We start from the raw sequence: 144,179 nt of genomic DNA, 5'->3' as shown, positions 1-144,179 counted from the left end.
AGTTTTATATATGGGAGATGTGTAATTTGCATTAAGCAATGTTCGTGATCTCACAAGAGCATGAAATTAATAAGAATAAGAAGAAAGTTCATTTTTATTAGACGAAATTCCAGAATTATAATTCAAGTGAAAAAAATAATAATTGTGATATTGTAAGAGTATTGGCTGGAAATTTTTCGTGACTGATTAAATCCTTCTCGACTAAGGAAATTGTTCTTGTCCACATATTTTATGAAGAAACGTTGCGAATGAAAGTATACCACGAAGGTAAGAGTTTTGCAAGGAAAAATTGTTTTTTTGTTGTTTACGTGAGCTTCATTGGTAAAGAACTGAGTAGTTTATTCGTTGCAGATGAGCTTGGCATTCTTCGCTGTGCAGTTATATAATTTTTAAACAGAGTATGACACATCCTCAGATTTTTTGTCGAAATTTATGCCGATGACACTACCATCTGTGGCAGCACATCAAAGGCCGTAAACGACCAAGTTCTCTCTGATTCTCTCTCCTCATATCTTGAGCACGTGGTACAATGGGGAAAGCGGTGGCTGGTTACTTTAATGCATCTAAAACCAAGCTTCTATCTTTACATCATCAACGCTCTGAACCCCATCTGGCATCAATTGACATAAATAGTTCTCGTCTTGTGGAGGCTCCATGTTTTGACAAGTTTTTGAGTTTGACCTTTACTCTGGTCTGAAATGGAACACATACATCAAATCCGTTGCAAGATAGGTTGGGAAAATGGTGGGATCCTTCTACCGCTCCAGAAGATATCTCACTAATGATGCAATTCTCTATCTATATAAAAGCTAAGTACGTCCAAGGATGAAGTACTGTTACCACATCTGGGCAGGAGCTGCTAGAAAAACTTATCCTGCATTGGCAGAGTTCAAAATAGACTTTTTTTAATCTAGAAGGAAATGTCCTTTTATCTTCCCTGCGACCTCTTTCTCACAAGAGATGTTGCGATGTTTTCTTTGCATTATCATTATTTTCATGGCAAGTGCTCGTCTGAGCTCCAATCTATGGTCTCTCATCGCCAAACTTTCACGAGAAACACTCGTCTAGCTGAAAACACTATCAACAATTTCCCCCACTCTTTATCTGTACGTAAAACTAAACTCAATGAAAAAAGCTTTTCCTTAGAACTGCACACCTGTGGAATTCTCTTCCGTTTGCCTGCTTTCCACCTGACTAAAATATGGTCGTCTTTAAGTCGAACGTAAACTCTGGATAACCCTTTAAGTAATCCAATTTACTAAATTTCCACTATTAACGATTATTACGACATTATCCCATTGACTACTGTATATTCATTAATCATTATCATCGAGTGGGCCTTGATAAGTTATGACTCCTTGTAAAAAAAGAACACTGTACATAATTTATACGTTATATACTGCAAATTACTTATATATTTTTGTGAATTTATATTTTATACTGTTAATTATTTATATATTTCACACTCTTTATTATTTACTTATTAATTTTACACTGTTAATTATTTATATGTTTTACACTGTTAATTATTTATATATTTCACACTCTTTATTATTTACTTATTAATTTTACACTGTTAATTATTTATATGTTTTACACTGTTAATTATGTATATATTTCACACTCTTTATTATTTACTTATTAATTTTACACTGTTAATTATTTATATGTTTTACACTGTTAATTATTTATATATTTCACACTTTTTATTATTTACTTATTAATTTTACACAGTTAATTATTTATATGTCTTACACTGTTAATTATTTATATGTTTTACACTGTTAATTATTTATATATTTTACGCTGTTAAGTATTTATATATTTTATACTGTTAATTATTTATATATTTCACACTCTTTATTATTTACTTATTAATTTTACACTGTAAATTATTGTTATATAAAGTGGTTTCATTATTATTCTGCTTATTATTATTATTCTTGTTGTTTTTATTGTTGTTGTTGTTGTCATTGTTGTTTGTTATTGTTCGTTGTTAGGACTTATTAAAAGTGAGTCTTAGAGTCTTAGAGAGTCTTATTAAGAGAGATGTTGCGTTCTGTGTTCGTGTTATGAAGAGATTCATATATATAAAATGTTCATACTTAGAAGTGTAGTGAGGAGACAGTGTTGAGACAGTCTTAGTATTCACATTGTAGATATGAGATGTCGAGACATTGTGTATGTAAAGACATTTTAAAACACATGATATATAAGACATATAATTACAATTTCACTTTACCTTTTTGGTAGAATTACAACACAAAGACGACGTTTATAAAAACACATGATGGGTTTATTTCTTCTTCGACTGGTCGTGGTTTTCTTCGTCAGGAATTCAAAGTTTTACATTCTATGTTTCAAAGGTGGTCGTCTCGCTTCCAGACGTTCGACTCCCATCTCTGGACTCCAGACTGTCGTCTCTCGTCCTTCCTCTCTTTCTCAGACTCTCTCTGCTTAACTCTAAAGTTTCTAACTATATCGAGAACTTCCCATTTTCCATGACGTCATACACATGTTAAAACATGTGTTTTCTTTCACGTGTTCTGGAAATGCGTGTCCAAAACTTTTTCCTTTGTTTACAAAAGGAATTTTAACCTATATTTCCAGTAACCTATATTTCCAATATGTTAAAAACATGCTTATTAAATTATCCTATAGTTGCATTCCTTTTCTTAAAACTATTTTATCTCTAAGCTAAACAATGGTTTGTTTTTACATTCCATTTACTAATTCTCTCTCGTAATCTATTTTTAAACCTAAATTACGAGGTTCGAATTTCGTCTACTCTATTTCATTTTCATTTTAACTAAATCTCTATTTTTATACTTACATGAAAAGGGGACAGCCCTTATCATGTAACATTATTTATATATTTTACACTGTTAATTATTTATATATTTTACACTATTAATTATTTATATATTTTACACGGTAAAGTATTTATATATTTTACACTCTTTTTAATTTACTTATTTATTTTACACTGTAAACTATTTATATATTTTACACTGTTAATTATTTATATATTTCACACTCTTTATTATTTACTAATTAATTTTACACTGTAAATTATTTATATATTTTACACTGTTAATTATTTATATATTTTACACTGTTAATTATTTATATATTTCACACTCTTTATTATTTACTAATTAATTTTACACTGTAAATTATTTATATATTTTACACTGTTAATTATTTATATATTTTACACTATTAATTATTTATATATTTTATGCGGTTAAGTATTTATATATTTTACATTTTTTTTAATTTACTTATTTATTTTACACTGTAAATTATTTATATATTTTACACTGCGATTTTTTATATAGTTTACGGTGTAAATTATTTACATATTGAATACTGTTAAGTATTTATATATTTTACGCTGTAAATTATGTATATACTTTGCACTGCGATTTATTTATATATTTTACATTGTGAATTTTTTAAATATTTTAGATTTTGAATTATTTATATATTTTAAACTGTAAATTATTTATATATTTTACACTGGAAATTATTTAAATATTTTACGCTGGGGATTATTCATATGTTTTACACTGGGAATTATTTATATATTTTACCATGGGAATTATTTAAATATTTTACAATGAGAATTATTTAAATATTTTACCCTGGGAGTTATTTAAATATTTTACACCGGGAAATATTTATATGATTTACCATGGGAATTATTTAAATATTTTACTCTGGGAATTATTTAAATACTTTACAGTGGGAATTATTTAAATATTTTACCCTCGGAATTATTTAAATATTTCACTCTGGGAATTATTTATATGTTTTACACTGTGGATTATTTATATATTTTACCCTGGGAATTATTATATACTTTACACTTTAAATTGTTTATATATTTTACACTGTGAAGTATTTATATATTCTACACTTGGAAATTATTTAAATAATTTACACTGAATTATTTATACATCTTACACTGGGAATTATTTAAATATTTAACATTGTGAATTATTCATATATTTTAAACTGGGAATTAACTTAATATTTTACACTTGGGATTATTTATATATTTTACACTGGGAATTATTTATATATTTTCCATTGTGAATTATTTATATATTTTACATTGTGAATTATTTAAATATTTTACATTGTGAATTATTTAAATATTTTACCCTGTGAATTATTTAAATATTTTACACTGTGAATTATTTACATACTTTACCCAGTAAATTATTTTTATATTTTACACTGTAATTTTTTTAAATTTTGCCCTGTAAATTGTTTATATATTTTACACTGTAAATTATTTATATATTTTACATTGCGAATTATTTAAATATTTACATTGTGAATTATTTACATATTTTGAACTGTAGATTATTTATATATTTTACATTGTGAAAGCTTTATATATTTTACACTGTGAATTATTTGTATATTTTATGCTGGGAATTACTTATATATTTTACATTGTGAATTATTTATATATTTTATACTTTGAATTTTTAATTTATTTACACTAAAAAATTTTATATATTTTACACTGTAAATTAATCTTTTACTCTGCGAATTAGTTATATATTTTACATTGTGAATTATTTATATATTTTACATTGTTAATTATTAAAATATTTCACATGTTTAATTATTTATATATTTTACACTGTTAATTATTTACATATCATAGCCTGTGAATTTTTTTTATATATTTTACACTGTGAACTTTTTATAGATTTTACACTGTTTATTATTCATATTTTTTCATTGTTAATTATTTATATATTTTACCTCTTTTAATATTTGCACATTTTAAATTGGACATTTTTTATATATTTTACACTGCGAGTTATTTACATATTTTACATTGTGAATTATTTATATATTTTACATCGGTTGTTTATTGTATATTTTACATCGTAAATTATTTATGTATTTTCCACTGCATATTGTTTATAAACTTTATATTGTGAATTATTTATATATTTTTATTGTGAATTTTTTTAATGTTTTACCCTGTGAATTATTTATATATTTTGCACCGTAAATTATTTATATAATTTACATTGCTAATTTTTTTATATATATTTTACATTGTGTATTTGTTTATATATTTTACACTGTAAATTATTTTGATATTTCAAACTGTGAATTATTTATATATTTTACACTTAATTTTTTAATATATTTTATACTGTAAGTTATTTTTATATTTTACACTGCGAATTATTTATATATTTTACATTGCGAATTATTTATATATTTTACATTGTGAATTATTGATATATTTTAAACTGTGAATTATTTACATATTGTTTACACTAAAATCCAAGTACTTTATAATCGAATACCAACATAGATTTAGAAAACAAAGAAGCACTGATCAACTGATTCGACTAGAGATATCTATGGTTGGTTGTTTTTGTTTTATGGCATATCACTACGTTTTAGGTTATTTATGTTTTACACTGAATCCAGTGATTTTGAAGAACAATTTTTAATAGACTATATTTGTTTTTTTTAGGTCAGTTTCTATTCAACCCATAGTTGGAACCCTAATAGGTACTACCAGTCCGGGTCAGAGTGGACTTGGGAGCAATGGCAATTAAAGGGTGGCTCGACACTCTCCAAAGCCCGCAAGCTGGGGCCTCACCATCGGATATAGTTTAAGGTCATATCCAGGATCTAGGAGATATCTATAAGAGACGTTTTCATAAAACAGAACACCTTGTAGCCATGATTTTCGATATTGAAAAAAACATACGACATAACGTGAAACACACAGAGTTAGAAAAAAACCTAAAAGAATTAGGACTAAGGAAGAATGCCAATATTCACTGAACACTTTCTACTAAATAGACAATTCAATGTAAGAATTGAAACAATATTCTCTCACACTCAAGACCAAGGAAATGGTATACTACAAGGAAGTATCCTTCCCGTTACACTGTTTCACATAAAAATTAATAGCATCATCCAAAACCTAATGTTATATAAGATATAAAATGATGTTGGAAAACGTTTCAAGACAAAGAAACACGTGACAGACTTAACAAAAGAACAATACACATTTACAAGGTGGGCCATAAATCCTGTTAAAAAATTTTGGAACTATTTTTTATGATAATACTAAAATAAATTTACTATTTTATTGTCAGTATATTATAATGGTAGATATAATTCTTTGTTTTTCAGAAAAAAAAGATTCTAATTTTTTTACAATGTCTGTTTAATTGAAAATAAGATTTATCATAGCTCAGCATGAGATGAGCCTGCGTTTACCAGAAATATTCAAGTCATGGAAAGACCTCAAAATTTTTAAAAAAGGGGGTAATAAAAAGGACGATTGATTGTTACCTGGAAACTTAGTCGATCAAAGATAGACAACGATCAGGCCGTCTCCACACCTCCAGAAGACCATTAAAAAAATAAATCCAGGAAGATCCATAAGACAAATGACAAAGGAAGCACTACGCGAAAACTATGTCGAAGTGACCTACACAAAGACTGTCGAAGTGACCTACGCGAAGACTATGTCGAAGTGACCTACCCAAAGATTATGTCGAAGTGACCTACAGATGTCACACTAAGCTCCAAAAGCGACTGCTTCTCTCTGTCCCCACAATCGCAAAAAGGCTCATCAAAAGTCAACTCTCGTATCAGGGAGAGCACGCTCAATGGATGTAAAGTATTCTCACTTCAACAGTTCACCAATGATCAAAATGATAGTCCTTGCGAGAAATCGTGAGGCTATATCTGGTAATACAGGAAGGATGTTGAGAACGCAAAAACGGCATCAGTGATGGTCTAGGCAGTAATTTCTGAGATAGGAATATCTCCACTTGTTTTTCTTAGTGAGAAGCGAAATTTTCTGCGATGTCGACGTGTCCGTTCGTCTTCTTGCTCCAAAAGACACTGATGCTTTTTTTAAAATAATTTTCTGACTTTCTCCACTCACAATGACTCTTCCTCCTAGCAACAGGTTTCTTGTAATTTGGTTAATCGTTGCCGTTCAAAATGAGTGTCTAACTCATGAGATGTCCCCCACCCGGTCTCATGTTTCTGTCTCTTATTTTAGAAGGGCTTAAATTCGTGGAGCATATGCTAGCAAGTCTCTTCTAAATTCTTATTTTTTTATTACATCTGTGGGCAGAACATGTGAATATAATACTAAATACAGGAACACATAGCACTCTACTCTACATGGACGACTTTCTAATATACCATAGATCCAAATACATTAATCTAATAGAGCATAAACTCCAACTTTGTTTAAACAAAATACCAAAATGGTCAGAAGAAAACGGTTTCAAATTCTCAGGTACCAAACGAAATGTGAACACTTTTGTAACCTCCGAAAACTGCACAATGATCCGACCTTGACATTGAATAAAATTAAATACAAGTAGTTGATAAATATAAATTTCTAGGAATTATATTTCACCGAAAACTAATTTCCATCCTCCATATCATTTACTTAAAAAATATAACAAAACCATGAACTTATAAAAGTAGCAGGTCACACAGATTGGAGAGCAAATAATCAGACACTATTAAAACTGTACCAATCCTCAGTGCAATCCAAACTGGACTATGGAGTCTTTATATGTGGAGCAAGAAGACTTTCATACTTGAAAAAGCAAGAAACAATCCATCACCAAGGATTCAGAATAGCACTCGCTGATTTTAGCACATCTCCAATAGTAATCCTCTATGTAGAGGCTAATGAAGCCCACTAGCAATAAGAAAAGAAAAACTAGCTCTTCAATATCTTGCCAAAATAGCTTCAAACCCAAAAATCCCAGCCTATGGCTACATTTTCAGCTCGAATGTGAAATCTTATTCGAGGAAAACAACAAAGCAATAAAACTATTCAGCCTACGATCCAATGCAAAAGCAACAAACTACAAGGAATCAAACTAATCATCGGAGAAAAGTATACAAAAAAACAACTTTGACAAAACGAAAGAAGTCGTATTAAACCGATTACATATAGGTCATACTCGACTAACATACTTATACCATCTGGAAGATGCTGAACCCCATTATGTACAGCATGCCAGGAAAACTTGACTGTCAAACACATATTATTAGAGTGTCATTACTTTAATCAATCCATGAACCCAATCGCAAAAAAACCTCTTTACTACAATCGAATCATGTTATTTTTAACAGACTTTCTTAAAGAAATAAAACTATGCAACAAAATATAAAACTCCAAAGCTTGATACACACAACAATACACTAAAACTTCAGAAAAATCAACATAACCTTAGATGACCACAGAACGGTCGATCAGTTGTTAAACGCAACCAAATATTACTCTGTGAATTAGGATCTATCTATTACACAGTGAATTATTTACATATACATTGACATGTTATTTTCTGTAGCTTATGTTCTTCATCTTGCCTGATATTTAGTAAAATTGTTTTCGTTGCACGGAGAAAAAAATTATAACACATTAATTAATCCGTTCTCCATAGTTTGTTATTCAAGGTGAGTATTGTCTGAAGATAGCGTTTCAATCTTAGCTAAAGCCGTCCAGAGAATTAGTTGGCCAAAACGTAGTGAGACGACAACAACTATGAAAGTTAGTAATTGCTGAGGATTCAGTTAAGAGATTCAGTTAACCAGCTGATGAAGGTCTGTTGGATAGTTGACCGAAACGTCGTGAAACAAAAACTATGAAGATGAGGATAACAGTCCATAAATAAATAAATAAATATATACAAAATTTATTCATCTCAAAGTATCTCAATAATAAAATAATGTATACCATTTGGCACGGACCCGACAATGGAAGACCAGATAAGAACGAAAAACTTGGATTTATAAAACCAAAATATCCTACCTTTATCGCCCCTAGGGGCCCGTGGTGCAGTGGATAAGTGCGTTGACATTTTGTGGTTCCAGGTGATCATTGTCTGAAGATAGCAGTTTCAATTCTACCCAAATCCGACCAGAAGACCAGTTAGCCAAAACGTAGTGAGACGACAACTATAAAAGGCAGTAATTACTGGGGATACAGTTAAAAAGTTCAGTATGCCTGCACTGTCGCGAAATTAACCACCTGACGAAGGTCGGGAAAATAATTGACCGAAACGTAGCCCCATGATTTTTAATACGTAGACCTGGTAATTGGGGTCTACAATTGAAAATAAAGGTTTAGGTTTAATCTTGTTTCTTGAGATTTTTCATGTTGGAATATAGCGACAGAGTTGTTAGAGAAGGGCAGAAAGGAAAAGAAAAGGAGAAAAAAATTTTTTTTTCCCAGACCATGAAGAACAACCGTAACATTTCCTACTAATATGGCATCAAGAGGTCTCACTAAATGGCAATACAGCAGCCCCAGTACTTTGCACCTGCTGATAGGACGGCCTCTTAGGGGTTAATCTGTTTCGGGTCCCTGACTATCATGTGGATGACGCCAGCTCAGGTAAAACGTTTATCTCCAGCACTCTTATTAGTGAGATAGTTACAAGGGAAGATAAAAATAAGAGTATCTCAAGTGACTGCTCAGAAAAAAAGACTGCTGACCTAGTATACAGCTATTTCTTTGCTCTTTGTTAGAAGCATCATTCATTGAAAACGAGGACTGAGGGACAAAAATAAGAGAAACGAGAGTTAAGAGGCTGCCGGGAATGCGTCCACAATGTCTGCTCCTTATAAAAAATAAATATTGTATTTGATATAAGTTTAATTGGCCTTTTCCCTTTGGGAAAGAATGCCCATGGGTTCCTTTCCTATTAAGAGTCTATTAATGAGAAAAAGAAAGGTGGGTAACGGAATTTTGTTTATATATATATATATATATATATATATATATATATATATATATATATATATATATATATGTGTGTGTGTGTGTGTGTATATATATATATATATATATATATATATATATATATATATAAGCCTGATGAATCCTAGCGTGGATGAAACGCGGAATATTCTGCTTAATCGCTATATATATTTTATAACTTACTACCTAGCTCTACCTACTGTTGAAGTAAATGCTTGAAGTTTACGCATAAAAAAATATGAAAAATACTTATCAAAGTACTTACACAGATAGATATGAAAAGTCTTTATTAAAGTTTGTGCCTATTTCCATTCTATGGAGGCCAGGCGCGAACGCACCCCACAATTTTATTATACCATCCCTATTTAAGTTAAAACATATCAAAGTATTATTATGTACATCTATATCAAAAACACTTGTAAACGTTTGTTTTTTTTTAATTTTTTTTTCCATACTTTGCGGACCAGGCGCGTACGCAGACCCCACAATTTTAATGAATCATCATTATATCATTATGCCAGATCAAATATATCCATTTCTGTGTCTCGATACATCTTCTATCACTATATGTGATCAGTTTTCTATAATAGTCACCCATATAGGAGCCTATTCGTGACCAGACATACACACAGACGTTCAGCTTTATATTATAATATATATATATATATATATATAGTAACAATCATATCAGATGACATCATAATTCATGGATGTAACCAAACATCACATGACAACAGCCTGAGAGCCACAACTACAGAATGCGGGAGTCAAGCTGAACAGGGAAAAACATTTTTTCTTGTGCGAGAACTATATTTTCAGTCACCCGATTCAGAAAATGTATCGGTTCTAATGAAATGTAAATCCCTTATAATGTCAGTAAAGTTCGATCAATCTTAGGCATGACCCAATATGTGACAAGATCCATTCTACACTCTACCACTAATGGAGATGCTCAGAAACAGAAAAGGCATTAAACAAGTTGAAAAAAGCTTTAAGAGAAGTGAAATCGTGGCCTACTTCGACCCAGATAAAGACACCATCCTTATAGACAAAAGCCCTGTTTATAAAGTGGCGTTTCTACCCAAAAATGGAAAGTACTATGCAAGTTATCCTTTTATGGATGTGGAACAGCGATACTTTCAGACTGAAGTTTTCAATGAGAGTATCGCGAGATGTTAACTATTGTTTATGAAGCCGAACATTTCCATTTATATTTTCATTTATATGGAACAAAGTTCACCATCACCACAGACTACTTCTTGGAATCGTGAAGAGCCTCAAATCAACGACGACCAGTATTGAGCGCTGGCGTCTGCATCTCATGCCTTATTAATACAGTTTGTTATATCAGTCTGGAAAAGACAATCTGAACCCTGCACGCCACACATACTACTTATCATGAAAAGGTAATGCAGCAGAAGCTTACATAAAGTATGTGGTTCAAAATACCATATCGAAATCCATCAGCCCTAAAGTAGTTAAGCAAGCTATAGAGGAAGATTCCATGTTACAGAAAGTGAAAGCTGCAGTTGTAGATGGACGATGGAAAAATTTTCTCCATCTAAGACTGAACTATCAGTTTATAGTGGTCTAATTCTTCGCGGATACTGCCTTGTGATCCCTTCTAAATTAAGAAAAAGAACAGTCGATAAAGTCCATCATGCACACCAAGGCATTATACAGAAAAAACAATTAATATGAGAAAAATTTCCCAGGAATAGATAAACTAGTAGCAGAAACCGTACATGGCTGTATTCCTTGTAAAGCCTCGAACCTAAGGCACACGCACTATGAACCATTACATTCTACTCCTCTCCTAACTGTTCCATGGACTGAAATTTCGGTTGATTTTGCAGATCCATTCCCATCTGGAAACTATTGATGACTATTGCCGATTCCTTAAGTCGATATACTCTTCTCACTGTCTGCAAGTGTCATCCCTCACCTGAACATGATTTTCGCCAGACAAGGGTATCCAACTCTTTTGAAGTCCGATAATGGGCCCCCATTTCAGGGACAAGACTTCAGAGACTTTGCAATTTAGTCAGGTTTTAGATACGGGAAAATCACACCTCTAGAGCCTTGGGCATATAGGAGAGGTGGAGCGCTTTGTGTATACTTTAAAAAGATTCATACTCGCTTTCATGGTGAAACGTCGCAACTGGAAAATCAAGTTACTTCACTTCGTTAGGCAATATATAACCAGAAAAATATACCCTTTTGAAGTTTGTACTGGCAGAAAATTATTATCGGCATACCTAATACCATTGAGAAACCAGCACTGGGGCCGATTCATGACAGCAAATGATTCTAAAGGAAAGGAGAAAATGAAAAAGAATGCGGATAAAAGAAAAAATATACAGCCAACTGTAGTGGACTGGTGGATATATTATACATATCCCCCAGTCGTACAAAATAGAAAAAATGAATTGTTTTGAGAAAGAAACAAACAACGTGTTAAATTGAATTAAACGAACTAGAATTTATTTCATGAAGAAACAAATGAAAGAAAAGGGTACAGCACGTGTTTAGCTTGGTGTGCGTCTCTCGCAGTTAACTGGTGAGAAGGAAAGTCTATTGTTCTAGAGAGAGAGTGAGAGAGAAAGTCAATCCTGGCCATGGAGAGAGAAAGTGTGTAACGTGTACGTACTGTCTGTTGACTCTTGCCCCACACATAGTAGGAGGGGACGTGATGCGTGTGCGCGTGCGCCCCCAAAAAGGAGCAGTTGGTCCGTCGACCGATTAGGTCGGAGCCGAATTCAAAAGAAGGAAACAGCTCAGGTCTCTTGCTTTTGTAGTTCTTTCCGGTGGTCTTTTGCGCATGTGTTGATTTCCTTCAAAGGGGAAGTGACGTTGTCCATGTGCGCGTACGTGTGCGCGTATGTGTGCGTACATGTGTGTACGTTAGCGTGTGTGTGTATGCACATGAATGTGAGTGTATGTACCTGAACGTGAATATATGTACGTGTGTGTACGTGCGCATATATGTTTGTGTGCGCGTATGTGTATGACAAGAAAAATGGCTTCAGATGTGAACGCGTGTTTTTGTGCGAGCCTAGAAAGGGCTCGTACACAACACTCTTCTACCTATGTGACAATTCTTGGTCAAGCAAATGAAACAAAATAAGCTGTTTCCACCGTACAACCCTAAACCAGCAATATAACCTTTCAGAGAGAAAACCACCCAGTCCCCAGAAATGCACACTCGCAAGAAGACCACTGTGGAACACCTACAACTCCAATGTTTGATCAATTTCCGAGAGGAATTCCATCACGGAAAAAACAACACCCAGTCAAACCCAAAGACTTCATACTGAAGCAGCATATATACAAAAAATAAAAAGAGGGCAATGAATTCCACTAAAAATGAGTGATATAATGTTGTAATCTAAGCTGGGGCATTTACAACGTTTCTATTATGTTGTTAGTCATAGCAAGTGTACCCAATGCGGAGATTTGGAATACGAAATGTAACTCCTATCGTGTAATCAGCAATATCAACTCGCAGCGATTATTTATTTCTTTTGTTTACATTTTAAACATAATCTAGAGTAATATGTGTTGTGTGTGTTAGTGTGCGTGCGTGTATAATGCACACACGTACACAAATACACACACACGCGTATATATATATATATATATATATATATATATATATATATATATACGAGCAAACAATTAATAAAACATGTTAAAAAACACTTTGAAATGAGTTAAAAACATATTTAATCTGAAAAGGAAACAATAGATAAGTGGATAGTCCTTAATCCGCGGAGTTTCGAAGAAATACTTTCCTTCTCATGAGAGGGTAGGAATTAGCAAAATGCGGGATCGGATTTTGCATGCAAAAGTATTTGATGAAACCACGAGTAAGTCAAAGATCTTACTTGAAAACAAAACAAAAAAGTGAAGCAGAGGGAATATGGTGAAGAAAAAGGTGATTACACATGAATGGATAGTCTGGTGGAAGATAAATAATCCAGTGGCGGTAAAATCCAAATATATAACTTCAAGAAAGTTAATTGAATTTCCATTTGCACAAGTAAAATCCAAAAATCCCGTAATAGGAAGAAGATGGCCCATAATAATCCAAAGGCAGAAATCCATGGAAAAATTCACAAAAATGTGTACAAAGAAAAAAGGAAAAAATTCCAATAATACTAATAAAAGAAAAAGAAAATATGCTTTTCATTCTACTGCCGAGATATAAATATAAATAAGAAAGATCAAGGAAGAAAAAGAGGAGAAAAAATTGTGATATAGTTAAATATAAATAGAGAAACAAATGTCAAAATGACCCAGACAGGAAATGTTAAAGGCGCGAAAAAATATATAGGGCAAAATAATATAGGTCAACTGAAATGTACAGGTCATAATTTAGAAAAAGGGTTAGCAAGAATTGTTAGAAGACACTAAATGGAAAATAAATAAATAAATAAATAATAAACAATAAATAAATAAATAAAAAATAAAAAATTAAAAGATGGTCACACTTTTTGAAGACACTTTTTAAAAGTAAAATTTAATTGAGAAATTTTTGAAAACTTTGAAGTATCGAATACAATGATAAAATCATTGTTTATTGCTTTTTTTTTTGTATATGTCCTATATTTCGCTAATACATAGCCTCATCAGGGTCGAAAGTCCGGTTCGTGAATTTCTTTTTCTTTTTCTTCATTTTGGTGTTATGGCGAAGAGACGAGAAATTACGTGTTGGTCCGATGGTTTCAATTAAATTTTACTTTTAAAAAGTGTCTTCAAAAAGTGTGACCATCTTTTACTTTAAATCCCGCTCGAAACTGGAGCACTACACACTTGAAACCATCGGACTAACACGTAAATTCTCGTCTCTTCGCCATAACACCAAAATGAAGAAAAAGAAAAAGAAATTTACGAACCGGACTTTCGACCCTGATGAGGCTATGTATTAGCGAAATATAGGGCTTACAAAAAAAGCAATAAACAATGATTTTATCATTGTATTCGACAATTCAAAGTTTTCAAAAATTTCTCAATTAAATTTTACTTTTAAAAAGTGTCTTCAAAAAGTGTGACCATCTTTTAATTTAAATCCCGCTCAAAACTGGAGTGTTAAAGAACATCTCTCCCCCTCTCTCTGGCTTTCTTGCTCTTTCTATTTTCTCTCTCTGTGTCTCTATTAGAGAATAGAGAAAGAGAGAGGGAGAGATAGGGAAAGAGAGAGAGGTGAATAACGTGGACAGAAAAACAATAGAATAACTTGGAAAAAAAACAGCTATAACGAAAGACAGACTGATAAAATTTGTTAATTTTGAATTAAACAGCAAGTGTAAAACAGAAGGACAGAAAGAAAGAAAAAGGAAATAGAACATATGACTTGTTAGCTACAGCGTGTGTGTCAGAAATGAGCCTGTCACATTACTAAAAGAAAAAACACGTCAATCAAAAAAGATTTGTTGTGAATAATAATTTTTGTTGCAATTTTGAACTGCGAAACTTCATGTGCTTTTAGCGAAAAAGCAATATGAACTGTTGATGAAAAGACAATGGTCATGTCCTGTAAAATGATTTTTTTTTCTTTTTCGCTGATTGTGCGATTTTTTTCGTACGAATTTTTTTTTGCTGACGTGGACAAAATTTTGTTGTTTGGATTTTTGTTATTGCTAAGATGGGACTTTGTGAATGCTTATAGGATATTTTTGTATTTTTTTAATTTATTTTTTTATGTAATTGATGTGTTCTAAAATGGTATTGTGCAGGATTTTCTTACTCTGTGATATGTATTTTTTTCGCAGAATGGGGAGGTGGAATCTTGCTCGTGGGGTCTATGGAAAGAAGGATTAATAAAAGAAAAAATGTGTTGTTAATTAATTAAATAATAATCATAATAGTAAAGAGAAAGAAATAAGATTTTAACAGTGTAAAAAAAAACAAAAAAAAACAGAAGGTTGGTTAAGATTAAATGGTCGGTCTAATCCAAGTAGAATTTTAAAGAGGGGACAGAATTAAATTTACGTAGGCGGTTAACTATTTTTTTTTTTTTAAGAGATTCACAGGACCCTGCAAGGGGGATTTTTTAATAGGTTTTTCGATTATGAAAAATGCTATTTTCGCTGCCTGTATGTAGCTTGATTAAGCTGGCCGGTGTTACCGGTTGAAAGATCATATTCTTCGCATACAATAAAGATGGGAATACTGCATGCCTATGGGCTTAAAAGGCTTGTTGTAGCTGCAACGAGGGTGCGCGATAGAATGCACCCACATAGAGTAAGCTTGCAGATAGGGCCGCTTGTGAGCTTCGGCTGATTGAAAATGCCCAATTCTTGGGAGTAACAGAACTTCCAACACAAGAGCGGACGTGTAGTGGTGACGTGGCCACTATGTAGTGAATCTGAGGAAGGAGAAAAAGAAAAAAAAGATAGAATATATGCCGCTTATACGTAAGAATTTTAGAAGTAAAATGTTACCCTATTGTGAATTAAAGGTACCAAAATTTAAAAAAAACAAAAAAAAAACATGCTGGGTGAATTTAATTGGTATTATTAAATTAAATTATTTTGGAATAGATTTGGTTGGTTTAGTTATATTTTAGGGACGTTTAGCGCGTAGTTGCATTTTTCTCATGAGAATTACAAGGCGATTAGGCTGTAGAAAGCAGTTTTTTTCTGTTGTTTTATTTTTTTTATAAGCCACTGTATTGTCACAAATTAGAAAATTTGGCAGGGGAAATACTATTTTAGAGTAATGAGTACCCTGTTAAAACAATACTACTGGTTCCAGTGAGTTGGAAGATGCCACGTAGGCCCAAGCAACGGCAATAAGTCTTGTCCAACAAAAGTCTGGCGTGCGAGGTCGCGATAATTCCTCAGGGTACGGAGCGACTGGACAGTCGGTACCAAGCCTAATCACGGGGAGATAGAAGAAAGGGAAAGATGCAGATTACGTAAGGGAAAAGATAGAGCCTTATTATTTTTTAAATTTTTTTAGAGGAATGTGTGAGGGATATCTGGGTTGGAATCTTGGTACTTGCTGGGAATACGGAAAAATCACAAAGGGAAAGCTACTTAGTTAGAAATCGATGCGCAAGTAAGCTTTGGCGCATTAGTTAGGGAGTGATGATTCCGTATCTTGTCGGGTTCCAGGAGCTCAAACAGGCTCCGAGTGAATCAGTGTGAAGGCGTATCTTGACTTAGACCAACCAAGGGAGTTAGTAGAAGAGCTTTGTGAAGTCCCGAAGTAGTAGATAGAATAGAACAAAGCTCCAGTAATAGGACCACTCAGAGAAAGACGTCAGGGCATTACAGTAAAGGAAAAAAACTGGGATTTAGGCCTATGCTGAAAGTCAAGAACGCGAGCGGGATGGTTGGGGCGGTAGAGCATCAGACTTTTAATCTGAGGGTCTGGGGTTCGAGTCCCCATGCGATAAAGCTACCACCAACATGGAGCATCCGACGTTCTGGTCGTAATTGCGATATGCTGGCCCCATTTCGAAAAAGTGATCGAAAATGGAGTTTCCATTTGTTTGGCCAAGTGGTCCAAATAAAGAGCAGAGTCAGTGGAAAATATCCAACAATGCGACCGCCTAGACAAGATGTATATCTGCAAAGCTGTATCTTTGTCTAACTTGGAAGCAAGTTAATGTCGAGGAGGGACTTTCGAGAAGCAGCAGAAGGATTGATAGTGTTGTAGAAGAGTACTGGTGCCTGATCTTTCTTGGAAAAGAGGTGAGTCCGGAAAGTGAAAAAAAATAAAGATGTACTTCGGGCATAATTATTTTTTTTAGTTAGTTATTAAAAATGTATGGCTTGCCATACATTTTGATAAAAAAGGGGTGGAGGAATGTTAAAGAGCATCTCTCCCCCTCTCTCTGGCTTTCTTGCTCTTTCTATTTTCTCTCTCTGTGTCTCTATTAGAGAATAGAGAAAGAGAGAGGGAGAGGGAGGGAAAGAGAGAGAGGTGAATAACGTGGACAGTGGACACGTTTGCACAAGAAGGGTCAGCTGACCAGATGACGTGGTATCATGTGATGAGGTTAGCTGATTCTTTCTTGGCAGTTTGGTTTCGGGTGTTGAAGAAGACAGACGGCTTTTCAGCTGTCCCCCCCTGGGCTGGGGAGGACGCTGACGTGTACCAAGCAAGCAAGGTTCACCTCCATTCTGTGTCGACCTTTGGAAGGTGAATAAAAACATAAAACCTTAATTATCATCTTGGAGTGAATTCTTCATCCGACAGGCCAGCTCCCCTCCAAGAGACAATGAAACCAGAGGAACAACCGACGACACATGAATGAAAAGGTATGTTAAGAAATGCATGTACACAAACACACAAACACACACCCACGAAGACATGAACAATAAGATTAGAAACTAGACGATCACGTACACGAATCTCCTTCTTGACACTATTCCCTTTATGATACAATCTCCTTTATGACAACGAATATAACAGGAGCACTACACACTTGAAACCATCGGACTAACACGTAAATTCTCGTCTCTTCGCCATAATACCAAAATGAAGAAAAAGAAAAAGAAAAAGAAATTCACGAACCGGACTTTCGACCCTGATGAGGCTATGTATTAGCGAAATATAGGGCTTACAAAAAAAAGCAATAAACAATGATTTTATCATTGTATTCGACACTTCAAAGTTTTCAAAAATTTCTCAAAAAATAAAAAATAAAATATAAAATAAAAAAATAAAAATTATTTAAGGGGAGAGTATGGCCGGTAAATGCAAATTCAGGAAAAAGCAAGAAAAAAGTAAGTAAAAGCATATAGTAAAATATAAGTAAATATACATACAAGATATGAAAGTGTGGGTAGATTGATATATTAGATAGATAGGAAAGTTTAAAGAATAAAGCAGAAAATGCAGATAAAAAAACGGTCATGCAAAGAAGAGATAAAGAATTAAAATAAAGGAATATTAAATTATAAAGTATTTAGAAAAACGATAAAGCTAAAGAAAAAAAAAATTTCTGGCTGAGATAACTTTATAAATATTAATTCTGTAATATTTATAATATACTTTAATTTTGCCATCTTGGATCATTTTGGTAAATTTAAGTGTAATTTTTATTTTATATATATATATATATACATATATATATATTATATTATATATATATATATATATTACTGTTTTTCAATTTGATATATGCACTCTATATGGATTAATTATGAGTTATAGATATATAACTGATGATACATTCTTCTGACATTTTACCGAAAATGTTCTCATTTTGTCGAAAAGTGAATTTTTATAGTTTATTGTGATGTACTTGAAAGTATATCTACATGTTTATTCCTGTGTGAATTACAAATAACCAAATGATCTTTGTTCTCACTTTCTATTCTAGGAAGGATATAATTCTGCCATGCCTCATTCTATATACCTTCAAGTTGTGTGGAAGATAAAATCAGAGAAAAGAATAAAAATGAACCCCAGTTGTTTATGGTGGACAACTAATCCCCAGTGAACTTATATCCACACCTGTGTATGTGCGGGGCCCTTGCATTTTTTCTGAGGCGAACAGAGTTCTCTCGAGTGACACATGTGCGTACTTTGCATTCCGAAACTTTTCAAATGGTTTCCAGATGTGTGAAATATCAAACAACCTCCAAATATCTTTTTTCTCGTTGCTTTTCTTTGCTTTGTTCCTTTGAGAGATTCGCTCACAAATTTCCCATCATACTTTCCGAACGTCTTGGATACGGCACTTCGTTTCACTATCGTATATTACATTGCTACAAAATGAGCGTTTATAAAATATACGTTAACACATTTTATATTATTTGCTCTAAAACTTTGGAGCAAATAATATAAAATATGTAAACGTATATTCTATAAAAGTTCATTTTGTAGCAATGTAATAGTGTGGGGTTTTAGCTGACAAATCAGTTGTGTATAAAACTCGCCACATCTAACCACGTTGAAAAGCCATGATAAGGGAAAACAGCTGTTTGTGAATGGGTATATGATATTATATCATGCATATGAATATAATATATTATATAAAATAAAATATTTCTTTTATATTTTTTGTGTTTACTTCGACTGGTCTCAATACATGAGTGGAGCTTAGTAATAGCAGTAGAAGTATGAAACTATACTTTTGGTAAGTTATATAGTTTGTTTATTATCCAAACATGATTGGTTGCATTTGTGCATACATGTTACAATAGAATCCCAATTCAAGGATAACACTTTATCAGACCAAAAAAGAATCAATATTGAGTCAAAACTACGTTAGTTTGTACAAGATATTAGAGTGTGGTTAACGTTCTGGAAGAAAGTAGGGTGTGTACTTTGTGAATGTGAGCAGGATGGGTAAAGGAAGGGAGTAGGAGTGGGGGAAGAGGGGAGTACGGTGTTGCGTGGTTAAGTCGTCGCAGTAGGGAGGTGTTTTAACTTGGCGGTTGTTTTATTATTTATTATTTATTTATTTTTCGCTTTGATTTGAAGTTATATTATACTCTTATTGTCGCTACTTCCCTATTTTAGATTTTTATGTTTTTTTTCTTTTCTAGTGGCGACTTCATTTTCCTATTGATAAGATTTGTTTATTTATTTATTCATTGTTTTTTTTTATTTTATTCATTTATTTATTTATTATTCTGTGCGTCACTTTTCTATACGTTCATTTCTTTCTCGTTTTCGAATTCTTTTTCATTTATTTATTTGCTTGTTTATTTAAAATATATATGTGCATATGGTCAAATTAACAGTTAGCCGAACATATACATGGGCTTATTTATATGATTTGAATAAAGGTGGTATACCGGTAGTTATATATTTCCCCTCTACCGCGATGTTTGAGGTAATTATCGTGGTAAAGGTTTTTATATCTATATATATAAACTTAATTTCAATGATTGTCATTCTTTCATTTGGATTTTTTATCCTTTCCCCAATATTAGAATATGTTTATATTTGATAGTTTTATATGCTTTCCCCAGTATTAGAATATGTTTATATTTGATAGGTTTATATTCTTTCCCCAGTATTAGAATATGTTTATATTTGATAGGTTTATATTCTTTCCCCAGTATTAGAATATGTTTATATTTGATAGGTTTATATTCTTTCCCCAGTATTAGAATATGTTTATATTTGATAGGTTTATATTCTTTCCCCAGTATTAGAATATGTTTATATTTGATAGGTTTATATTCTTTCCCCAGTATTAGAATATGTTTATATTTGATAGGTTTATATTAGAATATGTTTATATTTGATATGTTTATATTAGAATATGTTTATATTTGATAGGTTTATATTAGAATATGTTTATATTTGATAGGTTTATATTAGAATATGCTTATATTAGAATATGTTTATATTTGATAGGTTTATATGCTTCGTTTATATTTGATAGGTTTATATGCTTCGTTTATATTTGATAGGTTTATATGCTTCGTTCATATTTCATAGGTTTATATGCTTCGCTTTAGGGATAGGTTCTACAGACCATACACATGCCAAATAGGTATATAATTTCTACAATTATATAAATGCAATTTTGTCTGTGTGTGAGAGTTTGTTCCATTTAGACTCCGAAACCGCTGCACAGATTTTCTTTAACATTTACAGAAATTTAGTGTATAAGTCTGGGAGTGATCTTAGTTAAGTTTTGTCTCAGAATACCCCCGATAATTCCCCATAATCGGTAATCGAAACTGTTATTTTAATTTATCTATCATCGATAAAGCCATTTTTTCATGTTGTCGCTTAGCAACAATGATAGAACAGCAAGCCGTGAAAATTCTACTGTGGGTAAGTTGATAGTGTGTTTTTTTGTTTTGTTTTTTTGCATGACGTGTACTCCGCACTAAAATTTCTTAATTTTTTTCATTAACTGGAAAGAATTTTATAAGACTTGAAAATTTACGTATTTTTTAGCATTGCAAAAGTAAATTATGTTTCTGTTTTTGAATCTCAAGCAACTGATTCTGAAGAAATTGCAAAACAGTCTACACTTATTTAGTGAAAATGTGATTCAGAGGTTTCTTATATGTTGGGTTTACAAAACATAGGTTCCAACAACCAAGCACAAGTAGTATGCCCGGCAACATAAGATAAGGATTTTTTTTTTACATGGTTGACTAATTGTAGAACTATACAGCGATAACCACATAAATTCTTACAACGAATAGCCGATGTTGATCACGTGGTTTCTTTCACATATGGTTACAGAACTCATTGTCACCAAAGTAGTTGGTTTTGAGCTGGAAGAATAACTGCTAAGGGGACAAATCAGAGAAATCGGATTGTTGCTGGCACGTTGCATCCACTGTGTGAAAGCCACATCGATCAGTAAGGTGTCAATATAACTGAAATTTACTAAAATAATTTTAGGATTACAAAAAAAAAAAAATAAATAAAAAAATAAATTATTAGAATTATCAAAGATACAGATCAAATCATACATAAAAAAGGCAACAAAGCAACCCCGAGTAAGGCCGGGTAATACTGATAGTCGCATAGATTTATCTATATTTGTGGAGTATTCTATTGTTAGAGTTCTCAAGTTAAGGTACTTAGTTATCGTGTGGAGTACCGTTAGCTGGTGACTTTGAGCCATTAAGAAAAAGAAAAATAAAGATAATAATGCGTAAATAATATATGATTTTTTAAACATAATTTCTAGGTTTCACAGTTTTACAGACACATTGTGATGCAGCAGCACACATTTTCTGCGGAGATATCTTCAATTTAAAATAGTTGCATGATTTTCTCTGGTGAAATTTATATCTTCAAACTTTTGTGAGTACAAAGAATATTTTTCATTGTTTTGTTAATATTTGGTTATATTAAGCAGTAAGATGGGCGAACACTATGAAAATAATTAATATGATAAAACACACTATTAATGAGACTGTGGAGGTGGCCAAATTCCCCCCCACAGTGTGCGGACATGTGTGGGGTGACTTGTCCACCACAGTTTTGCATAAAATTTAAAAACTGGATACTTTATTTTGACAAGATACTTAATCTTTTAACCCTTATTTGCCTGTTAAAAATGGCAGTAGTGTTTATACAATGACTATTTCTATGTTTCAGCCAGCAAAATGCCAAGATCATATCGACCTGTACAAGAGATGCTACAACTCAACTTCACCTAAAGTTTTTGAGAAAGATGTTGCAGACTTGCAAGATGGCAAAAATTAGAGAAAGGTGTGCAAAGATTATGGAATATCAAGTTCATCTGGACACACACTGCCTAGAGTACAAGGTGGTCAGACAAATCAAGATGGTTTGACGTCATCAGTTTCAAAGATTGGTTTGACTCGGTGGCACTTCCATACTGTAGGAAGCTACAAGGAAGAAAGGACCTCATTTGTGGCAACTTGTCACCACACTTTAGTGAAGACATTCTAAGGCAATCTGAAGAGAATGACATTCAGTTCATTAGCCTTCTACCAAATGCAACACACTTGTGTCAGCCATTAAATGTTGCTTTCTTTGCACCAATGAAGGCGGCATGGAAACTGCTACTCCCCGGGATCAAGAATGTAGCAAAAAATCTCAAAGTACTATCTCAAAAAACTTGTTCCCAAAACTTTTGAAGAAGCTCATGGAAGAAGAACTAACAAACCAAAAAGATTTGTGGCTTCAAGAAATGTGGAATGTTTCCTCTTGGTGAACACCAAGTTCTAAAACGTCGTCTATAAATTCCATCTGATCCGTTGGAGTCAATCAATTTATTTCAGATCTCAAAAGACTTCGGAGAAAAATTTTGAACAACCAACGTCAAGCAAAAAAAAAAAAATTGAAATTCCTCCGGAAAAGAGCATTTCAACAAGGCATGCAGCAACCCCAGAGATACTGCTCAAGATGTTCCCCATGACAGAAAATCTCCATCTCGAGGTCCTTCGGCACAGCTGATCCAATATCTGAGATGGTTGCTTCCTCTTCAAATGCTGACACAGATATTGTTATCAGCTACAGAGAATCAAGCGAAGACTAATAGGCACCATCCAATCATGCAAAACCCAGAACATTTTCGACCTGCGTGAAAAATGTCTGGTACTGTATCAGTATATACCACATGTCAATTTTGTACAGATTCAATACAGCTTGTGGTTTGTTAAGAAATATCAAGTTATGTAGTCATTTCAAAATATATACTAAAATCAATGTGTACACTCTTGTTTTAATATTAGATAGGCCAAAGTTACCCCATGCCGGGGTGAGTTTGGCCACCTAGAATATGTGCCAACAATTACTAAGCATGTAATATTTGACAAAATGTCCTTTGTTCTACGTGTTCCTGTCCTCTTTCTTTCTAATTTAACACCAGCAGAAATTTTGTGTGTATCTTATTTAAAAAGATTACAAGCATGCTGTGCCTAATTTGTACCAAATACACCCCAGATTACGGTAATGTAGTAAGTTATAATTTGGCAAGTTATATTATGTGAAGTTATATTATAGTGGTTATATTGTAGTAAGTTATATAGAAATGTGTCTGTTCCATTCCTGAAACAAATCATCAAACATGGTTTCATATTATGGTATTTTATTAATAATATTCCGTCTCAACCTCAACTTCCAATGAGGTAATGCTTAATTTTATTAACGCATACCAATTTGCTTTGTTCAATCGATTTTGTTCCCCCCACCAACACCACCACTATTTTTTTTTTTTCTTTTTTGGAAAAGGTGTTTGCCACTTCATTTCTGAGTGGTTTAAATAAATAAATGGTGACTTTGAAAAGACATAGTCAACACTATAGTCACGTGATTCTTTTGTTTATAATCACCATGTTTACTTTGTAATGTGTTTTTTACACATTAACTAATGGAATTATATATTTTATTATTACCTTATTGAACATTCTACTTTTCGATATATTGCCATTTTTATTCAATGGATTATATTTACGAATGTGTATTGAAGGTCGCATGTTGTCCCAAAGTAAAGTTTATGTCCCAAGTCTGTTACTATTTCACTTGTACAGAAATATAATTTTTACATTTTAAAACTACATACTTTTTTAGCTATACGCTTAAATATAAACTACACGGACCATTTTAATATCTACATACCTTCATCAACCTTAGGAATTTCAATTTAACAACTGGCGACTTGCATTCAATACTTCACTAATGACGTGATGACATATTTGTGTGTGTGTGTTTTTTTTTTTACATGGGTGTCACCACTTATCAAGGCCCAGAGGCCACTCAAGGATAAGGGTTAATAGGTATACATTAGTCATTGTGATTTTAGCATAGTAAACAGTGGGAATTTTGTAACTTAGATTACTTAGGGGGACGATTCAATTAGAACTTGTTCACATTGGACTTTTTCTTTTTTTTTTTTTCATAGGTATCAACACATTATCAAGGCCAAGAGGCCACTCAAGGATAAGGGTTAAAGAGTGTACAGTAGAAATTGGACAATATAATAATCATTAGTAATGAAAATTTGTTAAATTTGATAACTTATATGGAACGGCTCATCAAGAACTTATTTACGTTAGACTTGAAGACAACCATATTGTAGTCAGCCGGAAAGCAGGAAAACGGAAGACAATTCCACAGGCGTGCAGTTCTAATAAAAAAGCTTTGTTCATGGAATCTACGTTTAGGTTTAGGCACAGATAAAGAGTGGGGGGAATTATTGATAGTGTTTACAGCTAGGCGAGTGTTTCTTGTGAAACTTTTGCGAGGGGGGACCATAGATTGAAGCTCAGTCGAACACTTTCCATGAAAATAACGATACATCAGAGACAAACTCGCAACATCTCTTCTGTGAGATAGGAGTTGCAAGGAAGAGAAAAGGACATCTCCTACGAGGCTACGAAGTCTATTTTGAACTCTATCAAGGCAGGACAAGTCCTTTCTAGCAGCTCCTGCCCAGATGTGGCAACAGTATTCCATCCTTGGACGTACCTGGCTCTTATATAAATAGAGAATTGCATCAGCAGTGAGATATCTACTGGATCGATAGAAAGATCCCACCATTTTTCCAGTGGCCTTGGCAACAGATTTGATGTACGTGTTCCATTTAAGATCAGGAGTAATGGTCAAGCCCAGAAGCTTGTCAAAACTTGAGGCCTCCTGAAGACGAGAGCCATTCATTTCAATTGATGCCAGATGGGGATCAGAATGTTGATGATGTAAAGAGAGAAGCTTGGTTTTAGATGCATTAAAAGTAACCAGCCACTCCTTTCCCCATTGTACTACATGCTCAAGATCAGAGGAGAGAGAATTGGAGAGAACTTGGTCGTTTACTGTCTTAGATGTGCTACCATAAATGGTAGTGTCGTCAGCATAAATGTCTACAAATGATGTAAGGATGTGATTTGGAAGATCATTAATGTAGATCAGGAAAAGAGTTGGGCCCAGGATGGACCCCTGAGGGACACCGGCATTAATACTGTGGGCTTCTGATTTTTGCCCCTCAACTACTACTCTTATGAACCTATCAGAAAGAAATGATTTAATAATTGAGAAGACATTTCCAGCTATACCATAGCTAGAGATCTTATGAAGTAAACCTTTATGCCATACCCTATCAAAGGCCTTAGATATGTCAAGAGCAATTGCCCTAGAAAGGTTGCCTCCGTCGAGAGATTTGCTAATCCTATGAGATATAATTGTAAGCACATCTGCTGTAGATCTAGCAGAACGGAAACCATATTGAGTGTCACTAAGAAGGTTATTTTTGTTGAGATGGTTGATTACTTCTGTATTTAACACAGATTCCAGCAACTTACTCATGACGCACAGGAGACTTATTGGCCTGTACTGAGAGGGGGATGAGCGATCACCTGAATTCTAAAATACAGGGCATACTGATGAAATTTTCCAGTGAGATGGGAAACTATTCTCCTTAAGACAATGTTTAAATAGTTTTGTAAGTATGGGCGCTAGTTCAGGTTGAAGTTTTTTGAGTACTATAATTAGAATACCATCCGGGCCAGTTGCTTTACTGGAATCAAGGTTTTTGATTAGCTTGGCAACATCACGTACAGATATACGTATATCACATAGTGTGTTTTCAGATACAGGAGGAAATATTGGGGGTTGGCGGCCTTGATCGCAAAAGGTAGAATTAGCTGCAAAGTTCTTGACAAAGAGTTTGGCTTTGTCTGATGCTGACGAGATTACCTCAGGTCCATTGATGATAGTTGGGATGGAGCACACGCTTCTGTCCAGAATTCTGTTTGCTATTTGCCAAAACTGGTGGGAACCAAGCCGCTGCTCAGCTACTTTGGACTTAACAGATTGAGCATACAACCATCTTGCGCTCTTTATTACTTTCTTACAGTGGTTGCTAGCAGTCCTGAAAGCGGCTTTAGTTTTCATACATCTATTACGTTGGAAACAGTGGAAAAAGTGATTTCTGTGCGCAATGGCAGCAGCACATTCTGAAGAGAACCATGGCTGGCTGTTAGGTTTTTGCTGAAACTTTTTCGAGGGTATGAAACGATCAATACCTACAATTAACCATTCCGTCAGGTCTAATACTATAGAGGACACATCCTTTTTAAATATGGAATGCAGAGGTAGATCAGTTATAAATGTACGGAAGCTATCCCAGTCAGCCTTAGTGTATCGATATACTGTACGATGGAGAGGTACGTCTGGGGACTTATTACATTTCATTTTTATCTTAATTGATACAACAGAGTGGTCGGAAGATCCAAGAGGCGACAGAACAGAAACTGAACATAGTTCAGGGCAAGTTGTGAGAAAAAGGTCTAGTAGGCTCGCATACTGGCCGTCATTGTCGGGCACACGGGTGGGTTCCTGAACAATCTGAGTGAGGTCATAGGCAATGGAGAAATCATGACATTGAAGTCTCCACATACGTGAATGTTAGCTGAAGGATAAGCAGATAGGACTTGGTCAATTTTCTCAGATATGCTTTTAAAGATAGTAACTCCGCTGTTGTGGGGGCGATAGAGAGTAAATAAAAATGCCGTAGTGTGAGCTAAAGCAACCCGGAAGCACATATAGGGTAAGTTAGGATCTTCCCTGGAGATGTCCCTACCACATGGAAAGCTATCTTTAATATAGGCACATATTCCATGCCCATGGCGATCTTGGGGGGCAGATTTAGAAGTTAAGTTAGAGTATCCTTTAATTGCAAACTCTTCTAGGGAAATAGCCTGTCCAATGCCAGTTTCACTTAAAAATAAAAGGTCTGGTTTAGTCTCCTGTAATTGGGTTTCAACCTCTGGAAGGTTAGAACGTAGACCCCTGATGTTGGAGAAGGAGACATGGTAGTAGGGGTCTACGTTGGAAGTTGGAGAACCGGGTTTAATCGTGTATTTTTTCTTAATGCAATTTCTTCTGCATATTTTTTCAATTTATCATAGTTTAATAGGTTATATTTCTTGCTAAAAGTTATTTTGTTTAGGACAATCTATCCTTACGTTACAATTACAATTGTTTCCCCTTTTGGTATGTCTTCATTATTACGCTTTGTTTTGAAAGTCATTAGTATTTGTTGCATTACACTTTTATTCATTATTATTATTATTATAGTATAATTTTCGCTTTTTCTTCGAACAAATTTCTCTTTATTATTTAATATTTTATTATGAGCTTTGGTTATGATTTATAAATTATCATGATAGTCAATTTCATATTTTTTAGAATATTTTATACAGATGACTAATTATAGTAGAATGTTTATAGATATGATTTTAAAAATTCAGTAGTAAAATAAAGACTAGAAAAAGCATAAAAAATCATATGACGATTCATATCAAGCCAGTGCCAATGATCATGACTAGAATAATCAACAGATTTTATTTGTTATAACTTTCTACCGGAAAAGATATTGATATATATACTGTGAAACTCTTGAAATTCAAATAAATACAAATTAAAAGACAATTTTCACTCATATCTATACCTAAATGAAATATACAGTTCTGCTTCTTATGCGTGGCTCTCGCTTATCAGTACTGGCTTCAAGTTAATGTATTAGTAATTAAAGAGTACATGGTTGGTTCGAGGCCACAACCTTTGCTGGGCAACACCGGTACATGGGGTTACTAGTTTAATATAAAATATATTACGCATAAAACACCGACAATGTTATGTTTTTTATTAGTTTTTCTCTGCACAAGTAAAAGTTGTTATTATATGTTTGCTGTTAGCTATACAGTGCCATCGGTTTCTCTAACAATACATACATAGACAGACACACACACACACACACACATATATATATATATATATATATATATATATATATATATATATATATATACATATATATATATATATATATATATATATATAGTAAAATTGGTAATTAGTAAAAACCTGAAGAGAGTACTAAATACTATTGCAGAGCAAATATGTGTTTTATTTTTTATTACCGTTTTATCTGTTTAGTTACATATGTTTCGGATGCCGGACTATGTTTACGATCCAGGAGCCTCGTCAGGCCTTACAGTGTTTATTTATGAAATTACATGAGTTCTTTAGAAACTATGGCCTCTCAATTGAAGTTGATTACAATAAGAAAACATCTAACTTCCTAGACATTTCCTTAAATCTAACGCTAGGAACCTACTCCCTTTACTATAAGCCCAATTTGAGCCTATTCTATGTACATAAGCAATCGAATCATCCCAGATCTATTATCAACTCCATAGTACCATCCGTCTCAAATAGGACATCAAGCCTATAAGCAGACAAGAAAATATTTAGCCAAGTAGCAACTTCTAATAATAATGCCTTACGAAACTCAGGATACACGGATAAGATAGAATACATGGGAAATAAACTAGAAAACAACAACAACAATAAATCCATAAATAATAACCCTTTCCGTAATTTCTCGCACAAACATAACCACAACTCAGATCACACCAATTCTAATACTAAATCCAGTAACAATCAAAATAAAAAGAATAGCAATAAATTAAGGCGAAATAAATCCATATGGTTCAACCCACCATATAGCTCCAACGTTAAAACCAACATACCAAAAGAATTCTTTAAAAAATTGAATAATCGTTTAAACAACCCCATAGATACAGCACTATATTAAACAAAAACTCAATAAAAATCTCCTACTCTGCCATGCAGAACCTAGCACAAACGATAATAACATCAAATAACTCTAAAATAAGAAAAGCACAGGCCCCTCCCCCGCAAACGCCACCCACACAAAATTGTAATTGCCTAAACAAACAATCGTGCCCCTTAAGAAATAATTGCATACACAAGGACGTGTAACGGTAATTGTATATATGTACATAAAATATTTTTTTAAAAAAACAAAAAAAAAACAGATGAACTTAATTGGACGATGATGATGATGATGATGATGATGATGATGATGATGATGATGATGATGATATAAAATGATGGTCGGCATATAAAATGATGATGCTGATGATCACATAAAAGGAAGCGAAAGGATCACCCGAGTCGGAAAGGAAAATCAGGCGATCCAAATGGACCAATAAGATGGGAGGAAAAATAAAAAAAATAAAAATATTCGCGCCGAAATTGAGGGGCCAAAAATCGGAAAACTTTGGAGGGCAGTTGCGGAGACGTTTCCAAATATGACGGACGTCAATATATATATATTGAAAAAAATATATATATATATATAACTATAGGATACAGCGCGACTCCGTTGATGGATTATCAGCGATAAAAGAAGAAGACAAAAAAAAATAAGAGAAAACGTTTATCTCAAATTAACGGTTAAAAGAAAAATTAAAAAACAAGGCCCGTTGCGAAGGTGAGTCGGAATTTTTGTTATTAATATAAACTGTTATCCCCGCTGGCTGCCGCCAAAAAACAAATAAAAAAATAAAATAAAATAAAAGCATGTCATTCCGGCACTACACATCATAAAAAAGTAGGAAAAGAAAAGGGGGCGGAAATTGCAAAGAAATATATACATACGATAAACAAGGAGAGAGAAACTATGTATATATATATATATATATATATATATATATATATATATATATATATATATATAGGGTTTACTTCCCTTGGACATATTTTGTATTTTGTGAGATTAACCCATTCGGGCATCTACGGGCCGGTGTGAAAAAAAAGAAAAAAAAGGGGACGAAACAAAACAGACTTGAAATAAGAAAAAGAGGGAAAGAGGTGGAGAAGATGAACTAACCTCCAAATTGAACTATGGCCAACTGGCTGGAACATTTTTCTTTCCCCTGTTTTTATGTCTTCGTTTTTTGTACGTTGTAAAAATAATAAATAAATAAATAAAAGGGAAAAGCTGTATATATGTACATACAATGATGTGTTTATTCTTTCTTTCCTTCTTCCACGAGATCTGGTCACGTTCGCCCACCTACAAATTCACCCTGAGCCTATAAGTATCGTTCCAAGTCAGAGATTGAATATACATACCCCATTCAAATAATCTTGCCTGACGGAGGAGGGAACAACGGAATGATACTTGGCGCGACCTTCCATTAACTCTCTCCTAATTTACTAGAGAACACCAAGTAGGAATCTAGGGGGGAGGTCGTCACAGACGTCATATACTCATGTACAGTCACACAACTCGCAACAGCAGCAAATGTAATTGATAGAACACCCAACAATCGCCCTCAAAATACATTAATTACAGAACCAACAACACTAGAGGGCTCTGATAACCCCCACGACATTACCCCTATAATTGAGACACAAGGGAACACCCAAGTTACACAGGAATCCACTCCTGAAAACAGCTCAGACCTAATTGTCCCTTCCCCCTTTACAAATATATCCCACACCCATAATAGAAACTTTAACAACTTAAGTACCATAAATGCAAATGTAAAATCCCACATCGGCGCAACTGCAAATCTAATTAAACTGAGAATTTCCATCCATGTATGCTCCTTTAATAATAAAAATGCAAATAGCAATAAATGCACATTCCTAACAACTCTGATTAAAAACCTCCAACGTAAGAATATTCCGTACTCGCTAAAATGGGATACATTGAAAAAAAACAAACAATTCATACACCTCTAGATCCAAACTCTGCAACCTATGCACTTCAGAAGATGTTACAATAATATTATACCCTAAAGCCACAATAAACACCAAAAATGAGCTAATTTCGTTATGCAAACACAGGAAAAAATTCAAGTATAGCTAGTTCAAAATCACTTAAGTCACCGTACTTAAACTAGCTATGGCAATATGCATCTATATGTATGCATATGGATTTACATATGTATGTGTATGTATGTTGCATGCATATGTGGGTATCTGATGTATGTGCATATGCATGTATGTGTATTAATTTATTGTACATGTTTGTATGTGTATATGTATGTGTATGTGTGAGTGTACATTATATATATATATATATGTATCTATATATATATATATTTAGCCAGTAGAGTTTAGTTTCCTATGAGTACATCCAATGAAACAACATGTGTCTACCAAAGAGTGCTCAATGAGTAAACAGAAGAGGTATATGAAATTTATTTATACAAACATTGATGGCTACATATGTGCATACATGTTTCTGTAATCACCCGCGTTGGGAGATTACGTCTTCAGGACAAGAATTATCGCCGAGAACTGATATTTAAAACCAAAACATTTTCTTATTTCGTTTACAAAGTTACAATGCAACATGGGTAGGGGTTATAAGCGGGGAGAGGACAAGTGAGGTCTTTGAAGATAATAAACATCTTTTTTATTCCCCTTTTTTTAAAGTTTATCTATCCCATGTTTTGGTTTTATGGCACAAGGTACTTGAGAATGTAGCATTTTTGTCTTGCGGTCTGTAAATTTAAAGACATTTACATGGGCATTAAGTACTGACCGGTGCCGTTCAATCCACACACACACACACACACACACACACGTAGTATATATATATATATATATATATATATATATATATATATACTAGACTACCCATGACCCGTTGGGTCAGTATGTTATCTTAGCTATGGAATTCATGTATGAGCGTGACACTTGTGACGTAAAGAAAATAGATTTTTTTTTTACATAACAGAAACATTTCTATGAAAGTATATTAAAATGGACGGATCACTCAAACATGAAAAAAAATCCTCCCTATTCGAGTAAAGTTACCTATTTTTCCGAAAAATCGCTAAAAAATAGAAAACTAAACATGATTTTCCTACGAATCGAACACCGACGAAAGTCATTTAGCAGCAAAAACGCACATGAACCTACCAATAAGAAATATAAGAATGAAAAACCCATATTGGAATCCTTCAACCAAGTTATAGAAATTTAAATAAAAAAAAAAAAAATTAATAAAACCTGAAACAAAAAAATAAAACCTAAATAAATAAAATAAAATAAAACTAATATTGAAACAGATTAATAAATGTGTCAGCAAATTAACCGTTCTCACACAACTATTTTGTATCTAGAAACGTAAACAAAAAATAAAAAAACAAGGAAGGAAGGAAGGAAGGAAAAGGGACGGATAGAGAGTAGTAGTAGTAGTAGTAGTAGTAGTAGTAGTAGTAGTAGTAGTAGTAGTAGTAGTAATCTTTGCTTTACTACAATTGTTCTTATGTTTGTCAACGGGTTAAAGTTTTTTTAGTTGTAAGAAAATAGCGACAGTATAGTTGTAATAAAGAATAGTTGAAAAACACCCCCACTCTTCCCAGGTTAAATAATAATTTCGAAATAATAACGTTAATATTTCAGTGCGCAGGTAAAAAGCTGCAAAAGAAGCGATTTGTGTTTATTTGTTTACGTTGTTATGGGTTAATGTTTATGCGCGCATGCGCAACCGGTTGTCGTAAACCGGAAAGTGGGTTATATCACTCGTTACAAGGTCATTTGAGTTTTATAGTCATGTCTTGACAATTTACAGGGTTACACACATATGCTGTAAATTAGCACGCTTTAACTGTCTGAATTATAGGAGAAGGAATTTCATACAACCTGGACAGTCCCTTATCGAGAGGAGTATGATATCTTCCGGGGTATTACTGCCAAATCGGCAGAATAGTTATCCAGGGGAGAAGGCAGTAATCCCATATAACAAGAATGTATGGTTGCTCCATATGGGTCGTATTCGTTGGTGATTTAAATACGTTTTGGTAGATGAGATCTAAAGTCCTTGTGGGTGTGGAGACAGTGTATCAAATATTGAATAAACGTTCCATTCCCGTCGGTGATGGAATTTGTACATTGAGTTATATATGCATGTCTCGAGTGTGATAGTCCTCGAAAATTAGTAGGCCTGGATTGAAAAATGCTCGGAGGGATGTTTATTCAATTCGATGTGTTAGACGATTAGCTTCTAATATGGGTTGAATTTCTGGTATTCTGCGGGTCAGTTCTCTTGTTGAGAAGAGGTGAAAGAAGCCATTTAGAGGAGAGAACGTGGAGGATGAGGGTAAGGTAAAGAAGGTGAGGAGAGAAGGGGGGAAGGTTCGGTCTGGGCGAGCAGGCATATACTTAGACTTTCTTCAGGAAGGAATTGTGTGTTAGGTCTTGGTCATTGTGCTGACCTCTTAATTTTAGGTTCAAATGGGAAATATATATTCTTGTGATTTTTTTTATGGAAGTGCGGATGGGATGCAATTTTTAGGCGCTGTGGGGGGTTGGTGAATAAGTGAGGTAGAAATGGAGACGAGTAATAATCTAGAATTTTGAAATGCTTGGAGGATTACTTATTTAAGTGAGTTAAAAGTTGGGTGTGTTTATGTAATGGATCAGTTTATGAGGACGGTATGGATAATGTTAATTTGGTTTAATTTAATTTCATTTGGGGGGAGTTGCTCGCCGGTTTGGGGTTTAATTTATGGGAGGGTTGCTGAGTTTTATTATTATGAAAATTTATTTAAAAGTAACTGGATTTGCTGAGATACGGTTTGTTCGTTATGCTTGTTATCGTAGTGTAATCTGGTTTAATTAAATTTATTTAAAACGTATATATTTCTGTTTGGTGGTGATCTATGGATAAATGGGTTTTGCTGTTCGTTGGGTTGGAGTCGATGTTAGACTGAAGGCATTATATACTCGGGTTTAATTAGCTATTCTTAGAATGAGGGAGACTTGATGCGCATGTAGGGTTCGGTGTAAGGTGGTCTAAGCGTGGTTAAATCTGAAATGAAACGCGGTTAGCAAAATGTTCAGCTGTGAAAAGGGGTTATATTAATTCCCTTAATGCATGGATTTTCAATAATGGCTCATATCATCAGAGGAAATGAAATGCGGTTAGCAAAATGTTCAGCTGTGAAAAGAGTGCCAATATGCTTGTATCTGCGCTTAGGTGTATGTTTGACAGATAGATATATAGTTTATTATATAAATAGTTAGATTCAACCACATTTGGACAACATCACATTCAGCCCCGCATATGCATCAAGTCCCCCCCAGTATGAGAATAGCTAATTAATCACAGTATATAAAACATCCACTCAAACATCGACTCCAACCCAACGAACAGCAAAGCCTATTTTTTCCATAGATCGCTCTCAAACAGAAATATATATGGTTTAAATAAATTTAATTAAACCAGATCACATTACGATAACAAGCGTAATGAACAAACTGCATCTCAGTAAATCAAGTTTACTTTTAAATATACCCTCATAATTAAAAACACCCAATCTTTAACTCACTTAAATAAGTAATCTCCTAAGCATTTTAAAACGTTATACCATGACTCGTCTCCATTTCCACCTCACCTACTCACCCACCTGCACAGCAAAAACAGCACATCCACCCCATCTCATACACACTCCCATAAAAACATCACAAGAATTTACATTTCCCATTTGAACCTAAAATTGAGACGTCAACACATTTTATCGAATACTAACATATAATTCCTTCCCCTCCCCCGAAGAAATTCCATTAAGCACATGCCTCCTCGCCTAAATTAACCCTCTCCCCTTCTTTCCTTACCCTCTCTACCTCACCCCCATCCTCCACGTTCCCGCATCTAAAAGGCTTCCCTCACCCCTTCCCAACAAGAAAGCTGACCAGCAGTTTTACCAAGAATCAAGCTCATATTAGAAGCTATTCGTCCAACACATCGCTTCTTAAAATCATCTCTCGGAATATTTTGCTACCCAGACCATTGATTTTCGAGGTCTATTGCACCATAGATATGCATATATAATTCCATTACCCACGGGAATATATGCAATGGATTGGTATATCCATCCAATATCTGATATACTGTGTCAACAACTTAAAAGAATTTGGATTACATCTACCAAAACACATTCAACTCACCAACGAATACGGCTGCCCCGTATACCTTTCGAAAAATCAATAAGGAGCAACCTCGCATTTTTGTTATATGGGATTACTGCCTTCTCCCCTGGACCAATATTCTGCCTACCTGGAAATAAAACCCCGGAGGACATTATACTCCTTCCGATAATGGACTGCCCAGGTTGTATGAAATCCCCTTTTCCAATAATTATTTTCATATAACTATCATTCACCACCCAAAAGACTATTTTCAATATTTGTGCCTTTTCACAGCTGAACATTTTGCTAACCGCATTTCATTTCCTCTGATGATATGAGCCATTATTGAAAATCAATGGATCAAGGAAATTAATATAACCCCGTCTATATATTCCTTTTGTCAAACAATAAATTCTTAACTCGAATATATGTGTCCATATTTTTATTTTCAGAATTTAACTTTAACCACTAAACTTATATATTGCTCTATTCTTAAATATTGGGCTTTTACTTTTTGGCTAGGATCACCCTGAAAGTATTACCTCTAGTAATATCTATCAGGATTTTTCACCTGATTTTTAATCTGTGTCTTATCTCGCTTATATATATATATATATATATATATATATATATATATATACACGCATATACATATTTATGTATATATATATACTAGCAGTTCAGCCCTGCTTTGTTTGGGTCCTATGTACTATTCATAACTTGCCCTATGTGTGAATAACCTTTATGTAAAATGTCAAATGTTTAGACCAAAAATTGTCTGAGTGATTTGGTAGAGACCGCAGAGGTAATTTCTTTAACTTTGACCCCTTAACATTTATTGTTTTGGTCTCAAATCAAAATAAAAAGTTTGACACATGTCCGAGTTACCTACATTTAAAATTTCAAGTGTTTAGACCCAAAATTAGCGGAAGAGTTTGGTAGAAGCTGCAAAGGACAACTGTTTCAACTTTGACCTTTTGATAGCCAAATTGTCGCCCAAAAACTGATTAAAATGCTTGCCGCGTGTCTGAATACCCGTTATGAAAAATTTCAAATGTTTAAACCAACAATTGGCTGATTAGTTTCATAGCGACTGCAAAGCTGAAACCTTTTAAATTTTGACCCCTTGGCAGCGCAAATTTTCGACCCAAACCGATTAAAAAGCTTGCCTTATGTCTGGATGCCCTTTATGTAAAATTTCAAATGTTTAGACCAAAAATTCGCAGAGGTCAAAATTTTGATCTCATTTTTTTCCCGTTAATATTCATTTTATTTTGTCTCAAATCAAATTCTAAAGTTTGATTCATGTCCAAGCAACCTACATCTAAAATTTCAAGTGTTTAGACCCAAAATTGGCGGAGGAGTTTGGTAGAGAAATGTACACACACAGTCACACATATACACACAGACAATTTCACTTTTATAGATGTATAGATTACGCCATTTAAAATTTTCAAATATTCGTCTTAATAAATGTACTAATTTTGATATACACTACTTAAAATATTTTATTAATATGTTATTAATTTGTTCTTTACAATTAATTTATGGCTAATTTAATTAGATAATAATAGTAATTGTAATATGACATAGACATATGTCTATATATTTATTTAATTTTATACGAAACTAATTACAAAATATATACATATTCTATTTCCCGTTATATCAATTGTTGATTCTATCTAAATTATGATATCCATATATAATTCAGTTTTAATACTATTTTTATCAAATTTATTATTGCATAAATTATAATTCCTTATTGACATTTAATTACTTTTTATTAATCTTACTTAATTTTAATGTACAATTTCCCTTTCTAGTATTTTATCGTAATTATTTTAAATACACTTAAAGGTCCATAATTCACTTTTAAATTTTAATTAGTTGTTTCCTTTTATCAAATCTCATTATAGCAAACGATTTTTTATTATATTGATAATGATATATATATATATATATATATATATATATATATATATATAGTTTTATTGTTACTTTATTATATAGCATTTATCTATTAATCTAATTTTTTATTATAGATTAAGTTATATTATTTATTAAAGTTAAATACTAACATTTAAAACATTTCAGTAAAATATAGTCCATATTTATGAGTTTTATATATCAATATTCTAAGTTAAATTATAATATTCAAATAAGCGATTCGCCGATGTGTCTATTAGTTATCCTTCCATAGTTATATTTCATCTACTCTAATTTATATCTCTACTTTTATTATTTTTAATTGTATACTATATATTAATATTAGATCACCACTTATTTTCTGTTATATTTTATCCGAAAATTCTAAAGGAATAATTACTTATTTGATATTCCTTAAGCTTTTCTTTTGTATAGATATTAGTTAAGTGTGAATATTATAGACATATATTGTACTTCAATATATTTATTCATAAATTTGTATATTTTGTTCAATTTTTATTATATTTGAATTTATATTAATTAATAAAAAAACTAATTCTATTTTAATTTGAGCTATTATATATTTCGAACATTATTAGTTGTATATTTTATTTTTATTTTATTCATCTTTTTTTATTTAATTATTTTATTTTTAAAGTTTTACTTTAAAAATTAATTTTTTTATATGAACAAATATTTAACATGTTTCAATATTGTAATTAGACTAAAGTTATAATATATATATATATATATATATATATATATATATATATATATAAACGATAACAAGATTAATTTAACAGTCAATTTTAAAACGGAGCCGAAACAAGAGAATTATATATATATATATATATATATATATATATATATATATATATATATATATTATTCTCTTGTTTCGACTCCGTTTTAAGATTGACTGCTAAGTTAATCTTGTTATCGTTTTATTTAAATTAGATTTGTACTGCTACGTTTGTATTACATTCAAAACGTCTATTTATTATTGAATTGTAACACCGAAATTGACAAATTCTACTAAGATACTACTGTAAAGTTACTAAAGATTTTTACGTAATCTATCTATGTAAATGAATATTTCAAAGCTTCCGTTCAAAATTACCACGAATAATTCGTACTAATTGATAAATTTAATTTCCAAGTTAGCTGTAATTCGTTAACATTTACGTTTTTTCTTCATTTTATGCAATTTCATTACAACTTTAAATTGCCTTAATTTTCGCCTTCCAAATTTGAATTAATCTGGTAAGTCTTTTATCTGTTCGAATTATGTGAAATGTCTTTAGCAGCTCGGGTTAATTAAACGCTGATTGGCTGATATGTGTCAAATTTCATCCAATTACAATTTAAAACGTTTCTGTAAAAACCTAGCAATTCATTTAAAACTAAAGAAATAGGAATTAGCTGTACTTTTGTGGAGATGCTCAATCATAGGGGAAGTTAAGTTCAATAAATTTAAGATAAAAAGAGAAAGAGAAGGACAGAGCTGAGAAAAGAAAGAGGAGACAGTGGAGATATATGCCAGGCTTATTGAGTAATGTGTTATATTTAAAAACAACAGTTTCCATTCAATAATATTTCTAACCATTCATTCTTTCCATTTGTCCCCGATGAAATAAAATATGATTGTTAGCTTACAGTCTATTATAATTACCAATTGCAAATTGTTTTCTACTTTCATTTCTCTACTAGCCTGGGTGACCGGCGTTGCCCGGGTGTTTGGAGGTGTGTGTTGAGCAAAAAAAAAAAAAAGTGGTAGTAGGAAGGCAGGCTCGAACCCGTACCGTCAAGGAGGAAAAGAACGAGAAAAAACCTGACGCCTTTGCTGTTACGACCACCGACAAAACGGAAGTGACTTAGGTTTAAATTAAGGCTAGACAATCGAAAAGAGGGGATGATTTTCCACAATATCGGCGAAAAAATCGACCCCTCCTTGTAGAAAAGTACCCAGTTGAGAGGTAAGAAATTAATGTTTTAGCTATTTTTTCGGTATTTGTCTTCTGAAGGGTCGAGCTTCAAAACGATACTAATCTTGTCAAATCCGTCGCCTCTATTGAAAGTTTTAGGCAGAAATGCAAACATACATACTTACATTTATATATTGGTAGCTCAGATTTTCGATCCAAACCGATTAAAAATCTTGCCCTGTTTCTGAATACCATTTATGTAAATTTTGAAATGTTTGGACCAGAAATTGTCTGAGTAATTTGGTAGAGACCGCAGAGGTCAAACTTTTTAAACTTTGACCCCTATTATGACCCCTTAACATTTATTGTTTTAGAGTCAAATAAAGTTATTAAGTTAGATACATGTCCAAGGAATCTATATCTAAAATGTCAATTGTTCATACCCAAAATTGTCGGAGGAGTTTGGTAGAGTTCTCAAAGGTCAAATCGTTGAACTTTGACTCCTTAACAGCCAAATTTCTGGATTACAAAGATTTTCCCAAATCTTAATACCCTGTATATCAAATTTCGAGTATGCAGACTAAAAATTGAGAGAATTATTGTGTAGGGAAATGTACACAGACAGACACACAGACACGCACACAGACAGACAAACAGACAGACAGGCACTTTCACTTTCATAGATATATAGATATTTCTGTTATTGCATTCGTTAAGAAAATTACGCTTTTGATTAAAGCGCTGTTATTATCTGATTTCTGGTAGATTGAAGGAAATTATAAAATAGCGCTAAATAAAAAATAAAAAAAAACGAAAGCATGAAAACACAAATAAGACAAAAAAAAATAGAATTTGTTGCTATGAAAATAAATTGCTTAAGTAATCAGTAGCATAGTAATTGTCTGTACTTTTTTAGATGACGTGTTTTCATTGATTGAGATTGTCGGACTGACTGCCTCATCTTGGTTGTTATAGTCACAACGTTTCGGCCGTTTTGCTATTCGGCCTTGATCAACACCTGATGAAGGCCGGAGGGCAAAACGGCCGAAACGTTGTGACTATAACAACCAAGATGAGGAAGTCAGTCCGACAATCTCAATCAATAATTAGTAGCAGTTTGTAAATATGGCACCGGAAGTGATTAATGTAAACTTGGAGCACGCAGCCATGTTCAAGTAATCTGAAGAAACGTTTTGATTTGAAACTGACAATTATGAGTGAATAATGCACACACACACATACACATACACACACACACACACATTTGTTGAGGTCATTTACGGGCACCGCTCCCGTGGGTTGATGGGCAGACCTGTTGGCTATCAACGCGATGGTTCTTCGCTTGGAAGAGATGCTAGTCTAGCCGCACTGATGAAGTATGATACAGCGAAACAGTACTGTATGCGGATGACTACAAATATATATATATATATATATATATATATATATATATATATATATATATATATATATATATATATATATATGCATAATGAACATTATGGAAATAAAAACTCAACGTAATTGAAAATGCAAAAGGAAACGCTATAATTATTTGTATATTCATCAACGTTTCGTCTTTATTTCAAGACTTTCATAAGATGATTGATTTGAAAAAAATAACATACATGTACAATATTTGAAAATATTTGGCGCGTTTGCTACATCTATGTAATGAGTTAATTAACCAAATGTTCGAATGAACTGCTTTTCTACGACCTTGCTTATTAGGATTTGATCAATTCTTAAATGCTCCATTTCAAATGGAACAAATCGATTTTGCCAATTCATTATTTTATATTTTGATTCCTCGTCACTTAAACCTTTTGCTTTCCCATAAAGTATGAACGAGAAAAATCCAATAAAACTTAAATTATGATCCGACTCGTCAACATTGTCCTGAATAGTGAAGGAAATTTTATAGGTAGCAACAATAATAACCAATTTATGATATATTTCAGATTATAAAAAAAACGTTTACTGCAGAAACTTTCTGACCAAAATCATTTATTCATGTTTTTGACAATAAAAAAGTTGGGTTTCTTTTTATTTTATGGTGCGTTATAACATATTTAACACTCCATAAATCTTGTATATAGTTGCAGAAATATTTCAGTGCTTCTCGTGTGTTATAACTTATTCGGCAACGAATTATTCGTTCATCATATTATATATATATATATATATATATATATATATATATATATATATATATATATATATATATATATATATATAGGTTAATTTAGTATCCAACCAAATGGCTACATATAGGCATACATGTTTCGGCCAAAGACATCTCTGTGATGTCTTTGGCCTGACGAAGCGATTCCCTTACCGGGTTTTCGCCGAAACATGTATGCCTATATGTAGCCATTTGGTTGGATACTAAATTAACTTATTTTGGCTCTGTCTAAACATTGAGCACTCTTTGTAGACACACTTAATAATTACTACCAATACAATATATATATACATATATATATATATATATATATATATATATATATATTTACTCACATAAACTTAGTATACGAAAGTATAAATGTATGCGTAAATTTTAAGTATTTACTTCAAAAGTGCTCAATACGTAGGTAGAGCTAGTTAGTAAGTTATAAAATATATATGGTGATTAAGCTACACTGAATATTCCGCGTTTCATCCACTCTAGATAAACCTGAAGAGTCCTAGAGTGGATGAAACGCGGAATATTCAGTGTATATATATATATATATATATATATATATATATATATATATAAACATTTCTTCCAATTCATCATAAAATATGTTTTGTACGATTCTTTCAATGGGTTCTTCATATTCTTCTTCCATTATTTTTGCGATTGGAATTGATAAATTCTGTGTTCCGTTTATATATCATTTTTACGACGTTTTTTTTCTGTCCATTCACGCGTATATATGGATAGATTCTGTAAATAGAACATATACTTAGAATACACACATCTTGTTTTTTTTAATCTGTAAATTTATTGTTTACTAATAGAAAATGTTCGATAAAATCACTGGATTTTTATTCTTGGTAATTAGATTTCGTCGTAATTCAATTGTGTTATAATGTCGTTTAATGGTTGAGTATTTCTACAGAATTTTAACCAAACCAAACATAAACTAGACTAAGGGTTTGATTTCAGGTTTTAAAAAACACGAGTTCGGTTCAAATTCTGTAGAATTATCAAATATTTACCTTTTTGCAGCTTTGGAAAATTCCCTTAAAATTATCTCAGTTTTCAAAGAATATCCCAACCATCTTTTCTAGATTACTGAAAAAACTAAACGTGCCTTTAAGTAAAATTAATAATCATTATCTATATGTAAGGTACCATTTTGTGTTTAGATATAACTGATGACGGAAAAAGATGATTGTTTTTTATACAAGCATAAAAGATTTTAATATACTTTTTTGAACTTCTAATAGTCAGTAATTAAGGAGTCAGTTTCGAATATTAATGGAACATATCGAATCAGGCCTACGAGTAATCAGGCCTGTAAAGTTCAATGAACAGGAAGTACATGTTTTCATTTTTGAAAAATCATTTATTTGACAAAATTGTTGTTTTTCTTGTTTGTCTGGAAGAAAATTAAAACATTTATTTTAACTATTTACTTAAGGTTAGAATGAATTCTGTTAAAAAATAGTTTAATAATTTTCCTCAAAACAATTAATGACTAAGCTGTATTTATTTCTACAGAGTTTTTTTTCACTTTTATTTATTGAGAGGAGGATAAGAGACTTGTTCTACTCCTAATTCAACTTAACCTGCTGTGCTTTCGTATATTTTAGTGTCATCTGCCTCTTTACATTTTACGCAGATTTAATTTATTGTTTCGTCTAATTCAAGTAAATATGTAACTGTCCTTTTTTATTCGTCTTTTATCAAACCCAAGAATTGCATGAAAGACTCGGGACTGACTTCGTAATTATTAAAATCCTCTGCGTGATCATTAACTATATTACTTATTATTACTATATTATTATTAACTATAATACCTACTTTTAAAATGTTGCTAAAGCATGACATAAAAACATAAAAGGAAATGACGGCTTATCAGAATTCGTTTTAAACAACTTGTTTTATAATCCATTTTTCTTGAACTTCCTTTTAAAGTATTAACTTTCTATGATATTATTTTGAACAGATTTAACCGCCATTAGTGAATACTGTTTAATATATGATGATCCACGAACTACTAATATAAGTTAGCATAATACCATATAAAATAAAACAACCATGTGAAACGGATTGGTTAAAGGTTAAATAAGAGAAATAAAATGAAACATATAATCAATACACCTCTAATACTGTGAACGTCGTAAGTTACTTTAAATTGTTAATATAGTGAGAAATATTGGTTGGATCATATGTTCAACAACAGAATCAACTTAAATCACCTTAAAAAGAACTGTTAATGTATGTACTTACCATGCGATGAGATTTTCCGCGCCATTTGTATTTTGCGTACTTATTTAAAATAATATCAAGTTTCTGAGAGTATTTTCCTGCAGACGTCTACTGTTTGTAGAAAGCAATGAAGTTGTCGCATAGGCTAAGTTTGTACAGTTATTGTTTAGAGAAATATTATTTCTTATAATTTGTTGAATTTTAAGTAATTTTACATCAGTAAAAGTTGATTAATATAAAATACGAACCGAAACTAATGTGAAAACTAAACAGGAACTCATGATTATTGATTACAATAAATAATTCTGATTTCATTGGTCCATAATTGCCGTAAAGGATGGCAAATCAGATATAAGTACGTATCTTGCATTAAAAGTGCTTTTGATGAGAAAATTTACAAACAAATTGACTTTACTTTGCTATATAGATATACTGCTTATTAGCAACACATAATATACATGTTATTTCCAATAAAATTTATATATATATAATTATTTCCACAGTCAAAACACGTCACAGCTCACAAGAGCCATGACAGCCACTCAAACTGGATGTCCAAGACTCAAGTTTGACCCTCATTTATGCTCATCAGTTAGACATATCCGAACTCAGGATTAAAAACACGAGCGTCTTTCATGCGAGGCGAGTACTCTGCCACATGAGCAAACACGCTACATACAAGAAATTCTATTAACTAACACAGATCTAGCAAGCCGTGGCTAAATTTGACTATGGAAAGGGCTTACTTCATTTCGAACAAAGGATGTAGTCATCACCCCAAGCTATAACCCAAGTAGGAATTTATGCAAGCTAGTAAACAAAGTAAAAACATAGCAAACGGCTTAGTGGGGGCGGTTACACGGAGTAAGTGGTGGGTAAACATTAAGTCTAGTATTACACGCTATTCTGTCCAATATAGCCAGCGCCTCACCTTAAATAAGGCCAAGGCAGAAAAGCGGTTAGAAGTCAAGTTGGCCCAGGCGGTGGCTGAGAAGGATTCCCTAGCAATTGAACTAGCTAAGAGGGACCTGAAACGGTGGCTAACGAGCGGTATGAAGGTCAAGTAGTTGGGACTAGGTTAGAAAGAGAGTCTAAGCTGTAAATGTTGATGCAATGGAGCTTAGATCTTTACTCCGGTGCAGATCGCAAAGTTCAGAGCGCTGAAGGATATGATCTCGTATCGGCTCGGAAGATCTGTAAGGGGTTCCAGAAACATCTTACTGATCACTTCACTTAGCTGTCCAGACACCGCAGCCAGAAGTTTGGTGACTATTCGGCTGGCTCGCCTCGCTTGCAGGCGGCTCACCCAACTAGATGTTAGAGTCGAATTACAGACTGGCTACAACAAATCTCCAAAACTCGATGGTCTGCCCTACAATATCTACTTGAGGCTGTTTGCACATACTTGCACAGAGCATTCACCATTAAAATACTTGTAGAACAGGCAGAGGGATGCAACATTTCGTCAGTGGGACAGAGACTGAAGCTTAGATGACAGTTCAGGACCTATCAGATGGCGACTCTCTTTTGAACCCTGTCCAGGTGCAAGAGACTAGAAGCAGATGCACCAGCCCAAATATGACAACAATACTCCATACATGGGCGAATGGTGGCCTTACAGGATACTTTCGGGCATTAGTAGCTTTCTAGCATGGTAGAGAAAGCCTACCTTCCTCGCAGCAGTTCTGACAATGCTCTCAATGTAATTATTCCAAATCATGTTTCCTGTGAATGTTAGGCCGAGGAGTTTAAAAGAAGTACTTTCAGATAATGAATCTTTGGCCATTGCTATTGGTAGTAGAGAAGGTTTTCTTGTAATTATTGAAGGAAACAAGTTTAGTCTTGGCAGCATTGAATGTGACCATCCATTTTTGTCCCCATTCCACTACAGATTGGAGGTCTTCCTCTAGTGTTTCTGTCATTTCTTTAGATATGTGTTCATTTGCTTTCCTCTCGTGCCTGTTATAGAGTGTGGTGTCATCAGCATATATACCTATCTCAGAGACAATTTTGTCAGGGAGGTCATTTATGAATATTAGGAATAATAAAGGTCCGAGGATAGACCCCTGAGGCACCCACGCGTTTATATCATATTGTTTAGATGTGCGACCATCGAGGACAACCTGGATTTTTCTCTTATCTTAGAAAGATTTAATTTGTATTATTCCAGTGATACCGTATGATCTGATTTTCCTGAGAAGACCTTCTCTCCATACCCTGTCAAAAGGCTTAGATATATCCAGAGCTACCGCTCTACCCTCCCCTGCTTTGTCCAGTGAATGGTATATACATTCAGAGATTACAGTTAGAATATCTGTTGTGGAACAGGCTTGCCTAAATCCATATTGTTGGTCGGTCAGAAGTTTAAAGCTTGGTTCATTATGGACTCAAATATTTTGGCGAAAAGTGGGAGGAAGCTAATGGGGCAATAATTTACTGGGTCAGTTCTTTGTCCAGAATTCTTGAAAACTGGTACCACAGAATCAGTTTTCCAGCATCTTCTTGATGAAGTAGAAGCATTACAGTACAGCACAAAATATGATATATTTCCAAAAATAAAAGCAAGACCATACAAAAACTGCTAAATTGTAAAAACCACTGCTTATGAAGCAATTAAGTTATTGCTTATTCACCAAACCTGTTTTCCTGCTTTTATTTACTTATACTGCTTCTTTTTGGAAATCATAATTTATCATTCTATGACTAAGTGTAATGTTTAAATATAAGGCCTAAACTGGCCACATGTATATTGTTAGTGATGTATGTTACTAAAATAACTGGCACAAATGTTATTTCTATATTTCTGCTTTAAAGGGATAATTTTTTCCTCCAAGAAACCTGCCTGTCTGTTTTGCATCATAAACATTAAAAATCCTTATACTCTTAAATCCTCCCCAAATCCCTGTATATCTATATTGTATATTAATGTTGAATTCTTGTAAGTATATCATCTCTTCTGTTCCAACTGGACAAAAACCAATTGCTCTTTTTCTCAAGCTGATATAAAATCACATACTTTGCACTTACCTTGGGAGGGGGAGTTTAGCTTCCTGCCCTAAACTTTAGTAGGCTGACCTTTTAAAAATCGATAAATACTAAACATTTATAGATTTCTATTGCTAAGGCGTGCATTAGCTTAACCTATATGTATACCTTATAGAAATTGGCTAGGCTTCTCTAATTACACTGACACAGCTGGTAGCATCATCCATAACTTTGCTATATCCCATCCCTTGACACAGACAGTAACATTCCCAACCCATCTCCCAAATCGTAAGGACCAGCAAGCCTCATTTCTGGATCTATTTCTGACAACATTTCCTGAAGATTGTGTAACAAATGTTCGTTACCAACTCGGGAATGCTGATCATGCTGTGAAACTGATAGACATTACTCTAAACTCTCCACTACAAGTTGAAGAGCTATTGCTTCAAACAACAAGGTCCTACAATAAGGCTGACTGGGATGCCATTAGAGATCACATACGAGACGCCCTATGGCGAAATATCTTTTTTATTCATGCATAATAGTGCGCAAATGAGACTACTGAATGGTTCAAAGCAGAAATTGAAGCACATGTTCCTACACGGAAGTTCTATAGCAAACCCCATCCTCCCCAATGGTTTACTTCTACTTGCGCAGCTGCCATTGCTTAGGGGCAACATACATGCCATAGATTTATCTGGCATAAGTCCTGCACAAACAGAAAAGTATATAGAAGCTAGAAGTAACTGTAAGATAGAAGTAGCGACAGCTAAGAGTGAATATACTGAAACCACCAGGAAATGCATTGAAGCGCAGAAATTAGGAAAATCTACAATAGTGTAGTAAATAATGGACAATCAACAATATCTCCACTATCCAACAATCACACTACTGAGAAAGCTAACATGCTTGCTCGTCAGTTTGCCTCAAACTCTACCTTGGACACAGCAAACAATTCCCACCCTAATTTTCCTCTGCGGACAGAAACCACACTTGATAATCTGAAAATTACCCATTCTCAAGTACATGATATCATAAAAAAAACTAGACACATCAAAAGCATGCGGACCTGATCTCATCCCAGCTGTGCTATTAAATAAATGCTCCACTAAGGTTGCTCCAGTTCTGTCTAAACTCTTTAACAAATGTTTTAACGAATCTTGCTTTCCTGACAGCTGAAAAACTGCTTCTGTGGTACCAGTTTACAAAATCTTGGGCGAAAAACTGACCCATTAAATTATTGCCCAATTAGTCTCCTTCCGCTTTTCATCAAATATTTGAGTCTTTAATTAATCAAGTTCTAGTCCACCACCTTACAGCTGCTAACCTTCTATTTGACCATCAATATGGATTTAGGCAAGCCGTTCTACTGCAGATATTCCAACTGTAATCTCTGAACGTATATACCAAGCACTGGATAAGGCAGAGGAGGGGTGGGAAGTAGACCTAGATATATTTAAGACTTTTGACAGGGTATGGCACGATGGAATTCTCATGGAAATAAATTTCTATGGTATTACTGGACATATGTTTAACATAATTAAATCCTTCTTAAATGAGAGAAAAATCCAGGTTGTCCTCGATGGGCTTATGTTCAAACAATATGATATAAATGCGGGTGTGCCTCAGGGATCGATTTTTGGTCCTTTATTATTTCTGATATTCATAAATTACTTACCTAATAAAATTATCTCTGATATGGGTACATTTGTCGCCTGCAGCACACTCTATAGAAGGCACATGGGGGAAAACTAATGAGCACATATCTAAGGTAATGGTGGAAACCGTTGAGGAAGAACTGTCTGTAGTGGAATGGAGTCAGAAATGGATGGTAACGTTCACAGCTGCCAAGACAAAGTTCGTTTCCTTTAATAATTATATGAAACCTTACCAACCACCAATAGCTATGGCCAAAGATACATTACCTGAATGTACTTCGTTCAAACTCCATGGCTTAACGTTTGCAGGGAGCATGAGTTGGAATAGATACATCGAGATCATTGCCAAGCCTGCTGCGAAGAAGGTGAGCTATCTCTACCGTGCTAAAAAGTTACTTATGCCTGAAAGTGTCCTGTACTTCTACATTCGCCCATGTATGGAGCACTGCTGTCAAATTTGGGCTGGTGCCTCTGCTACTAGTCTCTCGCTCCTGGACAGGGTTCAAAAGAGAGTCGCCAACCTAGTAGGTTCCAAAGTTTCAGCCCCTGTCCCATCAATGAAATGTTGCAACCTTCTGTTTTACAAGTATTTTAATGGTGGATTCTCAGACAAACTACAAGCTCTTGTACTCCCTCAACGAAAAAACCGACAAACCCGACAAGCAGCAAAATCCCACCCCTACACCTTAGAGATCCATAAATGTAAAAAATCTTTCTATTCTAATAACTTCTTCCCCAGAACTGATAGACTTTGAAATTCTTTTCCGGGTTCCTGCTTCCCCAACAGTACTGACATGCGAAGTTCAAGTGTAATGTGAACAGTCATCTTGCTGCTAAACTCCCTACATAGTACCCCTGCAACTTAGGTACTTGATAGTAGCCCCCTACATCACAGTGGCAATGTGCCTTGTTTGGTGTGAAAATGTAAAAACAAAAGACTCGTAAAACCAAAAAGGAAAACCATGTAAAAAAAAAAAATTTATTGGACTTAAGGAGTTGGAGTCGGATAAAAAAAAAATCCGACTCCGACTCCAACTTCGACTCCGACTCCTAGTACTCTTAGAAATCTGACTCTGACTCCGACTCTGACTCCAGCTAAAACCTCCGACTCCTTCTGACTCCGACTCTGACTCGGACTCCACAACTCTGCTCACAAGCACACTTTTTTGCAGCTATACTCATTTTTTTTATACAGTAATATTCTTTTTTGTCAGGCGTTCATTTCTTAACTTATCGATCACTTCATAAAACAAAATAAAATACCATAGTCTAGAAAGCTTTCTCCTTTATTGAAATACAACGGAACCAATGTTTCTAGGATTGGGAAACGTGTATCTTTTTATTATTATTGGTTTGTTTCTTAAATTATATACTATTTCAGAAAAAAGCAAAACGAAAATATCTGTTCTGAATGATTTCGCCTTCATTGAAAGACAGCAGGAACTGTAGTTTTAAGGTTGATTAGCGGGCTATTGAATATTTCTTTATATCAGGGATTCATTTATTAAATTTCGCTAACTTCAGAAAAACTAAACAAACATACCTCAATCTAGAAGGATTTCTTTTTCATCGAAAGACTCCAGACCATGCTTTTTAGGATTAGTTTAGATGTTTTTTACACTTTGGGGGGGGGGTAAATTTCTAAACTTATCGACCACTTCTGGGAAACTCAACGAAATTATCTCAGTCTAGAAGGATTTCTCATGCTTTGAAAGACACCACAGCCAATGGTTTTAGGATTGATTATAATATTTCTTTGTATAGATTTTTATGCATAACTTTTTTAATGTTAACTCGCCTACATTTTTTTTTTACATTTCCTTTTTTATATATTTTCCTTCTTTACACAGGCTACCAACCTTGTTGTGCGAGTTCTATTCTAAGTCATTACTAATGAGAACATAAGGAAATCACCTCAGTCTATAAGGAACACGGAGACTGGAACTGACAATTAAGGAACAACACGTGACTGACATAAGAATACAATGATGCATATTCAAAGGAGACGCTTTATTATCACTGCTGTTCATGATGCTACTCAATAACATACTATGCTGGATACAAGTTTCCCGATTCAGCACAAAGAATAAACCACCTAATGTGTATGAACGATCTGAACCTATTTGTAAACCCCCCCCAAAAAAATGGAGAAAGATAATAAACACGACCGAAATCTTCAGAAAGGACATTTAAATGGAATTCACAATAGAAAAATGTTCACTGGAAACTGGAGACAGTGGCAGGCATGCAACTGCTCAATAATGGGAAAATTAGAGCTGTTGGCAAACATGAAACCTATAAATATTTGGAAGTTCTGGAGGCAGATAACATCAACTCTGTAGAAATAAAAGAAAGAATTGGAAAAAAAATCTCGAGAATTACAAGAAAACGTCTCTTAAAAACTAAATTATATAATAGTAAAAGGAATTAACACCTGGACGGTTTTATTAGTAAAATATTTGTGTTCCTTCATAGGCTGGACATCTTGAGCAGAATACTAAGAAATAAATGACCATGGCCAATGCACTACTACAATGGACTCTATATTAAAAAGATAAGAAAGGGCCGAGAACTAGTCTGTTTAGAAGGATGTGTCGATGGCACAATAAGAATTGGGAATCTACCAAATACAGGAGACTGTACGAAGTAGTACAAACGCTAAGAACTATTTTTATTTTAATTAAATTTCGACTTACATTGATTACATCTACATCAATGAGGACATAATGTCTGTAGATAAGGTTCGAATTAATCTGGAATCTTTCGATTTAGCAAGCAAGGACCTAAACGCTTAAAGGATGGGGTGTCTGGGTGGAATGTAATACTTTACGATGAAAGCGACAAAGCCTAGCTTCAGAGTAATCTAGCAGTGTTTGAAAAGCTAGTAAAGTCTAGAAGATGTAAAAGTTTAGTAAAGCCTAACGGTGATTTAGAGGCTAGTAAAGCCCAGCTGTGTCTGAAAGGCTAGTAAAGTCTAGCGGTGTTTGAGAGGCCAGAAGAGTCTAGTGGTGATTGAGTTGCTGGTAAAATCTAGCAGTGTTTGAAATTCTTGTAAAGTCTAGCGGTCTTTAAGAGGCGAGTAAAGTCTAGCGGTGTTTGAGAGGCAAGTAAAGTCTAGGCCAGTAACGTGAAGTGGTGTTTGAGTGACTTGCGGTTTAGCGGTATTTGAGAGGCTAGTAAAGCCTAGCGATGTTTGAGAGGCTAGTAAAGCCTAGCGGTGTTTGAGAGGCTAGTAAAGCCTAGCGGTATTTGAGAGGCTAGGAAAGCCTAGCGGTATTTGAGAGGCTAGTAAAGCCTAGCGATATTTGAGAGGCTAGTAAAGCCTAGCTATGTTTGAGAGGCTAGTAAAGCCTAGCAGTGTTTGAGAGGCTAGTAAAGCCTAGCGGTATTTGAGAGGCTAGTAAAGCCTAGCGGTATTTGAGAGGCTAGTAAAGCCTAGCGATGTTTGAGAGGCTAGTAAAGCCTAGCGGTATTTAAGAGGCTAGTAAAGCCTAGCGATGTTTGAGAGGCTAGTAAAGCCTAGCGGTGTTTGAGAGGCTAGTAAAGCCTAGCGGTATTTGAGAGGCTAGTAAAGCCTAGCGATGTTTGAGAGGCTAGTAAAGCCTAGCGGTATTTGAGAGGCTAGTAAAGCCTAGCGGTATTTGAGAGGCTAGTAAAGCCTAGCGGTGTTTGAGAGGGTAGTAAAGCCTAGCGATATTTGAGAGGCTAGTAAAGCCTAGCGGTATTTGAGAGGCTAGTAAAGCCTAGCGGTATTTGAGAGGCTAGTAAAGCCTAGCGGTGTTTGAGAGGGTAGTAAAGCCTAGCGATATTTGAGAGGCTAGTAAAGCCTAGCGGTGATTGAGAGGCTAATAAAGCCTAGCGGTGTTTGAGAGGCTAGTAAAGCCTAGCGGTGTTTGAGAGGCTAGTAAGGCCTAGCGGTATTTGAGAGGCTAGTAAAGCCTAGCGGTGTTTGAGAGGCTAGTAAAGCCTTGCGGTATTTGAGAGGCTAGTAAAGCCTAGCGGTGTTTGAGAGGCTAGTAAAGCCTAGCGGTATTTGAGAGGCTAGTAAAGCCTAGCGGTATTTGAGAGGCTAGTAAAGCCTAGCGGTGTTTGAGAGGCTAGTAAAGCCTAGCGATGTTTGAGAGGCTAGTAAAGCCTAGCGGTATTTAAGAGGCTAGTAAAGCCTAGAAGTATTTGAGAGGCTAGTAAAGCCTAGCGATGTTTGAGAGGCTAGTAAAGCCTAGCGGTATTTGAGAGGCTAGTAAAGCCTAGCGGTATTTGAGAGGCTAGTAAAGCCTAGCGATGTTTGAGAGGCTAGTAAAGCCTAGCGGTATTTGAGAGGCTAGTAAAGCCTAGCGGTGTTTGAGAGGCTAGTAAAGCCTAGCGGTGTTTGAGAGGCTAGTAAAGCCTAGCGGTATTTGAGAGGCTAGTAAAGCCTAGCGATGTTTGAGAGGCTAGTAAAGCCTAGCGGTGTTTGAGAGGCTAGTAAAGCCTAGCGGTGTTTGAGAGGCTAGTAAAGCCTAGCGGTGTTTGAGAGGCTAGTAAAGCCTAGCGGTATTTGAGATGCTAGTAAAGCCTAGCGGTGTTTGAGAGGCTATTAAAGCCTAGCGGTATTTGAGAGGCTAGTAAAGCCTAGCGGTATTTGAGAGGCTAGTAAAGCCAAGCGGTATTTTAGAGGCTATTAAAGCCTAGCGGTATTTGAGAGGCTAGTAAAGACTAGCGGTATTTGAGAGGCTAGTAAAGCCTAGCGGTATTTGAGAGGCTAGTAAAGCCTAGCGGTGATTGAGAGGCTAATAAAGCCTAGCGGTGTTTGAGAGGCTAGTAAAGCCTAGCGGTATTTGAGAGGCTAGTAAAGCCTAGCGATGTTTGAGAGGCTAGTAAAGCCTTGCGGTATTTAAGAGGCTAGTAAAGCCTAGCGGTGTTTGAGAGGCTAGTAAAGCCTTGCGGTATTTGAGAGGCTAGTAAAGCCTAGCGATGTTTGAGAGGCTAGTAAAGCCTTGCGGTATTTGAGAGGCTAGTAAAGCCTAGCGGTGTTTGAGAGGCTAGTAAGGCCTAGCGGTATTTGAGAGGCTAGTAAAGCCTAGCGATGTTTGAGAGGCTAGTAAAGCCTAGCGGTATTTGAGAGGCTAGTAAAGCCTAGCGGTATTTGAGAGGCTAGTAAAGCCTAGCGGTATTTTAGAGGCTAGTAAAGCCTAGCGGTATTTGAGAGGCTAGCAAAGCCTAGCGGTATTTGAGAGGCTAGTAAAGCCTAGCGGTGATTGAGAGGCTAATAAAGCCTAGCGGTGTTTGAGAGGCTAGTAAAGCCTAGCGGTATTTGAGAGGCTAGTAAAGCCTAGCGGTGTTTGAGAGGCTAGTAAAGCCTTGCGGTATTTGTAGAGGCTAGTAAAGCCTAGCGGTATTTGAGAGGCTAGTAAAGCCTAGCGGTATTTGAGAGGCTAGTAAAGCCTAGCGGAATTTGAGAGGCTAATAAAGCCTAGCGGAATTTGAGAGGCTAGTAAAGCCTAGCGGAATTTGAGAGGCTAGTAAAGCCTAGCGGTATTTGAGAGGCTAGTAAAGCCTAGCGGAATTTGAGAGGCTAGTAAAGCCTAGCGGTATTTGAGAGGCTAGTAAAGCCTAGCGGTATTTGAGAGGCTAGTAAAGCCAAGCGGAATTTGAGAGGCTAGTAAAGCCTAGCGGAATTTGAGAGGCTAGTAAAGCCTAGCGGAATTTGAGAGGCTAGTAAAGCCTAGCGGTATTTGAGAGGCTAGTAAAGCCTAGCGGAATTTGAGAGGCTAGTAAAGCCTAGCGGTATTTGAGAGGCTAATAAAGCCTAGCGGTGTTTGAGAGGCTAGTAAAGCCTTGCGGTATTTGAGAGGCTAGTAAAGCCTAGCGGTATTTGAGAGGCTAGTAAAGCCTAGCGGTGTTTGAGAGGCTAATAAAGCCTAGCGGTGTTTGAGAGGCTAGTAAAGCCTAGCGGTATTTGAGAGGCTAGTAAAGCCTAGCGGTATTTGAGAGGCTAGTAAGGCCTAGCGGTGTTTGAGAGGCTAGTAAAGCCTAGCGGTGTTTGAGAGGCTAGTAAAGCCTAGCGGTATTTGAGAGGCTAGTAAAGCCTAGCGGTATTTGAGAGGCTAGTAAAGCCTAGCGGTGTTTGAGAGGCTAGTAAAGCCTAGCGGTATTTGAGAGGCTAGTAAAGCCTAGCGGTATTTGAGAGGCTAGTAAGGCCTAGCGGTTGTTTGAGAGGCTAGTAAGGCCTAGCGGTATTTGAGAGGCTAGTAAAGCCAAGCGGTATTTTAGAGTCTAGTAAAGCCTAGCGGTATTTGAGAGGCTAGTAAAGCCTAGCGGTATTTGAGAGGCTAGTAAAGCCTAGCGGTATTTGAGAGGCTAGTAAAGCCTAGCGGTGATTGAGAGGCTAATAAAGCCTAGCGGTGTTTGAGAGGCTAGTAAAGCCTAGCGGTATTTGAGAGGCTAGTAAAGCCTAGCGGTATTTGAGAGGCTAGTAAAGCCTAGCGGAATTTGAGAGGCTAATAAAGCCTAGCGGAATTTGAGAGGCTAGTAAAGCCTAGCGGAATTTGAGAGGCTAGTAAAGCCTAGCGGTATTTGAGAGGCTAGTAAAGCCTAGCGGAATTTGAGAGGCTAGTAAAGCCTAGCGGTATTTGAGAGGCTAGTAAAGCCTAGCGGTATTTGAGAGGCTAGTAAAGCCAAGCGGAATTTGAGAGGCTAGTAAAGCCTAGCGGAATTTGAGAGGCTAGTAAAGCCTAGCGGAATTTGAGAGGCTAGTAAAGCCTAGCGGTATTTGAGAGGCTAGTAAAGCCTAGCGGAATTTGAGAGGCTAGTAAAGCCTAGCGGTATTTGAGAGGCTAATAAAGCCTAGCGGTGTTTGAGAGGCTAGTAAAGCCTAGCGGTATTTGAGAGGCTAGTAAAGCCTAGCGGTATTTGAGAGGCTAGTAAAGCCTAGCGGTGTTTGAGAGGCTAATAAAGCCTAGCGGTGTTTGAGAGGCTAGTAAAGCCTAGCGGTATTTGAGAGGCTAGTAAAGCCTAGCGGTATTTGAGAGGCTAGTAAGGCCTAGCGGTGTTTGAGAGGCTAGTAAGGCCTAGCGGTATTTGAGAGGCTAGTAAAGCCTAGCGGTGTTTGAGAGGCTAGTAAAGCCTAGCGGTATTTGAGAGGCTAGTAAAGCCTAGCGGTATTTGAGAGGCTAGTAAAGCCTAGCGGTATTTGAGAGGCTAGTAAGGCCTAGCGGTGTTTGAGAGGCTAGTAAGGCCTAGCGGTATTTGAGAGGCTAGTAAAGCCAAGCGGTATTTTAGAGTCTAGTAAAGCCTAGCGGTATTTGAGAGGCTAGTAAAGCCTAGCGGTATTTGAGAGGCTAGTAAAGCCTAGCGGTATTTGAGAGGCTAGTAAAGCCTAGCGGTGATTGAGAGGCTAATAAAGCCTAGCGGTGTTTGAGAGGCTAGTAAAGCCTAGCGGTGTTTGAGAGGCTAGTAAAGCCTTGCGGTATTTGAGAGGCTAGTAAAGCCTAGCGATGTTTGAGAGGCTAGTAAAGCCTTGCGGTATTTGAGAGGCTAGTAAAGCCCAGCGGTGTTTGAGAGGCTAGTAAGGCCTAGCGGTATTTGAGAGGCTAGTAAAGCCTAGCGATGTTTGAGAGGCTAGTAAAGCCTAGCGGTATTTGAGAGGCTAGTAAAGCCTAGCGGTATTTGAGAGGCTAGTAAAGCCTAGCGGTATTTTAGAGGCTAGTAAAGCCTAGCGGTATTTGAAAGGCTAGCAAAGCCTAGCGGTATTTGAGAGGCTAGTAAAGCCTAGCGGTGATTGAGAGGCTAATAAAGCCTAGCGGTGTTTGAGAGGCTAGTAAAGCCTAGCGGTATTTGAGAGGCTAGTAAAGCCTAGCGGTGTTTGAGAGGCTAGTAAAGCCTTGCGGTATTTGTAGAGGCTAGTAAAGCCTAGCGGTATTTGAGAGGCTAGTAAAGCCTAGCGGTATTTGAGAGGCTAGTAAAGCCTAGCGGAATTTGAGAGGCTAATAAAGCCTAGCGGAATTTGAGAGGCTAGTAAAGCCTAGCGGAATTTGAGAGGCTAGTAAAGCCTAGCGGTATTTGAGAGGCTAGTAAAGCCTAGCGGAATTTGAGAGGCTAGTAAAGCCTAGCGGTATTTGAGAGGCTAGTAAAGCCTAGCGGTATTTGAGAGGCTAGTAAAGCCTAGCGGAATTTGAGAGGCTAGTAAAGCCTAGCGGAATTTGAGAGGCTAGTAAAGCCTAGCGGAATTTGAGAGGCTAGTAAAGCCTAGCGGTATTTGAGAGGCTAGTAAAGCCTAGCGGAAATTGAGAGGCTAGTAAAGCCTAGCGGTATTTGAGAGGCTAATAAAGCCTAGCGGTGTTTGAGAGGCTAGTAAAGCCTAGCGGAATTTGAGAGGCTAGTAAAGCCTAGCGGTATTTGAGAGGCTAGTAAAGCCTAGCGGTATTTGAGAGGCTAGTAAAGCCTAGCGGAATTTGAGAGGCTAGTAAAGCCTAGCGGTGTTTGAGAGGCTAGTAAGGCCTAGCGGTATTTGAGAGGCTAGTAAGGTCTAGCGGTATTTGAGAGGCTAGTAAGGCCTAGCGGTATTTGAGATGCTAGTAAAGCCTAGCGGTGTTTGAGAGGCTAGTAAAGCCTAGCGGTATTTGAGAGGCTAGTAAAGCCTAGCGGTATTGGAGAGGCTAGTAAAGCCTAGCGGTGTTTGAGAGGCCAGTAAAGCCTAGCGGTATTTGAGAGGCTAGTAAAGCCTAGCGGTGTTTGAGAGGCTAGTAAAGCCTAGCGGTATTTGAGAGGCTAGTAAAGCCTAGCGGTGTTTGAGAGGCCAGTAAAGCCTAGCGGTATTTGAGAGGCTAGTAAAGCCTAGCGGTGTTTGAGAGGCTAGTAAAGCCAAGCGGTATTTGAGAGGCTAGTAAAGCCTAGCGGTGTTTGAGAGGCCAGTAAAGCCTAGCGGTATTTGAGAGGCTAATAAAGCCTAGCGGTGTTTGAGAGGCTAGTAAAGCCTAGCGGTATTTGAGAGGCTAGTAAAGCCTAGCGGTATTTGAGAGGCTAGTAAAGCCTAGCAGTGTTTGAGAGGCTAATAAAGCCTAGCGGTGTTTGAGAGGCTAGTAAAGCCTAGCGGTATTTGAGAGGCTAGTAAAGCCTAGCGGTATTTGAGAGGCTAGTAAGGCCTAGCGGTGTTTGAGAGGCTAGTAAGGCCTAGCGGTATTTGAGAGGCTAGTAAAGCCTAGCGGTGTTTGAGAGGCTAGTAAAGCCTAGCGGTATTTGAGAGGCTAGTAAAGCCTAGCGGTATTTGAGAGGCTAGTAAAGCCTAGCGGTGTTTGAGAGGCTAGTAAAGCCTAGCGGTATTTGAGAGGCTAGTAAAGCCTAGCGGTATTTGAGAGGCTAGTAAGGCCTAGCGGTGTTTGAGAGGCTAGTAAGGCCTAGCGGTATTTGAGAGGCTAGTAAAGCCTAGCGGTGTTTGAGAGGCTAGTAAAGCCTAGCGGTATTTGAGAGGCTAGTAAAGCCTAGCGGTATTTGAGAGGCTAGTAAAGCCTAGCGGTATTTGAGAGGCTAGTAAAGCCTAGCGGTGTTTGAGAGGCTAGTAAGGCCTAGCGGTATTTGAGAGGCTAGTAAACCCTAGCGGTGTTTGAGAGGCTAGTAAGGCCTAGCGGTATTTGAGAGGCTAGTAAAGCCTAGCGGTGTTTGAGAGGCTAGTAAGGCCTTGCGGTATTTGAGAGGCTAGTAAGGCCTAGCGGTATTTGAGAGGCTAGTAAGGCCTAGCGGTATTTTAGAGGCTAGTAAGGCCTAGCGGTATTTGAGAGGCTAGTAAAGCCTAGCGGTGTTTGAGAGGCTAGTAAGGCCTAGCGGTATTTGAGAGGCTAGTAAGGCCTAGCGGTATTTGAGAGGCTAGTAAAGCCAAGCGGTGTTTGAGAGGCTAGTAAAGCCTAGCGGTATTTGAGAGGCTAGTAAGGCCTAGCGGTGTTTGAGAGGCTAGTAAGGCCTAGCGGTGTTTGAGAGGCTAGTAAGGCCTAGCGGTATTTGAGAGGCTAGTAAGGCCTAGCGGTATTTGAGAGGCTAGTAAAGCCTAGCGGTATGTGAGAGGCTAGTAAAGCCTAGCGGTATTTGAGAGGCTAGTAAGGCCTTGCGGTGTTTGAGAGGCTAGTAAGGCCTAGCGGTATTTGAGAGGCTAGTAAAGCCTAGCGGTGTTTGAGAGGCTAGTAAGGCCTAGCGGTATTTGAGAGGCTAGTAAAGCCTAGCGGTGTTTGAGAGGCTAGTAAAGCCAAGCGGTATTTGAGAGGCTAGTAAAGCCTAGCGGTATTTGAGAGGCTAGTAAGGCCTCGCGGTGTTTGAGAGGCTAGTAAGGCCTAGCGGTATTTGAGAGGCTAGTAAAGCCTAGCGGTGTTTGAGAGGCTAGTAAAGCCTAGCGGTATTTGAGAGGCTAGTAAAGCCTAGCGGCATTTGAGAGGCTAGTAAAGCCTAGCGGTATTTGAGAGGCTAGTAAAGCCAAGCGGTGTTTGAGAGGCTAGTAAAGCCTAGCGGTGTTTGAGAGGCTAGTAAAGCCTAGCGGTGTTTGAGAGGCTAGTAAAGCCTTGCGGTGTTTGAGAGGCTAGTAAAGCCTAGCGGTATTTGAGAGGCTAGTAAAGCCTAGCGGTATTTGAGAGGCTAGTAAAGCTTAGCGGTATTTGAGAGGCTAGTAAAGCCTAGCGGTATTTGAGAGGCTAGTAAAGCCTAGCGGTATTTGAGAGGCTAGTAAAGCCTAGCGGTATTTGAGAGGCTAGTAAAGCCTAGCGGTGTTTGAGAGGCTAGTAAAGCCTAGCGGTATTTGAGAGGCTAGTAAAGCCTAGCGGTGTTTGAGAGGCTAGTAAAGCCTAGCGGTATTTGAGAGGCTAGTAAAGCCTAGCGGTATTTGAGAGGCTAGTAAAGCCTAGCGGTGTTTGAGAGGCTAGTAAAGCCTAGCGGTATTTGAGAGGCTAGTAAAGCCTAGCGGTATTTGAGAGGCTAGTAAAGCCTAGCGGCATTTGAGAGGCTAGTAAAGCCTAGCGGTATTTGAGAGGCTAGTAAAGCCTAGCGGTGTTTGAGAGGCTAGTAAAGCCTAGCGGTGTTTGAGAGGCTAGTAAAGCCTAGCGGTGTTTGAGAGGCTAGTAAAGCCTTGCGGTGTTTGAGAGGCTAGTAAAGCCTAGCGGTATTTGAGAGGCTAGTAAAGCCTAGCGGTATTTGAGAGGCTAGTAAAGCTTAGCGGTATTTGAGAGGCTAGTAAAGCCTAGCGGTATTTGAGAGGCTAGTAAAGCCTAGCGGTATTTGAGAGGCTAGTAAAGCCTAGCGGTATTTGAGAGGCTAGTAAAGCCTAGCGGTGTTTGAGAGGCTAGTAAAGCCTAGCGGTATTTGAGAGGCTAGTAAAGCCTAGCGGTGTTTGAGAGGCTAGTAAAGCCTAGCGGTATTTGAGAGGCTAGTAAAGCCTAGCGGTATTTGAGAGGCTAGTAAAGCCTAGCGGTGTTTGAGAGGCTAGTAAAGCCTAGCGGTATTTGAGAGGCTAGTAAAGCCTAGCGGTATTTGAGAGGCTAGTAAGGCCTAGCGGTGTTTGAGAGGCTAGTAAGGCCTAGCGGTATTTGAGAGGCTAGTAAAGCCTAGCGGTGTTTGAGAGGCTAGTAAGGCCTAGCGGTTTTTGAGAGGCTAGTAAAGCCTAGCGGTATTTGAGAGGCTAGTAAAGCCTAGCGGTGTTTGAGAGGCTAGTAAAGCCTAGCGGTATTTGAGAGGCTAGTAAAGCCTAGCGGTATTTGAGAGGCTAGTAAAGCCTAGCGGTATTTGAGAGGCTAGTAAAGCCTAGCGGTGTTTGAGAGGCTAGTAAGGCCTAGCGGTATTTGAGAGGCTAGTAAAGCCTAGCGGTGTTTGAGAGGCTAGTAAGGCCTAGCGGTATTTGAGAGGCTAATAAAGCCTAGCGGTGTTTGAGAGGCTAGTAAGGCCTAGCGGTATTTGAGAGGCTAGTAAAGCCTAGCGGTGTTTGAGAGGCTAGTAAGGCCTAGCGGTATTTGAGAGGCTAGTAAAGCCTAGCGGTGTTTGAGAGGCTAGTAAAGCCAAGCGGTATTTGAGAGGCTAGTAAGGCCTAGCGGTATTTGAGAGGCTAGTAAAGCCTAGCGGTGTTTGAGAGGCTAGTAAGGCCTAGCGGTATTTGAGAGGCTAGTAAAGCCTAGCGGTGTTTGAGAGGCTAGTAAAGCCAAGCGGTATTTGAGAGGCTAGTAAAGCCTAGCGGTGTTTGAGAGGCTAGTAAGGCCTAGCGGTGTTTGAGAGGCTAGTAAGGCCTAGCGGTATTTGAGAGGCTAGTAAGGCCTAGCGGTGTTTGAGAGGCTAGTAAGGCCTAGCGGTATTTGAGAGGCTAGTAAAGCCTAGCGGTGTTTGAGAGGCTAGTAAAGCCTAGCGGTGTTTGAGAGGCTAGTAAAGCCAAGCGGTATTTGAGAGGCTAGTAAAGCCTAGCGGTGTTTGAGAGGCTAGTAAGGCCTAGCGGTGTTTGAGAGGCTAGTAAGGCCTAGCGGTATTTGAGAGGCTAGTAAGGCCTAGCGGTGTTTGAGAGGCTAGTAAGGCCTAGCGGTATTTGAGAAGCTAGTAAAGCCTAGCGGTGTTTGAGAGGCTAGTAAAGCCTAGCGGTATTTGAGAGGCTAGTAAAGCCTAGCGGTATTTGAGAGGCTAGTAAAGCCTAGCGGTATTTGAGAGGCTAGTAAGGCCTAGTTGTATTTGAGAGGCTAGTAAAGCCTAGCGGTGTTTTAGAGGCTAGTAAAGCCTAGCGGTATTTGAGAGGCTAGTAAAGCCTAGCGGTATTTGAGAGGCTAGTAAAGCCTAGCGGTATTTGAGAGGCTAGTAAAGCCTAGCGGTATTTGAGAGGCTAGTAAAGCCTAGCGGTATTTGAGAGGCTAGTAAAGCCTAGCGGTATTTGAGAGGCTAGTAAAGCCTAGCGGTATTTGAGAGGCTAGTAAAGCCTAGCGGTGTTTGAGAGGCTAGTAAAGCCTAGCGGTATTTGAGAGGCTAGTAAAGCCTAGCGGTATTTGAGAGGCTAGTAAAGCCTAGCGGTATTTGAGAGGCTAGTAAGGCCTAGCGGTATTTGAGAGGCTAGTAAAGCCTAGCGGTGTTTGAGAGGCTAGTAAAGCCTAGCGGTATTTGAGAGGCTAGTAAGGCCTAGCGGTATTTGAGAGGCTAGTAAGGCCTAGCGGTATTTGAGAGGCTAGTAAGGCCTAGCGGTATTTGAGAGGCTAGTAAAGCCTAGCGGTGTTTGAGAGGCTAGTAAGGCCTAGCGGTATTTGAGAGGCTAGTAAAGCCTAGCGGTGTTTGAGAGGCTAGTAAAGCCTAGCGGTGTTTGAGAGGCTAGTAAGGCCTAGCGGTGTTTGAGAGGCTAGTAAGGCCTAGCGGTATTTGAGAGGCTAGTAAGGCCTAGCGGTATTTGAGAGGCTAGTAAAGCCTAGCGGTATGTGAGAGGCTAGGTAAGCCTAGCGGTATTTGAGAGGCTAGTAAGGCCTAGCGGTGTTAAGAGGCTAGTAAGGCCTAGCGGTATTTGAGAGGCTAGTAAAGCCTAGCGGTGTTTGAGAGGCTAGTAAGGCCTAGCGGTATTTGAGAGGCTAGTAAAGCCTAGCGGTGTTTGAGAGGCTAGTAAAGCCAAGCGGTATTTGAGAGGCTAGTAAAGCCTAGCGGTATTTGAGAGGCTAGTAAGGCCTAGCGGTGTTTGAGAGGCTAGTAAGGCCTAGCGGTATTTGAGAGGCTAGTAAAGCCTAGCGGTGTTTGAGAGGCTAGTAAAGCCTAGCGGTATTTGAGAGGCTAGTAAAGCCTAGCGGTATTTGAGAGGCTAGTAAAGCCTAGCGGCATTTGAGAGGCTAGTAAAGCCTAGCGGTATTTGAGAGGCTAGTAAAGCCTAGCGGTGTTTGAGAGGCTAGTAAAGCCTAGCGGTGTTTGAGAGGCTAGTAAAGCCTAGCGGTGTTTGAGAGGCTAGTAAAGCCTAGCGGTGTTTGAGAGGCTAGTAAAGCCTAGCGGTATTTGAGAGGCTAGTAAAGCCTAGCGGTATTTGAGAGGCTAGTAAAGCCTAGCGGTATTTGAGAGGCTAGTAAAGCCTAGCGGTATTTGAGAGGCTAGTAAAGCCTAGCGGTATTTGAGAGGCTAGGAAAGCCTAGCGGTATTTGAGAGGCTAGTAAAGCCTAGCGGTGTTTGAGAGGCTAGTAAAGCCTAGCGGTATTTGAGAGGCTAGTAAAGCCTAGCGGTATTTGAGAGGCTAGTAAAGCCTAGCGGTGTTTGAGAGGCTAGTAAAGCCTAGCGGTATTTGAGAGGCTAGTAAAGCCTAGCGGTATTTGAGAGGCTAGTAAGGCCTAGCGGTGTTTGAGAGGCTAGTAAGGCCTAGCGGTATTTGAGAGGCTAGTAAAGCCTAGCGGTGTTTGAGAGGCTAGTAAGGCCTAGCGGTTTTTGAGAGGCTAGTAAAGCCTAGCGGTATTTGAGAGGCTAGTAAAGCCTAGCGGTGTTTGAGAGGCTAGTAAAGCCTAGCGGTATTTGAGAGGCTAGTAAAGTCTAGCGGTATTTGAGAGGCTAGTAAAGCCTAGCGGTATTTGAGAGGCTAGTAAAGCCTAGCGGTGTTTGAGAGGCTAGTAAGGCCTAGCGGTATTTGAGAGGCTAGTAAAGCCTAGCGGTGTTTGAGAGGCTAGTAAGGCCTAGCGGTATTTGAGAGGCTAGTAAAGCCTAGCGGTGTTTGAGAGGCTAGTAAGGCCTAGCGGTATTTGAGAGGCTAGTAAAGCCTAGCGGTGTTTGAGAGGCTAGTAAGGCCTAGCGGTATTTGAGAGGCTAGTAAAGCCTAGCGGTGTTTGAGAGGCTAGTAAAGCCAAGCGGTATTTGAGAGGCTAGTAAGGCCTAGCGGTATTTGAGAGGCTAGTAAAGCCTAGCGGTGTTTGAGAGGCTAGTAAGGCCTAGCGGTATTTGAGAGGCTAGTAAAGCCTAGCGGTGTTTGAGAGGCTAGTAAAGCCAAGCGGTATTTGAGAGGCTAGTAAAGCCTAGCGGTGTTTGAGAGGCTAGTAAGGCCTAGCGGTGTTTGAGAGGCTAGTAAGGCCTAGCGGTATTTGAGAGGCTAGTAAGGCCTAGCGGTGTTTGAGAGGCTAGTAAGGCCTAGCGGTATTTGATAGGCTAGTAAAGCCTAGCGGTGTTTGAGAGGCTAGTAAAGCCTAGCGGTGTTTGAGAGGCTAGTAAAGCCAAGCGGTATTTGAGAGGCTAGTAAAGCCTAGCGGTGTTTGAGAGGCTAGTAAGGCCTAGCGGTGTTTGAGAGGCTAGTAAGGCCTAGCGGTATTTGAGAGGCTAGTAAGGCCTAGCGGTGTTTGAGAGGCTAGTAAGGCCTAGCGGTATTTGAGAGGCTAGTAAAGCCTAGCGGTGTTTGAGAGGCTAGTAAAGCCTAGCAGTATTTGAGAGGCTAGTAAAGCCTAGCGGTATTTGAGAAGCTAGTAAAGCCTAGCGGTATTTGAGAGGCTAGTAAGGCCTAGCTGTATTTGAGAGGCTAGTAAAGCCTAGCGGTGTTTGAGAGGCTAGTAAAGCCTAGCGGTATTTGAGAGGCTAGTAAAGCCTAGCGGTATTTTAGAGGCTAGTAAAGCCTAGCGGTATTTGAGAGGCTAGTAAAGCCTAGCGGTATTTGAGAGGCTAGTAAAGCCTAGCGGTATTTGAGAGGCTAGTAAAGCCTAGCGGTATTTGAGAGGCTAGTAAAGCCTAGCGGTGTTTGAGAGGCTAGTAAAGCCTAGCGGTATTTGAGAGGCTAGTAAAGCCTAGCGGTATTTGAGAGGCTAGTAAAGCCTAGCGGTATTTGAGAGGCTAGTAAGGCCTAGCGGTATTTGAGAGGCTAGTAAAGCCTAGCGGTGTTTGAGAGGCTAGTAAAGCCAAGCGGTATTTGAGAGGCTAGTAAGGCCTAGCGGTATTTGAGAGGCTAGTAAGGCCTAGCGGTATTTGAGAGGCTAGTAAGGCCTAGCGGTATTTGAGAGGCTAGTAAAGCCTAGCGGTGTTTGAGAGGCTAGTAAGGCCTAGCGGTATTTGAGAGGCTAGTAAAGCCTAGCGGTGTTTGAGAGGCTAGTAAAGCCTAGCGGTGTTTGAGAGGCTAGTAAAGCCTAGCGGTGTTTGAGAGGCTAGTAAAGCCAAGCGGTATTTGAGAGGCTAGTAAGGCCTAGCGGTATTTGAGAGGCTAGTAAGGCCTAGCGGTATTTGAGAGGCTAGTAAGGCCTAGCGGTATTTGAGAGGCTAGTAAAGCCTAGCGGTGTTTGAGAGGCTAGTAAAGCCTAGCGGTATTTGAGAGGCTAGTAAGGCCTAGCGGTATTTGAGAGGCTAGTAAGGCCTAGCGGTGTTTGAGAGGCTAGTAAAGCCTAGCGGTATTTGAGAGGCTAGTAAGGCCTAGCGGTATTTGAGAGGCTAGTAAAGCCTAGCGGTATTTGAGAGGCTAGTAAAGCCTAGCGGTGTTTGAGAGGCTAGTAAGGCCTAGCGGTGTTTGAGAGGCTAGTAAGGCCTAGCGGTATTTGAGAGGCTAGTAAGGCCTAGCGGTATTTGAGAGGCTAGTAAAGCCTAGCAGTGTTTGAGAGGCTAGTAAGGCCTAGCGGTATTTGAGAGGCTAGTAAAGCCTAGCGGTGTTTGAGAGGCTTGTAAAGCCAAGCGGTATTTGAGAGGCTAGTAAGGCCTAGCGGTATTTGAGAGGCTAGTAAGGCCTAGCGGTATTTGAGAGGCTAGTAAGGCCTAGCGGTATTTGAGAGGCTAGTAATGCCTAGCGGTGTTTGAGAGGCTAGTAAGGCCTAGCGGTATTTGAGAGGCTAGTAAAGCCTAGCGGTGTTTGAGAGGCTAGTAAAGCCTAGCGGTGTTTGAGAGGCTAGTAAAGCCTAGCGGTGTTTGAGAGGCTAGTAAAGCCAAGCGGTATGTGAGAGGCTAGTAAGGCCTAGCGGTATTTGAGAGGCTAGTAAGGCCTAGCGGTATTTGAGAGGCTAGTAAGGCCTAGCGGTATTTGAGAGGCTAGTAAAGCCTAGCGGTGTTTGAGAGGCTAGTAAAGCCTTGCGGTATTTGAGAGGCTAGTAAGGCCTAGCGGTATTTGAGAGGCTAGTAAGGCCTAGCGGTGTTTGAGAGGCTAGTAAAGCCTAGCGGTATTTGAGAGGCTAGTAAAGCCTAGCGGTATTTGAGAGGCTAGTAAGGCCTAGCGGTATTTGAGAGGCTAGTAAAGCCTAGCGGTGTTTGAGAGGCTAGTAAAGCCTAGCGGTATTTGAGAGGCTAGTAAAGCCTAGCGGTGTTTGAGAGGCTAGTAAAGCCAAGCGGTATTTGAGAGGCTAGTAAGGCCTAGCGGTATTTGAGAGGCTAGTAAAGCCTAGCGGTGTTTGAGAGGCTAGTAAGGCCTAGCGGTTTTTTAGAGGCTAGTAAAGCCTAGCGGTGTTTGAGAGGCTAGTAAAGCCTAGCGGTATTTGAGAGGCTAGTAAGGCCTAGCGGTATTTGAGAGGCTAGTAAAGCCTAGCGGTGTTTGAGAGGCTAGTAAAGCCAAGCGGTATTTTAGAGGCTAATAAAGCCTAGCGGTATTTTAGAGGCTAATAAAGCCTAGCGGTGTTTGAGAGGCTAGTAAAGCCTAGCGGTATTTGAGAGGCTAATAAAGCCTAGCGGTATTTGAGAGGCTAGTAAAGCCAAGCGGTATTTTAGAGGCTAATAAAGCCTAGCGGTATTTGAGAGGCTAGTAAAGCCTAGCGGTATTTGAGAGGCTAATAAAGCCTAGCGGTATTTGAGAGGCTAGTAAAGCCAAGCGGTATTTTAGAGGCTAATAAAGCCTAGCGGTATTTGAGAGGCTAGTAAAGCCTAGCGGTATTTGAGAGGCTTATAAAGCCTAGCGGTATTTGAGAGGCTAGTAAAGCCAAGCGGTATTTTAGAGGCTAATAAAGCCTAGCGGTGTTTGAGAGGCTAATAAAGCCAAGCGGTATTTTAGAGGCTAATAAAGCCTAGCGGTGTTTGAGAGGCTAGTAAGGCCTAGCGGTTTTTGAGAGGCTAGTAAAGCCTAGCGGTGTTTGAGAGGCTAGTAAAGCCTAGCGGTATTTGAGAGGCTAGTAAGGCCTAGCGGTATTTGAGAGGCTAGTAAAGCCTAGCGGTGTTTGAGAGGCTAGTAAAGCCAAGCGGTATTTTAGAGGCTAATAAAGCCAAGCGGTATTTTAGAGGCTAATAAAGCCTAGCGGTGTTTGAGAGGCTAGTAAAGCCTAGCGGTATTTGAGAGGCTAGTAAGGCCTAGCGGTATTTGAGAGGCTAGTAAAGCCTAGCGGTGTTTGAGAGGCTAGTAAAGCCAAGCGGTATTTTAGAGGCTAGTAAAGCCAAGCGGTATTTTAGAGGCTAATAAAGCCTAGCGGTGTTTGAGAGGCTAGTAAAGCCTAGCGGTATTTGAGAGGCTAGTAAGGCCTAGCGGTATTTGAGAGGCTAGTAAAGCCTAGCGGTATTTGAGAGGCTAGTAAAGCCAAGCGGTATTTTAGAGGCTAATAAAGCCAAGCGGTATTTTAGAGGCTAATAAAGCCTAGCGGTGTTTGAGAGGCTAATAAAGCCAAGCGGTATTTTAGAGGCTAGTAAAGCCTAGCGGTATTTGAGAGGCTAGTAAAGCCTAGCGGTGTTTGAGAGGCTAGTAAGGCCTAGCGGTATTTGAGAGGCTAGTAAAGCCTAGCGGTGTTTGAGAGGCTAGTAAGGCCTAGCGGTATTTGAGAGGCTAATAAAGCCTAGCGGTGTTTGAGAGGCTAGTAAGGCCTAGCGGTATTTGAGAGGCTAGTAAAGCCTAGCGGTGTTTGAGAGGCTAGTAAGGCCTAGCGGTATTTGAGAGGCTAGTAAAGCCTAGCGGTGTTTGAGAGGCTAGTAAAGCCAAGCGGTATTTGAGAGGCTAGTAAGGCCTAGCGGTATTTGAGAGGCTAGTAAAGCCTAGCGGTGTTTGAGAGGCTAGTAAGGCCTAGCGGTATTTGAGAGGCTAGTAAAGCCTAGCGGTGTTTGAGAGGCTAGTAAAGCCAAGCGGTATTTGAGAGGCTAGTAAAGCCTAGCGGTGTTTGAGAGGCTAGTAAGGCCTAGCGGTGTTTGAGAGGCTAGTAAGGCCTAGCGGTATTTGAGAGGCTAGTAAGGCCTAGCGGTGTTTGAGAGGCTAGTAAGGCCTAGCGGTATTTGAGAGGCTAGTAAAGCCTAGCGGTGTTTGAGAGGCTAGTAAAGCCTAGCGGTGTTTGAGAGGCTAGTAAAGCCAAGCGGTATTTGAGAGGCTAGTAAAGCCTAGCGGTGTTTGAGAGGCTAGTAAGGCCTAGCGGTGTTTGAGAGGCTAGTAAGGCCTAGCGGTATTTGAGAGGCTAGTAAGGCCTAGCGGTGTTTGAGAGGCTAGTAAGGCCTAGCGGTATTTGAGAAGCTAGTAAAGCCTAGCGGTGTTTGAGAGGCTAGTAAAGCCTAGCGGTATTTGAGAGGCTAGTAAAGCCTAGCGGTATTTGAGAGGCTAGTAAAGCCTAGCGGTATTTGAGAGGCTAGTAAGGCCTAGTTGTATTTGAGAGGCTAGTAAAGCCTAGCGGTGTTTTAGAGGCTAGTAAAGCCTAGCGGTATTTGAGAGGCTAGTAAAGCCTAGCGGTATTTGAGAGGCTAGTAAAGCCTAGCGGTATTTGAGAGGCTAGTAAAGCCTAGCGGTATTTGAGAGGCTAGTAAAGCCTAGCGGTATTTGAGAGGCTAGTAAAGCCTAGCGGTATTTGAGAGGCTAGTAAAGCCTAGCGGTATTTGAGAGGCTAGTAAAGCCTAGCGGTGTTTGAGAGGCTAGTAAAGCCTAGCGGTATTTGAGAGGCTAGTAAAGCCTAGCGGTATTTGAGAGGCTAGTAAAGCCTAGCGGTATTTGAGAGGCTAGTAAGGCCTAGCGGTATTTGAGAGGCTAGTAAAGCCTAGCGGTGTTTGAGAGGCTAGTAAAGCCTAGCGGTATTTGAGAGGCTAGTAAGGCCTAGCGGTATTTGAGAGGCTAGTAAGGCCTAGCGGTATTTGAGAGGCTAGTAAGGCCTAGCGGTATTTGAGAGGCTAGTAAAGCCTAGCGGTGTTTGAGAGGCTAGTAAGGCCTAGCGGTATTTGAGAGGCTAGTAAAGCCTAGCGGTGTTTGAGAGGCTAGTAAAGCCTAGCGGTGTTTGAGAGGCTAGTAAGGCCTAGCGGTGTTTGAGAGGCTAGTAAGGCCTAGCGGTATTTGAGAGGCTAGTAAGGCCTAGCGGTATTTGAGAGGCTAGTAAAGCCTAGCGGTATGTGAGAGGCTAGGTAAGCCTAGCGGTATTTGAGAGGCTAGTAAGGCCTAGCGGTGTTAAGAGGCTAGTAAGGCCTAGCGGTATTTGAGAGGCTAGTAAAGCCTAGCGGTGTTTGAGAGGCTAGTAAGGCCTAGCGGTATTTGAGAGGCTAGTAAAGCCTAGCGGTGTTTGAGAGGCTAGTAAAGCCAAGCGGTATTTGAGAGGCTAGTAAAGCCTAGCGGTATTTGAGAGGCTAGTAAGGCCTAGCGGTGTTTGAGAGGCTAGTAAGGCCTAGCGGTATTTGAGAGGCTAGTAAAGCCTAGCGGTGTTTGAGAGGCTAGTAAAGCCTAGCGGTATTTGAGAGGCTAGTAAAGCCTAGCGGTATTTGAGAGGCTAGTAAAGCCTAGCGGCATTTGAGAGGCTAGTAAAGCCTAGCGGTATTTGAGAGGCTAGTAAAGCCTAGCGGTGTTTGAGAGGCTAGTAAAGCCTAGCGGTGTTTGAGAGGCTAGTAAAGCCTAGCGGTGTTTGAGAGGCTAGTAAAGCCTAGCGGTGTTTGAGAGGCTAGTAAAGCCTAGCGGTATTTGAGAGGCTAGTAAAGCCTAGCGGTATTTGAGAGGCTAGTAAAGCCTAGCGGTATTTGAGAGGCTAGTAAAGCCTAGCGGTATTTGAGAGGCTAGTAAAGCCTAGCGGTATTTGAGAGGCTAGTAAAGCCTAGCGGTATTTGAGAGGCTAGTAAAGCCTAGCGGTGTTTGAGAGGCTAGTAAAGCCTAGCGGTATTTGAGAGGCTAGTAAAGCCTAGCGGTATTTGAGAGGCTAGTAAAGCCTAGCGGTGTTTGAGAGGCTAGTAAAGCCTAGCGGTATTTGAGAGGCTAGTAAAGCCTAGCGGTATTTGAGAGGCTAGTAAGGCCCAGCGGTGTTTGAGAGGCTAGTAAGGCCTAGCGGTATTTGAGAGGCTAGTAAAGCCTAGCGGTGTTTGAGAGGCTAGTAAGGCCTAGCGGTTTTTGAGAGGCTAGTAAAGCCTAGCGGTATTTGAGAGGCTAGTAAAGCCTAGCGGTGTTTGAGAGGCTAGTAAAGCCTAGCGGTATTTGAGAGGCTAGTAAAGTCTAGCGGTATTTGAGAGGCTAGTAAAGCCTAGCGGTATTTGAGAGGCTAGTAAAGCCTAGCGGTGTTTGAGAGGCTAGTAAGGCCTAGCGGTATTTGAGAGGCTAGTAAAGCCTAGCGGTGTTTGAGAGGCTAGTAAGGCCTAGCGGTATTTGAGAGGCTAGTAAAGCCTAGCGGTGTTTGAGAGGCTAGTAAGGCCTAGCGGTATTTGAGAGGCTAGTAAAGCCTAGCGGTGTTTGAGAGGCTAGTAAGGCCTAGCGGTATTTGAGAGGCTAGTAAAGCCTAGCGGTGTTTGAGAGGCTAGTAAAGCCAAGCGGTATTTGAGAGGCTAGTAAGGCCTAGCGGTATTTGAGAGGCTAGTAAAGCCTAGCGGTGTTTGAGAGGCTAGTAAGGCCTAGCGGTATTTGAGAGGCTAGTAAAGCCTAGCGGTGTTTGAGAGGCTAGTAAAGCCAAGCGGTATTTGAGAGGCTAGTAAAGCCTAGCGGTGTTTGAGAGGCTAGTAAGGCCTAGCGGTGTTTGAGAGGCTAGTAAGGCCTAGCGGTATTTGAGAGGCTAGTAAGGCCTAGCGGTGTTTGAGAGGCTAGTAAGGCCTAGCGGTATTTGATAGGCTAGTAAAGCCTAGCGGTGTTTGAGAGGATTGTAAAGCCTAGCGGTGTTTGAGAGGCTAGTAAAGCCAAGCGGTATTTGAGAGGCTAGTAAAGCCTAGCGGTGTTTGAGAGGCTAGTAAGGCCTAGCGGTGTTTGAGAGGCTAGTAAGGCCTAGCGGTATTTGAGAGGCTAGTAAGGCCTAGCGGTGTTTGAGAGGCTAGTAAGGCCTAGCGGTATTTGAGAGGCTAGTAAAGCCTAGCGGTGTTTGAGAGGCTAGTAAAGCCTAGCAGTATTTGAGAGGCTAGTAAAGCCTAGCGGTATTTGAGAAGCTAGTAAAGCCTAGCGGTATTTGAGAGGCTAGTAAGGCCTAGCTGTATTTGAGAGGCTAGTAAAGCCTAGCGGTGTTTGAGAGGCTAGTAAAGCCTAGCGGTATTTGAGAGGCTAGTAAAGCCTAGCGGTATTTTAGAGGCTAGTAAAGCCTAGCGGTATTTGAGAGGCTAGTAAAGCCTAGCGGTATTTGAGAGGCTAGTAAAGCCTAGCGGTATTTGAGAGGCTAGTAAAGCCTAGCGGTATTTGAGAGGCTAGTAAAGCCTAGCGGTGTTTGAGAGGCTAGTAAAGCCTAGCGGTATTTGAGAGGCTAGTAAAGCCTAGCGGTATTTGAGAGGCTAGTAAAGCCTAGCGGTATTTGAGAGGCTAGTAAGGCCTAGCGGTATTTGAGAGGCTAGTAAAGCCTAGCGGTGTTTGAGAGGCTAGTAAAGCCAAGCGGTATTTGAGAGGCTAGTAAGGCCTAGCGGTATTTGAGAGGCTAGTAAGGCCTAGCGGTATTTGAGAGGCTAGTAAGGCCTAGCGGTATTTGAGAGGCTAGTAAAGCCTAGCGGTGTTTGAGAGGCTAGTAAGGCCTAGCGGTATTTGAGAGGCTAGTAAAGCCTAGCGGTGTTTGAGAGGCTAGTAAAGCCTAGCGGTGTTTGAGAGGCTAGTAAAGCCTAGCGGTGTTTGAGAGGCTAGTAAAGCCAAGCGGTATTTGAGAGGCTAGTAAGGCCTAGCGGTATTTGAGAGGCTAGTAAGGCCTAGCGGTATTTGAGAGGCTAGTAAGGCCTAGCGGTATTTGAGAGGCTAGTAAAGCCTAGCGGTGTTTGAGAGGCTAGTAAAGCCTAGCGGTATTTGAGAGGCTAGTAAGGCCTAGCGGTATTTGAGAGGCTAGTAAGGCCTAGCGGTGTTTGAGAGGCTAGTAAAGCCTAGCGGTATTTGAGAGGCTAGTAAGGCCTAGCGGTATTTGAGAGGCTAGTAAAGCCTAGCGGTATTTGAGAGGCTAGTAAAGCCTAGCGGTGTTTGAGAGGCTAGTAAGGCCTAGCGGTGTTTGAGAGGCTAGTAAGGCCTAGCGGTATTTGAGAGGCTAGTAAGGCCTAGCGGTATTTGAGAGGCTAGTAAAGCCTAGCGGTGTTTGAGAGGCTAGTAAGGCCTAGCGGTATTTGAGAGGCTAGTAAAGCCTAGCGGTGTTTGAGAGGCTTGTAAAGCCAAGCGGTATTTGAGAGGCTAGTAAGGCCTAGCGGTATTTGAGAGGCTAGTAAGGCCTAGCGGTATTTGAGAGGCTAGTAAGGCCTAGCGGTATTTGAGAGGCTAGTAATGCCTAGCGGTGTTTGAGAGGCTAGTAAGGCCTAGCGGTATTTGAGAGGCTAGTAAAGCCTAGCGGTGTTTGAGAGGCTAGTAAAGCCTAGCGGTGTTTGAGAGGCTAGTAAAGCCTAGCGGTGTTTGAGAGGCTAGTAAAGCCAAGCGGTATGTGAGAGGCTAGTAAGGCCTAGCGGTATTTGAGAGGCTAGTAAGGCCTAGCGGTATTTGAGAGGCTAGTAAGGCCTAGCGGTATTTGAGAGGCTAGTAAAGCCTAGCGGTGTTTGAGAGGCTAGTAAAGCCTTGCGGTATTTGAGAGGCTAGTAAGGCCTAGCGGTATTTGAGAGGCTAGTAAGGCCTAGCGGTGTTTGAGAGGCTAGTAAAGCCTAGCGGTATTTGAGAGGCTAGTAAAGCCTAGCGGTATTTGAGAGGCTAGTAAGGCCTAGCGGTATTTGAGAGGCTAGTAAAGCCTAGCGGTGTTTGAGAGGCTAGTAAAGCCTAGCGGTATTTGAGAGGCTAGTAAAGCCTAGCGGTGTTTGAGAGGCTAGTAAAGCCAAGCGGTATTTGAGAGGCTAGTAAGGCCTAGCGGTATTTGAGAGGCTAGTAAAGCCTAGCGGTGTTTGAGAGGCTAGTAAGGCCTAGCGGTTTTTTAGAGGCTAGTAAAGCCTAGCGGTGTTTGAGAGGCTAGTAAAGCCTAGCGGTATTTGAGAGGCTAGTAAGGCCTAGCGGTATTTGAGAGGCTAGTAAAGCCTAGCGGTGTTTGAGAGGCTAGTAAAGCCAAGCGGTATTTTAGAGGCTAATAAAGCCTAGCGGTATTTTAGAGGCTAATAAAGCCTAGCGGTGTTTGAGAGGCTAGTAAAGCCTAGCGGTATTTGAGAGGCTAATAAAGCCTAGCGGTATTTGAGAGGCTAGTAAAGCCAAGCGGTATTTTAGAGGCTAATAAAGCCTAGCGGTATTTGAGAGGCTAGTAAAGCCTAGCGGTATTTGAGAGGCTAATAAAGCCTAGCGGTATTTGAGAGGCTAGTAAAGCCAAGCGGTATTTTAGAGGCTAATAAAGCCTAGCGGTATTTGAGAGGCTAGTAAAGCCTAGCGGTATTTGAGAGGCTTATAAAGCCTAGCGGTATTTGAGAGGCTAGTAAAGCCAAGCGGTATTTTAGAGGCTAATAAAGCCTAGCGGTGTTTGAGAGGCTAATAAAGCCAAGCGGTATTTTAGAGGCTAATAAAGCCTAGCGGTGTTTGAGAGGCTAGTAAGGCCTAGCGGTTTTTGAGAGGCTAGTAAAGCCTAGCGGTGTTTGAGAGGCTAGTAAAGCCTAGCGGTATTTGAGAGGCTAGTAAGGCCTAGCGGTATTTGAGAGGCTAGTAAAGCCTAGCGGTGTTTGAGAGGCTAGTAAAGCCAAGCGGTATTTTAGAGGCTAATAAAGCCAAGCGGTATTTTAGAGGCTAATAAAGCCTAGCGGTGTTTGAGAGGCTAGTAAAGCCTAGCGGTATTTGAGAGGCTAGTAAGGCCTAGCGGTATTTGAGAGGCTAGTAAAGCCTAGCGGTGTTTGAGAGGCTAGTAAAGCCAAGCGGTATTTTAGAGGCTAGTAAAGCCAAGCGGTATTTTAGAGGCTAATAAAGCCTAGCGGTGTTTGAGAGGCTAGTAAAGCCTAGCGGTATTTGAGAGGCTAGTAAGGCCTAGCGGTATTTGAGAGGCTAGTAAAGCCTAGCGGTATTTGAGAGGCTAGTAAAGCCAAGCGGTATTTTAGAGGCTAATAAAGCCAAGCGGTATTTTAGAGGCTAATAAAGCCTAGCGGTGTTTGAGAGGCTAGTAAAGCCAAGCGGTATTTTAGAGGCTAATAAAGCCTAGCGGTGTTTGAGAGGCTAGTAAGGCCTAGCGGTTTTTGAGAGGCTAGTAAAGCCTAGCGGTGTTTGAGAGGCTAGTAAGGCCTAGCGGTATTTGAGAGGCTAGTAAAGCCAAGCGGTATTTGAGAGGCTAGTAAAGCCTAGCGGTATTTTAGAGGCTAGTAAGGCCTAGCGGTGTTTGAGAGGCTAGTAAGGCCTAGCGGTGTTTGAGAGGCTAGTAAGGCCTAGCGGTATTTGAGAGGCTAGTAAGGCCTAGCGGTATTTGAGAGGCTAGTAAAGCCTAGCGGTATGTGAGAGGCTTGTAAAGCCTAGCGGTATTTGAGAGGCTAGTAAAGCCTAGCGGTGTTAAGAGGCTAGTAAGGCCTAGCGGTATTTGAGAGGCTAGTAAAGCCTAGCGGTGTTTGAGAGGCTAGTAAAGCCAAGCGGTATTTGAGAGGCTAGTAAAGCCTAGCGGTATTTGAGAGGCTAGTAAGGCCTAGCGGTGTTTGAGAGGCTAGTAAGGCCTAGCGGTATTTGAGAGGCTAGTAAAGCCTAGCGGTGTTTGAGAGGCTAGTAAAGCCTAGCGGTGTTTGAGAGGCTAGTAAAGCCTAGCGGTGTTTGAGAGGCTAGTAAAGCCTAGCGGTGTTTGAGAGGCTAGTAAAGCCTAGCGGTGTTTGAGAGGTTAGTAAAGCCTAGCGGTATTTGAGAGGCTAGTAAAGCCTAGCAGTATTTGAGAGGCTAGTAAAGCCTAGCGGTATTTGAGAGGCTAGTAAAGCCTAGCGGTATTTGAGAGGCTAGTAAAGCCTAGCGGTATTTGAGAGGCTAGTAAAGCCTAGCGGTATTTGAGAGGCTAGTTATGCCTAGCGGTGTTTGAGAGGCTAGTAAAGCCTTGCGGTATTTGAGAGGCTAGTAAAGCCTAGCGGTGTTTGAGAGGCTAATAAAGCCTAGCGGTGTTTGAGAGGCTAGTAAAGCCTAGCGGTATTTGAGAGGCTAGTAAAGCCTAGCGGTATTTGAGAGGCTAGTAAGGCCTAGCGGTGTTTGAGAGACTAGTAAGGCCTAGCGGTATTTGAGAGGCTAGTAAAGCCTAGCGGTGTTTAGAGGCTAGTAAAGCCTAGCGGTATTTGAGAGGCTAGTAAAGCCTAGCGGTATTTGAGAGGCTAGTAAAGCCTAGCGGTGTTTGAGAGGCTAGTAAAGCCTAGCGGTATTTGAGAGGCTAGTAAAGCCTAGCGGTATTTGAGAGGCTAGTAAGGCCTAGCGGTGTTTGAGAGGCTAGTAAGGCCTAGCGGTATTTGAGAGGCTAGTAAAGCCTAGCGGTGTTTGAGAGGCTAGTAAGGCCTAGCGGTTTTTGAGAGGCTAGTAAAGCCTAGCGGTATTTGAGAGGCTAGTAAAGCCTAGCGGTGTTTGAGAGGCTAGTAAAGCCTAGCGGTATTTGAGAGGCTAGTAAAGCCTTGCGGTATTTGAGAGGCTAGTAAAGCCTAGCGGTATTTGAGAGGCTAGTAAAGCCTAGCGGTGTTTGAGAGGCTAGTAAGGCCTAGCGGTATTTGAGAGGCTAGTAAAGCCTAGCGGTGTTTGAGAGGCTAGTAAGGCCTAGCGGTATTTGAGAGGCTAGTAAAGCCTAGCGGTGTTTGAGAGGCTAGTAAAGCCAAGCGGTATTTGAGAGGCTAGTAAAGCCTAGCGGTGTTTGAGAGGCTAGTAAGGCCTAGCGGTGTTTGAGAGGCTAGTAAGGCCTAGCGGTGTTTGAGAGGCTAGTAAAGCCAAGCGGTATTTGAGAGGCTAGTAAGGCCTAGCGGTATTTGAGAGGCTAGTAAAGCCTAGCGGTGTTTGAGAGGCTAGTAAAGCCTAGCGGTGTTTGAGAGGCTAGTAAAGCCAAGCGGTATTTGAGAGGCTAGTAAAGCCTAGCGGTGTTTGAGAGGCTAGTAAGGCCTAGCGGTGTTTGAGAGGCTAGTAAGGCCTAGCGGTATTTGAGAGGCTAGTAAGGCCTAGCGGTGTTTGAGAGGCTAGTAAGGCCTAGCGGTATTTGAGAGGCTAGTAAAGCCTAGCGGTGTTTGAGAGGCTAGTAAAGCCTAGCGGTATTTGAGAGGCTAGTAAAGCCTAGCGGTATTTGAGAGGCTAGTAAAGCCTAGCGGTATTTGAGAGGCTAGTAAGGCCTAGCTGTATTTGAGAGGCTAGTAAAGCCTAGCGGTGTTTGAGAGGCTAGTAAAGCCTAGCGGTATTTGAGAGGCTAGTAAAGCCTAGCGGTATTTGAGAGGCTAGTAAAGCCTAGCGGTATTTTAGAGGCTAGTAAAGCCTAGCGGTATTTGAGAGGCTAGTAAAGCCTAGCGGTATTTGAGAGGCTAGTAAAGCCTAGCGGTATTTGAGAGGCTAGTAAAGCCTAGCGGTATTTGAGAGGCTAGTAAAGCCTAGCGGTATTTGAGAGGCTAGTAAAGCCTAGCGGTGTTTGAGAGGCTAGTAAAGCCTAGCGGTATTTGAGAGGCTAGTAAAGCCTAGCGGTGTTTGAGAGGCTAGTAAAGCCTAGACGTATTTGAGAGGCTAGTAAAGCCTAGCGGTATTTGAGAGGCTAGTAAGGCCTAGCGGTGTTTGAGAGGCTAGTAAGGCCTAGCGGTATTTGAGAGGCTAGTAAAGCCTAGCGGTGTTTAAGACGCTAGTAAGGCCTAGCGGTTTTTGAGAGGCTAGTAAAGCCTAGCGGTATTTGAGAGGCTAGTAAAGCCTAGCGGTGTTTGAGAGGCTAGTAAAGCCTAGCGGTATTTGAGAGGCTAGTAAAGCCTAGCGGTATTTGAGAGGCTAGTAAAGCCTAGCGGTATTTGAGAGGCAAGTAAAGCCTAGCGGTGTTTGAGAGGCTAGTAAGGCCTAGCGGTATTTGAGAGGCTAGTAAAGCCTAGCGGTGTTTGAGAGGCTAGTAAGGCCTAGCGGTATTTGAGAGGCTAGTAAAGCCTAGCGGTGTTTGAGAGGCTAGTAAGGCCTAGCGGTATTTGAGAGGCTAGTAAAGCCTAGCGGTGTTTGAGAGGCTAGTAAGGCCTAGCGGTATTTGAGAGGCTAGTAAAGCCTAGCGGTGTTTGAGAGGCTAGTAAAGCCAAGCGGTATTTGAGAGGCTAGTAAGGCCTAGCGGTATTTGAGAGGCTAGTAAAGCCTAGCGGTGTTTGAGAGGCTAGTAAGGCCTAGCGGTATTTGAGAGGCTAGTAAAGCCTAGCGGTGTTTGAGAGGCTAGTAAAGCCTAGCGGTATTTGAGAGGCTAGTAAAGCCTAGCGGTATTTGAGAGGCTAGTAAAGCCTAGCGGTATTTGAGAGGCTAGTAAGGCCTAGCTGTATTTGAGAGGCTAGTAAAGCCTAGCGGTGTTTGAGAGGCTAGTAAAGCCTAGCGGTGTTTGAGAGGCTAGTAAAGCCTAGCGGTATTTGAGAGGCTAGTAAAGCCTAGCGGTATTTGAGAGGCTAGTAAAGCCTAGCGGTATTTGAGAAGCTAGTAAAGCCTAGCGGTGTTTGAGAGGCTAGTAAGGCCTAGCGGTATTTGAGAGGCTAGTAAAGCCTAGCGGTGTTTGAGAGGCTAGTAAGGCCTAGCGGTATTTGAGAGGCTAGTAAAGCCTAGCGGTGTTTGAGAGGCTAGTAAGGCCTAGCGGTATTTGAGAGGCTAGTAAAGCCTAGCGGTGTTTGAGAGGCTAGTAAGGCCTAGCGGTATTTGAGAGGCTAGTAAAGCCTAGCGGTGTTTGAGAGGCTAGTAAAGCCAAGCGGTATTTGAGAGGCTAGTAAGGCCTAGCGGTATTTGAGAGGCTAGTAAAGCCTAGCGGTGTTTGAGAGGCTAGTAAGGCCTAGCGGTATTTGAGAGGCTAGTAAAGCCTAGCGGTGTTTGAGAGGCTAGTAAAGCCAAGCGGTATTTGAGAGGCTAGTAAAGCCTAGCGGTGTTTGAGAGGCTAGTAAGGCCTAGCGGTGTTTGAGAGGCTAGTAAGGCCTAGCGGTATTTGAGAGGCTAGTAAGGCCTAGCGGTGTTTGAGAGGCTAGTAAGGCCTAGCGGTATTTGAGAGGCTAGTAAGGCCTAGCGGTGTTTGAGAGGCTAGTAAGGCCTAGCGGTATTTGAGAGGCTAGTAAAGCCTAGCGGTGTTTGAGAGGCTAGTAAAGCCTAGCGGTATTTGAGAGGCTAGTAAAGACTAGCGGTATTTGAGAGGCTAGTAAAGCCTAGCGGTATTTGAGAGGCTAGTAAGGCCTAGCTGTATTTGAGAGGCTAGTAAAGCCTAGCGGTGTTTGAGAGGCTAGTAAAGCCTAGCGGTATTTGAGAGGCTAGTAAAGCCTAGCGGTATTTGAGAGGCTAGTAAAGCCTAGCGGTATTTTAGAGGCTAGTAAAGCCTAGCGGTATTTGAGAGGCTAGTAAAGCCTAGCGGTATTTGAGAGGCTAGTAAAGCCTAGCGGTATTTGAGAGGCTAGTAAAGCCTAGCGGTATTTGAGAGGCTAGTAAAGCCTAGCGGTATTTGAGAGGCTAATAAAGCTTAGCGGTGTTTGAGAGGCTAGTAAAGCCTAGCGGTATTTGAGAGGCTAGTAAAGCCAAGCGGTATTTGAGAGGCTAGTAAAGCCTAGCGGTATTTGAGAGGCTAGTAAGGCCTAGCGGTATTTGAGAGGCTAGTAAAGCCTAGCGGTGTTTGAGAGGCTAGTAAAGCCAAGCGGTATTTGAGAGGCTAGTAAGGCCTAGCGGTATTTGAGAGGCTAGTAAGGCCTAGCGGTATTTGAGAGGCTAGTAAGGCCTAGCGGTATTTGAGAGGCTAGTAAAGCCTAGCGGTGTTTGAGAGGCTAGTAAGGCCTAGCGGTATTTGAGAGGCTAGTAAAGCCTAGCGGTGTTTGAGAGGCTAGTAAAGCCTAGCGGTGTTTGAGAGGCTAGTAAAGCCTAGCGGTGTTTGAGAGGCTAGTAAAGCCAAGCGGTATTTGAGAGGCTAGTAAGGCCTAGCGGTATTTGAGAGGCTAGTAAGGCCTAGCGGTATTTGAGAGGCTAGTAAGGCCTAGCGGTATTTGAGAGGCTAGTAAAGCCTAGCGGTGTTTGAGAGGCTAGTAAAGCCTAGCGGTATTTGAGAGGCTAGTAAGGCCTAGCGGTATTTGAGAGGCTAGTAAGGCCTAGCGGTGTTTGAGAGGCTAGTAAAGCCTAGCGGTATTTGAGAGGCTAGTAAGGCCTAGCGGTATTTGAGAGGCTAGTAAAGCCTAGCGGTATTTGAGAGGCTAGTAAAGCCTAGCGGTGTTTGAGAGGCTAGTAAGGCCTAGCGGTGTTTGAGAGGCTAGTAAGGCCTAGGGGTATTTGAGAGGCTAGTAAGGCCTAGCGGTATTTGAGAGGCTAGTAAAGCCTAGCGGTGTTTGAGAGGCTAGTAAGGCCTAGCGGTATTTGAGAGGCTAGTAAAGCCTAGCGGTGTTTGAGAGGCTAGTAAAGCCAAGCGGTATTTGAGAGGCTAGTAAGGCCTAGCGGTATTTGAGAGGCTAGTAAGGCCTAGCGGTATTTGAGAGGCTAGTAAGGCCTAGCGGTATTTGAGAGGCTAGTAATGCCTAGCGGTGTTTGAGAGGCTAGTAAGGCCTAGCGGTATTTGAGAGGCTAGTAAAGCCTAGCGGTGTTTGAGAGGCTAGTAAAGCCTAGCGGTGTTTGAGAGGCTAGTAAAGCCTAGCGGTGTTTGAGAGGCTAGTAAAGCCAAGCGGTATTTGAGAGGCTAGTAAGGCCTAGCGGTATTTGAGAGGCTAGTTAGGCCTAGCGGTATTTGAGAGGCTAGTAAGGCCTAGCGGTATTTGAGAGGCTAGTAAAGCCTAGCGGTGTTTGAGAGGCTAGTAAAGCCTTGCGGTATTTGAGAGGCTAGTAAGGCCTAGCGGTATTTGAGAGGCTAGTAAGGCCTAGCGGTGTTTGAGAGGCTAGTAAAGCCTAGCGGTATTTGAGAGGCTAGTAAAGCCTAGCGGTATTTGAGAGGCTAGTAAGGCCTAGCGGTATTTGAGAGGCTAGTAAAGCCTAGCGGTGTTTGAGAGGCTAGTAAAGCCTAGCGGTATTTGAGAGGCTAGTAAAGCCTAGCGGTGTTTGAGAGGCTAGTAAAGCCAAGCGGTATTTGAGAGGCTAGTAAAGCCTAGCGGTATTTGAGAGGCTAGTAAAGCCTAGCGGTCTTTGAGAGGCTAGTAAAGCCTAGCGGTATTTGAGAGGCTAGTAAAGCCTAGCGGTATTTGAGAGGCTAGTAAAGCCTAGCGGTATTTGAGAGGCTAGTAAAGCCTAGCGGTATTTGAGAGGCTAGTAAAGCCTAGCGGTCTTTGAGAGGCTAGTAAAGCCTAGCGGTATTTGAGAGGCTAATAAAGCATAGCGGTATTTGAGAGGCTAGTAAAGCCTAGCGGTATTTGAGAGGCTAGTAAAGCCTAGACGTATTTGAGAGGCTAGTAAGGCCTAGCGGTGTTTGAGAGGCTAGTAAGGCCTAGCGGTATTTGAGAGGCTAGTAAAGCCTAGCGGTGTTTGAGAGGCTAGTAAGGCCTAGCGGTTTTTGAGAGGCTAGTAAAGCCTAGCGGTATTTGAGAGGCTAGTAAAGCCTAGCGGTGTTTGAGAGGCTAGTAAAGCCTAGCGGTATTTGAGAGGCTAGTAAAGCCTAGCGGTATTTGAGAGGCTAGTAAAGCCTAGCGGTATTTGAGAGGCTAGTAAAGCCTAGCGGTGTTTGAGAGGCTAGTAAGGCCTAGCGGTATTTGAGAGGCTAGTAAAGCCTAGCGGTGTTTGAGAGGCTAGTAAGGCCTAGCGGTATTTGAGAGGCTAGTAAAGCCTAGCGGTGTTTGAGAGGCTAGTAAGGCCTAGCGGTATTTGAGAGGCTAGTAAAGCCTAGCGGTGTTTGAGAGGCTAGTAAGGCCTAGCGGTATTTGAGAGGCTAGTAAAGCCTAGCGGTGTTTGAGAGGCTAGTAAAGCCAAGCGGTATTTGATAGGCTAGTAAGGCCTAGCGGTATTTAAGAGGCTAGTAAAGCCTAGCGGTGTTTGAGAGGCTAGTAAGGCCTAGCGGTATTTGAGAGGCTAGTAAAGCCTAGCGGTGTTTGAGAGGCTAGTAAAGCCAAGCGGTATTTGAGAGGCTAGTAAAGCCTAGCGGTGTTTGAGAGGCTAGTAAGGCCTAGCGGTATTTGAGAGGCTAGTAAGGCCTAGCGGTATTTGAGAGGCTAGTAAAGCCTAGCGGTGTTTGAGAGGCTAGTAAGGCCTAGCGGTATTTGAGAGGCTAGTAAAGCCTAGCGGTGTTTGAGAGGCTATTAAAGCCAAGCGGTATTTGAGAGGCTAGTAAGGCCTAGCGGTATTTGAGAGGCTAGTAAGGCCTAGCGGTATTTGAGAGGCTAGTAAGGCCTAGCGGTATTTGAGAGGCTAGTAATGCCTAGCGGTGTTTGAGAGGCTAGTAAGGCCTAGCGGTATTTGAGAGGCTAGTAAAGCCTAGCGGTGTTTGAGAGGCTAGTAAAGCCTAGCGGTGTTTGAGAGGCTAGTAAAGCCTAGCGGTGTTTGAGAGGCTAGTAAAGCCAAGCGGTATTTGAGAGGCTAGTAAGGCCTAGCGGTATTTGAGAGGCTAGTTAGGCCTAGCGGTATTTGAGAGGCTAGTAAGGCCTAGCGGTATTTGAGAGGCTAGTAAAGCCTAGCGGTGTTTGAGAGGCTAGTAAAGCCTTGCGGTATTTGAGAGGCTAGTAAGGCCTAGCGGTATTTGAGAGGCTAGTAAGGCCTAGCGGTGTTTGAGAGGCTAGTAAAGCCTAGCGGTATTTGAGAGGCTAGTAAAGCCTAGCGGTATTTGAGAGGCTAGTAAGGCCTAACGGTATTTGAGAGGCTAGTAAAGCCTAGCGGTGTTTGAGAGGCTAGTAAAGCCTAGCGGTATTTGAGAGGCTAGTAAAGCCTAGCGGTGTTTGAGAGGCTAGTAAGGCCTAGCGGTATTTGAGAGGCTAGTAAAGCCTAGCGGTGTTTGAGAGGCTAGTAAGGCCTAGCGGTATTTGAGAGGCTAGTAAAGCCTAGCGGTGTTTGAGAGGCTAGTAAAGCCAAGCGGTATTTGAGAGGCTAGTAAGGCCTAGCGGTATTTGAGAGGCTAGTAAGGCCTAGCGGTATTTGAGAGGCTAGTAAGGCCTAGCGGTATTTGAGAGGCTAGTAATGCCTAGCGGTGTTTGAGAGGCTAGTAAGGCCTAGCGGTATTTGAGAGGCTAGTAAAGCCTAGCGGTGTTTGAGAGGCTAGTAAAGCCTAGCGGTGTTTGAGAGGCTAGTAAAGCCTAGCGGTGTTAGAGAGGCTAGTAAAGCCAAGCGGTATTTGAGAGGCTAGTAAGGCCTAGCGGTATTTGAGAGGCTAGTTAGGCCTAGCGGTATTTGAGAGGCTAGTAAGGCCTAGCGGTATTTGAGAGGCTAGTAAAGCCTAGCGGTGTTTGAGAGGCTAGTAAAGCCTTGCGGTATTTGAGAGGCTAGTAAGGCCTAGCGGTATTTGAGAGGCTAGTAAGGCCTAGCGGTGTTTGAGAGGCTAGTAAAGCCTAGCGGTATTTGAGAGGCTAGTAAAGCCTAGCGGTATTTGAGAGGCTAGTAAGGCCTAGCGGTATTTGAGAGGCTAGTAAAGCCTAGCGGTGTTTGAGAGGCTAGTAAAGCCTAGCGGTATTTGAGAGGCTAGTAAAGCCTAGCGGTGTTTGAGAGGCTAGTAAAGCCAAGCGGTATTTGAGAGGCTAGTAAAGCCTAGCGGTATTTGAGAGGCTAGTAAAGCCTAGCGGTCTTTGAGAGGCTAGTAAAGCCTAGCGGTCTTTGAGAGGCTAGTAAAGCCTAGCGGTATTTGAGAGGCTAGTAAAGCCTAGCGGTATTTGAGAGGCTAGTAAAGCCTAGCGGTATTTGAGAGGCTAGTAAAGCCTAGCGGTGTTTGAGAGGCTAGTAAAGCCTAGCGGTATTTGAGAGGCTAATAAAGCATAGCGGTATTTGAGAGGCTAGTAAAGCCTAGCGGTATTTGAGAGGCTAGTAAAGCCTAGACGTATTTGAGAGGCTAGTAAGGCCTAGCGGTGTTTGAGAGGCTAGTAAGGCCTAGCGGTATTTGAGAGGCTAGTAAAGCCTAGCGGTGTTTGAGAGGCTAGTAAGGCCTAGCGGTTTTTGAGAGGCTAGTAAAGCCTAGCGGTATTTGAGAGGCTAGTAAAGCCTAGCGGTGTTTGAGAGGCTAGTAAAGCCTAGCGGTATTTGAGAGGCTAGTAAAGCCTAGCGGTATTTGAGAGGCTAGTAAAGCCTAGCGGTATTTGAGAGGCTAGTAAAGCCTAGCGGTGTTTGAGAGGCTAGTAAGGCCTAGCGGTATTTGAGAGGCTAGTAAAGCCTAGCGGTGTTTGAGAGGCTAGTAAGGCCTAGCGGTATTTGAGAGGCTAGTAAAGCCTAGCGGTGTTTGAGAGGCTAGTAAGGCCTAGCGGTATTTGAGAGGCTAGTAAAGCCTAGCGGTGTTTGAGAGGCTAGTAAGGCCTAGCGGTATTTGAGAGGCTAGTAAAGCCTAGCGGTGTTTGAGAGGCTAGTAAAGCCAAGCGGTATTTGATAGGCTAGTAATGCCTAGCGGTATTTAAGAGGCTAGTAAAGCCTAGCGGTGTTTGAGAGGCTAGTAAGGCCTAGCGGTATTTGAGAGGCTAGTAAAGCCTAGCGGTGTTTGAGAGGCTAGTAAAGCCAAGCGGTATTTGAGAGGCTAGTAAAGCCTAGCGGTGTTTGAGAGGCTAGTAAGGCCTAGCGGTGTTTGAGAGGCTAGTAAGGCCTAGCGGTATTTGAGAGGCTAGTAAGGCCTAGCGGTGTTTGAGAGGCTAGTAAGGCCTAGCGGTATTTGAGAGGCTAGTAAAGCCTAGCGGTGTTTTAGAGGCTAGTAAAGCCTAGCGGTGTTTGAGAGGCTAGTAAAGCCAAGCGGTATTTGAGAGGCTAGTAAAGCCTAGCGGTGTTTGAGAGGCTAGTAAGGCCTAGCGGTGTTTGAGAGGCTAGTAAGGCCTAGCGGTATTTGAGAGGCTAGTAAGGCCTAGCGGTGTTTGAGAGGCTAGTAAGGCCTAGCGGTATTTGAGAGGCTAGTAAAGCCTAGCGGTATTTGAGAGGCTAGTAAAGCCTAGCGGTATTTTAGAGGCTAGTAAAGCCTAGCGGTATTTGAGAGGCTAGTAAAGCCTAGCGGTATTTGAGAGGCTAGTAAAGCCTAGCGGTATTTGAGAGGCTAGTAAAGCCTAGCGGTATTTGAGAGGCTAGTAAAGCCTAGCGGTATTTGAGAGGCTAGTAAAGCCTAGCGGTATTTGAGAGGCTAGTAAAGCCTAGCGGTGTTTGAGAGGCTAGTAAAGCCTAGCGGTATTTGAGAGGCTAGTAAAGCCTAGCGGTATTTGAGAGGCTAGTAAAGCCTAGCGGTATTTGAGAGGCTAGTAAGGCCTAGCGGTATTTGAGAGGCTAGTAAAGCCTAGCGGTGTTTGAGAGGCTAGTAAAGCCAAGCGATATTGTAGAGGCTAGTAAGGCCTAGCGGTATTTGAGAGGCTAGTAAGGCCTAGCGGTATTTGAGAGGCTAGTAAGGCCTAGCGGTATTTGAGAGGCTAGTAAAGCCTAGCGGTGTTTGAGAGGCTAGTAAAGCCTAGCGGTATTTGAGAGGCTAGTAAGGCCTAGCGGTATTTGAGAGGCTAGTAAGGCCTAGCGGTGTTTGAGAGGCTAGTAAAGCCTAGCGGTATTTGAGAGGCTAGTAAGGCCTAGCGGTATTTGAGAGGCTAGTAAAGCCTAGCGGTATTTGAGAGGCTAGTAAAGCCTAGCGGTGTTTGAGAGGCTAGTAAAGCCTAGCGGTGTTTGAGAGGCTAGTAAGGCCTAGCGGTATTTGAGAGGCTAGTAAGGCCTAGCGGTATTTGAGAGGTTAGTAAAGCCTAGCGGTGTTTGAGAGGCTAGTAAGGCCTAGCGGTATTTGAGAGGCTAGTAAAGCCTAGCGGTGTTTGAGAGGCTAGTAAAGCCAAGCGGTATTTGAGAGGCTAGTAAGGCCTAGCGGTATTTGAGAGGCTAGTAAGGCCTAGCGGTATTTGAGAGGCTAGTAAGGCCTAGCGGTATTTGAGAGGCTAGTAATGCCTTGCGGTGTTTGAGAGGCTAGTAAGGCCTAGCGGTATTTGAGAGGCTAGTAAAGCCTAGCGGTGTTTGAGAGGCTAGTAAAGCCTAGCAGTGTTTGAGAGGCTAGTAAAGCCTAGCGGTGTTTGAGAGGCTAGTAAAGCCAAGCGGTATTTGAGAGGCTAGTAAGGCCTAGCGGTATTTGAGAGGCTAGTAAGGCCTAGCGGTATTTGAGAGGCTAGTAAGGCCTAGCGGTATTTGAGAGGCTAGTAAAGCCTAGCGGTGTTTGAGAGGCTAGTAAAGCCTTGCGGTATTTGAGAGGCTAGTAAGGCCTAGCGGTGTTTGAGAGGCTAGTAAAGCCTAGCGGTATTTGAGAGGCTAGTAAAGCCTAGCGGTATTTGAGAGGCTAGTAAGGCCTAGCGGTATTTGAGAGGCTAGTAAAGCCTAGCGGTGTTTGAGAGGCTAGTAAAGCCTAGCGGTATTTGAGAGGCTAGTAAAGCCTAGCGGTGTTTGAGAGGCTAGTAAAGCCAAGCGGTATTTGAGAGGCTAGTAAAGCCTAGCGGTATTTGAGAGGCTAGTAAAGCCTAGCGGTGTTTGAGAGGCTAGTAAGGCCTAGCGGTTTTTGAGAGGCTAGTAAAGCCTAGCGGTGTTTGAGAGGCTAGTAAAGCCTAGCGGTATTTGAGAGGCTAGTAAAGCCTAGCGGTGTTTGAGAGGCTAGTAAAGCCAAGCGGTATTTTAGAGGCTAATAAAGCCTAGCGGTATTTTAGAGGCTAATAAAGCCTAGCGGTGTTTGAGAGGCTAGTAAAGCCTAGCGGTATTTGAGAGGCTAATAAAGCCTAGCGGTATTTGAGAGGCTAGTAAAGCCAAGCGGTATTTTAGAGGCTAATAAAGCCTAGCGGTATTTGAGAGGCTAGTAAAGCCTAGCGGTATTTGAGAGGCTAATAAAGCCTAGCGGTATTTGAGAGGCTAGTAAAGCCAAGCGGTATTTTAGAGGCTAATAAAGCCTAGCGGTATTTGAGAGGCTAGTAAAGCCTAGCGGTATTTGAGAGGCTTATAAAGCCTAGCGGTATTTGAGAGGCTAGTAAAGCCAAGCGGTATTTTAGAGGCTAATAAAGCCTAGCGGTGTTTGAGAGGCTAGTAAGGCCTAGCGGTTTTTGAGAGGCTAGTAAAGCCTAGCGGTGTTTGAGAGGCTAGTAAAGCCTAGCGGTATTTGAGAGGCTAGTAAGGCCTAGCGGTATTTGAGAGGCTAGTAAAGCCTAGCGGTATTTGAGAGGCTAATAAAGCCTAGCGGTGTTTGAGAGGCTAGTAAGGCCTAGCGGTTTTTGAGAGGCTAGTAAAGCCTAGCGGTGTTTGAGAGGCTAGTAAAGCCTAGCGGTATTTGAGAGGCTAGTAAGGCCTAGCGGTATTTGAGAGGCTAGTAAGGCCTAGCGGTGTTTGAATGGCTAGTAAAGCCAAGCGGTATTTTAGAGGCTAATAAAGCCAAGCGGTATTTTAGAGGCTAATAAAGCCTAGCGGTGTTTGAGAGGCTAGTAAAGCCTAGCGGTATTTGAGAGGCTAGTAAGGCCTAGCGGTATTTGAGAGGCTAGTAAAGCCTAGCGGTGTTTGAGAGGCTAGTAAAGCCAAGCGGTATTTTAGAGGCTAGTAAAGCCAAGCGGTATTTTAGAGGCTAATAAAGCCTAGCGGTGTTTGAGAGGCTAGTAAAGCCTAGCGGTATTTGAGCGGCTAGTAAGGCCTAGCGGTATTTGAGAGGCTAGTAAAGCCTAGCGGTATTTGAGAGGCTAGTAAAGCCAAGCGGTATTTTAGAGGCTAATAAAGCCAAGCGGTATTTTAGAGGCTAATAAAGCCTAGCGGTGTTTGAGAGGCTAGTAAAGCCAAGCGGTATTTTAGAGGCTAATAAAGCCTAGCGGTGTTTGAGAGGCTAGTAAGGCCTAGCGGTTTTTGAGAGGCTAGTAAAGCCTAGCGGTGTTTGAGAGGCTAGTAAGGCCTAGCGGTATTTGAGAGGCTAGTAAAGCCTAGCGGTATTTGAGAGGCTAGTAAGGCCTAGCGGTATTTGAGAGGCTAGTAAAGCCTAGCGGTATTTGAGAGGCTAGTAAAGCCAAGCGGTATTTTAGAGGCTAATAAAGCCAAGCGGTATTTTAGAGGCTAATAAAGCCTAGCGGTGTTTGAGAGGCTAGTAAAGCCAAGCGGTATTTTAGAGGCTAATAAAGCCTAGCGGTGTTTGAGAGGCTAGTAAGGCCTAGCGGTTTTTGAGAGGCTAGTAAAGCCTAGCGGTGTTTGAGAGGCTAGTAAGGCCTAGCTGTATTTGAGAGGCTAGTAAAGCCTAGCGGTATTTGAGAGGCTAGTAAGGCCTAGCGGTATTTGAGAGGCTAGTAAAGCCTAGCGGTGTTTTAGAGGCTAATAAAGCCAAGCGGTATTTTAGAGGCTAATAAAGCCAAGCGGTATTTTAGAGGCTAATAAAGCCTAGCGGTGTTTGAGAGGCTAGTAAAGCCTAGCGGTATTTGAGAGGCTAGTAAGGCCTAGCGGTATTTGAGAGGCTAGTAAAGCCTAGCGGTATTTGACAGGCTAGTAAAGCCAAGCGGTATTTTAGAGGCTAATAAAGCCAAGCGGTATTTTAGAGGCTAATAAAGCCTAGCGGTGTTTGAGAGGCTAGTAAGGCCTAGCGGTATTTGAGAGGCTAGTAAGGCCTAGCGGTATTTTAGAGGCTAATAAAGCCTAGCGGTGTTTGAGAGGCTAGTAAAGCCAAGCGGTATTTTAGAGGCTAATAAAGCCAAGCGGTATTTTAGAGGCTAATAAAGCCTAGCGGTGTTTGAGAGGCTAGTAAGGCCTAGCGGTTTTTGAGAGGCTAGTAAAGCCTAGCGGTGTTTGAGAGGCTAGTAAAGCCTAGCGGTATTTTAGAGGCTAGTAAGGCCTAGCGGTATTTGAGAGGCTAGTAAAGCCTAGCGGTATTTGAGAGGCTAGTAAAGCCTAGCGGTATTTGAGAGGCTAGTAAGGCCTAGCGGTATTTGAGAGGCTAGTAAAGCCTAGCGGTGTTTGAGAGGCTAGTAAAGCCTAGCGGTATTTGAGAGGCTAGTAAGGCCTAGCGGTATTTGAGAGGCTAGTAAAGCCTAGCGGTGTTTGAGAGGCTAGTAAGGCGTAGCGGTATTTGAGAGGCTAGTAAGGCCTAGCGGTATTTGAGAGGCTAGTAAAGCCTAGCGGTGTTTGAGAGGCTAGTAAAGCCTAGCGGTATTTGAGAGGCTAGTAAGGCCTAGCGGTATTTGAGAGGCTAGTAAAGCCTAGCGGTGTTTGAGAGGCTAGTAAAGCCTAGCGGTATTTGAGAGGCTAGTAAGGCCTAGCCGTATTTGAGAGGCTAGTAAAGCCTAGCGGTATTTGAGAGGCTAGTAAAGCCTAGCGGTATTTGAGAGGCTAGTAAAGCCTAGCGGTGTTTGAGAGGCTAGTAAGGCCTAGCGGTATTTGAGAGGCTAGTAAGGCCTAGCGGTATTTTAGAGGCTAGTAAAGCCTAGCGGTGTTTGAGAGGCTAGTAAAGCCTAGCGGTATTTGAGAGGCTAGTAAGGCCTAGCGGTATTTGAGAGGCTAGTAAAGCCAAGCGGTATTTTAGAGGCTAATAAAGCCAAGCGGTATTTTAGAGGCTAATAAAGCCTAGCGGTGTTTGAGAGGCTAGTAAGGCCTAGCGGTATTTGAGAGGCTAGTAAGGCCTAGCGGTATTTGAGAGGCTAATAAAGCCTAGCGGTGTTTGAGAGGCTAGTAAAGCCAAGCGGTACTTTAGAGGCTAATAAAGCCAAGCGGTGTTTGAGAGGCTAGTAAGGCCTTGCGGTATGTGAGAGGCTAGTAAAGCCTAGCGGTGTTTGAGATTCTAGTAAAGCCTAGCGGTATTTGAGAGGCTAGTAAGGCCTAGCGGTATTTGAGAGGCTAGTAAAGCCTAGCGGTATTTTAGAGGCTAGTAAAGCCTAGCGGTATTTGAGAGGCTAGTAAAGCCTAGCGGTGTTTGAGAGGCTAGTAAGGCCTAGCGGTATTTGAGAGGCTAGTAAGGCCTAGCGGTATTTGAGAGGCTAGTAAAGCCTAGCGGTGTTTGAGAGGCTAGTAAAGCCTAGCGGTATTTGAGAGGCTAGTAAGGCCTAGCGGTATTTGAGAGGCTAGTAAAGCCTAGCGGTATTTGAGAGGCTAGTAAAGCCTAGCGGTATTTGAGAGGCTAGTAAGGCCTAGCGGTATTTGAGAGGCTAGTAAAGCCTAGCGGTGTTTGAGAGGCTAGTAAGGCCTAGCGGTATTTGAGAGGCTAGTAAGGCCTAGCGGTATTTGAGAGGCTAGTAAAGCCTAGCGGTGTTTGAGAGGCTAGTAAAGCCTAGCGGTATTTGAGAGGCTAGTAAGGCCTAGCGGTATTTGAGAGGCTAGTAAGGCCTAGCGGTGTTTGAGAGGCTAGTAAAGCCTAGCGGTATTTGAGAGGCTAGTAAAGCCTAGCGGTATTTGAGAGGCTAGTAAGGCCTAGCGGTGTTTGAGAGGCTAGTAAGGCCTAGCGGTATTTGAGAGGCTAGTAAAGCCTAGCGGTGTTTGAGAGGCTAGTAAGGCCTAGCGGTTTTTGAGAGGCTAGTAAACCTAGCGGTGTTTCAGAGGCTAGTAAAGCCTAGCGGTATTTGAGAGGCTAGTAAGGCCTAGCGGTATTTGAGAGGCTAGTAAAGCCTAGCGGTATTTGAGAGGCTAGTAAAGCCTAGCGGTATTTGAGAGGCTAGTAAGGCCTAGCGGTATTTGAGAGGCTAGTAAAGCCTAGCGGTGTTTGAGAGGCTAGTAAGGCCTAGCGGTATTTGAGAGGCTAGTAAAGCCTAGCGGTGTTTGAGAGGCTAGTAAGGCCTAGCGGTATTTGAGAGGCTAGTAAAGCCTAGCGGTGTTTGAGAGGCTAATAAAGCCTAGCGGTATTTGAGAGGCTAGTAAGGCCTAGCGGTATTTGAGAGGCTAGTAAAGCCTAGCGGTGTTTGAGAGGCTAGTAAGGCCTAGCGGTATTTGAGAGGCTAGTAAAGCCTAGCGGTGTTTGAGAGGCTAGTAAAGCCAAGCGGTATTTGAGAGGCTAGTAAAGCCTAGCGGTGTTTGAGAGGCTAGTAAAGCCTAGCGGTATTTGAGAGGCTAGTAAGGCCTAGCGGTATTTGAGAGGCTAGTAAGGCCTAGCGGTATTTGAGAGGCTAGTAAAGCCTAGCGGTGTTTTAGAGGCTAGTAAAGCCAAGCGGTATTTGAGAAGCTAGTAAGGCCTAGCGGTATTTGAGAGGCTAGTAAGGCCTAGCGGTATTTGAGAGGCTAGTAAGGCCTAGCGGTATTTGAGAGGCTAGTAAAGCCTAGCGGTGTTTGAGAGGCTAGTAAAGCCAAGCGGTATTTGAGAGGCTAGTAAGGCCTAGCGGTATTTGAGAGGCTAGTAAGGCCTAGCGGTATTTGAGAGGCTAGTAAGGCCTAGCGGTATTTTGAGAGGCTAGTAAAGCCTAGCGGTGTTTGAGAGGCTAGTAAAGCCAAGCGGTGTTTGAGAGGCTAGTAAGGCCTAGCGGTATTTGAGAGGCTAGTAAGGCCTAGCGGTATTTGAGAGGCTAGTAAGGCCTAGTGGTATTTGAGAGGCTAATAAAGCCTAGCGGTATTTGAGAGGCTAGTAAAGCCTAGCGGTATTTGAGAGGCTAGTAAAGCCTAGCGGTGTTTGAGAGGCTAGTAAAGCCTAGCGGTATTTGAGAGGCTAGTAAAGCCTAGCGGTGTTTGAGAGGCTAGTTAAGCCTAGCGGTATTTGAGAGGCTAATAAAGCCTAGCGGTATTTGAGAGGCTAGTAAAGCCTAGCGGTATTTGAGAGGCTAGTAAAGCCAAGCGGTGTTTGAGAGGCTAGTAAAGCCTTGCGGTATTTGAGAGGCTAGTAAAGCCTAGCGGTATTTGAGAGGCTAGTAAAGCCAAGCGGTGTTTGAGAGGCTAGTAAAGCCTAGCGGTATTTGAGAGGCTAGTAAAGCCTAGCGGTGTTTGAGAGGCTAGTAAAGCCTAGCGGTATTTGAGAGGCTAGTAAAGCCTAGCGGTATTTGAGAGGCTAGTAAAGCCAAGCGGTGTTTGAGAGGCTAGTAAAGCCTAGCGGTATTTGAGAGGCTAGTAAAGCCTAGCGGTATTTGAGAGGCTAGTAAAGCCTAGCGGTATTTGAGAGGCTAGTAAAGCCTAGCGGTATTTGAGAGGCTAGTAAAGCCTAGCGGTATTTGAGAGGCTAGTAAAGCCAAGCGGTGTTTGAGAGGCTAGTAAAGCCTAGCGGTATTTGAGAGGCTAGTAAAGCCTAGCGGTATTTTAGAGGCTAATAAAGCCTAGCGGTATTTGAGAGGCTAGTAAAGCCTAGCGGTATTTGAGAGGCTAGTAAAGCCTAGCGGTATTTGAGAGGCTAGTAAAGCCAAGCGGTGTTTGAGAGGCTAGTAAAGCCTAGCGGTATTTGAGAGGCTAGTAAAGCCTAGCGGTGTTTGAGAGGCTAGTAAAGCCTAGCGGTATTTGAGAGGCTAGTAAAGCCTAACGGTATTTGAGAGGCTAGTAAAGCCAAGCGGTGTTTGAGAGGCTAGTAATGCCTAGCGGTATTTGAGAGGCTAGTAAAGCCTAGCGGTATTTGAGAGGCTAGTAAAGCCTAGCGGTGTTTGAGAGGCTAGTAAAGCCTAGCGGTATTTGAGAGGCTAGTAAAGCCTAGCGGTGTTTGAGAGGCTAGTAAAGCCTAGCGGTATTTGAGAGGCTAGTAAAGCCTAGCGGTATTTGAGAGGCTAGTAAAGCCTAGCAGTGTTTGAGAGGCTAGTAAAGCCTAGCGGTGTTTGAGAGGCTAGTAAAGCCTAGCGGTATTTGAGAGGCTAATAAAGCCTAGCGGTATTTGAGAGGCTAATAAAGCCTAGCGCTATTTGAGAGGCTAGTAAAGCCTAGCGGTATTTGAGAGGCTAATAAAGCCTAGCGGTATTTGAGAGGCTAGTAATGCCTAGCGGTATTTGAGAGGCTAATAAAGCCTAGCGGTATTTGAGAGGCTAATAAAGCCTAGCGGTATTTGAGAGGCTAATAAAGCCTAGCGGTATTTGAGAGGCTAATAAAGCCTAGCGGTATTTGAGAGGCTAGTAAAGCCTAGCGGTATTTGAGAGGCTAGTAAAGCCTAGCGGTATTTGAGAGGCTAGTAAAGCCTAGCGGTGTTTGAGAGGCTAGTAAAGCCTAGCGGTGTTTGGGAGGCTAGTAAAGCCTAGCGGTATTTGAGAGGCTAGTAAAGCCTTGCGGTATTTGAGAGGCTAATAAAGCCTAGCGGTGTTTGAGAGGCTAATAAAGCCTAGCGGTGTTTGAGAGGCTAGTAAAGCCTAGCGGTATTTGAGAGGCTAGTAAAGCCTAGCGGTATTTGAGAGGCTAGTAAAGCCTAGCGGTGTTTGAGAGGCTAGTAAAGCCTAGCGGTATTTGAGAGGCTAATAAAGCCTAGCGATGTTTGAGAGGCTAGTAAAGCCTTGCGGTATTTGAGAGGCTAGTAAAGCCTAGCGGTATTTGAGAGGCTAGTAAAGCCAAGCGGTGTTTGAGAGGCTAGTAAAGCCTAGCGGTATTTGAGAGGCTAGTAAAGCCTAGCGGTGTTTGAGAGGCTAGTAAAGCCTAGCGGTATTTGAGAGGCTAGTAAAGCCTAGCGGTATTTGAGAGGCTAGTAAAGCCAAGCGGTGTTTGAGAGGCTAGTAAAGCCTAGCGGTATTTGAGAGGCTAGTAAAGCCTAGCGGTATTTGAGAGGCTAGTAAAGCCTAGCGGTATTTGAGAGGCTAGTAAAGCCTAGCGGTATTTGAGAGGCTAGTAAAGCCTAGCGGTATTTGAGAGGCTAGTAAAGCCAAGCGGTGTTTGAGAGGCTAGTAAAGCCTAGCGGTATTTGAGAGGCTAGTAAAGCCTAGCGGTATTTTAGAGGCTAATAAAGCCTAGCGGTGTTTGAGAGGCTAGTAAAGCCTAGCGGTATTTGAGAGGCTAGTAAAGCCTAGCGGTATTTGAGAGGCTAGTAAAGCCAAGCGGTGTTTGAGAGGCTAGTAAAGCCTAGCGGTATTTGAGAGGCTAGTAAAGCCTAGCGGTGTTTGAGAGGCTAGTAAAGCCTAGCGGTATTTGAGAGGCTAGTAAAGCCTAACGGTATTTGAGAGGCTAGTAAAGCCAAGCGGTGTTTGAGAGGCTAGTAAAGCCTAGCGGTATTTGAGAGGCTAGTAAAGCCTAGCGGTATTTGAGAGGCTAGTAAAGCCTAGCGGTGTTTGAGAGGCTAGTAAAGCCTAGCGGTATTTGAGAGGCTAGTAAAGCCTAGCGGTGTTTGAGAGGCTAGTAAAGCCTAGCGGTATTTGAGAGGCTAGTAAAGCCTAGCGGTATTTGAGAGGCTAGTAAAGCCTAGCAGTGTTTGAGAGGCTAGTAAAGCCTAGCGGTGTTTGAGAGGCTAGTAAAGCCTAGCGGTATTTGAGAGGCTAATAAAGCCTAGCGGTATTTGAGAGGCTAATAAAGCCTAGCGCTATTTGAGAGGCTAGTAAAGCCTAGCGGTATTTGAGAGGCTAATAAAGCCTAGCGGTATTTGAGAGGCTAGTAATGCCTAGCGGTATTTGAGAGGCTAATAAAGCCTAGCGGTATTTGAGAGGCTAATAAAGCCTAGCGGTATTTGAGAGGCTAATAAAGCCTAGCGGTATTTGAGAGGCTAATAAAGCCTAGCGGTATTTGAGAGGCTAGTAAAGCCTAGCGGTATTTGAGAGGCTAGTAAAGCCTAGCGGTATTTGAGAGGCTAGTAAAGCCTAGCGGTGTTTGAGAGGCTAGTAAAGCCTAGCGGTGTTTGGGAGGCTAGTAAAGCCTAGCGGTATTTGAGAGGCTAGTAAAGCCTTGCGGTATTTGAGAGGCTAATAAAGCCTAGCGGTGTTTGAGAGGCTAATAAAGCCTAGCGGTGTTTGAGAGGCTAGTAAAGCCTAGCGGTATTTGAGAGGCTAGTAAAGCCTAGCGGTATTTGAGAGGCTAGTAAAGCCTAGCGGTGTTTGAGAGGCTAGTAAAGCCTAGCGGTATTTGAGAGGCTAATAAAGCCTAGCGATGTTTGAGAGGCTAGTAAAGCCTAGCGGTATTTGAGAGGCTAGTAAGGCCTAGCGGTATTTGAGAGGCTAGTAAGGCCTAGCGGTATTTGAGAGGCTAGTAAAGCCTAGCGGTGTTTGAGAGGCTAGTAAAGCCTAGCGGTGTTTGACAAGCCAGTAGGGTTTAGTTGCGTTTTAGAGGCTGGTAAATCTAGCTGTGTTTGAAATTCTTTTAAAGTCTAGCTGTGTTTGAAATTCTTGTAAAGTCTAGCAGTGTTTGAGAGGCTATTGAAGTCTAGCAATATTTGAGAGACAAGTAAAGCCTAGGGGTGTTTGGAATTCGAGTAAAGTCTAGCGATGTTTGAGAGGCCAGTAGTGTCTAGTGGTGTTTGAGAGGATAGTAGTGTTTAGCCGTGTTTGAAGTTTATGTGATTGCCGATCTGGATAAGGGGTTATGTGAGATGATCGTGAAGGATAATGGATTGCATATCAATGATGCTTTCTCCCCAAAATAATGTTATAAGAGGAATTGAATTTTTCGAACCGAACCGAGTAGGTCGGACTGTAAACTGTTGAAAGTAGAGAACTATTCTTTTTTTAATGACAAAAATGAAGATCAGGAGAAAAATGAAGCAATTACGCAGAACTTGCTAAAGAACTGAAAAGAATCGGAACATGAAAAGGTCAATAATCGTAAAAGCACAAGAAACAGTTCCAAAACAAAATTTAAAAAAAAAAACTAAAAAAATATGTAATTAGAAAAATTGGAACTAAAGTAAAGACTGTGATTATATAAATGACGTTAAGGAATATCATTGACTGAGGAAACTCATAAAAGTCAAACGTTAAGCAGATACATTGATTTTTCAATAGTAACAAAGCGAGAATTACTACCGCGTGAAGCAAAAGGAAATGAATCTTCATAAATTGCTTCTCTAAAAACGCAATGTGATGACGCCTTTCACTGATATCACACAAAATAATCGTGAAGAGTTCGGGAAGATGAAAAAATACCGAAAGGGGAGCATCAACCAGTCCTCCACTGGGAGGATGAGAAGAGTGCTAAGACCGACGCTATTGCCACCCGAATTCAGAGAAGACCAACGGTGGTTATCAGCGAGAACTGAATGGTAAGTATCGCTGCAATAATGCAAAATCATTTGCAATGGCTACTGAAAAATGAAAAGAATATTGGAAATCTTCAGAGACTTATTGTCACTCGGACTCCAGATATTGTCAGTGACCAATCACTGATAATCATCTGTGGGATAACTCCTAGTTAGTAAATATTACTACTAATACTAACAGTGCTACTTATAATGATTGCAATAATAATGTAGAAGTAGAAAGTCTTTTTATTCTTGATTCAAGAATAATGGTTGAACAGATAAGCCGAATTTTCAGATTTTTCTGAAATCAAAGTGGAATGATTCGTGTTAGTGGTCGTGTTCCAATGATCCATGGATTGGTTTAGTGTATGAATATAAACGTGGATTTCTTCAAGTGTGGACGCGCTGCTGGATCAAATATTAACATTAAAACTCTTCACAAACAAAACAACTGTTTCCCAAATGGAATGCCATTATTAAATTAGAAACTAAGATTTATTAGAGGAAACTGTATAAAAACATTAAAACACGGTTCTACAAATTAAAAAAAAATATTTTTATTATTATTTTTCCATGACAAATTCCGTTCAAACCTTACATGGTGAAATGAACACTAGTTTATATTGTGGTGGTATATCTTTAATTGGTTCAAAAGAATTCTTATACATCATTTTCTGTCTTTTCCTTTATTGATATCCACGATTGTGAGAGTATATTAATAAAATCATTTAATATAAGAAAGCACACAACTATGTAATAAATTATGCTATATATACTATATGCTATAGAATAAAAAATCTCTATCGCCTTTTTTACGACATTTGAAATAATCTATTATATAAATCTCACCTGTCTGTTTAAATGTATGTATGTTTGTTTGTATGTCTACCTAAAACTTTTCGCAGCAGCATCGGGCCAGATCGAAACGTTACCGTCTGAGAGGGTGACATCTTGGTCCTTTTTTGTCCCTCAATACTCATTCAAATGAGTGATTTTTCTGACAAAGGGTGAAAAAAAGCTGCTTCCAGGTCGGCAGTACTTTGTGAACAGTAGTCTAAGATGTCGGAAATTTTTCTGTCTCTATATCTATCCTTGTGGACATGTCACTAGTAAGGGTGCTGAAGGTAAACGTTTGCCTGAGCTGACATTATCTGCCTGATAGTCAGGGACCCGAACCTTGGATTAACCACTAAGGAGGCTGTCGTATCAGCAGGTGCAAAGTACTGGGGCTGCTGTATTGCCATTTGGGGAATGGATTCTGGACCTTGAGTAGTCTCTGGTGGAGCCTCTCAATGCCATACTAGTGGGTAATTGTTACGGCTTTACCTTTTCATGTGCTACAAAAAAAAAAAAAAAATTTCCTATTTTTTCTCTCTGTCATTCCCTCTCATTCTTGCTCAAACCAAATATGCTGACCTGTTCCACAAATCCTAAAACCTCAACATGAAATATCTCAAAAACAAAAACTTGAATAAAACTATAACCCCATCTTCTAACGTAGACCCCTACTACCTTGTCTCCTTCTCCAACATCAGGGGTCTACGTTCCAACCTTCCAGAGGTTGAAACCCAATTACAGGAGACGAAACCAGACATATTCTTTCTAAGCGAAACTGGAATAGGGCCGACCACTTCCCTAGATGAATTCATAATTATCGGATACTTCAACTTAACATCGAAATCTGACCCCCAAGAACGCCATGGGCATGGAATATGTGCCTACATAAAAGATGGCTTCCCGTGTGGCAGGGATATCTCCAGAGAAGACCCTAATTTACCTTATATATGCTTCCGGGTTGCACTAGCTTACACCACTGCATTTGTATTTGCCCTCTATCGCCCCCACAACAGCGGAGTTACTATCTTTAAGAGTATATCTGAGAAAATAGACCACATCGTATCTGCACATCCCTTGGCTAACATCCACATCTGTGGTGACTTCAATGCCCATAACGTGGAATGGCTGACCCACTCAAATAAGACAGATGATGAGGGGTTAGGGTTAGGGTTAGGGTTAGGGTTCTGTCATGACTTTGCCATTGCCTATGAGCTCACTCAGATTGTTCGCGAGTCCACCCGAGTGCCAGATACTACCGGTCAGTTTGCAAGCCTTCTAGACCTTTTTCTCTCAACCTCCCCTGAACTATGTTCATGCACTGTTCTTTCTCCTCTAGGATCCTCCGACCACTCCGTTGTATCAGTTAAGATAAAAATGAAATGTAATAAGTCTCCAGACATACCCCTCCACCGTACTGTATACCGATACTCGATGGCTGACTGGGATAGCTTCTGTACATTCATATCTGATCTACCGCTGCATTCCATGTTTAAAAAGGATGTATCTATAGTATCAGACCTAACCGAATGGTTAATTGTAGGCATAGACCGATTCATGCCATCCAAAAAATTCCAACAAAAACCTAACAGCCAGCCATGGTTTTCCCCAGAATGTGCTGCTGCCATTGTGCACAGAAATCACTTTTCCATAACTACCAACGTAATAGATGCACTGAGACTAAAGCTGCTTACAGGAACGCCAGCAACCACTGTAAAAGAGTAATAAAAAATGCAAGAGAGCTATATGCCCAGTCTGTTAAATCCAAAGTAGCTGATCAGCGGCTTGGTTCCCACCAGTTTTGGCAAATAACAAATAGGATCCTGAAAAGAAGCGTGCGTTCTATCCCAACCATTATCAATGGACCAGAGGTCATCTCATCAGTATACGACAAGGCCAAACTATTTGCAAAGAACTTTGCAGCTAATTCTACCCTATGCGACGAAGGCCATCAACTCTCCATATTTCCTCCTATAACACAAAACACACTAGCTAATATACAAATATCTGTGCGTGAGGTCGCCAAGCTTATCAAGAACCTTGATTCCAGTAAAACAACTGGCCCTGATGGCATCCCAATTATAGTGTTAAAAAAGCTTCAATCTGAACTTGCTCCCATACTTACGAAACTGTTTAAGTGTTGCCTTAAGGAGAAGTGCTTTCCAACACCCTGGAAAACCTCATCAGTATGCCCTGTATTTAAGAATTCAGGTGAAAAGGCATCTCCCTCTCAGTACAGACCAATAAGTTTCCTGTGTGTCATGAGTAAGTTGCTGGAATCCATACTAAATAGAGAAATAGTCAACCACCTCAGCAGAAATAACCTCCTTAGTGACACGCAATATGGTTTCCATTCTGCAAGATCTACCGCAGATGTGCTAACGGTTATATCTCATAGGATTAATGAATCTCTCGCCAAAGGCTTCATTTTATAGGGCAATTGCACTTGACATATCAAAGGCCTTCGACAACGTATGGCATAAAGGCCTACTTCACAAGATTTCCAGCTACGATATAACTGGAAATGTTTTCTCAATCATTAAATCATTTCTCTCTAATAGGCTCATAAGAGTAGTGGTTGATGGACAAAAATCAGAGGCCTGCAGTATTAATGCTGGAGTCCCTCAGGGGTCCATCCTAGGACCAACTCTCTTCCTGATCTACATCAATGATCTCCCAAAACACATACTTAAATCATTCGTTGACATCTATGCTGATGACACGACCATCTACGGCAACACATTAAAGGCTGTAAATGACAAAGTTCTCTCTGATTCTCTCTCCTCTGATCTCGAGCGTGTAGTTCAGTGGGGGAAGACGTGGCTGATTACCTTTAATACATCTAAAACCAAGCTCCTATCTTTACACCATCAACGCTCTGATCCCCATCTGGCATCAATTGTAATGGATGGCTCTCGCCTAGAAGAAGCTCAATGTTTTGACAAGCTTCTGGGATTGACCTTTACTCCTTATATGAAATGGAACACATACATTAAGTCTGTTGCCAGGGAAAGACGGTGGGTTCCTTCTACCGCTCCAGAAGATATCTCACTACTGATGCAATTCTCTATCTATATAAAAGCCAAGTACGTCCAAGGATGGAATACTGCTGCCATATCTGTGCAGGAGCTGCTAAAAGCAGCCTATCCTGCCTTGACAGAGTACAAAATAGACTTCGTGGCTTAGTGGGGGATGCCCCTTTCTCTTCCTTGCAACCTCTCTCCCACAGAAGAGACGTTGCGAGCCTGTCTTTGTTTTACCGTTATTTCCATGGCAAGTGCTCGTCTGAGCTCCAATCTCTGGTCCCCCCTGCCAATCTTTTACGAAAAACACCTGTCTAGCTGAAGCCACTGTCAAAAATTTTCCCCACTCTCTATCTGTGCCTAAATCAAAACGTAGATTCAATGAACACAGCTTCTTTCTTAGAACAGCACGCCAGTGGAACTCTGTTCCGTCTGCCTGTTTCCCACCTGACTACAACTTGGATGTCTTCAAATCCAACGTAAACAAATTCCTGATGAACCGCCCCCTTACATAGACACTTTATGAAATCTCAACACTAACGTACAACGTACTGTACATGCAATAACCCTTATCCCTGAGTGGCTTCCGGGCCTTGATAAGTGGTGACCTCCTTGTAAAAAAAAAAAAAAAAAAGAATAATATATGAAAATTAGAAAAACGATAAATTATTCCTATAGAAATACACGTTCGCAATGAGGGAAGATAGCAAAAATTCATTTCTTCATGACAATTTAGCTAAACATGCATGCGCAAAAAAAACGTTCTTTCTGGAATTAGTTTAAATAGAAAAAAACGACGTTATTTCGCTGATGCGATCGTAGAGTAGTGGTTATAGTGAAAGCAGCGTTGTCTTAAGGTTGCACATTCGCGCCGATTCATGAGACATTTGTTTTTCGATTTTTAAAGTTTAAATATTTAAACTGGTTATTTATGCCAGTTTTTGTTCGTTTATTTTTTATTTTCACTTTTTTTCATTTTTCCATCACGTTCGCTATTTCTTTGCTTTTGTTTTTGTTTTTCCGATTTAAAAAAAGTTTAAACATTTAAACATGGTTATTTATGCCACTTTTTGTTCGCTTATTCTTTATTTTCCATCACGTTCGCTGTTTTTTTTTTTTGCTTTTGTTTCCGATTTTTTAAACAGAGTTATTTATGCAATTTTTTTCGTTCGTTTACTATTTTATTATTGTTTTGATTTATCCCCCTCCCCATATATACACACCTCACTACACCCGAGCAACGCCGGGTACCCCCCGCTAGTCTATTATATAAATCTCACCTGTCTGATTAAATGTATGTATGCATGTATGTATGTATGTATGTATGTATGTATGCCTAAAACTTTCGACAGAAGCGACGGATTTTTTTGAAATTGGTATCGTTTTGATGATCGACCCTTCAGGCGACAAATATCGAAAAATTGCTTAAAAACATTAATTCCTTCACCTAGGCACTTTTCAACAAGGATCATCGTGCAAATGAGGTTGGTCAAAGACACCTTAGGGAGTCTATACACCCGTCTGGACATGCCTACCAGATGCAAGCCAGTCAAGTTATGAACGTCACTTGCAAATGTAAGAAGGGTTGTGTTGGGCATTACGGGTGCAAAAAAAAAGCAACCGTAAGTGTTGCAGGAGATGTTGTCTCTTCCACCTGATTTTTTTATGCTGGGTCCCTCTAGTATCATGTTCACTAGGGTAAGCAACACCTTGGTAGTCGCTTTCTTCGCCGATATTTTCGAAAATCATTTCTCTTTTCGATTGACTAATTTTAATTTAAATCTTCATCACTTCCAGTTTGGTGATGGGCGCAATGGCAAACACGTCGCGTTTTTTCCAGGATCTTTCCCTCCTTTGCCGTACAGGTTCGAGCCTGCCTGCTTACTACCACTTTTTAACTCCTCTCATCACCTGGGGTTCCTTACTACACAACCTACACACACCCGGGCAACGCCGGGTACCCCCTCCCCGCTACTACCACGTTTTACCCCTCTCTCCACCCGGTCTGCCTACTGTTGTTTCGATCCCCCCCCCCGCTACTACCACGTTTTTAACACCCCTCTCCACCCGGACTTCCTACTATTAATTACCCCCTCCCCCATCGCTAGTGATACTATATAATATGATGTCAGTACTCATGGGGCGAATACATTTTTTTTTTTTATTATTCAATTTTCACCCCGAACAAGGCACAGTGCCACTTTGAAGCAGGGGGCTACTATCAGGGACTTAATTAGCGGGGTCATTATGAAAGGAGATGAGTAGAAAGATGTTTGTTAACATTACACTTGAACTTCTGCATATCATTGCAGTTTGAAAAGTAGAATCCCGGAAGGGAGTTCCAAAGATCCGCAGTTCTGGGGAAAAAAAATATAGGAGTAAAAGGCTTTCTTGCACCTAGGGATCTCTACTGTAAAGGGATGAGACTTAGTAGCTTGTCGGGTTTGTCGGGGGTAGTTACGTCGGGGAGGTACAAGTGTTTGAATTGCAGTTCGTCAGAGCATTCACCATTGAAGTATTTGTAGAACAGGCAGAGGGATGCAACATCTCGTCGATGGGACAGAGGCTGAAGCCTAGATGACAGTTCAGGACCTATCAGGTTGGCGACTCTCTTTTGAACCCTGTCCAGGAGCGAGAGACAAGAAGCAGATGCACCAGCCCAGATGTGACAAGAGTACTCCATACATGGGCGAATGGTTGCCTTATAGAGGTATAGGATACTGTCAGGCGTAAGTAGTTTTCTAGCACGGTAGAGGGAGTCAACCTTCCTTGCAGCAGCCTTGGCACTGCTCTTAATGTATCTATTCCAGTTCATATTCCCTGTAAACGTTAGGCCGAGGAGTTTAAAAGAAGTACTTTCAGGTAATGTGTTCTTGGCCATTGCTATTGGTAGCAGAGAAGGTTTCTTGTATTTATTGAAGGAAACAAGCTTAGTCTTAGCAGCATTGAATGTGACCAACCATTTTTGTCCCCATTCCACTACGGATTGGAGGTCATTCTCTAGCGTTTCTGCCATTTCCTTGGATATGTGTTCATTTGTTTTCCCCTCATATCTGTTATAGAGAGTGGTGTCATCGGCAAATATACCCATCTCTGAAACAATTTTATCAGGGAGGTCGTTTATGAATATCAGGAATAATAGAGGTCCAAGGATAGACCCCTGAGGTACTCCCGCATTTATGTCGTATTGTTTGGATGTATGACCGTCGAGGACAACTTTGATTTTTCTATTACTTAAGAAGGATTTAATTACATTATGAATTCTTCCAGTGATTCCATATGATCTAATTTTCCTTAGAAGACCATCGTGCCATACCCTGTCAAAAGCCTTAGATATATCGAGGGCCACCGCTCTAACCTCCCCTGTTTTATCCAATGAACGGTATATGCGTTCAGAAACTACAGTTAAGATATCTGCTGCTGAACGGGCTTGCCTGAATCCATATTGTTTGTCAGTCAGGAGTTTAGCAGCTGTTAGGTGCTGGACTAGGGCTTGATTAACTAAGGACTCAAATATTTTGTAGAAAAGCGGGAGGAGGCTAATGGGGCGATAATTTAGTGGGTCAGTTCTTTCACCAGAATTCTTGAAGACTGGTACCACAGAGGCGGTTTTCCAGCAGTCGGGAAAACAAGATTCGTTAAGGCATTTATTGTAAAGTTTGGACAGAACTGGAGCAATCTCGGCAGAGCATTTTTTTATTAGCACAGCCGGGATGAGATCTGGTCCACATGCTTTTGAGGTGTCTAGGGTTTTTATAATGGCATGTACCTGAGAAGGGGTGATTTTCAAATCGTCTAGTGAGGCGTCTGTTCGCAGAGGAAAATCAGGGAGTGAGTGGTGTACCGAGTTCAGTGTGGAGTTTGAGGCAAACCGACTGGCAAGCAGATTAGCCTTGTCAGTTGCCGTGCAAGCAACCTCATGATCGTTTGATAGTGGGGGAATAGTTGACTGTCCATTATTTACTACGCTGTTGTAGATTTTCCAAAAATCCCGGGTTCCTAATTTCTGTGCTTCGATGCGTTTTCTGGTGGTTTCAGAGTAATCTGTCTTAGCTGTCTCTATCACTCTCTTACAATTATTTCTAGCTGCTATAAACTTCTGTTTACTTGAGCTGGACTTATGTCGGTTGAATCTGCGGAGCGCATGCTGCCTTTGACAAATGGCAGCTGCACAAGCAGAAGTAAACCATTGGGGGGAGTGGGGCTTGCTATAGAATTTCCGTGCGGGAACATGTGCTTCAATAGCAGTTTTGAACCATTCAGTGGTCTCATTTGCACACTGTTCCGCTGGAAGAGTAAAGATATTTTGCCATGGGGCATCTCTGATGAGCTCCCTGATGGCTTCCCAATCAGCCTTTTTGTAATACCTCGTTGTTTTGAGTATTGGGTCTTCAGTTTTAGCGCAAGAATTTAGGCTGATTTCTACCATTATCACAGCGTGATCAGCATTTCCGAGTGGGCTGTGGGCATTTGTTGTACAGTCATTGGGAACCGTTGTCAGAAAGAGATCTAGAAGTGAGGCATGTTGATCTTGCTGGTCTGGGAAACGTGTCGGAAATGTAACCAACTGAGATAGGGAATGGGATATAGAGAAGCTATGTGTTGCGCTACCAGCTATGTCTGTATGATTAGAGAATCCTAGCCAGTTACTGTGGTGGACATTGAAGTCACCAAATACATGTATTTGTTTGTTACATTGGTAGAAGAAACCTCTAACAATAACCTCTTTTGTGTGTGTGTGTGTGTGTGAGCACTCCTTATTCGGGTTTAACCGGCCTCTTCCGAAGGAGGAAGTTTCATGGGAGTATGAAATTCACAAGCGGTCCCCAGCCCCCTGTATATCTCTGTCAGGGGAGAGGACGACGTTGGGTTTTTGCAACTCTTGCAGGGAGGTGTCGACGTCCTCCTATATACAGCGCCTGGAATTACCATATTGGTCAGCCATTTTAGTAATGATAAGGCTCAACATTGCTTCTTTATCTTCTGACATTTTTCGAGCGGAATCGTTTGTTAGATAAAATGCACTTATTATTTTCACATCATTTGTAACAAGTATTTTTCGGATTTCGATCAAATGACAATAATTCCAATAATCAAAATCTGATTTCTCTGACTTATTCCAGTCATGTCTTTGTTTGGCTGAAGAGTTCTCTTTTGATTTTAAAGAAGTGATTCTTTTGTTGTATTAATTGCGATCATTGCTTGACTATTCCGTCGAAATTCAAAAGGGGAAGGATTTATTCTGATTTAGTCAAAAACAATTTTTACTTTGTCACTTTTAATAAGTCGATTTTGGGATTTATAATTAAAAGGAGAATTAACGTAAAGTAATGGAGGTCGAAGTAAGTATCACCCGCTTTTTATTATCGAAAAAGGTTTTCTTATTCAGTTGACATTCTAACTTATCCATTTAGGTTTAAGGTTGGAGAAGATGCGACTGAATGTTCAGGAAAACAAAACTTTTCATGGAGTCCATGTTATCAACAAAACCAAATTTGAGACACACCTGTTGGATTTAATGAACGAGACCCGAAACTGGATAAAAGCATAAGATAATTATTGCAACCGAAGGCACCGGGTAATTTAAAAAATATATAAAAATAGAGAAAGTGGGTAGAGAGGCGAAAAGGGAGAATAATGATGGAATGCAAAACGAAACAAAGGAAAATATCAACTGAATGAATAAAAGCATGGAAACAAGCAGAACGAGAAGAAGAAGAAGAAGAAGAAGAAGAAGAAGAAGAAGAAGAAGAAGAAGAAGAAGAAGAATGAAGTACAAGAAGACTAAGTCACATTTAACGGTTGGAATGTTGACCTTTTTGTTAATCGTGGATTGTTAAATCCTAATTTCAGGAACGCAGAAGATACAAATAAGAATGACATTCATCGGGCAAAATATTCTTCTTCTTCTTCTTCTTCTCTCTCTCTCTCTCTCTCTCTATATATATATATATATATATATATATATATATATATTATTATTATTATTATTATTATTATTATTGTGTATACTCGATTAATTCATCCTCGGTTTAATTAAAACTTTTCATATATCGAAGCTTAATCTCTACTTATATATAAAAGGCACTTGATCTGGAGAGGGATAAATAGAGCTCTCTAAGAACTCCAAAACAGCTTAGTCGATTTTTTCTTAATCGAACTCAAATGTACTTGATGTGTCTGGGACTATTCTTAGATATGTTTTGTATCGGAATACCTCCCATTATAATGAAAATCGATAATAAAGAATCTGATTAAAGAATCTGATTTTGACCAAAGTTAACACCGTATACAACCTAACATAACAAGTGCATTTAAGAACTTTTATGAACCAACAAGCAGAAAGGCCAAGCGCATAAAATTAACACTAGGTTCTTTGATAAGACAGGTGCGAATTCGAAATGATTGTTTCTGTTTAGAGCACAATTGGACCTTGATATTTGACATTTGTATTTAAAATTTTATTTCAAACAATTATGTAAAAATAAATTCATGTAATCAACAAGTGGGTGCTTTGATATGACGGACACGTCTGAAATAATTTTTTATGTATAGAGCACAAATGAACCATGATACTTGACTTTTGCATTTTACACTTTAATTCAATCCATTAGATGAGAATAAGATAAATAAAATAAACGGTAGGTTTTATACAGTGCAATGTATTTTGGACTAAGTCATCCCGAGGAGGCATGTGAACCTCCATCCCGGTACAACGCGTTGGGGCTCCAACTAAAGCAGGCAATCAATAGATTTAATTAAAAATTTGGGAATTTCACCAATTTTAATGACGAGAAAATTATAGAAAGATATAACATTTGTCAATCCTCATTAAATTCCGAACAACGTCTGGTTTCCGTGTTAGTATTGATTAAAAATAATAGCGAATAATTCTTACTATATTTATCCTTCAGAATAAAACTGAAAACTGCTGTAATCTTTGTAATTGTTGTCGATAAAAATGATTAAAAGATTAATACATTAAAGAATTATTATTTTACGAAGTTCGTTTATTAAAAAAGATTTCGATAATTCTGTTTCCGTTGATGGAACTATCAAAGGCGATATATATTTAGTTTTTTGCTAATAAGAGTTTAAAACACTTGTAGTCAAAGTTTTACTAATTTAAAAGTAAATTAAAATATTGATTTCTAAAATAAGACTGTTTGTATGAAATATAGATCAATTCTGATTGAATTCGAACGCTACAATATTTTTATTTTCATTGAAAAATGTTTAAAATTTATCATTTAAAAAATATTTTTTAAAATTGCGCCGACATTTTTGTTTCTATTGGGAAAAATTGATATTGCATCTTTTTGTTTGTTTTCATCAAATTAATTCAACGTAGAATATTTTCTTGTAATGTTCAGAGTCTTTTACGATGAATGCGTGTTATTTTAAAGCAATTCTATTTAGAAAGAAATTATGGATTATTTGTTCTATTGAATTAATTATTTATAAACTATTTTACACTTATATATTTATTACTTCGCTGAAAACTTTTTCGATGAATTTGTTTTCGCTTAATGAAAGGAAAACAGCTGGTAGTTTGCGTTCAAATTTACCAAATACATGATTGATGTTTTGAACTTTTAATCTTGACGACAAATTTCAAGAAACGTTGAGTAATCCGCCATAGGCGAATTACTTATTACATACTTCAAGAAAACCTATGAATGATTTTCTTTAAAAAGAAACGGCAAGCGTGTTATAAATTGGTATCTGCATACTAGCGTTTAAATTTCATGAAAATAAAACATTTTAGAATATTCACATTTTTTTCATAACATTTGATGATGGAAAACCCAACTAGACAGTTATTTGAAGAACAGTTTTTTTTTAAAAATCATGTTAATTTTTTCTTAATTATGTCATTAATAGGTCATGTCCTCTGACGTGATGAGCGATAAGTGATGTTTCAAATTTCAAGCAAACCAGAAATATTTGAATTTTATTTGACTTACATGTCAACTAAGAATCTGTATAAAATACACCAATGATAACGCAGCTTTAGGAATATTATTTAATTTATATGTTATAAATAGGTAATAAATAGGTTATAAATATGTTATAAAGCTGTTATAAGTATGTTATAAACATGTTATAAATATGTTATAAATATGTCATAAATATGTTATAAATATGTTATAAAGCTGTTATGAGTATGTTCTGAATATGTTATGAATATGTTATAAATATGTTATAAATATGTTATAAATATGTAATGAATATGTTATAAATATGTTATGAATATGTAATAAATATGTAATGAATATGTAATAAATATGTAATGAATATGATCATAAATATATTATGAATATGTTATTAATATGTTATAAATATTTTATAAATATGTAATGAACATGTTATAAATATGTAATAAATATGTTATGACTATGATAATAAATATATTATGAATATGTTATGAATAGATTATAAATATGTTATAAATATGTTTTGAATATGTTATAAATATGTTATAAATATGTTATGAATATGTTATAAATATGTTATGAATTTGTTATGAAGAGATTATAAATATGTTATGAATATGCTATAAATAGGTCATAATTATGTGATAAATATGTTATGAATAGATTATAAATATGTTATAAATATGTTATAAATATGTTATGAATAGATTATAAATATTTTATAACTATGTTATGAATAGATTATAAATAAGTTATAAATATTTTATAAATATGTATGTATATGTTATTAATATGTTATAAATATGTTATAAATATGCTTCGAATAGATTATAAATATGTTATAAATATGTTATGAGTAGATTATAAATATGTTATAAATATGCTATGAATATGTTATAAATAGATTATAAATAGATTATAAATATGCTATAAATATGTTATCAATACGTTATGAATATGTTATAAATATGTTATATGTATGTTATAAATAGATTATAAAATGTTCTACATGTTATAAATATGTTATGAATACGTTATCAATATGTTATAAATATGTAATGAATATGTTATGAATAGATTATAAATATGCTATAAATATGTTATAATATGGTGTAAATATATTTTGACATGATTATAAATATGTTATACATATGTTATAAATATTTTATGAATATTTTATGAATATATTACGAATCGATTATACATATGTTATAAATATGTTATGAATATGTTTTTAACATGTTATAACTATGTAATAAATAGATTATAAATATGTTATAAATATGTTATAAGTATGTTATAAATAGATTATAAATATGTTATAAATATGTTATAAATATATTTTAATATGTTATAAATATGCTATAAATGTTATAAATAGGTTATAAATATGTTATAAATATGTTATAAATATGTTTTGAATATATTATAAATATGTTATAAATATGTTATGAATATATTATTAATAGATTATAAATATGTTATAAATATGTTATAAATATGTTATGAATATATTATAAATATGTTATAAATATGTTATGAATATGTTATGAATAGATTATAAATATATTATAAATATGTTATAAATATGTTATAAATGTTTTATTAATATGTTATGAACAGATTATAAATATGTTTTAAATATTTCATGAACATGCTATAAATATGTTATAAATATGTTTTGAATATTTTTTGAATACGTTGTACACATATTTTGAATATGTTATAAATATGTTATAAATATATTATGAATATATTATGAATAGATTTTAAATATGTTATAAATATGTTTTAAATATGTTATAAATATGTTTTGAATATGTTATAAATGTGTTATAAATATGTAATGAATATGTTATAAATATGTTATAATTATGTTATAAATATGGTTTTAATATGTAATAAATATGTTATAAATATGTTATGAATAGATTATAAATATTTATGAATATGTTATGAATATGTTAGGAATATGTTATAAATATGTTATAAATATGTTATGAATAGATAATAAATATGTTATAAATATTTTATAAATACGTTATGAATATGTTATAAATTTGTTATTAATATGTTATTAATAGATTATAAATATGTTATAAATAAGTAATAAATATGTAATAAATATATAATTCATAGATTATAAATATGTTATAAATATGTTATAAATATGTTATGAATACGTTATGAATAGATTATAAATATGTCATTAATACGTTATAAATATACTGTGAATATGTTATTAATATTTTATAAATATGTTATATATATATGTTATGAATAGATTATAAATATGTTATACATATGTTATAAATAGATTATAAATGTGTTATAAATATGTTAGGAATATGTTACAAATATGTTTTGAATATGTTATAAATATCTTATGAATATATTATGAATATATTATGAATAGATAAATATGTTATAAATATGTAATGAATATGTTATGAATATGTTATAAATATGTTATAAATATGTCGTTAATAGATTATAAATATGTTATAAATTTTTTATAAATATGTTATGAATATGTTTTAATATGTGTTGAATATGTTATTAATATGTTATAAATATCTTATAAATATCTTTTGAATATGTTATAAATATGCTATCGATATGTTATCGATATATTATGAATAGATTATAACTATGTTATAAATATGTTATGAATATGTTATAAATATGTTATGAATATGTTATGAATAGATTATAGATGTTATAAATATGTTATTAATAGATTGTAAATATGTTATAAATATGTTTTAAATATGCTATAAATATGTCATAAATATGTTATTAATGGATTATAAATATATTTTGAATATTTTATAAATATGTTATAAATATGTTATAAATATGTTATGAATACATTATAAAAATTTTATAAATATGTTATGAATATATTATGAATAGATTATAAATATGTTATGAATATGTTATGAATATGTTATTAATATTTTATAAATATGTAATGAATAGATTATTAATATGCTATTTATATGTTATAAATATGTTATGAATATGTTATAAATATGTCATAAATATGTTATAAATATGTTATAAATATGTTATGAATATGTTATAAATATGTCGTACATATGTTACAAATATGTTATGAATAGATTATAAATATTTTCTAAATATATTATGAATATGTTATGAATATGCTATAAATATGTTATGAAAATGTTTTGTATAGACTATAAATATGTTATAAATATGTTATAAATATGTTATGAACAGATTATTAATATGTTATAAATATGTTATAAATATGTCATAAATATGTTATGAATATGTTATGAATAGATTATAAATATGTTATAAATATGTTATGAATATGTCATGAATATTGTATTACTATGTTATATGTTATAAATAGATTATAAATATGTTATATATATGTAATAAATATGCTATAAATATGTTATGACTAGATTATAAATTTGTTATAAATATGTTATAAATATTTTATGAATATGTTATGAATATGTTATAAATATGTTATAAATATGTTATTAATCGATTATAAATATGTTATAAATATATTATGAATATGTTATAAATATGTGATAAATATGTTATGAATAGATTATAAATATGTTATAAATATGTTATAAATATGTTATGAATAGATTATAAATATGTTATAAATATGTTATAAATATATTTTGAATATGTTATAAATATGTTTGAAATATGTTATGAATAGATATATATATGTTATAAATACGTTTTAAATATCGAATGAATATGTTATGAATAGATAATAAATATGTCATAAATATGTAATGAACATGTTATAAATATGTTATAAATATGTTTTGAATATGTTATAAATATGTTATAAATATATGTTATAATATGTTATGAATAGATTATTACTATGTTATAAATATATTTTGAATATGTTATAAATATGTTATAAATATTTTATGAATAGATTATAAATATGTTATAAATATGTTATAAATATGTTTTGAATATTTTATAAATATGTTATAAATATGTTATAAATATGTTATAAATATGTTGTAAATATCTTATAAATATGTTGTAAATATCTTATAAATATGTTTTGAATATATTATAAATATGTTATAAACATGTTATGAATATATTAAGAATATATTATAAATAGGTTATAAATATGTTATGAATATGTTATAAATATGTTATTAATATGTTATCAATAGATTATAAATATGCTATGAATAGATTATAAATATGTTATAAATATGTAATGAACATGTTATAAATATGTTTTGAATATGTTATAAATATGTTATAAATATGTTATAAATATGTCATAAATATGTTATGAATATGTCATAAATATGTTATGAATATGTTATAAATATGTTATAAATATGTTATAAATATGTTATGAATAGATTATAAATAGGTTTTAAATATGTCATTAATATGTTTTGAATATGTTAATAATATGGCCTAAATTTTATTAAAATAAGAAGCATTTTCTAATAAGGTATTAAAATTTTCAGCATGCGATACCCTCGTATACATCAACAATATCAAGAAAATATTTGAATTTTCAGAAAGGTTTATGTTTTGAAAGCTGGACTTTAGTAAGATCCTCCCTTATAATATGTTTCAGAATCATTTTAAGAAATTAAAATTTTGTGAATTACTGAATGTTTGTCTAATATGTCGCGTTCGAACTATGCAAATTGCACTTCTTTTAGAAATGTTCATCTTTTACATTTCATATGAAAACTTTAAAATATTCTATTTCAATTCGATGAATACGAATGTGGACTCACACAGCATGTGAATTGGAATCATCTTAGGTTTTACTTTTTGAAGCCTCAAAATAATAGCAACCCAGATTAACATATCGCAGTAATGTCATTGGAGTCGTTAGAATTGAAAATAGATATTAGTAGACATGTTAGAGAGAATAATAAGCTTAGTTTGGTTTATGCTATAGTAACAAATGAGGCAGAATCCAGCTCCTTGAAATCTATATTCCTAATAATCTAAAAATATGGACAGTTTTTTTTATAAATTTTTGAATGTGCATAGCATTTCTTCTTTTGTTCTTTTACATTTATCAAATACCGTTGCATACGATGTTATCCGTTAACCTGACCTCGATAACCCTACAAATATATACATGTAATTTTCTATTGCATGTATACATAGATATCATGTTATACATGTATATGTAGATATGATATTATGATATTATACATGTTACTAAAAACGTACCCGTCCCAGAACGAGTAAAATTAATTTCTCGACGTTAATTTTGATACTCAAAGGTGTCTTAGATTTAAGACTTATGATTAAATGGTTTTTCTTTTAATGATTCAGAGAATTAGTGTCTAATAGCCATGGATTAATTTTATGTAAATCTAAAATATTTAAATTTTCAAGTACAGTCCGAAGAAATTGAAATTGAGGGAATATTTATTGATGTCGGAATCTTATATTTATTGCTGCGATTTCATAAAAAGTATCTCAATTTCCAAAGTTTTCATCCTGCTTTGTCCCCTTTGAAGAAAATTAAATTAATCTAAACATAGCTTACATTATCCAATCTTATGTCTAGTACGATGATTTCATTCGGAACTGAAACATACACATTTTTGTGTAGCTTATTCGCCACACATATAATTCCATACAATATGTATATATATATATATGTGTGTGTATGTGTGTGCGCATGTGTGTGTGCGTGTGTGTGCGTGTGTGTGCGCGTGAGTGTGTGTGTGCGCGTTTGTTATATGCGAGCGTTGTGAGAAATTGCTTGTGTGTCTGTGTGTAATTGGTAAAAAATACGCAAATAATGTAGTACCGAATAGAACAACTGTATTGGAAGGTAAAATCTAAAATAGAATATCTAGAGGTAAATCCAAAACCCACAAATTAGCGAATTCATTGTATATTCACAGAAATCCATTTGAATGTGGCGATCACCAGTCTATATGAGTTATTTATTTCCTTTGTAATATGTAATGACTAACTAATCGAACATTCCATAAATCAATAAAAAAACAAATAAAAAACAAATTTCATTTCGAAGGAGAGGAAATGAAACTGTCAAAAGAGAAACAATATCAGTTACTACGAGGAAAATAATTCAAGAGAAAATGGCCAAATCATAAATTGCATTCAATGTTTTCTTTCTCTACAGGAAAAAAAGTTAAACATTTTAACATTTGACATTTCGCAGAGAAATTTATGACACCCAATGCTACAAAAATGTCGGAATTTAGAGTTTACCCTTTAACTCCCCATTCATCCGCAGAAGGTCGTGTGCCAGTAAACTATTGCAATTGCCTTTTATCCTTCATTGTCCCTCCGTCCGATTTTGTCATAAATGTTTGTTTTCTGTTTGAATTGAAAGTCAATCTTGAGCATGTAATCGCCTCATGGGCATATAATTGCGAAGATTCTTATGTTTCTCATTTTGTTTGATTTTTTATGATGATTGCTTGTATTATTCAGATTATTCAGATTACTCTTGTTCTCATATGCTATGTTGTTCTCATAACGTTTTAGTCGATGTAACCTCCGAATTTCTCCAGGCCCGTCTTCTCGAACTAAGCAATGTGTACAGAACTTAGAACGGAACCCTTTATTTAATCAAAAGAAGTTATTAGCCATGATCGGATAGAAGTGGTATTTATATTCTAAGTATCCCCTTAAATCTTCAGAAGATTGTCACTTCAACTTAATGAAATTTAGAACTTTATCCGTTCTTACGGATCCATGCAAACTTCTATCCGCTCATAGGTTAAACGAGAACAACATTACCCCATGGATAAAATAAACTGTTCCGTTCGAAATTCCGTACAACTTCCGCATTTAATAAGAAACACCCTATAACCCCATGAGTTATCCTGTGGAGGACTAACTTGGTCAAGAAACGTCCTGGAAAAAGCAACCTATATAACCCTACGAGCGGGCCCTGGGGCGATCGCCTAGCCGTTAAAAGGAGGTACTTTTTAAGATCGTCTAGTATAGATGTTTTCCTATGGGTCGAATCCCTTTCGCGGACCTTAATACAACGTTTTCAACTCACAGTTGACGACTAGGCACACGATGTGTAGTTCTAGGTGGCTAGGATCCCCACCAAAGTTCTGCGAGGCAGCTCCATTCGCGTTCACGAAGATGGGGTTGATATGACGTTGGGTGCAGTAATGGATGATCTCTGCTATTCTCTTCATCTGCTGAAAAGGAAACTCGTAAAAACTGTTTTTTCTTTTAAGTTCATTTGTAAGTATTAATAATAATAACCGACGCTGGTTGTAGTTTTTATATGAAATTAATTCTTCACAAAAGAGAACAATAAGAGTATTAAATATGTGCAGTTTTTCACAGGAGCAACAAAATTAAAAGAAATAAAATGTCGTTTGTAAGTTTTCTCTAGTTGACGAACAGGGTCTTAGTCATTTTTTTTCAATAATCAATTCTTGTTTCTAATCGGTTAACGGACAAGTGCATATCGAAGGCGGGGTGGGGAGCGATGGACAGTTTCACCGCGTCGACTCACTCCAGACTCTCTGCAAAACTCTGCAAAAAATCTCCAAATCTCTCTGATTTTTCCTGCTCTACACGAGCTTATTTATTCAAGGTTGGGTGGGTAGAACCACGCCGGTGTGTCCCAGTTAACAAATAAAGGTTCACTCTATCACACCTTGCTCCGTCCTGATTTTATAATCAGCTACCTCTTCCCCACATTCAGATAAGGTCATTTTCCACTAATAATGTCAATAATCATCTCACGCACCCGAAAACCCTCACCGACTCTAGGGGTCAGATCGAGACTCAAACATTCGCTAATATCTCCAAATAAAACAATATTTCATAGAAATATAGTTTTATATTTTCGACTTTGTTTTTACTTTTACAAAAGAATGCTTTCACATCGGCGGCCACGCCATCTTCCATTTCAACTTTTGAAAATAAAAAGACTCTATATCCTCTTTCACTGACCCATTTTTAGGGCAATGTTGAAATATAGCTCTTCATAACCCCCCTCTTCTTAGCCTGGCTGGTTGGGCACACCCGAAGAAAGCTAAAGGTTACTTTGGCTAGAACGCTGTGAGAATAGCATCCAAAATTAAAACAGTCGTCCAAATAGTCTAAATAATACAACGTTTCTTTTAATAGAAAAGCTGTAATCAAAAATAATTATTCTTGCAAGGAAATCACTTCTCGACGCTTATTTTATTTTCAGTGGAGAAATGCACAGATCTGATGCACCGTGTGGTGATCTGTAACAGACGTGTATTTTGTGGTCACATCTGATTCACCATTCTATTTAGTTTACGACTTATATTTTATCGTCGTTTATTTGAAATGTTTTTAATTTGTAACCACATAACAGAATGACTATGAATTCAGAATACAATTGTTCTGCAATTTACTATTCCGCTTCTTTTCCTTTCGTAAAATAGTCTTTCATTCTAAATTGGCATCAATGCTCAATGCGGATTATTATTTTGAAAATGTAAAGCATATTTTACAATTTCCATTTCCATTAATTACATTTGGGAATAATTTGAATTATAAAAAATTCAAAACCTTTTTCTCTTTTCTATAACTTTCATTTAATTCTGACCTTAAATATTCATTCTCTGTCGTTAAAGTTCATTTTATTGCTGCATTCAATCTGCCCCAAAAATATTTTCTGCATTTTTTAACAAAAATATTTTTAATTTCTTTGTCGTACCGTTAAATGTAACATTAGTGATTAATTCACCTTCAAAATTTAAATTTGACGCAGATTGCTTCGCAAGACTTCAGTATGGTAGGTTTACTTAATCTCCTTCATATATGCACATTTATGGTTGATAAATCTGACCGCGAATCTAACACATTCTTATGTAATATTTACATATGTTTTTATCATCTTTGTCGTTTCGTAATATTTCTTCCCTTGCTTTACAAAAAGAGCTTTATGTTCAATTCTATACAGTATTTACCCAAATTGAGAGCCCCGCATCGATAACACGAATTTGGTGATAACTTAATTTGATTTTCAGTCAATTGTCTTTTCCATGTGTTGAAAGAATAATGTACTTTCTTTTTTATTTTCATTGAAGAATAAAGTTTTACCTTTTTATGTATCTTTCTTACGTACGCGACGTCGGATTGTTCAATGTTGTTTGAATCCTTGATAACGCTAATCACTTGGCATTCTTTCGTCAACTTTTGTAGTGTCAAGTTCAGTATCTTTTCTAATTTAGTTCAATTTCTGCGTCGAATTTCAGAGTTTTTGCCCTAACTAATTTTTGTACGAATACCGGGCATCATTAGCACTCAGTTCAGCTAGTTTAAAATTGTCGCAATGCTTGTTGACTATTGATGCGAATATTAAATAATTCTAGTTATCTTTTTTGGTTAAATTTAGACACTTCCACCTCTTATGAAATAACTACATTTTGGAGATCAACAGTTCTGTCAAGAGTTTTACGGTTTTAGAAAAAGTGAAATCACACGTTTTTCACGGTAAAATATAGTCTACGATATTATTGTGTTCTCTGCATCCCAGTTATCGAAGTAATAAGCGAACCTTTTCGGAGCAATAAGCAAACCAATAATCGCCACAATCAATATTATACAGGTCCTCACATATTCTAAAATACAAAACGAATGTTTCGTCTTCGTCCGGGATGTAAAAAATGTCAATTGTTCCAAACTGCGTTTTGTGAGGATTTTATGTCATTTTCTATGACTTGGCTTTTATTCTCCTTAAAAGTTGGTTTTCTATGCGTGATTCTACTGATAGAGATTAAAATAATTAAAATCATGATATTTTTTCAATATTATCAACTAACCTCGTTAAAAAAAATGGCTTTCATATGTTGATGAAAGAAAAAATATGCACACGGCTAAAACAGCAATCTAACCACACATATTCGTGTGATCATGCTCTGTGCAATGAGTGCTAATTAATTTAAAACGACTACATTGAGTGAAACGTGGCGTAAATATGAATATTAACGTTGATGGGAGATGTAGATCGAAACAAAACATTGTATATAACACTTGACGCTTCAGTTTGTCAGTGAAAACCAAGGTAATTCCTTTGTTATTATTGTGCTTTGCAAGAAAACAAGCATGATTTATTAGTGATCTCCAATCAAGTTGGGTACATAATCACGGATTTGACAAAAATGTTTCCTTGTTTTTCTATACTCAGCAACCATGAATTCTGCAAATATTTAAAATACAACATGCCAACGATTCACGATTATCGCTTTTAATAATGAATAAACAGAACGTTTCTTTAACTGTAAAATAAGTATTTATCTACCAGTCTGTTTGTATATCTCTCTAGCTATCTATCTATCTATCTATTTATCCATCTATCTACCTATCAGCAGAACGTAAAAAGGGGGTCCATTAGGTTTCTGTGGGTCTCAGATACAGGCTTTTTGGCCATAAGTCGATAGATCGCTTATATTTAGTTGGGGGATATGTTCATTTTTGTAAGTCTGTCTTCCGATAGAATAGCCAGTTTTCAGTGGTACTTGAAAATAAAAGTGTTTTGTTGTTGCCGTTTCTGTCCTGTGAGTCGCGCGCGTCGATAAAGAAAGAAAGAGTCCATCATGGTAGTCGTGACGTTTTGTAGTGAACGAAGTCTTGCAAGATCACGTGCGCGTGCCTTATAAAAACATGTCACTTTGACGTTTGAGAAGCGGCAAAATCTGCGGCTATCCATAGTGAGAGTGCGCGTGAATGGGTGTGAACGCTTTGCGCTCATAGACACAAGGTACACACAGACTCTCATGCGCAAGGCATGCTGTGACGCATGGAACAAGAAGAGGATTCCAGTACTGACAGTCGGCTGGGGCACACTAGCCTCTTGTGGAGTTAGTGTCATTCATACACGTGTTGGTGATGGGCCTACAATAACTGTACGAGTCCTGGTTGTGAGCGTGGACCTTCTTGGTTATGACCTGTTGTTAGGACGGACGTTATCAAAGAATTGGGTGGGGTCCATATTGATGGTGAGGGTAGGGCACATTTCTCTAACGCCTGCCTTGCTCTAAGTGCATCCATGAAACTGGAACAGCCTGACTTTCATGTGGAATTCGACCAGCGTACAAGGTCCTGGGCAGTTTCCTGAAAATGGTCGGACGTGCAACCACGCGGGAAGTTGTACAATAGGGTTCCGGAATATAAAATCCCCACTGGAGCTCGTGGAGAATATGATAAAGAACTACAGACTTGGATTAAAAAAATGGATGGCTAGTTCCCTATCCAGAGAAGGAATTGGGCTCCCCAAAGAGTCTGATCCCATTAATGGTGGTTATCCAGCATAATAAACAGAAGGTGAGTCCGGTACTCGACTATCAGGAACTAAACGAGCACATAAATCCTTTCACAGCCCATGCAGATGTATGTAGCGACAAGTTATGGTGGCAAGCAGGATCTAATGTATCTGTGCTGGATCTGTGTAAAGCATACCTTCAAGTACATGTACATCAGTCACTATGGCCCTATTATGATAGTGACTAATGTACATGCACTTGAAGGTATGCTCATCAAGGGAGAAATGTATTGCTTAACCCGCATGGGATTTGGACTTAATGTGGCCCCATCAATGATTCAAAGGATTGTTGACGCTATATTGACTAAGGATGAGCGCATTCAGCAGGCAACATCTGCATATATTGACGATGTGCATGTGGATGAAGAAATTGTGCCTGCAACGCGCGTAAAAGAACATCTTCACAACTTTGGCCTTCTAAGAAAGGAACCAGAAAGGCTACAGGACGGTGCAAGAGTGCTCGGTTTGCATGTCTGGGAAGAAGATAATGTCCTGTGTTGGAAACGAGGCAATGAAATCCCAGGTATGCCCTGTGTTTTCATGCGACGGAACATATTTTCATTGTGCGGAAAGTTGGTTGGACACCTCCCTATGGATGGATGGCTTCGTATTGCAGTGGCATTCATCAAACGGAGAGCCTCTGACGCCACCACCTGATGGGATGACAAGATTTATGACACCCCTCTCAATACAATGGTCAGAGAGGTCCTCACCAGAGTGCACAAAGAAGATCCAGCACGGGGCGGATGGTGTGTTGACAGCCAGGACTGTAGTGTGTAGGTTGACGCAAGCTCTCTTGCCATTGGCGTGTCGTTAGTACATGATGGAGCCGCAGTGGAAGACGCTTGCTGGTTACGCACAGAAAAGGACTCCCAACACATAAACGTGGCAGAACACGATGCAGTGATCAAGGGAAAGAACTTGGCAATCCTTTGGAAGACAACCACCCTGCGACTATTCACGGATTCTGCTTGCGTCCATTAGTGGATTTACGACACTGTTACCGGACGGGCTAGAGTACGAACTAAAGCAACGAGCGAGATGCTCATCCGTCGGCGCCTCGACAAGATCATGAGTCTGGTGAACAAATATGCACTATCAGTGGAGGTGTCCTTGGTCAGATCTAGCATAAACAAGGCAGATTGTTTAACAAGAGTACCTCAAATATGGCTTAATGCCATAAAAAGAACTGTTGAACCTACGCAACCTCCTTGTGTCGCATCTATGATCTCTGGTCAATCTAATCGGATTAAGGAAATCCACCAACAAAGCGGGTATCCTGGAGTCAAGCGGACCCTATATTTCGCTAAGTTGGTTGAACCAAGAGTGCAAAGGGCAAACGTCATGGAAGTGGTCAAAATCTGTGTGGAATGCCAGTCCATTGACCCAGCACCCGTTTGCTGCGAAAAGGGGAAGTTGGAAGTTAGGAGCCACTGGAGCCAGCTAGCGATAGACATTACTCATCACAATCACGAGGATTTCCTGACTCTCATTGATTGCGGTCCATCAAGGTTTGCCATATGGCGTATGCAGCGTTGACAAGATATAGTCACTATTGTCCGTCAACTAAACAATATTTTCCTTGAATGTGGACTTCCAACAGAGATATTGCTTGACAATGGTGCTACATTTACCAGTGAGCAGTTTAGAAAGTTTACTGACAGCTGGGGAGTACATCTCAGGTTTCGATGCGCCCATGTACCTATTGGAAATGGGATGATTGAACGGAATCATCGACCCGTCAAAACAATCGCGGCTAGATCAGGCTGCACAGTGTTTGAGGCAGTTTATTTGTACAATGTAACCCCGAAAGATGATGTTTTGCCCTCTACAGCGCCGGTTGATCACTGCATAAGTATCACATCAGGGTGAAGGGCATAGAGACGAACCTGCTGCCTGAACTGGAAGTAGCGAGAATGAGGAAAGGGGATGTCGTGTGGATCAAGAACCCGCGAGGCAAGTGCACAAGTTATGGAGTCGGGCGAGTCACTGAAATAATCAGCCCACAAGCAGTGCGGGTCGACGGCGTGCCCCGTCATGTTAAAGACATATGGTTAGTAACGCAACCATCACTAGACGACACAAGTGAATCAGAATCAGAATCTAGCGAGGCATCGCTCTGGATTGCAGCACCACCATCAAACAGTGACTCGGAGATTAGTAGCCTCGCAGAAGACATAGAAAGTAGTAGTAGTAGCCTCCCAGAAGAGACAGAGCTGTTCGACCCTCAGACCGCAGACGAAAGCACAAGTGAAGATGAGGCGTGTGTCGTCCCCCCTCGAGGAAGCACCCGGCGAAGACGACCACCACCCTCTTGCCATCTCTGTGATCATAAGATCAGGGGGGAGTGTGGGGAAAATGGCTTACCATACAAACGTCCTCGTGTCTGTCTGTCATGTGAGTCGCACGCATCGAGGAACAAAGAAAGACTCCATCATGGCGGCCGTGACGTCTTGTAGTGAATGAAGTCTCGCAAGATTACGAGCGCGTGCCTTATAAAAACAGGTCACTTGTCGGTGGGAAAGGATCAAGAAATCATTTGACGTTTGAGAAGCGGCAAAATCAGTTGTGAGAATTTGTGTGAGCAGTGATTTTTGCCTGTTGATCGACCACAGTTTTAAACTTGAGCTGTGATATTGTTGGAAAGCAAATTCGTTTTTAGAACAGTAATCGAGACTACATTCGTACTACATCTAGTATCCAAATCAAACACGAAAATTGGGTGAATATGTGAAGAGGGAGATCACAATCAGTGGATGCAAAGAAACGCAGATTAACACCTCGACATCAATTTAGTATTTGTTTTCTTAAATGAGAAATCTATAATTCTCTCGGACCTCTCACACCCTCATAGACAATCATAATTCAGCATCCAATAACATGCTTCATCTCTGTTATCACTTGATAAAATATTCGCGGCTGCCGTTGCATGAATGTGTATTTACTTGGTGTGTACATTGACTAAATAGTATCAAATTCATAATACGTGTGTATCTGTTGCCAATTTGCATTTATACATGCAATTTCAATGGCATTCAATTATGGTTGTTAAAAATTCAGAACTGCTTCTATTTTATTTTATTTGTTGTTATGGATAAAAAAGAGTTCTGTATTTCAACAAAACCAAGATGATTTCCTCAGGGAAATTAGCAAACATAATTTAATTCTATTAATCCTTATTTCGAAAATGCTCACGCAATAAGTTATAGAAAAAATACTTGGAGTTACGTCTAGTATAAATGTATTAGGTTAAATAAATGTATGTGGACGTACAATTGAATGAATACATGAACATCGACTTCCATATTTGAACTAGGGACAACTTCTATTCAACGCGACACAATGGAGTGTATAAATATCTCCACCTTAGGATCTATAAACGTTGACTATTGAATGCAGAACATATACTAAAAAGAACAGTCTGAAAGAAGTCATATACCATCTAATATGATTATATAATCCCTACAGCTACGTACCTAGAAAACAAAACTATAAAACCTAAGACTTGCTATGAAAATAACTATAAAGAAAAGACAGGTTTCTTTTGTGGGAAAGTAGTTGCAGGGAAGATAAAGGGTATCCTCCATTAGTCTACAAAGTCTATTTTGAACTCTGTCAAGGCAGGATAAGCTGCTTCTAGCTCCTGCCCAGATGTGGCAGCAGTGCTCCATCCTTCTGATTTCTGCCCATCAATGAACTTTATGAACCTATCGAAGAGACATGATTTAATAATTAAAGAGACATTTCCATACCGTAGCTGATTTTGTGGAGTAGACCTTTATGTCATACCCTATCAAAGGCCTCTGATATGTGAAAGGCAATTGCCTTAGAAATTAAGCCTCCATCGAGAGATTCGTTAATCCTATGAGATATAAACGTTAGTACATCTGCTGTAGATCTAACAGAACGGAAACCATATTGTATGACATTGAGGAGGTTATTTTGTTGACTACTTCTCTATTTAACACAGATTCCAGCAACTTACTCATGACACACATGAGACTTATTGGCCTGTACTGAGAGGGAGATAACCGATCACCCAAATTCTTAAATACAGGGCATACTGATGAGATTTTCCAGGGTGATGAGAAATAATTCTCCTTAAGACAACGTTTAAACAGTTTTGTAAGTATGGGCGCTAGTTCTGGTTGAAGTTTTTTTAATACTATAATTGGAATACCGTCAGAGCCGGTTGCTTTACTGGAATCAAGGTTTTTTATTAGCTCGGCAACATCACATACAAATATTTGTATATCACATAGCGTTTTTTCGTACAGAAGGAAATGCAGAATGCTTGGCGACCCTGATTGCATAGGGTAGAATTATCTGCAAAGTTCTTGGCAAAGAGTTTGGCTTTGTCCGATGCTAACGAGATTTTTTCAGGTCCATTGATAATAGTTGGGATAGGGCACACATTTCTGTTCAGGACTCTATTTGTTATTTGTCAAAATTGTTGTAAATCAAGCCGCTTCTCGGCTTCGTTGGACTTGGCGGACTGAGCATACAACTCCCTCGCGTTCTTTATTACTCTTTTACAGCGGTTGCTGGCAGTCCTGAAGACGACTTTAGTTTCAGTACATCTATTACGTTTGAAGCAATGGAAATAGTGATTGCTGTGCGCAATGGCAGCAATACATTCTGAAGAGAACCATGGCTGGCTGCTAGGTTTTTGCAAGAATTTTTTGGAGGGTATGAAGCGATCTATATTTACAATTAACCATTTCGTCAGGTCTGATACTATTCGGGATACGTTCTTTTTAAACATAGAATGCAGAGGTAAATCTGATATAAATGCCCGAAAGCTATCCCAGCCAACCATAGAGTATCGATATACTGTACGATGGAGAGGTATGTCGACAGACTTATTACATTTTGTTTTTATCTTGAATGAGATAACCAATTGGTCAGAACATCCCGGTGGGGACAGAACGGAAGATGAACATAGCTCAGGGCAAGTTGTGAGAAAAATGTCTAGAAGACTTGCATATTGACCATATGTGTCGGGCACATGGGTGGGTTCGTGAACAATGTAAGTTAGGTAATAAGCAATGGTGAAATATTGATAGAACCCTTCCTCATTATCCGTCTTATTTAAGTGAGCTAACCATTCCACATTGTATACATTGAAGTCTTCACATATGTGGAAGTTAGCCGAATGATGAGCAGACAGGATGTGGTCAATTTTCTCAGATATGCTCTTAAAGATAGTAACTCAGCTGTTATGGAGGGCGATAGAGGGAAAATATAAACACAGGGGTCTGAACAAGTGCAATCTGAAAGCACATATAGGGTAATTTGGCGTCTTCTCTGGAGATATCCCTACTACATGAAAAGCCATCTTTAATGTAGGTATATATTCCTTGCCTGTGGCGATCTTGGGGGGGGATTTAGATGTTAAATTAGAATATCCTTTAATTACGAACTCATCTCGGGAAATAGTCGGTCCAATGCCAGTTTCGCTTAGAAAGGATAGGCCAGGTTTAATTTCCTGTAATTGGATTTCAAGCTCTGCAAGGTTGGAACGTAGACCTCTATTGTTGGAGGAAGAGACATTGTATTTGGGGTCTATGTTGGAAGTTGAAGTTCTGGGTTTAATCGTATATTTTTTTCTTGAAACTTTTCATGATGGAGTTTTAGTATTTGTGGAATAGGTCGACAGACTTAGTTAGAGCAGGACAGCGAGGGAAAGTAAAAGGAGAAAAAAGTGAAAAATTAGTTTATTAGTAGTAATAAAAGAATATTCTAAATCAATATGGAAATGTAGACCATAATAAGGTAAAGCCGTAACAATTACCCACTAATATGGCGCCGAGAAGCCCTACCAGAAGTTACTGCATGAAAATCGATTCAGCAAATTGTAATACAGCACCCCAAGTACTTTGCACAACATAATAATACTTCACTCGGCAGAACAATATTAATGTCATATTAAACGATATAAAAATATAAATGTAATTATACGCTATATAATAATATTAACTTTATTTTACACAGAATAATAATAGTGATGTAATTTTATACAGTATAATAATAGTAATGTAATATTACACTGTATAATAATTTCAATATAATTTTACATAATATCATAGTATTAATGTAATTTTACACAGTAGAATATTATAACAGTAATTTTACACGATATAATAATATCAATGGCATTTTACACGGTATAATAACACTAATGTAAGTTTATGCAGTATAATAACAGTAATGCTATTTAACACAGTGCAATAAAATAATTGTAATAGAAGATCCAAGTGGAGACAGAACGGAAGCTGAACATTGTTCAGGGCAAGTTGTGAAAAAAAAGGTCGAGGAGACTTGCATATAGGCCGTCAGTATAGGTAAGTTAGGGTCTTCTCTGGAGATGTTACTCCCACATTGAAAACCATATTTAATATAGGCACATATTCCATTACCATAGCTATTTTGGAGATCAGATTAAGTTTGAGTATCCTTTAATTACGAACTCATATAGGGAAATAGTCTGTTCAATGCCAATTTCGCTTAGGAATAACAGGTCTGATTTAGTCTCCTGTAATTGGATTTCAACTCTGGATGTTTAGAACGTAGACTCCTGATGTTGACGAAGGAGATGGTAGTGGGGGTCTACGTTGGAAGTTGGATCCGGGTTTAATCTTGTATTCTTTCTTGCAACTTTTCAGGATGGAGTTTTGGGATTTGTGGGCTAGGTCAACAGACTTGCTTAGAGCAGGATAGAGAGGGAAAGTAAGAGAGAAAAAGAAAAGAAGAAATTTATTTATTTTTAGCACATGATAAGGTAAAGCCGTAACAAATACCCACTAATATAGCATGGAGCGCCCCATCAGAAGCTACTGCATGGTCCATTGCCATTCACATTCACAATACATTGCTATATTGCCATTCACCAAATAGCAATACATCAGCCCCACTACTTTGCGCCTGCTGATAGAACAGCCTCTTTAGTGGTTAAGCCAATGTTCGGGTCCCTGACTATCAGGCGGATAACCTCAGCCCAGTTAAAACGTTTAACCCCCCCCCCCAGCACACAGTATAATAATCATATTGTAACTATACACTGTATAATAATATTAATTTCCTTTTATACTGTATTATAATATTGGTGTCATTTTCCATGGCATAACAATATTTGTGTATTTTTACACAGTATAAAAATATAAATGAAATTTTACACAATATTATATTTATTTTATTTTACACATTAAAATTATTTAAATGTAGTTTTAAACGGTATAATAATATTAATGTCAGAATTTATAATAATATTTATGTAATTTTACATAGATTAATTATATAATTGTAAATTTACACGGTATAATCATATTAATGTAATTTTGAACAGTATAACATTATGTATGTAATTTTACAGAGTATAATAATATTAATATCATTTTAGCAATTATAATAATAATGATGTAATTTTAAACAGTGTGACAATTTTAATACAATTTTACACAGTTTCATAATAACTATGTAATTTTACACAGTATAAAAACATGTAATTTCGAACAGTGTAATAATCATCATATAATTATATACAGTATTATTATATTCATGTTATGTTACGCAATATAATAAAAATTATTATAATTCTAATGTCATTTGACGTGGTATGATAATATTAATGTGACCTTACATGGCATAATATAAATGTCATTTTACACAGTATAATATTTATGTAATTTTCCATAGTATAAAATTAACAATGTCATTTTATACGGTAACACATTAATAATTTACTTTTACGCAGTTTAATGATACAATACTTTTATAATAAAAACAGAGGTAATAATATTATCTCATACAATATAATAATAGTAATGTACTTATACACAGTTTAAAATAATTATGTAATTTTGAGAGAAAATGTGAAAGTGTTAATGTCAAATTACACGGAATAATGACACCGTATAATATCAAATTGCACGGTATAATGACACAGTATAAAAGGCGTTATTAAAAACAATGCAGTGATATAATTGTAATGTTACACAGTATAATAATATTAATGTTACTCTACACAGTATAATCATATAATGTCACTTTCAACGGGATAATATTATAGATGCCCTTTACACAGAACATTTTTTTAATGTAATTTTTCACAGTATAAAAGTATTAATGCCATATTACATAGTTTACTAATATCAGTGTGATTTTACACAATATAATTATATTTATGTAATTTTACACATTATAATAATATTAATGACATTTACACATAATAATAATGATGTAATTTTAAAAACTGTATAATTATTTTAATGATATTTCAGTGTGGATTAGACTAGTGTCATTTAATACAGTATAATCATATTTATCTAATTTTATAGTATAATATAATTATGTCATTTTATACCGTATAATATAAGTATGACAGGATATTATAATATAATTAAATATTATTAATATATTAATGCAATTTTAACACTATTTTATTATTAATGACATTTTACAGAGTAAAATAATATTAATAGAATTTTACACATAATTATATTAATACAATTTTATACAGTAAAATAATATCATTATCATTTAACACAGTATAATATAATTTATATGATTTTACACAGTATAATAGTATTAATGTCATTTTACACATTATACTGAAAATAGTGTTATTTTACACGATCTAATAATAAATTTTTGATGTTACATGGTAAAAAAATATAATTGTGCTTTTACACACAATTATAATGTTAACGTATATTTACAGAGCATAATAATATAAGTGTAATGTTACATAATAAAAAATATAATGTAATTTTACACAATATACTAATATCAATGACATTTAATACAGTAAAATAAAATTAATATAAATTTACGCATAGTAATAAAATAATTTTTATTTAACACAGTATAATAATACATACTACTATAATACTGTTTGTGTAATTTCACACAGTTTTATAATACTAGATTTATTTTACACAATACAATAATATTAATGTTATTTTAGTCAGTATAATAATATAAATGTCATTTTACATAGTATATTAAAATAATTAGTATTTTAAACAGTAGATATACATGTAATTTTACATAGTATCATATTATGATAGTAATTGTACAATGTATAGTAATATTTATGTAATTTTGCACTGTATTTAAATATTAACGTAATTATACACAGTATTTTTTATTTTAATGTAATTTTAAATAGTCATTTAAAGGTAATACTACGCATTATAATTATACCAATGTGATTTACCACAGTCTAATAATTTTCACGTAATGTTACACAGTATAATAATATTGATCTTATTTTAAATAGTATTTTACATTTATATTTCGGAGTATAATAATAATTATGTAATTTTACACAGTATAATAAACAAAATTAAATTGTACACAGTATAATTGTATTAATGTTATTTTAACCAGAATAATAACATTGATCAAATTTTACACAGAATAATTGCCTTCATATAATTTTACAAAGTATAAAAATAATATTGTATCTTACGCAATATAAAACTGTTTATATACTTTTACACAATATAAAATATTTCTGTAAATTTAGACTGTAAAATGATATAAATTTGCTGTTATGGAGTATATTAGAGTTTTGCATTATACACAGTTAAAATGTTATGTTAATATACAAAGTATTATAATAATTGTGTAATAAAACACAGTATAATGATATTTATGTCAATGTATACAGTATAATAATCTAACGGTAAATTGTCGCAGTAAAATATTATTGATACTTATTTACACATTATTATAAAAATGTGTTCATATAAGTTAGTATAAGTATAATACTGTCAATTTACACAGTATAAAAATATAAATACCATTTTATACAAAATAGTAATATGAATGTTATTTTAAACACTATAAAAATAATAATGTAATTTTACACACTATAATAATATTAATGTAATTTTACAAAATATACTAAAATAATGTAATTTTAATAATAATAATAATAAAAAGAAGAAGAAGAAGAAGAATACATTTTCCCAGTATATTAAAATATTATATGGTGTAAATCCAGTTTTCATTCTTGCATCATTAAAAAATATTCAAAATTAGCGTCCATAAATGAGATGTTAGTTATTTTTAAAGTTTGCAGGTTTAAGTAAACTTGAATTAAACGCAGCTTAAAAGTCAGCAATCTAATCTAAGAAATCTAAAGACCGTTTGCAGCATTTTATCATGATAACATTGTAGATAGATACTAGAAAGAAAACTATACTATTTATATGATATTCTAGTTATTATAAGAAATAAATATAATCGCCAGCTAAAAGCTTACATACATATGGCAATATGGGTTTTTAACGATGTATATGACCTATGCTTTGAGAGTAAAAGTCGATCCTGATCAACAATGTACAAGTTGAAATAATTATTTTTAAACTGAATCGAAATATAGTTTTTACCTCAAAAGAATATGGTCCAACGCAAAGGAAAAATTGACTATTCAGAATGAAATATAGATATTGTTGGAGTGAAGTTACTGTTCACAAATTTCGAAAATCTGACAAGATAATTTTATATATTAAGAAAAATTCTCATTATTAATGGTTAAATAGAAAATACTTCAGATTAATAAATTGGATAAAACAAAACAAACGTTTTATTAACCTTTTCTTCTATTCTATGACATTTCAGTTAGAAATTGATATTTTATCATTAGCTGCCGTGAAGAGAAAGAAATTTTCTAGTTTGGGAATATTGCCAAGATATGAACATACTTCGATATATTGAGCATGGATTGAATACCGTGCCCAACTAATATATTTTATAATAACTTGAGACGTTGAATACACCATGTTTGGTGGTTCTGAATGAATTTTTGAATCTTATAATAGCTTTATTTATATATATCTTCATTTTCACAATGAATTTTTGCAATTTGAAAATGACTGAGGTACTTTTATATGTTTCCATGGTATTTCGTTAAACTTAGTGAAGTTAGGGATTAATGATAATGGCATTTTAGGTAAGGGTATGTGTTGTGTCATAGTTCCCAGGAGATCAGCTGATACTGTCGATACGAGTCGGTATTTCAAAGAGAATTGCCCAGTAGAAGACGTAAAAAAGCTATTTGGAAAACACTTAGGCAAAGATAATTCACCTATAGTAGAGAACGATGTGACCCACATAATGATCGTTGATAGTGCTTGCTACGAAAAAGGTGAACAAGTTGGATGTGTCTAATCGACACCATTTATGCCTATCGACGTAAAGAAATTTTTTCAAATCCTATTCCACATAGTTCGGTTTGTTATGGAATTCCTGCGTGTTGGGTAGTTCCGATCCGTTAATATTGAATATATATATATATATATATATATATATATATATATATATAGAGAGAGAGAGAGAGAGAGAGAGAGAGAGAGAGAGCAATGGAGAGAGAGCTTTTCTTCGTCCAAATAACTCTTCATAAAGTTACCTATAAATATAAATGATTTTTATTCTGACGAGAATCAACGTGAAATGGCATCAGATTGAAAATAATGGGATTCCCTACATTTTGTTAAATGCATATGAAATGATGTTTAGTATGTAAAGTGTCCGGAATGATACATCTGTGTAACGATACAAGACAACAGAATATCAGCTTAGAATATTTTTATTGTACTTTTTGTATTTATATATAATTAATACGGAGTATAAGGCGTTCTGCATTTGTATTTTAACTTTGTTTCGCTGTTCTTACTTTAACGATTGCTCATTAAAAGTTAGTACTTGAATTATTTCTAAAGATTAAATTGTAATTTTTGTTTAGTTTACATTTTGACGTAAAAAAAAATAAGTCCATCAATAAAATGCATATGCAACTGACAGGTTAAAATGAGTTTATTGTTTTTACCAAGTCGAGCAGTTCAAAATAGCTCTCTTTCGTCTGGCAGTGACAATTTCTCTTTACTTTTATTTTAAAATAAGCATTGTAAGTTAACCTGCGATTGAAATAAATATGTTTATATAAAACTTTCCCTTGAACAAGACGTTGATGTTTCGTTGATGATAAAATCTAAACTGTAAAAGTTTGGAGTCAAGGAATCTGTTTGTTCAGTTAAACAAAAAGGGCTGCTCTGTGTTTTAGCACTAACTGTGATATTATGGCGACGTTACGGTGGGCCTTTTAAGTGGTCATCTGTTGGAACGCATCAAATAAATATTTCTTTTTCAAAATGAAAAATAAAAGAAGCCGAATAAGATATTCCCGCTAATAGGAAATAGTCTAAGGCGAGATGAAGAAAACCGTTGCAATCAAAGAGGATGTTTGATGGTCAAAATGGATAATGAATAAAGAAAAAGGAGCGGTAAAGCAAAAAACGGAAGTCAATGAATACACGTTCGATGCAACAAAGAATGGATGACTGTTTCATTAGAAATGAAGACTCAACAAAATGGCTTCTCTTGTGATGACGTGTGGAAAGTGAAAACCAGACAAGAGGCTGGCTTTTTATTTTAGGAAACGTCTGTTATATGTTTATTTTTTTTAATATGGTGCATAACAAGGGCGTGTGAAATATTATCTTCCTTTAGTGTATGGGCACAAAAGAACCAGAATACTTTACTTATTCAAATTTATTTTGTATTAATCAGTTTAACGGTTTCAAAATGTATTTCTAGAATTCAAAGAGTTACGCCTTTAATCAAATATCATCCATTTTACTAGATTAAAAATAGGTGATATATTTACTAATGTCATAAGTACATTGATTTCTGGTGCTAAATAAGAAGAAACAACAAAAACCTATTGTGTTCTGTCGATATGGGATGTTGATATACATGCGATGCCGCATTGTATATTCAACCCAAAGCACTTCACATCCCAGTAAAAATTAACTTCGGTCAAGATTTTCTTAAACAGTTCTCTGCCGTGTATGTAGGAACAATTTCTGGAAGAATTCATCAAATATTCAGCACAAAATAATTAAATACAAGAAAGAATTGTCGTCATTAACATTGATTTTTAAAACTGGTTCCATAGCACGAAACATTGCTGACCGATTGACACGAGTACCACAGACATGGTTTGAGGCAATGAAAAAGAAAAACGGGCTTGACCCGGTGATAGGCGCGGTTTACAGACGAGCTGGATAAGAGTCAAATCATGGCTATTCACAAAGGTAGTGGACATCCGGGGGTGCGACGCACTACCTACTTTGTCAGGAGAAGTTGCCCAACCACAACAAAAGCAACCATTAAAACGGTCATACGGAAATGTGAGGAATGTCAGTCCATTGACCCAGCGCCAGTCAGGTGGGAAAAGGGAAAGCTGGAAGTTAATGAGAATTGGCAAAGAATTGGAATGGATATCACGCATTATGGCACCTTCCATTTTTTTAAACTCTAACAGACTGTGGTCCATCGCGTTTCTCCATTTGGAGGAAATTGGCAAGGCAGGACTCGGCAAGTATGATCCATCGGTTGGAAACAGTGTTCCTCGAGCGTGGCTCGCCGCATGAAATCCTTTTAGACAATGACACGGCTTTCTGCAGCAACGCATTCCAAGCATTTGCACATAAATGGGGAGTTCACTTGCGATTCCGCTGTGCGTGCGCTCCAGCCGGGAATGGCATAGCGGAGCTATGTCACCGTACAGTGAAACGAATAGCGGCTAGAATGCGCTGTCCCATACAGGAAGCTGTCTACTGGTATAACATCACACCAAGAGACGACACATCTCCCTTCACTGCGCCTGCCAACAGGATTTATCGATACGAAGTTCGAGTAAAGGAGACCAATCTCGCAACTGCGTCCGCAGATCCCAAGGACAGCTCTTACCAGGTTAGAGATCGTGTGTGGGCCAAAAGACCGCAAAATCGATGTTCCACGAGGTTCAGCAAAGGTGAGGTGACCAAGGTAATCAGCCCTCAATCGATTTTGGTGGACGGTGAGCCTCGCCACGTGAAAGATCTGCGCCCTCGCCATTATGTTGTTACATCGGAGGAAGAGGAAGACAGTACAATGTCTTCTGAACGAGCAGAGAGTATAATGCAGGACGATGGAGAGCCATATAATGCACATACTGAAGAAGCGGAAGAGAGACCACCCGTCTTGCCTTTACGAAGGAGTACCCGACAAAGACGGATACTGCCCCCCCCCTGTCCCTTCCCTGATTGTGAAACACCGCCTATGGAACAGGCTGGCGGCAATAACGGTGGTAATGAGGAAGATGACAAGGAGGAAGTGCTGCCTCCAGTTCTTCGAAGAAGTACCCGACAAAAACGACTGCCCCCCTGCCCCGTTTGTGATCATGAGATCAGGGGAGAGTATAGCAGAATTAGCAGTAACCAAAATGAAAAATAGAGAGCTTACCTCGGATACGTCTGTTTTGGGCTGAGCGAAAGAGAGAGTTCCAAGATGGCGTCCATGGGCTTTTATTAGCGTTTACCCAATGTAATTATCGTTGAATCACGTCTGCTCTCACGCGATTATGCAAATGTCGTTCCCGGTCGCTATAAAGGCAGAACACTGGAAAGGAGAGGGGGCGTTCTGCAGATTGTGTGTAGGTGATTCTGGCGAGTAGATTGTGCTTGTTAAGACCTACGTGTCTGCGAGAAGCGAGTTTTTGTTCCGTCTGTTTTTAGTTGTATTTTTTTTGGGTTTGTTTTGCCTACTACATTTTTTTTCAGTGTGTTAGCAGTTCAGCCCGGCTTTGCTCGGGCCCTGTGTACTATTCATAACTTGCCATACGTGTAAATACACTGTATGTAAGATTTCAAATGTTTAGACCAAAAATTGTCTGAGTAATTTTGTAGAGACCGCAGAGGTAATTTTTTTATAACTTGGACTCAAATTTTGTACTCCTTAACATTTAGTATTTTGGGCCCAAATCAATATGAAACGTTTTACTCATGTCCAAGTTACCAACATCTAAAATTTCAAGTGTTTGGGTCCAAAATTGGCGGAGAAATTTGATATAATTTGCAAAGGTCAACTCTTTCAACTTTGACCTTTTGACAGTGAGATTTTCGCCCTCAAATTGATTAACATGATTGCCGTATGTCTAAATACCCGTATGTCTAAATACCCGTATGTCTAAATACCCGTATGTCTAAATTGTGTATGTTTAGATCCAAAATTGGCTGAGTAGTTTATTAGACACCGCAAAGATCAAATATTTTTAACTTTGACCCCTTGGCAGCGCAAATTTTCGACCCAAACAGATTAAAAAGCTTGCGCTATCTCTGAATACCCTCTATGTACAATTTCAAGTGTTTAGACTAGAAATTGGCTGAGTAATTTGGTAGAGATCGCAGAGGTCAAATTGTTTTTAACTTTGACCCCAATTTAGGCCCTTTAATATTTATTGTTTTGGGATCAAATCAAATTAAAAAGTTTGATCCATTTCCAAGTAGCTTATATTTATTTTTTAAACTCAAAATTGACAGAAGAGTTTGATTGGATTTTCAAAGATCAAATCGGTTAACTTTGACCCCTTGACAGCCAAATTTCTGGCCGAAAACCAATTAAAAAGATTTTCCCAAATCTTAGTACCCTGTATATCAAATCTCGAGTCTGTAAACTGAAAATTGACGGAGTTATTTGGTAGACACACAGAAACACACAAACAGACGTTCTCACTTTATATCTATAGTTGATTCTCATTCTCCAATGCATTTGATGTACTTGTATAAAATCGAACTTGCTTTTTCGATTTTCGAGACTTATCGCAAACATTCCGATACAAAATCAACGTATGAACATTCTCAGACACATCAAGTACTTTCGTCTGAAATTTCAAAAATTGGCTCAGCCGATTACGAGTTCATAGGTAATGAACTCTCACACACACGCAAAGTGATTAATCCCTTCCCCAACAACACATTTTCTCATTGATTATGCTTCATTAATTCATCTTGAAAAAAAAATTAAAACATTTCAGAAAAAATGACAAGATCTTGTTTGTCATCCTTCTGCCAACATCCACATTTGTGGTGACTTTAACTTCCAAAATACTGATGAAGGAAGGCTTTGCCTATGAGTTGGTTTGTTAATAATCTGATGCTGACGAACATTTCATAAGCTTTCTTGATTTTTCTTGATAATTTATCCAAAGCAGTGCTCATCTACTGCCCTACCTCTTCTATGATTTTCTACTCGCTCGGTTGTTTTCCACAAGATTAAATATAGATTTAGGAAAACCTCTAGCGCCATTTTCCATCGCTGATTATTCCGAAAATCAAGAGTGGATTGGGATAGTCTTCGACTTTTCATCTCTGAAATTCACTTGTAACTTCTTCAACCGATTAACTATTAATATTGGATGTTTTATACCCTCTAAAAGTCTGGCAAAGACCAAATAGTCAATCATAGTTCATTCCTAAGTTTGTTGCTGCTATAACTCATAGAACTAACAATTTGAATCTTTACCTACGAAATAGATGTTCCAGAACTAATGCCATCTTAAAACCTGATGAAACCAAACTCTTCGCAAAGAACTTTGCTAAAAACTCTAACTGCTTGTTATTAATACCATCACCGTCCGCGATTTCCTTCTATAACTGATAATGATTTTAGTATATATCTATTCAAAACGTTTTCAAATCCATTAGTTACGTCGATACAAGCAAGCCAACTTGCTATGACATCTCGAGATAAAGAATTTGCTACAGGAACTTGCTCATATTCAAACAAAATTATGCAATCGTTGTTTAAAAGATAAATGCGTTTCATCTATTTAGAAATTTTCGTGAATTTGTCTTGTATTTGAATAAAAACGTGACAGAGAAAGGTGGGAAAGTGTTTTCCATTTTTTGAAAGGTAAACAACCATTTGATTGTGATACTAATCTCGTTACTTTTCAGACACAACTCATATATGTATACATATATATATATGTGTGTGTGTGTGTGTGTGTGTGCGTGTGTGTGTGTATGAAGATTTCATCTACGCGATGTCTCTCAAATTGTTGTCTTCTCAATATATTTTCACCTTAAATTGTAAAACAATTTTTTTTAATGAGGAAATATATCAATCATAAACATTTATTATTATGAATAAAATTCACTGAAAATTAGATTTGTAGTTTAATTAAAAACAACACAAAAGAAGGTTTTTATTTGACATGCACTAACAAAGATTGTGTATATCATTTTTGCACTGTTTAATTTCTTTAATTCAACTTTTGTTACTATCGACTGTAAGTTTACAGCAATTGTAAAATAAATAAAGAAAAGTTATGTCTTATGTTGTGATTAAAAGAAAAATATTTTTCGCCTTCGAATTGCTTAAAGTTAGCATTAAGAATTCAGACTGGAATTGGATTAATTTCAAAATGGGAGGCGTTTTGTAGCAATGTTTGTTTTGTTTTGTTTTTTTGTTTATTTTTTTTTGTTTTTTTTTTTTTGCCATAAACAATCGTTGGAGTACAGAAATTTATAATTACTATTCAGCATTCGATTTGAAATATCTGAAAACATCGAGATTACTTTCCTCTGATATAAACGTGTGTGTAGTGTATGTGTGTGTGTGTGTGTGTGTGTGTGTGTGTGTGTGTGTGTGTGTGTGTGTGTGTGTGTGTGTGTGTGTGAGGGCGCAAATAATTTCCCCTGGGTTTCTAAACATATTTCTGCACTGAACAACTGCGGCTGTCTATACATTATCATACAAATCTGGTTTCCAATAAAAGATTGGTTTCGATTTATACTTTTTTGTGAATGTTTGATTTTCGTGCGTTTCATTTAAAGAAACCTTAATTTTATTTACTCTACAAGTAAATCTAAATTATATTCCATTGAGCATTTAATTATGTATTTGATGGTATTTCTGTAATCAATGAATCCACTATGGCTAGTTGCATACTTGGAATATCTGAAATATTTACGGCTGGCCAAACGCATGTTTTTAAGTGTGTTTATTTCTCTCTTTTTCTCTCGCTCTGTCATTCTTTCTCACTCTCTCACCATTTTTTTTTTTTTTACATTTTCACCCCAAACAAGGCACATTGCCACTTTGGTGTAGGGGGCTACTATCAGGGGTAACATCTACTGGGGTACTATGTGGGGATTTGGGCAGCAAGATGTCTGTTCACGTTACACTTGAACTTCTGCACGTCAGTACAGTTAAAGAAGCAGGGACCCGAAAGGGAATTCCAAAGTCTAGCGGTTCTGGGGAAGAAACTACTGGAGTAGAAAGATCTTTTACATCTAGGGATCTCTACTGTGTGGGAGTGAGATTTAGCTACATGTCGGGTTTGTCGAGGGTGTTTACGTCGTGGGGGCACAAGTGATTACAGTTCGTCAGAGCATTCTCCATTAAAATACTTGTAGAACAGGCAGAGGGATGCAACAGTTCGTCGATAGGACAGAGGCTGAAGCTTAGATGCCAGTTCAGGGCCTATCAGATTGGCGACTCTCTTTTGAACCTTGTCTAGGAGCGAGAGATTTCTATCCCTTTTGTTTTGTTTTGTAGTTATTTACTTTTACATTTTCCTCTATTTTGTACAAACAAACATATAGTTGAGGTGGATTCTAGCAACGTTTATGATGGCAACAAATGGTTAACACAAAGAAAGCGTGGTGGTCTAATAATCGATTTGCATTAAGATAAACGTGAATGACGGGAAGAATGTGGAAAATTAAAGAACTAAGCAATATACCAAGAAGTAACCATAACCGTGCCTTTTCTAAAATCTATGAAATTTAACAGTAGTTTTAATCTCTTTAAACTCTATCCTTCGAACTAATCTTAAAACATCTGACACATCAAATTCCATTTACAAAAGGAAAATTCTAAAATTGTAATCGCTCATAAAAGAATATTTACGGTCAATAATATAGATTACAATTCACGTTTGATTTGACTGATATGTTTGTCGAGATTAGTCTAATTAACAAAATAGAAGAGTTATATTATTTCTGAAGGATGTACCATTTCGAAAAACGTAGATTAAGGTTTTGTATCTTAAACTGTGCATCTCATCTCAAAAGTTTATTAACTCTACACGATTTATATTCATTCCTAATTTGCAAATTATGTTTGAATTCGAATTAATGCGATTTTATTTTTTGTTTATTGTCAGTTTAATTTTAGAATTATTCTTACGTGCTCCATCAAAACCAAACTTTGGACTCATTCTTTAGAAGGAACGAGGACATTTTCAACGTCGATTATTAATCTGATGCGAAAAAAGTTCGTCTGTTTTTACGAAAGCTAGGAACTGCTGATTACAGAAGGGCGTAACTATATTTTAACTAAAAAGATTATGGATTTGGAGTTCGCAGAAATTCTTGGTACTTGGTACTCAGAACGTATATACCATTCACTGGACAAAGCGGGGGAGGGTAGAGCTGTAGCTCAAGATATATCTAAGACCTTTGACAAGGTATGGCATGAAGGTCTTCTCAGGAAAATCAGATCATACGGTATTACTGGAAGAATATATAACATAATTAAAACTTTCTTAGATAAGAGAAAAATCCAGGTTGTCCTCTACGGTCGTACATCGAAAAAATATGATATAAATGCGGGAGTGCCCCTTGGACCTCTATTATTTCTAATATTTATAAATTACCTCCCTGACAAAATTGTCTGTGATGCTGACGACACCACACTCTATAACAGACACAACAGGAAAATAAATGAACACAGATCTAAAGAAATGGCAGAAACACTAGAGGATGACCTCCAATCTGTAGTGGAATGGGGACAAAAATGGATGGTCACATTCAATGCTGCCAAGACTAAACTTGTTGCCTTCAATAATTACAAGAAAACCTTCTCTACCACCAATAGCAATGGCAAAAGATTCATTATCTTAAAGTACATCTTTTAAACTCCTCGGCCTAACGTTCACAGGAAACATGAGCTGGAACAATTACATTGAGGGTATTGCCAGGACCGCTGCGAAGAAGGTAGGTTCTCTCTACCATGCTAGAAAGCTACTAACGCCCGAAAGTATCCTGTACCTTTATAAGGCCACCATTCGCCCATGTATGGAGTATTGTTGTTATATTTGGGCTGGTGCATCTGCCACTAGTCTCTCGCTCCTAGACAAGGTTCAGAAGAGAGTCGCCTATCTGATAGGTCCTGAACTGTGATCTAAGCTTCAGCCTCTGTCCCATCGACGAACTGTTGCATCCCTCTGCCTGTTCTACAAGTACTTTAACGGTGAATGCTCTGACGAACTGCAAACACTTGTGCCCCCTAGACGTAAATACCCCCGACAAACCCGACAAGCAGCTAAATCCCACCCCTTTACAGTAGAGATCCCTAGATGTAAGAGAGCCTTCTACTCCAGTAGTTTCTTCCCCAGAACCGCTAGACTTTTGAATTCCGTTTCGAGTCCCTGCTTCTTTAACTGTACTGACGTGCAGAAGTTCAAGTGTAACGTGAACCGACATCTTGCTGCCCTACACAGTACTCCTGATGTTTATGTTCCTGATAGTAGCTCCCTACAATAAAGTGGCAATGTGCCTTGTTTGGGGTGAAAATGTAATTTAAAAAAATACATTAAAAAATCTAAAAGATAGTGATGTTTTAATTTTGCTATACGAGACGAGGAAGATTATTTATGTAGGTCGCAAACAAGTACAGTAACGATTTCAGACTATTAAAATTATCGGTAAATAATTTCAAATATCTTGTTTTCGCTCAAGGTCTACTGTCGGCAGAAAATGCTGAGATTAGATCGAGAATATCAGCAAAACTCAGAAGTGAATTCAATCTCACTCTACATAAACTTAGGATTACTAAAAGGCTATGGACAGGAAAGTAAAATGCACATGTAAAAATGGCGTCTTTCAAAGGAGAAAAACAAATATTTCTAGTTACATTCTCGGTATAAAGCAAATAATTATTTGCTTTTTTATTTCATAAAAAGAAAATAATGGCTACCCACAATTTAAGAACGAACGGATTAGTCATAAACAAGAGAAATTACACCCAAGCTTATATTAGCGATGCAGTGAAGTGCATTGGAAAAAAAGCTGCACGTTTATGAATACAAATTGTCGAAATTGTGGCAAACTTGAGAACTAAAGATCGCATTATAGAATCAAACGAAAACCAAAAAATAGTGTCCGACAGACAAAATCCAGCGGAAGTCAGACGAAAATGTACGCGAATACCAATATTATATTAAACAAAACCGTAAAATTACGATTGAATACTGGGTCGGTCTTTTCAATTATAAATTTACATGAAAGAAACTGAACAAATCGATTTTTCAGAAAACGCTAAAGTCAACTCGTACGATAACTAGCGATAAGATTAATTTTATTGGATAAAATATATAAGGAAAATTTGAACAGGACTATTAAAAAGTTAAAGGCGTACGTTCTAAAAAGTCATCAAATCTTTTTGTTTGAATTTGATTAATACTTTAAAACTTATCAGTTAACATTTTTATGACAAAATGTATAAGCTCAAGAAAATCTAAGGAGCGAAAACGTATTGTACGAAATGCTATCGAAATCAAGCCGTTTATATAAAAAATAAGCAAATACGTATCAAATGAATTGCACACAGTAAATCAGGAAAGACACTACAAAGAAGATTTCGCATAATTCAAAAATACGTCGAGAAATAACGAAGCAACAATTAAAACGTGAGCAGAAAATAAAAGCGTCGCAAATAGAGCTACAATGTAGCTCAGCTACATAAAAAAGTTTTGTTTAAATGCAAACAAACATCTGTTGAAGCATTCAGAGAAACGCAAAAATCAATATCCACTCAAGCAGCAAGTAGGAATGAGAAATACGAAGATGGCCTAACATTTCAGTTTCTTTAAATACACGTAATAGTAACAACTGAATTGAATTGAAGAATGAAATCAGGGTATCATTTAGGAATTAATCTGATATTACTTTAGAAACACCTACATTAAATCGAATTGTAAAGAATTTACGATATCGGGTATACCATACGATGTACAAACATACACATAGATGCCACCAAACTCACAAAAAAGGAAAAACATCATTCAGATGAAAAAAGACATACATTACACGAAGAGGAAAAGCTGATCGATGCCATTTCTGAGACGTTCGATCGCGATTAACCGCAACCAAAACAACAACGGTCGAGAGGAAAGAAAATTCACTGACTACTGACTATCGAGCCAAACCGGAAAAGATATGTACAAGCTTTTTGTGAAGCAAAACGACTAGAAAAGAATATTGTGGGTACTCTCACTCATACACAAGAGATGAACTCTTCCGAACTGTATAAATAGGTACGACTCTTGGACTGGTCTGTGTACTTCGTAGTATGTCATCTTGGTGGTACGTGCTACGACAGTAGCTCTTTATATATTCTGTTTTGTTTTAATACAATTGACCTTTTCTTATCGTATCCGTGCCCATGTTTTTCCCTAGTGACCTTTCTGGGCCACAACAATATTGTACTTATTATATTGTACGTATTTCAAAAGATTAAAAAAAAAAATGAACTTAATCAAAACCGAAAAGTTTAGCGCTCTAGCTGCTTTCCTTGCCGATGTAGATATCGGAGGATAGATAATAAAGATTTAATGTTAACTGACTTGAAGAAAAGAATTAAACTTTGGCATGCAAAGAAACAAATACAATATGTAAACATGTTGCAATGAATATTTTGCATTTCAGCTTTCCTACATATGTTTGCACGTGTTATTAATTGAAACAAGAATTTTACTCATTATAAACCATCCTTTGTGCATGATTACACTTTCCCGTTAATTGCAGTGTTATGTGATCAGTAGCTAAACGTTTATCGGTTAAATATTTACACAGATACACACACACGCACACACACGCACACACACACGCGCGCGCACACACACACACATCTATTATTTTATTTATATAAATGTGTTTGCTTATCGTCAGTTTTATTTTAGAATTTTATTTCTTTTGGTTATTGTCGATGTTATTTTAGAAGTATTTTATTGCGTTGTATAGTCACTTTTTACTTTCTTTGTGCAATTTTGTGTAAAGGACTAAAAAACAGGATTTCAAATAAACTTTCAAACCATTTTTGGAATCTTCGAGGACGGGTAGGTCTGAAATGTAAGACTTTTTAGAGCTTGTTCTTACTGTTGTTAAGATTGATGGAAGTAAATTTTGGATATTCTATGGATTCAGAAACACATCAATTCTGGCGAAATCCTCTACTTTTATAGTATACTGTCATATTTGAAAGTTGCCGAGTGCTTAGAGCGTTATTCATGTCTTGATAAGTCTGGTCGGAGGATCACCCTTTCCAGTCTATAACTTTCTCTTTTACGCACGAGGGACGTTATGTTCTCATTACTAGATTGTCATGATAATAGTTAGTATCCTCATTAGTAGATTGTTATGATATCAGTTAGTGTTCTCACGAGGAGATTGTCATGATAATAGTTCGTGTTCTCATTACTAGATTCTCATGATAATATTGTTCTTATTGTCATGATAATAGTTAGTGCTCTTATTACTAGATTGTCATGATAATAGTTAGTGTTTTCATTTATTTATTGTAATGATTATTGATAGTTTTCTCATTACCGAATTGTCATGATAATAATTTGTGTTCTCATTACTAGATTGTTATGATAATAGTAAGTGTACCAATTACTAGATTGTAATGATTATAATTAGTGTTCTCATTTCTAGATTGTCATAATATTAGTTAGTGTTTTCGTTACTAGATTGTCATGGTAATTGTTAGTGTTCTCATTACAAGATTCTCATCATAAGTGTTAATGTTCTCATTACTAGATTGTCAGGATAATAGTTTTTTCTATGACAAGAGTGTCATGATAATTGTTAGTGTTCTCATGACCAGATTGTTATGATAGTACCTAGTGTTCTTATTACTAGATTGTTATGATAATAGTTAATGTTGTCATTACTAGATTGTTATAATAATAGTCAGTGTTCTGATCACTGGTTTGTTATGATAATAGTTACTGTTCTCATTATAAGATTGTCATGATAATACTTAGTGTTCACATTTCTAAATTGTTATGATGAAAGTTAGTGTTCTCATTATTAGATTATGATAATAGTAAGTATTCTCATTACTCGGTTAGTGTAATAGTAGTTAGTGCTCTAATTACTCGATTGTCATGATAATAGTTTTCTCATTACAAGATTTTTATTATTTTAGTTAGTGTTCCTATTACAAGATTGCTGTGATAATAGTTAGTGTTCTCATTACTAGATTGTCATGACAATTGTTAGTGTTCTCATTACTGGATTGTCATCCTAATAGTTAGTGTGCTCATTACTAGATTGTTATGATAATAGTAAGTGATCTCATTACTAGATGGTCAGGATCATAGTTAGTGTTCTCATAACTAGCTTGTTATGATAATAGTTAAGGTCATCATAACTAGATTGTCATGATTATATTTAGTGTTCTCATTACTAGATTTTCATGATAATAGTTGGTTTTCTCATTACGAGATTTTCATGATTATAGTTATTGTTCTCATTAAAAGATTGTTATGATAATTGTAAGTGTTTTCATTATTAGATTGTCATGATAATAGTGTTCTCGTTACTGGATTCTCATGATAATAATTAGTGTTCTCAATACTAGACTGTCAAGAAAATAGTTAGTCTTCTCATGACTAGATTGTAATGATAATAGTTAGTGTGCTCATTTCTAGGTCGTCATGATAATAGCTCGTGTTCTTATAAAAATATTTTCATGATAATAGTTAGTGTTCTCATTACAAGAATGGTATGATAATAGGTAGTGTTCTTATTTTAAGGTCGTTATGATAATAGTGTTCTCATTACTTGGGTGACATGATTTTAGTTAGTCTTCTCATTACTAGATGATTGAGATAATAGTTTGTGTCCTCATTACTAGATTGTCCTGATAATTGTTAGTGTTCTCATTACAAGATTGTTATGATAATTGTTAGTGTTCTTATTACTAAATTGTTATGATAATAGTTGTTCTCATTACTAGATTGTTATGATAATAGTTTTTATAACGAAATTTTTATGATAATAGTTTGCTTGTTACTTGATTGTTATGATAATAGTTACTGTTCTCATTTTTTTTACACGGTGGTCACCACTTATCAAGGCCTGGAAGCCACTCAGGGATAAGGGTAATTGCAAGTACAGTACGTTGATGAAGTGTTTTCTAAAGGGGGCGGTTCATTAGTAATTTGTTTATGTTGGACTTGAACACATCCAATTTGTAGTCAGGTAGGAAGCAGGCAGACGGAACAGAGTTCCACGGGCGTGCAGTTCTAAGAAAGAAGCTTTATTCATGGAATCCAGGTTTTGATTTAGTCACAGATAAAGAGTGGGGGAAATTTTTGACAGTGGCTTCAGCTAGACGGGTGTTTTTCATGAAAGATTGGCGAGGGGGGACCAGAGATTGGAGTTCAGACGAGCACCTGCCATGGAAATATCGATAAAACAAGGATAGGCTCGCAACGTCTCTTCTGTGGGAGAGAGGTTGCAGAGAAGAGAAAAGGGCATCCCCCACTAAGCCACGAAGTCTGAACCATGCGCTCGAGATCAGAGGAGAGAGAATCAGAGAGAACTTTGTCATTTACAGCCTTTGATGTATTGCCGTAGATGGTCGTGTCATCAGCATAAATGTCAACGAATGATTTAAGTATGTGTTTAGGGAGGTCATTGATGTAGATCAGGAAGAGAGTTGGGCCCAGGATTGACCCTTGAGGGACTCCAGCATTAATACTGGAGGCCTCTGATTTTGTTTATCGACTACTACTCTTATGAGCCTATCGGAGAGAAATGATTCAATGATTGAGAAAATATTTCCAGTTATACCGTAGCTAGAAATCTTGTGAAGTAGGCCCTTATGCCATACCTTGTCGAAGGCCTTTGATACGTCAAGAGAAATTGCCCTAGAAAGGAAACCTTTGTCAAGAGATTCACTAATCCTGTGAGATATAACCATTAGCACATCTGCGGTAGATCTTGCAGAACGGAAACCA

The sequence above is a fragment of the Euprymna scolopes genome, chromosome 29 (assembly GCF_053919585.1).
Source record: "Euprymna scolopes isolate OS-2025 chromosome 29, ASM5391958v1, whole genome shotgun sequence".
Classification (NCBI taxonomy): Eukaryota; Metazoa; Mollusca; class Cephalopoda; order Sepiida; family Sepiolidae; genus Euprymna; species Euprymna scolopes.
Note: the sequence above shows the minus strand (reverse complement) of the source record.